General features: G+C 46.1%; 1 protein-coding gene and 1 long non-coding RNA gene across 4 annotated transcripts; one reads left to right on the forward strand and one right to left on the reverse strand.

The window, feature by feature from the left end:
* Positions 1 to 22,937: 22,937 nt before the first annotated feature.
* LOC142584785 (uncharacterized) lies at positions 22,938 to 28,763 on the reverse strand. 2 transcript variants are annotated; one of them, XR_012828935.1, is made up of 4 exons: positions 28,061 to 28,763; positions 27,377 to 27,439; positions 25,784 to 25,979; positions 22,938 to 23,157 (listed from the first exon to the last, which is right to left on the reverse strand). It is a non-coding gene; the product is annotated as an uncharacterized LOC142584785 (long non-coding RNA). The 2 variants fall into 2 exon arrangements; XR_012828934.1 differs by lacking the exon at positions 28,061 to 28,763 and having other exon boundaries at positions 27,377 to 27,979.
* A 2,072-nt stretch (positions 28,764 to 30,835) lies between these two features.
* On the forward strand, positions 30,836 to 90,781 carry LOC142584786 (serine/threonine-protein kinase STK11-like). 2 transcript variants are annotated; one of them, XM_075695049.1, is made up of 9 exons: positions 30,836 to 31,308; positions 46,209 to 46,354; positions 50,735 to 50,928; positions 56,837 to 57,010; positions 60,870 to 61,002; positions 69,526 to 69,662; positions 82,348 to 82,533; positions 87,030 to 87,238; positions 90,397 to 90,781. In XM_075695049.1, exons 2-9 carry the CDS (start codon positions 46,211 to 46,213, stop codon positions 90,492 to 90,494), a joined length of 1,275 nt encoding a protein of 424 aa, XP_075551164.1. In that variant the 5' UTR covers positions 30,836 to 31,308; positions 46,209 to 46,210; the 3' UTR covers positions 90,495 to 90,781. The 2 variants fall into 2 exon arrangements, with proteins under 2 accessions (XP_075551164.1, XP_075551162.1); XM_075695047.1 differs by having other exon boundaries at positions 30,837 to 31,176.
* Positions 90,782 to 144,179: the final 53,398 nt, after the last annotated feature.

Below are 144,179 nucleotides of genomic sequence, written 5' to 3' on the forward strand. Positions count from 1 at the left end.
GTGACGCTCCGTTAAATGCAATTTCAACTAGTGCTGCATTTTCGCGGAAGTACTTTTTATGACACTATATTTTTGCAGTCGAGCCAGGCAGAGATTGCGGTAATTTAGTTGGACGTCATTGCGTGCGTGAAGCTTCAGAAGCAGGACAGTGGCCGCAAAAATGATGCGAAATTTGCTATAACGTGATTATGGATATTTTTTTTTGGGGGGGGACAGGGTGGGAGAAGTTCAGTCCTAAAAGGCTTGGGGCCTCGGTGTAATGCATATGCCGCGCATTTAATACCTGGGCTATAGAAATTTCATTCCTGCTTGAAAGAGAACAATTTTTTTCTAGTTTTTCGTGCTCTCAAGAGATATATATTTTTATTGACTACTGTAGAAGTGAGCGTAGCCAAGGGTTGGCTTGAAATTTATGAATGATTGCTGACGGCAACGGACGACTAGATTAAGAGATGGGAAGGGGATGCTGTCTCTGTGACTTATTCAGTGTAGCCCATCGAATGCATTCAATTAGTGCCTCAGACGCCCGTGGTGATGCAATATTCAGCGCTGTAAAGGACGGTAAGAAAGGATTTAGCCCTTCTGTGACTGGGTCGGTTTCAAGGAAACAATTCGTACTATTTTAGAAACACAGAACTTAAGAATCTGACGTTATTTTGATAGCATAACTAAATATAAATTGTAAAGATTTCACCTATGGCGGATGAAAGTCAGCCTTAAAAGGCATCTCTGCTGACTCGCTCCTCACGTGCCGCTAGACCTCGGAATCGCGGTAGACTTTCACAGTCGCGGCGGTCACACAAAGGCCTTCATCGCTCTAAAGATCCATAGCAGGCAAGAAGATGCTCAAAGCTTATTTGCGCGAAGTTTTGGTCCTCCTTTGCACATTATTCTTCCCATCTGTGGCATTAATGACTCTCCCAGATGTCATTCCTTTTGCAATTTGCCAATAAAGCTGTTTCGTAAGAGCTGGAAAAGCTACCAGCCGCAGCCATTACCATAGATCTGAGAGGGCGGCATGCAGGGTTTTGCCAGTTTTTTCAGCTACTTACTGAAAACATCGTGCCACCCCAACACAAATTTCAGACGCAGAGTACAGGTCTGGAGCATAGAATACACAGCCACTGTGACACACCAGCACATATCTGGCCAGATGCAATTTTTATTGCAGCTGACTCCTGAAACGTTACACGGAAAACACACAAAACATCCAGGATGGCACACACTTCGGAAAATAAAAATATTTATATAAACCGCCGGTTAGAAGTAGCATAAGCTCGAACCCAGTAACATGAAACATTGCATGGTGTTATTCTCCAGACGATATGCGTCCGATTTTGTGAATCCACTTTATTCTGCGGCTGATGTCGTTCTTCCCTCGAGGAATCGTGAAAAGCATGAAGCTATTTTTTCACGCTGGCTTGTGCACTGAAATGCGCAGCAACCCGGCATAACGCGGTGCGAAATGCAGAGTTCGAATTAGCTGAATAAAGGAACACGGCCTGCCCATGGCGCCGAAGAAAAACAACAACACAAGCAAAGCGACGCTTTCGCGCGCGTTTCCAAGGCGACGGCTGGGGCCGGCCGGAGCGGCCAATCATCGGTCAGAAAAGCGCCGAGTGGAAAGGCGGGCGAGGAGGATGTGCGAAAGTTGGCGGCGCGGCGGCAAAGTTCACAGAATGGCGCTACTTTCAGTATCAAGGGGCTTTACTGGCGCGCGGGTGGGCGCAAGAAGCCCTTATAGGGCTTCTTTTCGCGTTCTTTTGCCGGCATTCATTTCTAGGTTTTCTGATTTTTCCTTTTTGAGTCTCGTATACGGGGCGCTTTTTCTTATGACTATTTTTTAAGGCTTTTTGTCGCAGATACAAGCGTGTTCCGCTTCTTAAACAGGGTTACCTTAAGTGGTGGAAATTACATTTTGAATAAGTCGCAAGTTCGGAAGCATCTAATTGAAAAAATCGCACTAACTATATTTTTAATTAATCGTTTTAGGACACCTGCTGTAATGGCGGAATCAGAGGCAGTGAACGTGCAGGCCTATTCAATCGGAACCAATTTTGTAACTAGCATCAGTTTCAAGATATACGTAGTTAGAGTCAGCAAAATGAGCTGGTGTCCTGCTTACTTCCCACGAGCATTGCATATATTCGCAGTGCAACAAGAAATTAGCCATGACACCAAGGCATTTTTAGCCGTACACTTTGACGTATATCTTGAAACTGGTTGGTTCCAACTGAATAGGTCCTGCACATTAACGGACTCATTTCCACCATTGCGCAACATGTGCCCTAAAGTTATTAATTAAAAAGATAGTTGGCACGACTTTGCCAATTAGCAGCTTATGTACTACTACTCATTCCCAAAGTCCACCTGTAAATCTAACCCAGATGAAGAAGCGGAATGCTGGTATCTGCAACAGGAATTTAAAAAATAGTGAGATAAGAAAAGAACCTGTATAATTCGCTGTTTAATTCATGCACACGTTTATGTCTTAAAGCGTGCTACAGAAAGCTTTGTAGACAAATCACCACTACAGTTCATTTACTGCCGAATTTTATTGAACTATTTAGTACAAACACAACAGAAATCGGAATACTTTGTTGTCAAATGCTGTAAAAGTTGTGGTTGTGCCATAAAATGTGAATTAATCGATGGCAGTCTTGTATGGGTACTTGAATATCTATTTCCTTGAATTGCATTACACCAGAGAACTGTGCAGGCCGGTCTCAGTTGACTGATTCTGCTATGGTCCCGCTCTGGTATCTGAAATAAAGACATGTAGTATGTAAGTTCGAGGAATTTGACATGTATAAGTATTGTTTGGGTGCTGAATATTGGACCAGACGCTTTGTGGCCTCTCAATAACGCTTAAGCATTGTGCTTATGAACAGGTTCTGACAAATCCACAATTTTTCATGACAAACACTAATACGCAGCGCATATGCAAACGCAGCCTCAAAATAAGCGTCGCAAAAATCTTGCGCCAGTAGGGTGAAATTTTTCAAATTATCTTACGCGTGTCACCACGACCGCAACGTACTTACATAGTGCACGCGGCGTATACAGGGTGTCCAGATAACTTTAGCCAGTCTAAAAATATGCAAATGCCACATAGCTGGACAGAACAAAGGTAATCTTGTTTACAATCGCTTGGACATACTGAAACTATTTCTTTCATTCCGCCTAACTAGATGATTAGTCTTAATTATTCAACTTCTCGAATATTAAAATTACATAAAAAGTGTCAATGAGGAAATTGTAGAGCGACATGAAAAACTTCCGATACAGTTTTCTGTTCCTCAATACGTGCTACTTAAAAATGTTTTTCTTTTTTGCCGAGCGTGAAAGAAGCCCGCAAATGCGCACAAAATTACCGAGCGACTGGCCACTAGCGGCACTTTGCGTGTATTCGCGGGCTTCTTTCACGCTCGGGAAAACACTATTACGTAGCACGTATTGACAAACAGAAAGCTATATCGGGAGTTTTTCATGTCTCTACAATTTTCTCATTGACACTTTTCACCTAATTATATTATTTGAGAAGTTGACAAATTAATTAACACTAATTATCCAATTAGGCGTAGTTAAAGATAGTTTGAGTATCTCCAACCGACGGCAAACAACATTACCTTTGTTCTGCCCAGCCGCGCGGCATTTTTATGTTTTTAATCTCTAGCTAAAATTAGCTGGGACACCGCGTATAGTACGCTACGGACACTGCACGCACACATCGGTGCTCCATGCATACCGCGAGGCGTCCGCAGTCTCTTAATTCGCATGCACAAGCTTTGGCATGCGAACTCTTGCTCATTAAAGGCAGCTACAAAGACCACACGGCATCGAATTTAGGCCGTGCTATTGACATACCGATTTCAACATATCGAAAAGCGCAGACGAGCTCTCGAAACAAATAAACGCGGCCTTACGTGCTCTCCTTCCACAACGCTATACAAAGGATAGGCTCTAATGGCGTAAATAATACGTGCGACTCACGTGTGAATGCGGAGGTCCGTAGGTGATGAAAATCCACAGGCTGGAAATATCCATTTCTCGCGAACCAGAAGCGCAGCACCATAGAAACCCTGCAAAGTTGGGCCGAATGAGCGCCCACTCAACGCTTCTTCCCGCAAAAAGCTCCCCCGAACAGCCACCATATATGCGCCCGCCTCTCACCGGTTCCTTCCCAGCGAATGCTGCCTGATCCGACTGTCGCAGACTGTTGAGGGGACAGTCTTCGCTCCCCGATTGGCTTCCCTTCCCCCTCCCCTCCCCCCCCCCCCCCCCCGCATGCTCCAAGGAGGCGCACAAGAAGTCGGCGCCGGCAGGCAGCATGATATATGATCGGACTGCACCGTCGCGCCAGCTTGAAGCCGATGCCTCAGGCCAGCCAAAACTTTTGCGCTCGGCATTATGCAGCCCTGCGCATCCGTGCCAGCATCCATGGCCGAGCCAGTGCCGATGGGCTCGGCAACAAAGGTCGGCATTTTTACGGTCCAAGCTCTTCATATCGACATGATCGGCTCCCAGCGATCGCCGAGCACCGCCCGACGGTCGGCCATCGGCCAATTTTGCTTGGGTTATGATTATAGGTCGTGTTGTGAACGCTCCTGGCGTACAACATGACCCAAAGAAAATTCGAGCCTTGAAATACTTTTCTGTGCCCCAGTCTGCCAATGATGTTCGCAGCTTTTGGGGGCTCTGCTCCTATTTTCGCTGGTTTGTGAATAATTTTGCAGTGACTGCGAAACCACTCACCGATGTTCTTAAGCAAGACACTCCTTTTACCAGGTGTCCTACACAAGCCACAGCTTTCTCCGAGTTTACCACACTCCTCACAACGCCTGTCATTTTGGCCCACTTCTAGTCAGGCTAGAACAAAGTCCGCAGTGACGCGAGTGAGTACGGAATACAGGCTCTGCCTTTGCCCAACGTAGAGGAAACCGCGTCATCGCTTATGCTAGCAAGCTGCTGTCCACATCGGAGCAAAATTAATAACAGAAAGTTGAAAATGTTCGTCCTTAGCTATATGGCCGACCCTTCACAGTAGTTTCCGACCACTGTGCCCCCTGTTGGCTCGCCTCTTTGTGAAATATCCCACAGGCACACTCGCTCGATAGGCGCTGCGCGGCAAGCGCACACGTGCACGGTCGTGTACAAGACAAGGAGTCTGCACAAAGTTGCGGATTGTTTTTCCCGCTATCCTATAGCCGACTGTGGCTCTCCGCGCACTGAAACCCGCGATTGCCCTCTTCCATGAGCCTGTTGCTTACATCGCCGACGAACAGCGTCGAGTTGCCCCTTAAGTCAAATACTCGAGAGCCGGCAACCCTCTTCTAGCGACGCCTCTGCGCGCATATTCACCCTGAAAGATGGTTCCTTGTATCGGCGTAACGTGTACTCTGACGGTCTTGATTTTCTGCCCGTTGTTCCATCACACCTGCGCTCCCAGTTTTTCGTGAGCTTCATGACGACCCAACCGCTGGCCATCTTGATGTTACTCTATACATGAGCGCGTGCGTCATCGCTTCCGTTAGCCTGGCCTAGCACGCTCATTTCGGCATTATGTGAGCCCCTGCGAGCTCTGTCAACGCCTAAAGAAACGCGCCGCCTGTGCCCTTCCGTTCCTGTTTGGACCTTCTCAGACCCTCTCCTACGTCTGCTTTAGTAAACAAAGGGGCTGCCGCCACTACCGATGGCGTGATGCGCTACGCAATGACACGAGCGCTGGCGGCCACCTGTGCTACAGACATGACGGACTTTCTCCTCTGTGAGGTAATTTACACGGTGCCCAACGTCTATCGATGAATGAACGAGGCTACACCTTCCTGTCCAAAGTCATCGACGATATTCTCCGCTGCTGCCCCACGCAGCCCACGATCAGCACGTCATACCATTTCCCGACGAACGGGCTCTCCGAACGCCTGAATCGGACCCTAACAGACATGCTTTCAAAGTACGTGTCGGTTGAACACTGTGGTTGGGACCTTGCACTGTCATACGTAACATTCGCATATAATTCCTCCCGCGAGGACCTTGCTGGATATTCTCCCTTTTACCTTTTGTTCGTACGTGAAACAATTTTACCGTTGGACATATTTCTTCTGTCCCCTGCCACTTCAGCTATTTAATATGCACGCGACGCCATTGCTAGGGCTGATTACGCAAGACAGATAGCCCGCAGTAGACTTACTGCGTACCATGACAATCAGAAGCGTCTTTACGGCCTGCGACTGCGCGACGAATGTTTTGCTTCGGGTGCCCTTGTGCTACTTTGGCCCCAATCTCAACGTGTGGGCCTTTATGAAAAACTCATCTCTCGCTGCACAGGTCCATATCGCGTTCTTCGACAAGTGACTGACGCCACGTAGAGTCGGCATCACCCTTGCGTAGGGCGTGGAAACGGCGGCTGCCGGGGCGCTGTGGAGCCAACCGGTGAGAAATAAGGGTAATTTCTGGACCCGAACGTGCCCAGAATCTATCGTTAGACGTGAGGCCCAGCGGCTAGCGTATGTTTACCGGTCGCTGCTGGGCACGTTTTAACGAGATAGCGTTAAGGAGCTCGTGTCGCAGAAAAGCCGGTGTCGTCGGTGTCGGTGTCGGCGTCCGCGGCGTTGGCCGTGAGCGATAAATCACGGCAGGCACTTCATAAATAAAAAGCAACTTCCAAGATGGGCTGGGTGGGAATCGAACCAGGGCCTCCGAAGTGTGAGACAGAGACGTTACCACTGAGCCACGAGTTTTTTTTTCTTTATTGCCTCGCTTTTCACAGAGTTTACGAGATCAGAAGAACAGATTAACAAGATAATAGTACCGAGAACCGTCAGCTGTTTGCTGACTACAAGCCATCAGTATTTCGGCATCTGCAACAACATTTCTAATCTTGGAACCCACTCTGGTACATACGACTGCACCTTCTGCACTTCGACAAAATGGGACACCGATTCGCAAAAATATTCGCGAACCGGTCTAGCGTCAATATCCGCATAGTGTACAGCAGTCCGAGTTCGCCATATACTGTGCAGGCCCAGGAGCATAACCAGATCGAAAGGCACACCATCGTCGTTTTCGACCGTGAGATAACGGATTCCGTGCGGACTTAATGGCAACTCTTTTTTCAAGGTTCTCTGTAAGATGTCCCAGAAGAACACTCCACCCCAGCAATCTAAAAACACGTGCTCAATTGTCTCTGGTTTTTTGCATAACAAACAATGAGTACCCCACGGAACAAATAAACCCTTTTCTTCTAACCATGTTTTAACAGGTAAGGTTCCTGTGTGCAGCCTAAAAAAAAAGGTTTTAACCCGTGGCGCAACTAGCATTTTTTTAACGCGTTTCAAAACATCTTTTCCTTTGCCTGCACAGTATAATTCACGGTACAATGGCACAGGAAATAACACATCCACAAGGTCCTTGTACAGTTTTTTGCGTGACACATCTGTCAAATATTGCAAAGAAAAACGCACCGATAAGAAGCGGAAAGATGACACCACTTCTTTTAGATATCCTCGTACTGGTCCTTGCTGACACACCGAAGACACAACAAACTCTGGTAGCACTTTACCCAGCCTCAGTTGAATCTTAGTTCTGAGAAAGGTATGATCTACATCTCTGAGAAAAACAAATCGACTAACGAGTTGTCTCACATACAGATGCACTAGACCGAGCCCACCATCACTCCCTCTTTTAAACAGATTTGTTCGGCTCGTTTTTTCCCATAGAGAGCTCCAGATACACTGAGCCACGAGTTGGATGCTTCAAAGCGGTACAAAAGCGCCTCTAGTGAACGCGGTGTTGCCTTAGAAACGAGCTGTTTCTAAGGCTCAGGTGTGCGTCGCTTGCTCAGGCGCACATTTCGTTGTCGCGCCGAACGCTGCGTTGCTCGACGCTCACCGCGTCCGATGCGGGGCGCGTAGTCGCTGCGCCGTAGCCCAATACCCCTTGGCGGGTCGACGGGAACGCTGTCGCGTTCCACTCTTGAAGGCGAAGCTTAAGCGTCCTCCAATTTTTTGGTACAGCAGGTACCGTTATACGTCGCTGGCTGCCTCACTAACGCCCCGGAGGACGCCGTTCCCGTGCCCTACTCAAGGGTGATGCCGACTGTACGAGATTTTGTCCGCCACTTCCACTACATCTTTCGTTCCGTTGCCCAGTGACGTCGTCCACGTTTCTAGACTCTAGCATTACCACCCTCCCTCTGCTGTGGGTCCTTAGTGGCGCCGGGCCGGTGCTTCTGCTTCCAGGGGTCATGCTACGTGCTGCTTGAACACGATGATGTAGACCTTTGGGTTTAGTAGAACGTACCCATAAGCGGCCACTTCTCCTGTAATGATGGCGACATGCCTTGCTTGATGTTGGCTGGCTTCCTTGTTGGTCAGTGCTTGCTACCCTTCAAAATACACCCTTTAAATGTTCCCCTACTGCTCTTTCACGTAAAAAGCCGGCAGATCCCACGCCCTGTGAGAATCGATGTTATGCGTAGGAGTGTGAGGGGAGTCTACCAAGTTAAGGAAACGACCATGAGAGTACCAAGTCGTAGGCAGCTGTTTCATGGCCTATATGACAGGCATTTCATGACATTCAAGCCATGACCTATTATTTATGTTCGTCGTACACTCTTATCATACTATGCCGATTTGGCAGATACCAAATTAACGAAGCGATCATGATAGCGCCAAGACGTAGCCTGTTGTTTCATGAGCTACATTACATGTATGTCGTGATATTGAAATCACGGCCCCCGCAGGGGCGTCTGCGCAAGCAGGCGTTTGGTGTGTTGCGACACCACGTACCCAAGCACACGAGGGTTGGACCCTCCCGCGTGTAGCCGTGCGCGGCTTAGCCGTGTCCGGGAAAAGGGGGATCCTGAGGGTTGAGCCAATGCCGGGTTCTTGGACCTTTAAGGCCCCCCGGCGGAGGCAACACACCTCTTTGGCCTCTGCTTCACGTAGACGGCACCCCCGGACTGACCCACCCGGGGGAAATTGGCAGTCACCTTTTCCTGTCTTCTCCCTCTAAACGCTTTTTGTTTACCCTCTTCTTTCACAACTGTCCTGTCTTCTTGTATCTTCTGTTCACTTCAATTTTTCGTAGGTGGCAAGGGTTAACCTTTGTGTGACTAACCTACCTTGGTTATGTCGTATTAGGTTATAGTTGAGGTGTAAAGCTGGCGTGGGCAGGACTTGCTTGCGAGTTCCTGACCCGTCCCCTCGTTGGGCTCCGTGGTGGGCGGCTGGCATCATGACCGAACATTAAACGCACTTTATGGCTCCACCTCTCTCAGAAAATGATCGCACTCCAAAAAGAGTGCGGACTGTGGACATAACTTCCCAATGCTTCCAAAAAACAAACGAACATTTCCCCAGGTATCATGTCATACATAGTGAAGATCCAGATCAACCAGCTCGAAAAATGTCCCCATTCATAGTATCAAAATCTCTGACTTACGCCCTGGGCCTTGGCTACAAGGTGACGAAGCTAGCCAGTGGTGACCTACTCCTCCAAATCCGAGACAAAGCACAATACTCGAAACTCCCAACCTTAGTGTCCTTTGGAGACGTCCCCGGTAGCGTGTTTCTATTTACGCCCGAGCCCAGCGCTCGATCGCTGCGCCGCCATGCGCTGCTCGCGTGTACCACGTTTCTAGGTACTTCTTCCCCAAAGCTTCACGGCGAGCGCCCTAGATCCTTGTAGGTACTTGGTGGGCCTAGGGAGATGTTGTGCCTGGGCGCACAATCTGCTCACCCAGCTGTAAGAGAAAATAGGTGTTTCAAAACAAGTCGCCTATAGGCTGCTTCGAAATAAGAGTTGCGTGCGGACGCTGACGCAACACTGGACGAAATTTTTCAGTTTGGATAAGGGGATAAAGGGATGTGATAAGAAGTTGGTCGTGGTGTGCGAGGCGCTTCGATCTACAAAAGCTGGGATAATCGTGGGGCATGGAGGGTTTCTCGCACCACGAGTCACATCATCGCTGCGCTCAAGCTTCCTTATTGACATCACTATCTCTCTTCCAGCAGTAACAACAGCAGTGCGCTGACGCCATACACGACGCATATTAAACGACCAGGAACAACAACAACAACAAAAAATCTCGCAGAAACTCCTCTGGGAGTTAGACTATGCGTAAGCATTGTGCCACTAGCTCACCTCCGCGCAGCGCGGTGTCATTACCGATGTTATGTAACTTGATTAGGCCATTACTATACGACAGCTCAGTGGCGACACGAACTAGTGCCGACGGCGGCGCAAGGAGCATTAATGACGCAAGCAAATAAAGTACTGCAGGTGGAGGCCCGAGGTGCGCTGATGACCGTTCCGATCATTTTATAAGCCGTTATCGCTCTTCAGCGGATTATTCATCCGCGTGACACCATTGGATTGGTGACACCAGGGTGGTTTGGGCGGATTGCCGGATGGGCGGGAGCAACGTGAGCGGCCGGCGCGATGCAGCCGCCTTGGTGACGTAGAGCTCAACCAGACAAACACAGAGCTAAAATTGCAGTAAGCTACTATATTCTGCTTCGGTGCCGGTGCAAACTTTTGGCAGTGGCATAATTGTCCACACGATTACGCTGCTGTGCAAAATTTACACCAGCAGATAAGCAGAATATAGCAATTGGCTCCGTGTTTCTTTGGTTGAGCTTTGCGCCAACAGCTGGCGCCACCAATCTGGCCTGCTGACGTTTACGCCCCCGTTCACCTGGCAAACCGCCCGCGCTTGACGGAATACTGGACGCCCTAAAATTCTTTATTATTGAGCCATGAACGTACTCAGGCGGCGACTTATGTCAATGCCGCGTGGGACGCAGCTTGAAAGCGATCTGCGATACCCACAAAACAGTGCCAACAGCTCATAGCTTCGCGCGCTGTGTTCTTGCCGCTTACATAGTCTTGAAGAGACGCGGGTCCGCTTAACTTCAAAGCGATCTGCGAAAGTTGCAGAATGAGGCGTTAACTGAGAGCAACGCCAGCCCTGTGTTTTCGCCGCTTCATTTCCGTTGAAGCGGAAGGCAGCGCAAAGGCAAATTCGTTCGCTACTGCGGGCGCTATATCGAAAGCGGTCGTCTTATTACGGGACGGACGAAGGGACGGTTTTCTCTTTGGGTAAGCATACAATTGCTTAAGCATTCAGAATTAAAATTTACCTACGCCGCCTAAACTTTGCGAATGCGGGCTGGCCCGAACACACTGCGCGCCCTGGCACAGCCAGGGACGCAAAACCCAATACATCTAGGGCGCGTACCATGGCGCTGCGGCGAAAAAGTACCTAGAGATGTAGTACGTGCGGGCGGCGCATGGCGGCGCAGCGATCGAGCGCTGGGCTTGGGAGGAAATAGAAACACGCGTCCCCGGTAACCGTAACTACTCACCGCTCACTAAACACAGTCAAAGGAGTAATATCTGAGCACGATTTCCTGAACCTTTCTGAAGAAGAGATATTGGATGGTCTGAAAGACCAGAATGTCACCGAAGTCCATCGTACCAAAATCCGAAAAGACAACAAGGAAATACCTACAAAACACATAATCCTGACCTTTGCCTCCAGCCAACTCCCCGAATCCATAGAAGTAGGCTATCTTAGAATAACTGTAAGACCATACATTCTAAATCCGAGACGATGTTTCAAATGTCAAAGATTCGGCCATGGCTCTCAGAGCTGTCGTGGCCGCCAAACAAGTGCCAAATGTTCCTCAAATGCTCATGAATCTGTGGACTGTACCGCTGCACCACTGTGCGCGAACTGTGAAGGGGATCACCCCGCGTACTCGAGATCATGTCCGACCTGGAAGACAGAGAAAGAAATCATAACGATCAAGACCAAGGAAAACATAACTTATCAAGAGGCACGAAAACGACACTCCTCAACATTTCAATTCAAAGCAAAAACAAATTTCGCCTATGTGGTGCGCAGGGGCGGCACACCACACCAGGCCCCGGCCACCGCCCAAGCAATGCCTGAGGCCGGGCCACTCCCGCCCCCGGCAGACGCAGCGAAGGCTACTGCTCTGCCACCTCTGAACAAAGGCGCGCCGGCCTCTCAGTCAGCCGCCCGCAAGGCTTCCCCCAGTCGAGAGAAGCCCACAAATCGTACACCCGCGGGTTCACCACGGAAGTCCAGAGCCTCTAGTGAGTCAATGGACATAACACAAAACTCGCCTCTGCTGCAACAGAAGCACAGCTCCCTGGAGCGAAAAAGAAAAGAAAAAACCCCAGTATTGGCACCCCGAAAACCAGCATCCTAATATTTAACTATACTCATCAAACATGGCGTTCCTTATACAGTGGACCTGCCGAGGACTAATAAATAACTACAGTGACATAAAAGAACTGTTAAACACACTGTCCCCGGTGGCTTTATGCTTACAGGAGACCAACTTAGGTCCCAAACAAAAAAAAAAAACATTTTAAACAAGTACAATGTCTTTCGGTCCGACCGTGAACACGCAAGTAGACTGTCTGGAGGTGTTGCTATTGTAATTAAGACTGGTGTTGCAACCCAAGAAATCAAACTTAAAACCAAATACGAAGCTGTTGCTGTCACTGTCATTCATTTTAAGACGATCACAATATGCAATATATATCTTGAGCCACACCTAACAGTAACACTTAATGATTTAGAAACCCTTTTAGAACAGCTACCAGAGCCGTACCTGCTAGTTGGTGATTTTAACGCCCACTCCGGTTTTTGGGGAAGTGCACACAATGATGCGAGAGGCCGCATTTTAGATTTTATTTTAAGTAATAATGTTTGCCTCCTAAACACCGGCAAAAGTACATACTGCTCTCCGAGCACGGGAAAAATGAATTACATAGATTTGTCTTTTAGTTCACCCTCTGTTTTTAGCGATTTTAAATGGGATGTCATCGACAACCCATACGGCAGCGATAACCTGCCTGTATTAATCAGCCTAACCTCTCCACCACAAGTCATCCCAACAAAACCACGACGGTGGAAGTTACATTTAGCCGACTGGGCACTTTTTAAAGAAAGGGCCAGCTTAGATAAAATAGTTTCAGATGATTTAAGCATAGACGAACTGAATGAAGCTATCACCAATTGTATTTTAACCGCCGCACGCCTGGCAATTCCTCAGTCTTCAGGAGTAGTAAAAGAGAATCACAAAATTTGGTACACACAAGAATGCCGAGACGCAAAAAGGAGACAAAACAAAGCCTGGGGAATTTTTCGTAGGTACCCAACGCAGGAAAATTTCATCAAGTTCAAAAAGTTCAGAGCAAAACCCCGGTATATTCACCGTAATGCAGAAAAAACTTCAAGGCAAGGTTACGTGTCCTCAATAAATAGCACAATTACATCAAAACAAATGTGGGAGATGGTGAAAAAGATAAATGGCAGCTACTCCCCATTCACGATTCCATTTCTCTCTGACCCTGGTACACAGACAAATATAGAAGAACAGGCAGATACTCTGGGTGAATATTTTTCTGCGGTCTCCAGTTCATCTCACTATTCCGCATCATTCCTGAAATACAAAAACACAGCTGAAAGACGATGACTGCCGACAAGTGGCGGTACAAATGAACCCTATAATAACTTACTTACAGTTCAGGAAATTAATAGAGTACTGCCCGCTGGTAAGCAAACTGCACCTGGCTCAGACGAAATACATTATCATATGTTAGCTCATCTCTCTGAACCGGCTGTGGAAGCACTTTTAAATTTTTTTAACAAAGTTTGGGTATCGGGGAAACTTCCCGAAGCCTGGAAGATGGCCATTATTGTTCCTTTATTAAAACCCGGAAAATCACTCACCCTTCCTAGCAGCTATAGGCCCATAGCTCTGACTAGCTGTCTAGCAAAGTCCTTTGAAAGTCTATTGAATATCAGATTAACATTTGTGTTAGAAGACCGGGAGCTCCTAGATGTCCATCAATGCGGTTTTAAAAAGGCTTGCTCCACCACCGACCACCTTGTCCGTCTTGAAAACACTGTTCGTGAAGCTTTTATACATAGGCAACACTGTCTATCTGTCTTCTTTGATTTAGAGAGGGCATATGATACAACGTGGAGATTTGGGATCATTCAGGACCTGGCTGAACTGGGCATCCGCGGCAGGATGTTGAACTGCCTGAAGGACTTCTTGTCTAACCGTACATTTCATGTCCGCCTTGGCTCAACCCTTTCAAGGAATTTTATCCAGGCAAATGGAGTACCTCAGGGATGTATTTTGAGCACAACACTCTTCATTGTAAAAATGAATTCTATCAGGAAAATAATTCCAAGATCCGTTATGTATTCTCTCTATGTAGATGATCTCCAGATAGCTTGCACATCCTCGAACATATCAACATGCAAACGACAAATACAGCTAACAATAAACAAACTAGCAACATGGGCAGACAGAAATGGTTTCCGTTTTTCCCCACAGAAATCGGTGGCCATTCTTTTCTCACTCAGACGAGGCATACAAATGGATCCCACCCTTCACCTGAACGAAATAGATCTACCCGTAAAAAATGAACATAAATTTCTAGGTGCAACATTTGACAGGAAGCTCACCTTCCTGCCTCACATAAATGCTTTGGAAAAGAAAGCTTCTCAGTCCCTGAACATACTCAAAGTGCTATTGAGAAAACACTGGGGCAGCGATAGGACTTGTCTCTTACAAATTTACCGCTCTGTAGTACGCTCTACCCTGAATTATGGATGTATAGTGTATGGGTCAGCAAGACCATCGTACCTGAAACGGCTAGATCCAGTACATAATTTAGGTTTGCGTCTCTCCACTGGTGCATACAGGACATCACCCATAAACAGTCTCCATGTAGAAACCAATGAACCATCACTTACAGATAGAAGAGCCATGCTCACAAGCTCGTACATTCTAAAAATCCGTTCGCTTCCCAAACACCTATGTTACCCCATATCATAAAGTGCCCATCAAGAATACTGTTTAACAACGAACCACAAACTATAAGGCCACTCCTGCGTTTCGAAGAGATGTGCCAAAACCTCGGCATGCTAGACATATTGCCAAACATTGCTCAAAGGCGAGGTCCACTGCCGGCATGGCACAATTTTCCTGAAATCTGTGATTTCACTCTGACACACTTCCGTAAAAAAGAAATTCCGCAACAATATATAATACAAGAATTCCTCACACTTGAAGAAAAGTACAGCAATATTGCAGCTTTTTACACAGACGGTTCAAAAACAGATGCTTATGTAGGAAGCGCAGCTGTACAGGGGAATTGGAATAAAATAGTAAGACTTCCACAGTGCGCTTCCATCTTCACTGCGGAAAGTTATGCCATCTGTGTAGCCATAGAAAAAATAGTAAATGAGAGACTCGCCATCAGTGTTATTTACACAGACTCACTGAGTGTGCTCACGGCCTTTCATTCTGGAAATGCAATGGCTCCTCTGCTTGGAGACCTCATACGCAGCATTACAGCAGCCACAGCTCAAGGCCAAAACATCAGGCTCTGCTGGGTACCAAGTCATGTCGGCATAAAAGGCAATGAAAGAGCGGATTTGTGCGCTGCTCAAGCTTACGGTAAACAAATTAAGAATGTAAATATGCCCTATAGAGATTGTATGAACTTACTGCATAGTAATGCACGGAAAAAATGGCAGTCCACTTGGAACAGCGAAGTAAATAACAAGCTACAATTAATAAAACCAGTTCTACGTGAATGGAAGTCATGCGTGCACCAGAAGCGTTTCAAGGAAGTTATTATCTGCCGTCTCCGTATAGGTCACACACACATTACACACAACTTCCTGCTGAAGAAAGAAGACAACCAATTTGCACTTGCGGAGATGAACTTACCGTCAATCACATTTTAATTTCATGTTGTAAACTGGAAAAGCTACGGAAAAAGTGCTTTTCCCCGTTTTATAACCAATGCATGCCTTTTCACGCAGCACTGCTCTTGAGTGATAATGCAATTGTGGATATGTCTAGCGTTTTTAGATTTTTGACAGAAGCTGGTTTTCTTAAAAATATGTAAATCATCACGCAGTACTTCACCTCATACACCACAGCCATTTCTCATTCCTGAGAAAAAGGCTGAGGACTTTATTTGATTGGTTAGGAGCCTCGAGATCCTTGCTCTGGCAAGGATGGCCGCTGAGGTTACCCGACCCCCTTTAAAAGTTTTTATCAGTACCCATTGTTACCATCTTTTTCTTACTCCATCATGAGATAACTCTAACTATTTAAGCACTCAACACCACCGACGATTATTTACATTTTATAAAATTACACGGAAAATTCTCCTATACCTCGAGCTTGGCGCATGATGGCCTTAGTTGCCTATGTGCCATAAAACACAACACAACAACAACAAATCATGACCTATTACTTATGTTCTTCGTATACTCTTGTCATACTACGCCAATTTTGGCCCCTACCTAGTTAACTAAACGACCATGACAGCACCAAGACGTAAGCTGCTGTTTCATGACGTGCATGACACACATGTCATGATATTCATGTCACGACCAATCATTTATGTTAGTCATACGCTATTTTCATGCTACGCCAATTTCTGTACATACCAAAAGGCGGGCGGCTGCTTCATAAGCTACATGGCGCGCATGTCATGACATTCATGTCATGACCTATCATTTATCTTCGGCATAGACTGTTGTCATGCTATGCCAATTTTGGTGCACACCAAGTTAACGAAACGACCATGAGAGCACCAAGACGTAGGCGGCTGTTTCGCGACCTACATGACACACATGTCATCATATTCATGTCATGACTGATCATTTCCGCTCGTCATATACTCTTGTCATACTATGCCAATTTTGGTGCACATCAAGTTAACGAAACGACCATGAGAGCACCAAGACCTAGGCGGCTAGGCAGATAGATACTGTCAAAGGGGCAAATATTCGCCAAGAAATGCTTCGCATTTAATTAATACATTAGTTTAACAAAGGTGCATAACTATCGGGAAATATGAAAACAAAGAGAGTTCGCGTTAGAATAGCTGCTTTAGTTCTTAATACCGTGTAAAAACAGACATATGTTGTGCAACCAAAGCAGAAGTGCGCACACATCATGTGACATTTTTGTTGAGATGCATATAAATCTTTAATCAACACAACTCATTTTTCCTTCCATAACAATGCATGTGCGATTATGGCCTTTCTCTCGCACGCTCGCAAAAAACTGTTTCACAAGCAAAAAATAGTGCAATCTTGAAAGCTATAGATAGAAAGCCTACAATTACCTAACTTTGCGATGCCGCTTAAGAATTGCCGAACAGCATGAAAGAAAGTCCACTTTCCCTGCGTTTTGAGTTGTCGACGTTCGCGTTTTGCGGTGGAGAATTACCGCAAAGTCTCAATCACGCTGTAGAAGCAACATCAGTTACTACAATTTACAACCGGCGTATCAGACAGCGCAGCCACTGCGCTACTCTGCCTAAACGCAGTAAGTGCTTGATCACCATGCAAGTAGGAATTTTCCACGACGACAAACTGCCGGCGACGCTCTGTCCAGCCAAGTGAGTGCCGACTATAGGCACAGTCTAACATTGAGGCGCCCATGCATACATATGAGTGAGCCAATCAAATCACTGTGGCGAGCCAAAGGACTGTTCCAGAGGCAACACACCGCGCAATGTGCCGAATTTGCTTATTTCAGCGACAACGCCAGTGGGTTCAACCTGTTTTCGAACTGGTTTGGAATGATTTCTCCGCAACTTTCCGGTTTGTGTTCGGGTCCAAGATGACGGAAAGAATGTGGGTTTGGTTCGGTTGCGGTTCAGCTAAAGAAACTATTCATTTCGGGTTTTCGGGTTTTTTCCGGCTCCCCTCCTCCTTTATGTGCAAACCCTTCCTCGACCCTTGTCAACCTTTTAGCAGTCCGGCGTTCGTGTTGTCTTTCTCTTCTCGTCCGTGTTTAATTGTGCGCTGGAACGATGTTTCATAATGCTAATCATAACTAACTAGCCCAGCTGTCCATACTTACCGTAAAACGGCCGCGTAAAATGGTTCTTTCCCTTCACTGAAGCGATTGCGGCAACCGTAGGCGTAGCAACTTATGACAAACAGTAGAAACAGCACCAAGGAATGGCGCTGTTCTTAACGACGTGCCATATACTACCTACACTACTGCGCGTGTAGGTAGTATTTATCATTAATATTAGTATTAATCACTTGCAACGAAAATGGCACCGAAGAGACTTCCGATAGCGTGCGCTGTTTTCTTGGATGAACAACAAAATGAAAACGCGCACGCTGTCACGTGTCGGCGGTGGTCCAATCGGAAAGTGGAGACGAGTGGTGGAGCGCGCGGGGAGAAAAGCGGAGAGCCCGCAGGGTAGCGGAAAAGTTCAAAGTATGGCACTACTTTTAAACATTGAGGGATTTGAGTCTCCGCGGGCCCGCTGAGCCCACTGGCCCGTGGGGGTGTGTAGTAAAGCAGGGGTGTCCAGCTGTTTCAACCACCACGGAACCATTTCGGTCACGTGCGTTTAGGCTTGGTGGGGCCTCTTCCACCCTGCCAAGGTTTCAGGTACCTCCGCCCGTTTGTCGACCTGTACTCAAGGTTGCCTCAGGCAACCTTGAGTACAGGCCTCTACAAGACATCACCGCCGATACAGTGGTGGATGCATTTGTTGCTACGTGGTGTCGCGGTACAGTTGTCTTTTGTGAATAACTACTTAAAGAGGCCGACAATACCAAAGCTCGCCTTTTTCTGCCCTGGCGAGACTGCTCGGCACGCACCTTCATAACATCATGGCTTACCACCCACAGAGCGCTTCCACCGACAACTGAAGGCGTCGTTGACCGCCACCCTCGACCGACAGCACAGTGTGGAAAGGCTACCCCTAGTATACTGGTGCTGCGAACAATAATCAAGGATGACCTCGGAGTCAGCGCAGCCGAGATGCTCAATGAATAGGCCAGTTTTTCGGCACCCAGAAAGGCACACCGCCAGCGTCCGCTCAGCACTTACTTTCCTGGCTCTACCAGCTTCGACCTACACACCCACGTATCGCCCGCGGGCAGCCTGCGTTTAGTTGCCCAACAGGGGACACAACAACGCACATCTTCCTGCGGTGCAACTCTATTGGGCCACCATTGTTTCCTTCCTGTGAAAGACCCTTTCGTGTGGTTTTGCGTGAAGAGAAAACCTTGAAGATTGGCGTACGCAGCAAAGAATGGTCAGTGTCGTGCGACCGCGCGAAACCAGTCTATCTTTAATATTAGCGCTTCATTCCTCCCGGCATTTACACCTAAGCCTTGGCCACCTAATGTGGCCTTGTAGCAACCGTCCGTCACTATACGTTGTCCCCCGCTTCTGGGAAATTAAGTTACCTCGCCTGGTCTCCATGTGGAGGGTCATTGTCCCCTGATCTTTCTTGAAAGTGAGGAACATGACCGAAAGGGGCTCCACGACAGCCACTAGGCAAACCTGCTTTTACTGTGGAATAAAGCCAGTGGACTCTCAGTTCTGAACCTGTTAAAACGTGTATTACTAGTCTCCGCTAAACCGAACTCCCAACGTATCTTTCATAGAATATCCACCTTGAGGATTTTGCAATTCATGAGGCAGAGTTCTACCAAAGGCAGGGTATACGTCCAACCAGCTGGGCCAGTTGAAACTGTGCAATGGATGAAATGTTTCTACGAGGAATTCCCACAGCAGAAGAGGCTGAATAGTGAAGACGATGTTGTGCTACGGCAGCCGCTACTCCGCCCGAACAGAAGCAGCGCGGAAGTGCAGTTTAAATTAGAAGTGTTAGCAAATGTCAGTGTGTCGATGTTTAATGAGCTCGCTAAACTCTTTTCAAACTGGCCACATGCTGATGTTTTCTTTTACGCTTCTAACAAAAGTTCTGCGTCGCTATTTGCTGCGAGTGCAGGGCAATGGTTCGATAAATTTCATTGTATGGTAATCTAACCTGCCTATCAGCCCCCATAGGAACACGGTGTCAGGAATAAAACGGTTGATAATTTCAGCTTTCGCACCTTCGTTTGTGTTGTTTGCTCCTTATGTGTTTTCGTGTAAAACGCAGCGCTGGACAACTCTAACGCTAATTGAAGTTTCGAATTTGCCGCTATAAAGGCTACCGGTGACGAGTGAAAATCGGTCAAGTTTGTGATGTGGAATGAGTAGTCCTAGAATTGTTATGATAAAGACAATAGCTATAAACATTGCTTTTTAAATATAGCGAGGTCGTTCATGCAGAAAAGCTCGCGCATATTCGACTACGGCGTCCTAGGAGATTATGGTGCAAAGACCGTCGAAATGAACATTTTGTTAAGTTCACGTACAAGACGTTTATCTGAGGGATCGCCAGCCGTTTGTGCGCAGGCGCGAGTAAGAAGCGCGCGAGAGAGAAAATTTGGGGGCTTTTGCTCCTTGAATATATGACTGCCTAGGCACTACCGAGAAGGTTTCCTAGCGCGTGTTATAGGTGTTTGTCCCTAGGCGTGCCGGCATTGCGTAGTGGCGTCGAGTTTACGCTCGGTCGCTGGCTGCTGGCGCTGTAAAATAGGGGAAGCAGCGGGCACTGACGCCCGATTTGGCGACCGCTGTGTCGGATAGACTTGTCTCGCACCTGCGGCGCTCGTGCTAAGTCAGTCGTGGCGGATCATAGCTTTGTCGCGCCTTACGGCGATGTATGTTGTAAATAACATCACGGATGTTTCTGTGGGAGCATGTGGGACGATGCCCTCCGCGACGGACCTCCCGAGGTCCTCCGAGCAGTGATACAACGGGCTCGAAACATCGCCGGAATCATCTTAGGGACCCTGGACTGAGGGTTCCTCCCACCCTGCTCTCGCCATTCAAATATTATTAATAAAGATGTTTTACTCTCTCTGTGGGAGCAGTAGCGACCGTAGCAGAGCCCGGACCGCATATAAAAGTCGCGGGACGCGCTGGTGCTGCACTTAGCGTCACAAGTTGGCGGCTGGACGTAATTATATTTATTCAATCGTGTTTTTTACTAATTGTAAAAACATGTCATTATTGGTGGCGCCTCCAGCAAAGCGGCAACAGGGACACCAAAGCTAGAACCCGAACTGGTCTGTAGGTTGGAGCTCGCCTAAGGCCTGCGCGTTCCAGGGGTGTATTAGATCGGCTGTCCACTGCCAGCCAATTTTTTTATGCGAACAGTCCCTGGCACGCTTCGGCCTCCGCGGCTCCAACCCACGGGCTGCTCTGCTTGTAGCTTTGATCCCCCGCTATCCCTTCGGTGCCCTGGAAATCCTGCGCCGCCTGCTTATAACCGCAGGTGCTCTTTTGAGGCCTCCGTTTGCCGGTTACATGTGCCCTCCTGGAGCAGTGCTTGTAAAAAATCCAACCTATCGTCACGACGAAAAAAACGACCCGCGACTTATACAACACCAGTCAGGACATTGCCCCTCCAGACACAGCGCGATCACCAAGGGGGGGTCCACGCCCACTGGCTCACTGCGCGGGTAGCCAGCGGCTGAGCGTAAATATAGTGAACTAGAAGCGGGTAGTGGGGTCAGGGAGAGCCCGCGGGTGTGGCATCTCACGTCGACGCCGCCAGATGGCGCCACTAGAGCATGGGCTGTACGGAACGCGAAACTCTGAGCATTTTCCAAGTAGAGAAAGCCGTGTGCGCTTGGTATCACGCCGAAAAAAGAAAGCGCGCAGCTCCGTAGCATGTTTTCTGAAAACTTCCTATGAAATTAAGACAAGGCGTAGAGAAAGGTGGAAAGACGGACGTTTTTCAAGCTTGCGTGAAAATAAAGCCGACCCAACGAGTGCAGACTAACGGCCGCACAACGATGCGACTGATTTCTAAACTAATTAAAAGCTCGCGAACACCTTAGAAGAGGCAAATATGTGAATGGGTAAATTGCTTAATTCATTTGCCATTAACAATTTTTATACAGGTCAGGACCCAATCGCATTCACAAGTTCAAGTGAGCCAACCCACGAAACACGCAAGCAGCTATTTGATGTCTAAAAGATGTCTTGAACGGCTAATTCAAAAGCCTAGTAGTTGTCTTAATCAAGACATGTTGTAGCCATGGACGTCTAGAAGTACTTCAGTAAGCCCTGCTAACGTTACGCTAAAAGTTGGCTAATGGACGGCTTGACAAGAACTGAAGACTTATTAGACATTCCCTCAATTTTTTTGCGGCAGCTGTTACAGTAACCCGACGTTTGCCCACAGTTACAATTTATTTTAAACGAGGCATGGACATCAGAAAAACATGTATATTGTCGGATAGAGTGATGCACAGGTAGTTTTTCCAGATGTGAACCATGGGAATAGTGTAGTACAGCCTCATTGGTCAATTAGTGCTTTTTAATTAGACCAATCAATTGCATGCCGCCTGTCAGAATTATTTTGCAAATAAAAGAAGTTCTGTATTGTATGCTGATATCATTCCAATGTTCGCCCATTGACCTAAACAAGAACATCTCTGCATGAAACACGTCATTATTGACAAAACTTCGCCCTGCTGGGTCTCCACCAAATTGAAATAGTTTCTAGCAAAGAAAAATTTTGTGAGTGATGCTGCAGTTCAGGCAAAAATTACATCGTTTTCAGGTGGAGGAGGCGCAATAGCCTGATACCAGTATACGAAACAGAACGCTGTGCTGCAATGAGTTAAGAAATAAAGGATAGTACACATCTGGAAAAACACTCTGCGAACCACTCTAACTAGCAATATAAATATATTTTTTCTGATGTCCATGCTTCATTTAAAAGTAAATTGTAACTTACTTTGTGGATGCCTCTTGTAAGGTAATGCCACATGCTTGCACAGCATCACGCAGAAATAATGGCCAGTTCTTCGGCATATCGTCCATTAGTGAATTCCTTGTACGTTGCACATTACCAGAACTGAAAGATAAATCACAATATGCTGTTATTTTTTTCATAAACTGTACGATGAGCTTTTCACGCATAACAGATGATTGCAAGCGAAAATGCAGCAAGACATCAACTTCACACCACGTCACATACTCATACTTTATTACCTAATAAATGAGAAAAGATGCAGAAAGTGTAATTAACAAGAGTGACAAATAGCAGCAAAGGTGATCATGGATAAATCTTGAAGATGATTGCCGCCGCTGCCAGAGCAGGCCAGCCTTCGTAGGAGAGCACTTGCTGCCCACAAAAGCTTGCTGTCACAGGCCACGCGTGACGGTTCTTGTAGACATAGGCAAGCAATACCTGCACAGAAGAGGGGGAGAAAATGCGAGGGAGGAAATGGGAATATTGAAATTGGAACTTCAATTAGCAATATGTGCTAAGTAAGAAGTTTGCCTCACATTAAAAATAAATATTTTTAATGTGAGGCAAACTTCTGTCTAATGTGTAATTTAAGGGAAAGCACTCCTTTCCCTTAAATTACAGGTATCTTAAGGCATGAATGCATGTACGCTTAAAGGGATACGGACACAAAACTTGGTGGGTGGTTTTCTGCGTCAGAACAAAAGTTGAACTGTTAAAAATGACGAAGACAACAAGCTGCTTAGAAAAAAAGAACGAGAAACACCTTTCTTTTGCGATTTTCTGTTGCGCCTTGCCTCCAAGCGGCCGCCGGGAGAAGCTGAAACTTGACGTCATGACACCCCCGCGTGCCCGCGCGCGCGCGGCCAAGGTCAGCCACAGCCGGCGCAGTCTTTCCGGAGTGTCGGTCCCTTGCAGCGTTTGTTTATTGCCGTCGGCTATGTTCGCACGTGGTCTGTCTGAAACATTATCCCCGTCAGCGCTCCATGCAGGTGGTGCATCTTACACGCGTGTTCGCACGGTCGTCGATCGGTATTGAAGCATTCTTCGTAGCGGAAGAAAATGCCCAGACATTACTGCGTCCACGGCTGTTATAACAGCATTATCGGTCGTGACACGCCGTCGCGCACGTCTCCCAGAGACAAGGTGCGTGAACTTTGCATACGTGCCTGTCAGCCACCACACCCAGCATGGAGACTTCTAAAAAATGGCTTCACTTGCGCGGACCACTTCGTCAACGATGCTTATGCGACCGGGCTAGCCCGGCTGTGCTCAAAAGCCTTGGCATGCCGTTCAAAAGGCTCCTGTTGAGGCAATGCAATTCAAAGAGCGGGTGATTAGTGACGCATTCGTAACTGTTAGCTGTGTTCGCCAACTTTTGTTGTTCTTGCAACAGACCCTCTCTCTTTCTGTATGCATGTAGCCGCAGCGGTGACCGCAGGAGTGCCTGTTGAAAGAAGGGAAATTACCCTTTCATTGGCTGTGCAAGAACAGATATTCTCGGCTTGTGACAGAAATTGTTTACCCTGCGGATGCATGTGTTTATCACAAAACAAAATAGTCATGCTGTGTGCACTCTCGCTGCGTCTAATATTGAACGACAGCATACGAGCGCTCTTTCAATTGATCAAATATACAAAACACAGCCAGTGAATGAACGCCAGACAACAGCATACATGTGTAGTAATCTAAAATGCGCAGCACATTTATCTACATTGCCGTTTCACACGTTGCTTTTCAACCTCAATCAAAAATTTACGGATTTTCATAGGTCTCTGCATAATCATGCGTCGGGTTTCATGACTTGGTTGTTCGCGCAGCATTTCCCTATTAAATGTCACAGCTAAAGACTTTCCTTTGTCTATGGCCACAGAATCGATGTAGCTAAGTGATCTGGTCGACGGGTCCCTAGCGCAGCCGCCCATCTCAACGAGTTCAACCAGTAAATGGCTTCTAATGGCGTGAATGTGAAAGTAGCCGTAAACACGTAAACACAGGGCTATGAAACGGCTGGAAAATTCTACACATGCCGTGCGTCGTCGAGTAAAAACGAAGTGCGCAGCGATCGAAAGCCGACAGCGTAGGTAAGCACAAAGCGACGAGCTACGCTACCTACGATTCAGCCGTAATAGCTCCCTTTCTGCCTCAACGCGGGTCACGAAACTAGGCATTTTGCATCCTACGTAACATAATTTTAGGAACTGCTGCTGCTGCACTTCAAGTTTACTAGAAAAAGAAATTAACATTTTGCTGGCCCGGACTGCCTGACCGGCACGTTCAAGGCCGCCTGCTCTTCTTTGCCGCTTGACGCGGAAGGCTCGTAACCGTAAGCGATTATATTTCTTGCTAAGTTGGAACGGTCCTCATCTACAGACGTGTACTCATCGCTGGTAGAGGCACCAGAACCCGAATCCATGCTCGCGATTGCGGCGGCGGCGCACCTCGAATGACCGTGGCCGGCCGGCTGGCTATCCGACGGGGGTGTCGTGACGTCACGCCTTCCAACTCGCTTGGGCCGTGCGGCGTTGCGCGCGCTCACAAAAACTACAGAAATAAAGCCACCCGCTGAAAAATGAGCGAAGTGACTACTTGTTTTCGGTGTACTCGCACACTGAGGACTCATTTTCTGTATTATCGTAAAACGTTCAGATTTTGTGTCCGTATCCCTTTAAGGTATGTACGCTTAAGTATTTCCTGGCATATAGTCATTAAATTGCATAGCAGAGTCAAAGTCAGCCTTTAAATTAATATATGGTATTTTGTGGCTAAAAAGCCACTTATCAACCTGTCAAACAAGTCTGAGAAGAAAAGAACTATTTTAATGACTGGAAAATGTAGAGAGGTCAGCCGGATAATGGAGCATCTGGCCTGCTATTCTACGTAAGTGAAGGGGAAGAGGGGAAGAAAAAGGGTCACGATTAGGCGTCGCCTTCACGCGCAAATATTTGCACATTATTGGACGGACAGACTCCCTGGACTGTTCAGTGTGTGGCACTGTAGAGACTATAGAACATGTGCTCGTGGTGTGCCCTGAGTATGCGCGTGAAAGACTGACAATGGCAGATACCTTGAGACATTTAAACAATGGAGCACTGTCGAAGAACCTCTTGCTAGGCGCATGGCCACAGAGTTGGCAGACGACAGAGACAATGCGTGCTCTTTCACGTTTCCTAGGTGATACGGGCCTGGACTTACGCCTGCGATACCAGTTGTGTAATGTGTCCTTCACCTCGTTCCTCCCATTATCAAGTCTGAGAAGCTTCCTGCAAGATATAATCAGTTTAAAATAGTAATTCACTCTGCAGGTAAAGGATGTACTAGCTTAATTAAAAAAGTTAAACAGCGTTTTATATTGTTAACTAAAAGCAAGTTTGGCATTTCGCACTGCCTTTCTTTCAAACTTGACGCAGTACAGAGTAAGCAGGTAGCATGCAAAGGACTGGTGATAAAGTAGTGTTCCAAAGCAACACTCCTAGCTGGATCAATCACTTTTGTTGATATATTTTCATGTGACCCTAATTGGTTTAGGGCAACACCTCACACAAATGATGCGTCATACAATATTGAAAGTATCTCATGATGTGATCAAACGATAAAATTGTCCACTGTCTTGGAAGTGTTAACATGCTGTTTGCGCGAGAAAGTGCAAAGTGATTCGTATAGGTAGCAAATTCATCAGTGCATCTATAGCATGAGGTAATTATGAGCATCTACGTTGACCCGCAATTGAGAAGCCACTGCACACAAAAAGGTGTATTCAAGTAATGGTCCATGCTGAATAATTGCCCACCTAGTGAAAAGTCAAATGTGGCAGGCTAATGGGCCAGGGCAAATAAATTGCTAAATTCTGACACCTCCAATTATATTATTGAAACAGGTGACAAAAAACGGCACAGGTAAAAAAACAGTTATGAGAAAATTTTAAAAGCACCTCTGCAAACTGCTGGAACACTCAGCATCATGCCTGTTCTACACGCACGTCTGTTGCAGCATAATCTATATCTCAGACACAGGCGCCTCCACACATCACTTCGTGGTCTCCTCACAATAAGGTTAAAAAACAGTCTGACACAAGCTACCTGATGTGCTTCATTTTGCAAGCGCCAGCCAACTGCTGACGGTGGTAGAGCGAAATTAGTTTGTCCTTGTATGGAAGAATCGGCCCATGTTTTATCAATTCTAGCGGCAAACCACACCTTTTACAGCACACAAATCTTAAATTAGACTGCTTGCTGATGCAGTACAGTAAATTCCTGTAAAAAAACTAAATCACACAGAAAACATTTAGAATACCAAACTAATCAAATGCTGGCTTGAATACATCTGTGTATTAGGGAAACAAGGTGTAATGTACACTGTTGTAGCAAATTTTCACTCATGTATGGAATACTTGTATGACACAACAGAGTTAATTTGCGAGTTCTTACGTAGCACTACCTAGAGTTAAATTTTGTAAGGCTTTGGGGGAAACTAATAGTAGAACTGTGTATGTACACTGGCACTGAGAAATTGGTTATAATAGTGGCAGCTTATAAAGAACCAGCGCAAAAAATGCCCGTTTTGAGACACCAACTAGCTATTTTACCACGAAGCGCTCCCTGGCCTTAACCCATATAAAAAGCACTGGGAAGGCCAGAGAGGGTACAGTACATTGGCTTACACTGATCACGATGAGGTCCCGTCATCCAGCTAGCGCCAAGCTACAAGAAGGATGTCCAGCCGTCTATAGAGTGAAAGGAACAAAAGAGAGCATCAAGTCAGTTGAAAGGCAGATTTGCAATTACAAATAAGGTGACCCCCAGTCACAGTCATTCATTAATAAATGCCAAGCTGTCGTGATTTCACTCCCAGATGAAGCACCTACTAGGTTAAAGGTTTTGCTGCTTATTTAGAACAAAACAAGTGAAATTTGTACATCAGCAGACGATTTAATTTGGAAAGTAAACATTGCAGTTATAATTTTGTTTTGCTATAAAGTGGGAACGCTACAAACTGCATAGTCACTGACACACACGTGCGCACACGTAAGAACAAAAGGACACAAAATAGGGCGAGTTCAGTCCGGTTCAGCATTACAGCCAGTGCGTCGTCTTCGAATGCACTCCTTCGGTTGGTTCGTGCTATGTTAACCACAGACTAAAAAGCAGGGCAAAGTTCTGACTGGTGTTGCGGAAGTCATGGAGCGTGGTAGTGCTGGACGGCTGAACACAAGCAGAACCCTCATATAAAAGTAAAGACGAAAACTCACAGAGCAGGAGAGCCCATCTATCAAGAACTGTCGTGCGTAACACCTAAAAATATTCACATTGTTGACGAAAAACGAAGTGCAATGTATTTCACTTACCGGAAAAAGTGTTATCCGAACGTGCGACGTACAAAGACACACCGAGACACGAAGGCCGCGAACGCAGATCCCGCCATTGTGGTAGTAAGCCGTCGGCGAAAACAGGCAATACAGCCGATGTCACGAAGCACTAATGCAAAACACACGCAAAAAGCATCAGCACAGCTAAATGACTCCACTTAATATCCAGTGTAAATGTACAGAACGGCTTAGAATGACGCACAACTGGCATAACGAACCCACGTACGAGACATTACGGGCGGCAGCGACCGTTTTTTCAAACTTCCTGCCAGCCAGTGTTTCCAGCACGGAATGAGATGTCTGACAAATTTGGATTGTGCCGCCGAAGTGATCGCAGCGCGGTGGCTCTGTGACACCGCTTTGCAACACCGGCGTTTCGCTCCTGCTGCTGATGGTTTCCAGGCATCGTGTGCGCGCCCCATATGGAAAACAATAACACGCCCTTGATTGTTGAAGTTCTGGTGTGAAATTATTTAACATTAAAGCCAATTAACTTATGTTGCTTCCAACGAGTTCGATTTGTCTGCGGCGTTTTTTATTCGCTAACGCCAAAGGCCGACGGTAACCGCACTTTTAACACGTCGTTTGGCATTTTATGCACTTTTAGACAAAAAGATCTAGAAAAGTTCTTGAGTTAGACATTCTGAATGTGTTTACCAAAATAGACTCTAGTGACACCAGTAGTGGGTTTTGCCGCAGGTGGAATATATACTAGCATATTCCAAGTGCTATGTTTAGAAGAAATTCTATTTTCAGTCTTATCATAGACCAAGACGTCTATGGCCGTTTGTAGCCGTTTCAAGAAGTTTTTAAGAGGTTCTGTGTTTCGTGGGAAGCAATCGCGGCGCGTGTGCTAACACATTCGGAACAAGAGGTCAGATATGATGAGGTTTTATTCCTTTAACTGCGATTTTGTTTACGAAAGCATATATCCACTGAAAGCTAGGGAGTTAATCCTATGGTGATACCACTATTATGCGGACTCGTAGTGGTTACCAGGGATAGCGAAATTTCGTAACACAGCAAAATAAAGAGAACTCGTGGTGGCCACAAACAACTCTTTATTGGTACAAAAGATGGGCAGCTACTCCTTTCTCAAAGTGCATGGCTGCTTCGAGAGAGGCACTATGAGGAACGGCTTATCTTCGCGTGCAATTTAATTCTTTTTTACGCCGTTCCTGTCGCGATTGGTTGATCCCTTTTACATACAAGTGCAGCCTGGACAGCACATAGAACTTGGTCAACTCTGTTGTGAGCGCATCCTAGTGCTGGCTGCAGCCTAAGGCATAGCCGAAGTTCTCCTTCACTAGCAACATTACATCCACTAATGCTATCACTGCAGAGTTTCTCTCGGCTGAAGAACACAGTGAAGATGTCCTCCAACTTCTTCACTGCCCTGAAAAGCTCCAGCGAAGGATATAACAACCCTCCCTTGTCGCATGTCACAGCGAACTCAGAGTTTCTGCTTTCCGTATTGGGGGTTTCCAAAAGAAAGGCCTTGCAAGACATGCAGTAATAACACTCCAGAAACTTTCGAGCAACATACCCTGCCATGTAATGTATTAGACGGTCGTCGCTCTTCTGCTCCACCAACTCTCTGTGCTCAGCAGGAATACTACGAAGCATGCGCTCGGCTGAAGGTTTCCTTCCTCAATGAGATGGTCGATTGCAGCAGCCCTGGCTTATTGAGCTGGAGCATCTTGCGTGCTCAGGAGAGAACTCATTTCTCCACTAGCTCCATTAAGGTCAGCATTGCCTGGGCGTACTATTTTCGCAAAGTTATAAAAGGATAGGCAATTAACGACAATTAGAAACAGCGTTGGTGTTGGGTGGACATTAGACCCACATGATTGCCTGACTATACCGAAAAAGTTTTCCAGCGAATCCTGGCTTAACCTGGATGTCATAACATACCTAAATCCCTGGCTGACACGATAATCAAGCAGTGATAATGTGCTGGATATCGTCACCCTTAGGCCATCTGCAGTTGGATCGCTTAAAAATCCACCTATTCTTTTAGCGTGTTTCGCACACAAACCGCACATGTTTCGTCGAGTTTTTTGTCTTGGCGGTGCAAGTTGCGTTCCCAAATTCGCCGTACGTGTTTATTCATCTTTCGATGCGGTGAACAACGGCTGTTTTCCTTTTTTCCACTTATATCCTGTTTCACAGCCGGGAGCGAAGCAGTGTCGTTGCCGTTGACGCTTCGAACTTCCTACTTCACACGTGTTCGACCGACTGCGCGCGAAACGGACTCGAACGGTAGGTTGAAACACCAAAAAACAGTCAACGTCGCGAATCAAACCCGCACGAAGAAGCGCGCGAAGCACATTATTCTATGGCGAAGCAGCGGAGGGAGCCAGCCCACGCGACTACAGCGCCGCCACCGAAATCCGCGTCCCGTCCACACTCGCCGCCTCGCTGCAATGCATAGGGCGCTCCAGCTCCTGAGCCCACTACCCCTTTCTAGAACACCATAGCGTAAACAAACTCGACCGCACTCCGCAATGTTGGCATGTCTGGGGACAAACGAATACAACGCGCGCTAAGAAACCTATAGTGCCTAGGCAGAGTCATATATTCAAGATACGTATATTCATATTATAGTGCCTAGAATATACTGGCCAGTATATTCTAGGCATTATATTCATATATTCAAGCAACGCCTCCTATAAGGCGTTTCTATAAGGCGTTGATTCAAGAAGCAAAAGCCCCCAGATTTTCTCTCTCGCGCCCACTTTTGCTCGCGCCTGCGCACAAACGGCTGGCGATCCCGCAAATGAACGTCTCGTAGTTCACGGCACCCTGTAAAATTGTAGGAACTAGCGTAGCTGTGCGGGTTTGTTCGTCGTGTGTGGCAGAGTGCATTGCGGTTGCCACCGCTTCGCTCAACTTTTCCCAAAGTTCATGCCTACTGGACCAGCCACTGGACTTTCGCAGCAACTGTCGGTCACCGAGGGCCATGTTCCGGTGCTCTGGCACTCGTGTGCGCCCCTTCTGGCTGCTGGCGTGAAGCCTTCACGTCGCGGAAAACTGCGAGGAATGCCAGGCGCGCTGGTTTCGCTCTAGCGACTCGGGCGTCCAAGTACTCCGAGGTAGGAAGTGCTGAGTGTCGGGATGCTGTGCCTAGCATATGTCGCCGGCAGTTGGAACGTGCGCAGTTTCATAGAGAAGCGGATGACACCGTTGTGGTTCCTCTAAAATAGAAGAGCACCGCGTAACCAAGGGTGCGTATGGAGCTCACTTCTCGAAGTTGCTGTTGCGCAGCGTAGTACGAGCTGCTCGTTCTGGTGTCATTGCGAGATGCCCACCAGTGTTGCGAGCGGATGGGGCGTCCGGTCGCTGTAAAATGCTAACTAGGCGACGCATCGCTCTAAGAAAGACTACCCGTTACTTGACTAACATGACAATCTGGATTAGATCCATCGTCTTAATTTATTCCTTTCGTCTTTATCATTCTAGTTGTGCCAAGGCATGCCACAAGCAAGTAAACCCGAGGAAACGCACCTTTGTGCACGTCCGTCCGTTTTGGATCGTCTAGAAAGCGTCATCTCGCGCTCTGGCCCACTTAGCATTAGAAAATGTGGAACAAAAAATAAATAACTGGAACTTAGTGATAAACCTGGAAAATAATAGAAGAACCTTTCGACTCGACCTTGCTCCTTTCTACACAGCACAGAAATACATTAGTATTTGTACATCATGACAAAGGAGTCCTCAACAACTGTCACCTCATAGCACAAAGGGAGCTCCATATGCTAACTTAATCAATTCGCAACTTCCGTGGACTGTCACGTCACGCCGCAGCCATGGGCGAATTGTTTTCAAGGAGTATCGGAGTAACCACAGGCGGCGTGGCGGTAGCACATTTGCTTGCTTTCTTCATGGTGGCCGGTAGGCTTGATTATATGTTTTTATGCATTGTTTGTGCAAGATCAGATTCAAAAGCAATCGCATGTACTGCGTGCTGCAATGCACCAAGAGAGCTGTGGCAAGTGAAGTGAGCCTCAACTCGTTCACCCAAACATGTGGCAAAGAAGAAAGAATGGGTTCTCAAGTTGCGAATTGGCAAGGCAGGCACAACACCCATGGAAGTGTGCAGTGTGCATTTCATTGGCAGTGACTTTTTCTGGAGCCACGTAGTTAAGAAAATTAAAGTTCTTTGCTTATGTGCATTCTTGTATTTTTTTTCTATGGAGAATCAATACATTAGATAGAAAAATAGAGCTTGTGAAAGTGTATTGCAGCAGCGCAAACTTTGATCGCGAGTATATGTAGTATGCGGGCGAGCATTGTAAGTACTTGCTCAGGTTTCACCTGCATTAACTCATAGTGTATGGTTCCCGGGGTGTCTCGTTTCACCAGAAATGCACGTTTTCGTTCTGACTGCACCCCGTGGCCCTCCGCACAGCCAAGCTTGAGTGTGCACTTGTGGCCAGCGCAACAAGAACACACGAGCATTTAACATAAAAATCGACATGTTTGTAGCACTTTGTCACAACTCTAGAGAAATGCTACAGTAGATGTACATGGGCGGGTGTGGTAAATATTTGGCAGTGTTTCACCGGCAGCAGCCCACAGTGTCGTCAGCATTGTATCGTCCCGCCAGAAATGCTTTTGTTTACGTTCTGGGCTGTACCCTGTCCACCAAAGCGGGGCCAAGCTTTGCGGCTACAGTGGCTCTGAAAACAAGATTGGTAGAGCATAAAACACAAGCATTGAATTTACGACATGAACACAACAAACTTGTCATGACTTCTCAGCACTCAAACGATAATACAACTGTACAAGCGAAAATTAAAACAACCGGCATGGCTTTCTTTACATCTGCATGCGCTAGCTTAACGACGTATAAAAAAGTCTGGAAAGTCGCAGTTGTGATAACCTTAGGGATATTCTTCCTTTAATTACCAAATATAAATATCTCCTCATAAGTCATTCCGTGAAAGAAGCTCGAGAACATCGCAGAGCAGTAAAATTACTCTTTGTTGCGAAATGGCAATGCACGGAAGGCAGGCTTTGCTTGCCATTGGAATTAGCCTGAAGAAAAAGATAAAAGACAAGCTAACATTCCTTGATAGAACCTTCCCAGTTGTAAATTCCAGCTCATACGACTTCTGTTGGGCATGTGGCTTCTGCAGGCAAAGCCCTTTCACAGCGACAGATGATATGCTGCAGGCCTTCATGACCTCTTCCCCTTCAATGAGGCATGGTATCTGTGTTTCTTATAGGCGTCTATGTGGCGCATGATGCCACTCAGCAACAGTGATTGCGAAAAAGGTAGAGCCATCAAGTGCTAAGCCAAATATGAGCTGACGGGAAGGACGCACATGTGCCCAGGGGTTCCTATACTGTTCGTGAGTGCCATATTGAGTCACGTTGCACACCGCCTATAGGCGACGAAACTTGCAAAATTGCTTACCTGCAGACTGGTGACTTTCTAGTTTTGTGTTCACAAAGCGTGAGTTATGGACGACACAGGGAATTTAACTTACAAAATGTGCATTGGCAAAGAGTAAAAACAGACCTGGTTTGCCAGTCTTTCGGGAGATCATGAAGGAGTCTGACCATCTAAGTGCTGAAAGAGATATCCTGCCTAATTGCAGTAATATGGTCCCATTATTTAAGGGCGCAAATCGTGAATAGGGGGCGTTTACAATAGAATTCTAGGCATGCCTGTGTGTATGTAGCCTTATTGACACTGGTGCAACATTATCATTGTGTGTCGTTTTGTACTACAAAGCATGCAAGTTATTTTTTCTAGATTCTTTCTTTTGTGTCATAGCATTGGTGCATGCCTGCCAGCTTAGAAGTAAACTTTTTTTTCTTCACTGTAGTACAGGTGCAGTATGTTTCTTTTTCCTTTTTTTAATGACACGTAAAATACAACTTTGTCAGGAAGGAATCACCAGCTACGAGGAGTAAATTCAACTGGAGGACTGTCGTGTGGACTGAAGCGCTGTGGTAGCTTAGTGGCTGTGACATTGAGTGGCTAAGTAAGAGGTTGTGGGTTCGATCCCAACAATGGTGGCCGCCTATCAATGGGGGAATAATGCAAAAGTGCTTATGTACTTCGATTTAGTTTCATGTTAAAGGGTCCCTGAAATGGTAGATGCATTAGGTATAGCTAAAGCTGATCATTCGTATCACAATTTGTGTGAAGCGTCTCATATTAAGAGAGCTACGGATGATTACAAGTTGCTCTCCTCCATAGTCATGCACTTTGTCCTCAAATCGTTTGCCGAGTGATTGGGGCTAAGCTCCGTCTTCACTGACTCTGCGTCATGATGGCACATCGTGTCGTCTACTTCCGGTTGTCCAGGAGCGAGTGCGCGAAGCCCTTCTGCCAGCTGCTTAGCAGTCGACCCCAAGCTAGAGCTATCGAAGCAGCGTGCGTTGCAAGCATTCTGTCGCAGCGCCGAATGTGTCTGGTATTCCGGTAACCACAGACGAGCTGGGTGTTTCGATAGATGGGTGGAGGCATAAGCTCAAGCTGATGAAACTTTAGCGCAGACGTACGTGAGCAGCCTGATCGGTCTCCATGGTCCAGCCACCTGGTGGCGCAGAGTTTAAGCAGCCAAGCAAAAGACTGACATTGCTCTAACCAAGTGTAAAACATTTTACACATTTACGAAAACAGTGTGTTAACAATTGCGCTCCTGCAAGAAATTTACGACAGCAGCAAAAAAGAATGCACTGCATTACTGCTACTGTGTTTGGTTGAGCCCTGTGCCACCAGGTGGCTGCACTGTGCAGACTATTCACGTTTGTGCTTCTGCTCATCCCGGGAAACGGCACGGTCAAACAGCCTGGCCTATTACCCTTGCACTTGCATTTATCCCAATACCAGACTCGCAAAACACTATTGCGTTAGTAATCCTCCGGTGTAAAGTGATGGCTGCAAACATGCAAATCATTGCGCCGATCGGATACGGCTAGTCTTATGCATTGCAGCCACTCCACTCATGTGCTGTCTTGCAGAGGGACAAGATGTTGCAGCTTGACATATTGCCAGTTGCTACATTTGCAGCCCACAACGCAACAAATGCGATTCATGGTGCTAACGAAAAGACTGACTGACACTGACCATGGAGCTCTCGTCAAGACGGAACACATTGTAACACAAGCAGATGACACTTGCTGTGGGCGAGAAGTGCTTAAGTGGACTGAGAAATTGTTCTTGTGCATTCTCTTTCTGTTACTTTCTTCTTATAGAAACAAATTAACATTCCAACTATTATTAACATTTGTTCACCATAAAGTTGGAAAAATTATCGATGACGCACCCTGGGCAGCCAACTGGATAGCTCGCCCTACTGACGTCATTAGGGCAATTTAGGTCAAATAGGTAGGGGCAGCTGAAAAATCAGTCGAGCGGTATGCTGCGATTGGCAGCGATGTACATTTTTTAAACCTTATAATAAATTACATGCTTTACGTGGAGCACTTCAATGCATCAATTAATTATCAGAAGGACCTACTCTAACGACTCAGTACATTTGTACAAAATCGTCAAAATCATTTTAGGGTCCCGTTAAAGAACCACTGGCAGTCAAAATTAATGTGGAGACCCCCCCCACTTCATGCTGCCTCATAATCACATCATGGTTCTGGCACATAAAGCTCCAGAATTATTTTTTTTATGTGGCATGCCATTTTCATTTGGCATACGCCCAAGGCATCATGGCTACTGCAAAAAACTATAGGCAAGTTCTCTCTTGAATTAAGTATGTGCCCCCCTTTCCTTTACCACATGAACAGCGCCATCCTTTCTTAATTAATACTTTGTCATCATCGTGCACTGAATTAAACACTCCTTGTATGTTGCATGTATGTGCATAATTTTTTTTTGCTTATTTTAGTCCAAAATAAATTATAAACCTTAGATGATTTCCCGCCCAGCTTATTCCAATTTTGACAATTTTTGCAAGACTGTTCATGCCACATTATCTTTCTGGTCTGATAACAATAGCAAACAATTTTAGAGTTCAAAATTGCAAGCTAGTTTTGATAGTGCAGCAACACAAGGACAAGTAGAAAACTGACAGGACATGTGCTGCATCATGGTTTAAGCATGTTTACTGTGGCAGGTCTTTACCCTTTATTGAGGAGCGTTGCATACAGGCAACATTCTAGAAGAATAACTTTTTCTAGCTTGTTTTGGCGTTAATTATGAAATTTCTTGCTAAATGTCTCTGGCCAACACTAACTGACAAGCAGGAAGCATCATTTGTTGGTTTAGAGCAGGAACACAGGACAAAGAAGCTTAGCACATGACTCAGTCTTTTGAAAGCATGATCAGAAGAGACATACCGATGCAAGATCTGCAGTGGTATCATACACGATGTAAAGCAAATGAAATTTACGCCTATGATTCACATAAGACGAGGGCTGTCTGTAGGAATTCCAAACGAAGCCATAGGCAGCTTGGGGGGAAGCCCACTTCCAGTTTTCTGCCTGTTGTTTCCTTCCCATTGCTAAAAGAAAGTTTCTTCAAAATTTGTTTTTTATTTTGTTGAATGGGCTTATTCTCAATGTTCTTTGCAAACTTAGAAAGAAAATAAACATTTCTCTTGGGTGTTTATATGTGCCATCATTAATGGTTAAGAGCAATTCAATGTGAACAGGCATAGAAAGTAAAGGTGAAGCATGCATACTCTATCGTGCACGCACCTGCGCACACTCGTTTTATCAATTCTGGAATACACACCTCGTACACAAAACTACAACCAAGAAACACTTCCAAACATAAAGTCAAGAAGTCAATCCGAGAACTACGCTAAAGAAAATACCTGGCTTCGCGCATCACCAAGGTGCTGTGTAAATTGTGATGAGGTTCCAGGAACAGTGACGAAAGACATTAACTGCCCACTGTGGATGAAGGCGTTCAACTGTAGAAGTGTAGAAGAATAACGTGTTCTGAGGAGGTGCTTGGGATTTACCCACGAGCGTATGACGTGAACACAGAGGTGGTATTCGGTGCCTGACTGGAGATGCCCAGACATGCACCAGCTTAGGATGCAGAGCCTCACGAGCCCCAGGCATGAGAAGGAGAAGCCGAGGCCCTTAGTCCATCAGGCTGCCTCTTGCGCCGTTGGGATCCTCCTTCATGGGCGTCTTAAACACACTACCAAGATCCGCTGTGGTCGCTTAGTGGCTAGGGCACCGTGCCACTAATCACATGGTTGTGGGATCAAATCCCCGCCATGGTGCCCGCATTTTGATGGGGGCGCAATGAAAGAGTGCCTGTGTACCATGCATTGAGCGCACGTTAAGGAACCCCTAGGCGGTCGAAATTAATCCGGAGTCCCCCACTATTGCCTGCCTTATAAGCAGGTGAGGATTGTGGCACAAAATAACCCCAGAATTTTGAACACAATGCTTCCACAATGTTCCAGGCTTAGGCCACGATACACATTGCAGTTTTTCTTTATCATGTCTTGTTTGTTTGCTGCTGCACAAGCATGGTCGTATCTTGGTTCTTATCTTGCTTGCGATGGCAGCAGGAGCAACTTGTGCTTTCTGTGTTCAACACTTCTTTGCACTTGTCTTGTCGCGCTACTGAAACCAACTGTGAATCCACTTCATCTCACCCCTGTGTCCACCCTTTTGCAAGATTGCAAGCCTTATGGTGCCTCTGCTTGTGAATATCAAGGAGGTCCATACAGACTGCAGGCTAGATGGTGCATGAACTCTGGATAGGGCTGCAGATTGAAGGTTAAAGTGTGCAGATTGTTCCGGCAATGATGGTCTTCAGTTATTAAAAGTAGAGATATTACTTTTACCCCTTATCTTCACTTTCATTCTTTTGGGTCAAGTAAACAGTTGCAGTTATGAGTTAATGTATGTATAAGTGCAATGAGTTTTGTTTTTTCTCTTTTGCTATGTTGCATGTTATTCGCACTGGAACATTCAATCTGTTTTTCCTATCTTTTTGTCGCTGTGCGCACTATTGCTTATTTTTGGTTGCATAGTTGTTTTCATTAATAGAGGAACACGTATATGTGCAGCCCAGTTGTTTTGTGCTAACTGCTGCTCTAGACTCACTAGTGTAAAGGTACAATCACGTCTAGACAAAAATGGCTTTCTGACTATGTTCCCAGCATCAGTGCTGTTAAACTAAAGAGAAAGTGGTTTACACAGTTCCTTTTTAAGTGGCAGTTATTGTTCTGCAATACTAGTGAACATGTAAAATAGTGCAATAATGGGCAAATATCTTGGTTGTCATGGCCACAACTTGGTTGTGGCCAACATAAGCAACAACAACAAAAAATAGTGAGGCCAAACTGTGCCTTCCACAGCGCACTCCGCTAAATTATGTTTGTTACGTCACTGGTCCATGCAGTGGCATTGAATTGTTCCTTCTGTTTGCAATACTTCTCGTGCAGTTTTGGCCTGTGATACCCTCTCCACCTTAACAAATGCAGCCACAGTAGCAAGCTGTTTGAACATCTTTATACTGAACCCTGCAATGACCCTCCCTCCCCCCCCCCTCTCCATGAATGTGGGTGCACTGACATTGCTGTGGGCTACATCACTGCTGCCTAAATTCCTTAAGTTCAACTACCAGTGTTGCCTTGTCGAATTTGTTATTATCTTTGAAGGAAAGGGATCTCGGCAGATTTGCAGCTTATGACTTATTCGGAAGATATTTTGAAGCCATCATCCAATTGGTGGACTCAAATAAATAGGAAAGGCCAGTGAATACTTTTGGTAGTGTTTCACCTTGTGCATCTACTACAGTGGTTGTGCAAGTTGTGAAAATTTTAAAATATTTTCTGCTATGCTTCAAGCTAAAAAATTATTTTACCGTCAGAGCTGCTTGACGCTGTTCCACAGTTTCAATTAGCCAGCATTACTTTCTTTACTGTTCTTATTTTGCACATATTTGAGTTCGTTGAGCGTTTACCAAGCTGATAGAAAACACAGTTCTGCTAAAAAACAGATTACTGCTCCAAAATGTAGTATTCTTGTGCCCATGGTAAAATAAAATGTCAAACAAATCTGAAATGTTAAATCATCCTTCCAAAAAACTTTTAATGTTTTCGTTGTTCCAAGAAATGACTCATTTGCATGGAAAGTTGTGAATGAAGAGGCCATATAAGTATTCCAAGATTCCACTGGCATGCGACAAACTTGCCCCATGCCTTGAGCACATCTGCACACCAATTTTTCTATAATTCCTGCCAAAATGAATATGTGAACCTGCAGCAGTTTTATCCAAAGCTGTGCTTGTGTTTGAGTGCATGCATTTTATGTGAACATTAGATATCAAGCAAAAAGTGAGAGTATGTCAGAGAATAAGTTATTGTTGGCTTATGCAATCTTTCAGGCCAGGCAGCCTCACCTTGTCTTGTCTGCCAGGATTTGAGGGCTTTCAGCTTGAGAAGCTGCTTCTTTATTTGTGGAAGTGGAAATGACTCATGTCCATTGAGTACCTTTAGCTATTTGTTTCCAGTCTAGTTTTAATACTTCATCATTACTGCACCACTACCATTTCCTCACTTAAGAGGAAGCTTTAGCTCGGGACCAACCCCGATGCGGCCTATTCAAATACATGTAAAATGCAAAAAAAACGTTTTTCTGAGATAACTCCTGGACCGGTTTCAATGAAATTTGTTGCATTTTAGAGAGAAAGTTAAATTCTAGTAACTGTTGGAAGCAGAATTTCGATTTAGGGCCTGAATATTGTTTACAAATTTTCAAAAATTCACTAGTTTGAAAAAAATATAAGCCTGAAGTCCACAAATTAATAGCTCCACATCAAAAACAGATATCGTGGTTCTGTAAACGGCATCTATTATATCATTGAAAGTGGACAAATTAAATATGTCATTCTATATCTTACATGAATTTCTTACGTTGTTTACAAGGGTTCTTCTGCAAAATCTGTATTTCCATGATACTAATTTCTTTAGATTCATGTGTAATGTATCAATTTTGTCCGCTTTAGATGTACTATTAGATGCAATCAACAGAATTGTGTCATCATTTTTCATTGCTGAGTTATAGAGTTTTAAACTTGATAGTTTCTTTTTCTGAAAATGTTCGATTTTTTCCAATTTTTAATAAAGAATTGACAGCCTAAATCAAAATTTCGAAACCAACACTCACTAGATTTTAAGTTTCTCTTTTAAATACAACAAACCTCGCCAAATTCGGTGCAGTGGTTGCCGAGAAAAACGAGTTTTCCTTTTACATGTATTTAGGTAGAAACACCTGAGCTAAAGCTTCCTCTTAAGGATGATCTTGGTTCACTTAAATTATCATATGAACACAAATGCTCTCCCTGGTAATATAGAAGGGTTATATAAATTGTTATTGTCCTTGTTTAGATCTGTTCCAGACATAGATGCCGAGTTTTCAACCTGGCGGGGGGCTGGCACCAATTTGCGCCCTCTTTTCTTTTTTTCACTTGTCCTCCTCTCTCTCCCCCCGTGCATGTTCCTTGGCAAGAGGTGCACAGGCCGAGAGGCAATATATGTAAACATCAGTTTCCTTTAGTTCTAAAGTCAGGCAAATATGCAAAAGAGAATGACCGCATGGTTCTTAAGATACTAAATAGATAAATGAAAAAATAAACTGAAAAACATGTAAACTCTTGGTAGACATTCATAACGCCCTTAATAAAAGTGGGAGAAAAGACTGGGCAACATGAACATTTCCTACAGAAGCTGGCAATTAACATTACAAAATAATTACAATACCACCAATAACCACTGGACAATACAAACATTTCGATAAGCTAACAATGCAAAAATTAAAAACAAATCTTAAAATCTTTGAATACTTTGCAGTACAGACATTTCCACAGTAAGCTAACAGTATGAAATCTAATGACAGATCTTCAACTGTAAAAATTCAACTTCAAAATGTAAACGAACTACTAAATTCAACACAAAGCAAAAAGACAACAATACTCAAAAGGCAGAGCTTGTAATAACGAAGTGGCAAAATGCAGATTTTATGGAAGGGGATAAATTAAGGTCAGGGGCTGTGACACAGCAGCACAGCATGAATAACATGCACAGCATGAACATGCACAGCATGAATAAAGCTGGGTCATTACACTGTGATGAAGTTCACTATCATTTTATACAGTGGCTACTGTACAATCTAGAATGTGTGTCTACGCATATTTGATCTCTGAATAAACTCATGTGCGATGTCACTGAGATTTATTTTTCGGGCTAGCTCTTTGTGCCCATGGAGAACTTCTATGTGATTTAACAGCGCTTGTCCCATTTGTTGACCTCACGTACGTTTTTACACGACACAGGCCTGAGAACTATCTCAGATGTGCATGACATGAGTGGGATAATTCAAACAGTTTTGACAAGCTTAGCCACCTCGGGCAAAAGATCTCACAGCTAGCTGATCGCAGTTATGGCCTGGAAGCATCTCTACAACATCCTGAAGCATTTTCAAGGGTGTATTGTACTGCCTTGCTATATCTATGAGCATACTACGGTGAACATTGCTGTTCAGACTCAAAAGCTTGTCCATAGAACTTGAACTGGTACATGCTGTCACCATTCCCAGTAAAAAACTGCTCAATGTGTGTCATGTGCTGCCACGTTTCTGGTGGATACCTGTCATCAGGCGAGGAATCTACTGTGCCCAATACCTCGTAGAGTTGCTGGCAGTACATGTCCTTGGCCGAAGGAAATACGCAAAGTGCAGATCCGTCATCATACCGTCGTTTGAATCTTCCTTTGCCTTGGTGCAGGAGCTTCTTTAACATTGAGTACCAATTCACGCACCTCTGCATGTGGTTCGTTCCAAAGTTGGCAAAATCCTTCTTTCCTAAGTGCACTAAGACTCTCCCATGAAGGTGACCATTTTTTCTGCTTGATCAAATGTCAGTGCTGCTTTCCGCAATGCAGTACTTACTGTTTCTGATAGCAAAAACACGAATATCAGGAGCCCGAGGATGAAGCAGGTGCCGAACTTTGACAGCGCATCCAAATATCCACTGGCTTTGGCTCTGGTGCCGTTCTGTTCTTGGGATGCTAAGGCATGAAGAAATGAGATCAGGTGGCTATAGCTCTGGTCTGTTTACTTCAGAGAAGTAGCCCTTAGCATCCCCCTCGTGTGACAAAACTTCTGCAAGTTACGCTCTCATCTTCTTTCTGAAATGCCTGGAACCTATTACACTCTTTGGGGAGCACATAGCAAAGTTTATAACTTCTGATATCATGCCCAAGAAATTGACACATTTCCACTTTCTGACTCATGTCCTGCAACATCATGTTAAGTATGTGCGCAAGACAGTGTATATACAGTACTCGTGGCTCCTCCTGTTCTATGAGAGCTTGCAGCCCACCGTGCTGCCCTCTCATATCTGTAGCACCATGATAGCATTAATCACGGCAATTGTCAATGCTAAGATTAAAACGGAAAAGGATGCCCTTTAGAAGGGCAAGAAGACTGGCCACTCTGGTGTCTGCAGCATTATAAAATCCACAGAACAGCTTATGTGTTTCGAAGTTCTTATAGACAATACGAAAGCAGATAGACGCTTGCTCCTTGGAATATATGTCTGCCATTTTATCCATGATCACAGCAAGGTGCCCCGCTTCATGAAACTCATTTGTGAGTGACTAGAAAACAGCATAAGCCAATATTTCCGACATTTCGTTTAAAATGTCATGGTAGAGCCACCTGTACTTGGTTCGAGAAAGCCACGATTGCAGTTCTGAAGGTCATTGACATGCAGTTCCTGGAGCTGTCTTAGATTACTTTCTGCATCATCATGACCACTTACTGTCAATCCCTGGCATGCTATGTACTGCAATGAGGATAATGTCGCTATCAGTTCTTTCCTTGCATTTTCCATTTCTTTTCGTTTCCCAATTACACAAGCAGTTGCCATATTAACCCCCTTTTCACAGCTGTGGTTCTGCTCGTGGCCACATGGTGCAGATTCGAGGCCTCATGACTTTTAAATCTTATTTTCTTCCAGTTAGAAAACCCATTTTTGCAGGAGTGTCAAGCAAGAGTCCTTATCCCTGGAACTTGAAGCATTTGGAAGAAAAATGTTCATCTCACGAGCAGCGCCACAGGTCTCACAAAATACCTTGACCACTGACACGTCATACAGAAGCCATTTGTAGGCATGTTTCCAAGCTGGTTCGTAATGTCATCTTTGTTGTGCTTTAATGTTATGAACTTGATCCTCACCAACAATTCGCAAGTGTGCAGAGGCAGTGGTTATACAGTGGCAAATTTCGAGCTTGTGCCGCTAACGTTAACCTCAGTAGGTTCAGAAGCGGACGTTGAAGGTCCCATGTCAGGTGGTTTGCATCATCCTCTTGGTCTGTTCTTCGTGATGCGACGTCTGTCCTTTGTTTTTCACAGTTTCCTGAAATAGTATACCAGGATGGTAAGACCAAGGAATGGAGTGCCAAAAGCATGTTCCAAGTTTAAGATAAAAAATTGGGAGCCAGTTCATTCTGTGAAGGTGGAATGCCAGCGAAGCTGTCATGCTCCCAAATTCACTCCCAAACCATGGTGTTAACGTCATTGGGTAGCAAAGCCAAACGAGTCCATGAAACAAAACACATTTGTTTGTAATTAACAATTGAGCATACTTCTTGGTAATTAGCTTAATGAAAGTTGGACGGACTACAGTTTTATCCTAGCAAAAAAACATGGGGCTGTCTGTTTTCCTCCCGCAGAAGCCTATCTATTGACAGCAGACGGGAATTATACAACTTCACTGTGGACTACCCAGCTTTGAAAAGTAAATGAAACTTGGTGTAATGATAGTCGCCTTAGCGGCCAATTGTCATATAGTTTTTTTTGCATAGTTTTGATAAAACAAGACTTGCAGCCATTTTCTGCAGTGCATTCACAATAAAGTTGGCTTTTCTGCAACACGTTTTTGTCCACGTACATTTGCCAACTGAGATGCCCTTTCTGCGAGAGCATACATGTAGCTCATTCATGCGGGGGTTAGAGGTAAACAGCTTTGCTGTAAAATGCAAAAAAAGCACGCCAGTCATTTGTACGTGCTAACAGTGTTGCAGTCTGTACATATAAAGGACAGATAGGTAAAGTTGAAGGTTCTTCTTTCTTCACTTTGGTACCTACCATGAAGCACGCACTGATTTGGTGGTGGATGTGTCGCAGGCGGACTTGCAGACGATGGTTGGACAACACACAGAGAAACAAAATAACTTGGTTTATAAAACACTTCAAGAACACTACTGTAGCACACACACAGAAGTAACAAAAGCTTTGCACTTAGCTGCCAAAGCTGACTAAGCACCCAGGGGAAGAATGACTGCTTCCTGTAGAGACCGTGGGAAGAACTGTACTGGAATGTATCGATGATAAGCAGTCCGAGCACACTTCGCAGACCGGTGGGTCCCCCTTTCTTAAGGGATGGCTGCGGGTTAAGTGTGTGTGGCTAGTTCCCAGACCCGTATATACAATTGCTAGTAGGTACAGTGGGGCGTGGCACTTGTGGAGACAACGAACGGCGGCCTGTGGGCTGGGGCTCGCCAAGGCCTGCGCGTGCCAGGGGAATATAAGATCGGCTGTGACACCTCCTGGCATGCTTCGGCCTCCGTGGCCCCAACCCACAGGCCATTTGCTTCCAGCTTTCATCCCCCGCTACCGCTTGGGTGCCCTGGAGATCCTGCGCTGCCTGCTTTAATATAACCTCAGGTGCTCTCCTGAGGCCTCCGTTTGCCGGTTACATGTGCCCTCCTGGAGCAGTGCTTGTAAAAAAATGGAATGTATCATCGCGACTAAAAAGCGACCTGCGACTTGTACAACACCAGTCAGAACCTTGCCCCTCCAGACACAGCAATCACCAAATGGGGCGTCTGTGCCTACTGCCTCACCACGCGGGCAGCCAGCGGTGGAGCGTAAACAAACTGGACCACACTCCGCTATGTCGGCATGCCTAGGGGACAAACGCATGCAACACGCATTAGGAAACCTCCTCTGTAGTGTCTAGGCAGAATCAAGGAGCAAACGCACCCAGATTTTCTCTCTTGCACCTACTCTTACTCGCACCTGCACAGAAACGTCGAGCACCGTGAGGAACGCCACGCCCCACTGTACCTACTAGCAATTGTAAAAACGCTTCCCAGATGGCACAAGACCACTTTGTAGAACCATTCCCAGTGTGTGGCACTCTGCCATTCTCTCATGACGGGTTTAATGCTGTGGAGTTTATTATTGAGTTCACAGTCCCATTCATTTTGCTATAAACATTTTATTTATATTTGCAAGAATGATATGTCATCCCTACTGGGCTTACTTTTAAAGGTAAGTTCATAGTTGATGTTTCGAGTGAAGAGTTGATTTGGTGTTCAGGAAGGGTTTGAAGTCTTAGAAGAGAATGTGCATGAAAGAAACACCTGCACTTATCAAGTGGCTGTTCATTTGATTCAGCACAGAGACTTTGGACAGTAGACATTTAGAGAGCTGCTGTTGCCAGTCCGAATCCCTGATGGATCTGAAAGTGTTGGTGTTGTCATCCTCCTCCATTGTTGGTGTGAGGCAAACCTATGTAGCAGTGGCGATTTAAGGCTGTGGTGTTCTTCTGAACTTTTAGGCAACTGTAGTTCATCATTTGATTTGTCCAAGGCCTAAAAAAAAGACATGATGCCCCCTGACCCCATTGCTAATCTCCGAAGGGGGGAGGGGGCGAGGGCTTGAGTCCTTCAGCCCCCTTTTAGTTGGCGCCTATGCTTCCAGAAGGTCTGTCATGCCAACCTGTAATTTTTAAAGATGGGCCTTTCCTTGTTGGAACTTATGCTTGAGTCCTACACCTATTGTCTGGCATTTTCTTTCATTTCCTTACAGTGTGAATTTACTTCTAAACTAAATGAAATGTCATCCAATTATTTTTTTCATTCTGTAATAATTCTTTCAAGCTTTGTATTGATGCATGTAATACCACTGCCTGCTTTATTTTGTTTATCCCCCTAACTGGTGGTGGATAGAACCATCTTCCCACCTGCGATACTGCTATCACCGACACTTTGCCCTTCAGGAATTCTCCTCTTGACAGTGTTACTAGTGCCTATCCACATTGTAATGCCAGTGGGCCTTGGTAGCCCGAAAAAAAAATAAAGAACACAAATAAATGAGTGTCGCTGTTGTGCAGGCATGGAGGAGTTGGAGGAACACATTCCCGAGGAGGACCTGGCTCCAGACGCCTTCTATGGGGAACTGGGTGATGAGGGGCAGCCGCTGGAGCGATGGCTTAACGACGACGAAGGTCCGCTGGTCTTCTACCGTGTCAACTCGCAGGTGGGCACGTTACACCTTTTGAAATTGCTGGAGACATACCGTAAAAACCGGAATATATATGTGTTTATCACAGCACAGAGCAGCAAAATAGCGAAAGTAAGCGCATGTGTACACATGCGCGTATCTTGTTTGTTTCGCCGCTCAGCGCCGTTAATAAGGTGCTGACAAGCACGCGGTCGATGGTCCCGTGATACTGTTAAAAATTGGCCGGGTGCACATGCGAGCAGCATTTAAATAAATACTGTCACTATTGTGCATGAGTTGCATATGTTTCAAGGTAAGGGTGTCTTTCAGTACTTTTGCCATTGAAAAAGATTTTTTTCATTTTTAGAATTTGTTAGTTGGGGAATCGACCTAGGTACATTCCGGTCCGACCTATAGTCCAGTTTTTACGGTACTCATTCTCATCACCAGCCTGCTTTTCCTGTCATGTATCACATGGCCTTGTCACATGCCTGCCTATTTTTCTATTCTCGGAGCTCCATATACATAATCCTCTGCATCCCCAGACAACATGTCCCTTTCCTTGGTGCCCACCCTGTTAATCTAACAGACGACCAGTTATCTGCTGGAAGCATTACAGGGCTGGTGCAACTCACTGCTTCCTTTAATCTCAACTTGCATATAATTTACATACATTGCTTTCATTTCCCTAACTTGGTGTGAACAGACAACGATACAGAGAAGGCAAACGAATAAGAATACGAGCCTTTCTAATGTTTATTGTGTGTCTTCTCTGTGTCCTTGTTTGTCCACGTTAGAGAAATGAATGCATACCAACTAGCTCAGTTCAACATATTACATTTGCTCTCTTATGAATGCTATGGGATGGAAAACTTTATTGAGGTTCATCGGAACATGCAGTAGCACATAGTGGGCCGCTCCCAGAACAGGACAGAAAGGCCTAGCCTGTCTGCCACATCACGGGCCCGTTGGACTGCCCATAGTGGGGCTTGAAAACTGGGACTGAGTAGGGCAGCCTCCCACTTGGCCAATGTATCGTCTTCATCACCCTGTAACATGGGGTACCGCCAGAGCATATGTTCCAAGTTGGGAAAGTCTGAGCAAAGCGTGCAAGTGTTTGACGTTTGAATTTCTGGATAGATCCGGTGTATGAGTGCGGGGCTACGGTATGCCCGGACTTGAAAGAGTCTGAGTGTTAATGCCTGAGGCCTGTTGAGTTTACTGTGCGGCGGCGGATACTTCCGCCTCCCCAGGTAAAAGTTCTTTGTAGGTTCGTTTTATGAGGCAAGGGGATCCCTGTTGTCTGGAAACTCACCATCGCGCCTCCCGATAGCTATAACAATTATATGGACATTCTACTGTGGCTGCGTATAGTGAAGCTGAGTGTGGTTGCGTGGCCTCTATTTTGAAAGTGGCCTGTGGTTGGTACAGAGTTTAGGTGCGGCAAGGCCTGATAACTTTGTGTGCACTGTGTTCTTGCCACTTCATGTTGAAACAAGAGGCAGCATGAAGAGCAATTCGCTCGCTGCTATTGCCACTCTTCCTCACGCCAGCATTTTGACAGAGAGTGTCCACAGTCATCATGTGAGATATGTTAATGTTTGCCTGTGCACACGTGACACCATGCTCTTTAATTTAGTTAGTAAGCAAATGTTTACAAGTTTGTGTGGCCGATAAGACTATTATCCTTACTTCATATAGCTGTCTAAGAATGTATTGCAATTGATCGTTCGCCCTTCAGGCGAAGCTGAGTATTTTTCATTCAATTGCTAGTCAAGTGGCACTTCGCTTCCTTTTCTAGTTTCTCTGTTGTTTTTACTACCAATATAAAATAGATGATTACCATACTTGATTTATTAGATGTAGCTAAAGTTTCCACACCCAAATCCTATATTACCTTAAGACCCCTAACCTGGCTGGATAGGGAATTTCGGCTTTAGATTAGAATTTGTATATTGCCGTTAGGGGAGCACTCTACCACAAAAATGCATGTGCAACTCTGGCAATTTTTGATGTCCACTGATCTTAATAAAATTTTCAATATACATTCTGTTTTGCACTCTGATTGTCTGTGCCAAATAATATGGCTGCAAGTAATTTAGTTTTCCTGAAAATAAATTTTATAGATTGGTTGCATGTTCCCGACCTGTGACTTTTTACTGGCCACCCTGTGTTTGTGATGTCAGAGACTACAATGCTGCTTTTGCTGAAATCGTCGCTGAAATCGCCGCGGTCTAGTAGTTCGGCAGATCTGTAAGAGCTCCCTGCGTTGTCAGGAGGCGTCACGAGCTTCACTTCTTTTGTGTTAGTGCCATGTGTACTGTGTATTTACATTATCGTAGTGTAGGACCTGACATCATTGACTCATTGTGACGCCACACAAAGCAGCTACCCGTTTCAGTTTCGGTCTCTTGTTTATGTATTGGTTATTTAAAATTTTGGGTGAATTTTAAAGCAAATTTAACCTACCTACAGGTGACAGAACTGTCAATGCCATTTGAAAATGACAATATCCTAACAGGGTTAAAAAATGCCGGAGTTGCCCTCTAAAGGTGTTTAGTGTTAACGGAGATAAAAGCAAGTGAAACGTGAGGCAATGTAATAAGGATGTAAGCTGCCCACTTTGCAGCATACCTGCGGCCTCGAGATGCAGTCTTGGGGCCTTGACCATTGCTTATGTGTGGCATTCCTCCGCTGCGTTCTCCTAAACAGAAGTCACGCAATGATTGATTACATCATCATCGTCAATTTGTCGTTCTTGTGTCATTGTCAGGCCACCTCGTCAATGTTACTCTCACCGTATGACAAAATATAATTCAAGATCACAACCACTGGGAGTAAAATTCATGCCTCTGTGGCAATGCGCAGTTTACAGCCTGGTGTTTTGAAATTTGTGTGGTGCTGTTTGTGTGCCATGCAGCCTCTGAGAATAGTCATATCTGTGTGAACCTCAAAGGCCCCGATGAACAATACAGCAGCAAATGAAGACTATATCGGCGTGATACTACTTTGCAGGCACAGTCGCTAGCACATGACCTGCATGCCATGCTCACCCATTTGTATTACCCAAACCTGGTGAGAGGACCATTTAGAAGGTGTAAGAACTGTAAAGATTGTTTTATCTAAGGGCTCTGTGAGAGACTGAATCAATGCTTTAATTTATTCTTCTGCAATCTTTTATATATTGCTTGTGAGCAGCATCTGCTTCGCATAGTTCCTCACTGAGTATCACTGAGCTGGACTGTTGTTTGGTTTGTTGGTAACGAGGCTAAGCAAAAAAATAAAGAAAGAAAGGTCAGCACTCATAAATCGAAGCTATGAATTGAATGCTAGGCCTATCTGTTTCCGGACTAGCTGTGCACTGTCGAGGCCACAAGTTCGTGAGGGCGTGGCATTGGAAAGAGGCATGAGGTTGCATGTTTGATTTCTATGTATGGCAGCCTAACTTTTGGTTGGGTAGGGACACATGTACATAAATTTGCTTACTGATATTTCAGACTGTACTCTGCGCTAAAGAAGCTGCAGTGATCAGAAATATCACATTTATTTAATTGTAAGGCGGTCACGATTATAACAGGAGCGTGCAGTTAGGATACCTGAGAAGAAGCAGTTAAGTAGGCACACTAATTGTAAGGCGATATGGAATAGTAGATGAACTGTTCAGACTCTGCGGGGATTCGGTGCGGGTTATGTGTGAATTTCGCCTTATGGCGTGGTGTTACGGCATTGTGGTTTGTGCTGCCATGAAGCCACACCTGAAGGTGAAATTCACATATATCCCACACCCTGCTTTAGCTGTTAAATTAAAAAAAAATTTTTGATGCGGGTTATCTGATAAAAAATACGGTACTGCCTCGCCTGCCAAGTTTTGTTAGTTTGCCACAACTTGCGCTGCCATCTAAAATCTGGATTGCTGTAAATGTGGCGCTGCCGCCATCATATTGAACTTAGTCCACCAGCCTCTATAAGGCGGGGATTGACGTCGAGGCCAAAGCTATTTAGAAAATATTTAGCCCAATATTCGAATAAATGCAGTAATTCAGTGCCCTCCATTACAGAATCTGTCATGCCACGTGTAGATAAATAAATCGAGTCAGGCCAGCAGCTTTTGATGACTTTTCTATTACAGGAGAGGGCCCAGAAAATACCATGAAACGCACAACGACAGTTAGGGCATGAAACACAAGAAAAGTATTTCGGCAGTAATTTTCTCACCTAATAACTTTTTGCTGCCAAAGAAATAATAATGGAATTCTTAAGTTACCCACCAGCCTAAATTGATGTTATGTTTCTGCAATGAACTTGTTCCCTGTCCTCCACAATCTGTGTTCGTTTAGTGGGGAACAGTGTGCTCTATACAGCATGTGGTACCTGACCAGGTTTTAAGGACCTGGGTGCACTTCCTGTGTATTGTAGGACATCATATACAAGGCGAAGAAGAAGCGCCCCAAGATGGTGGGCCGCTACCTGATGGGGGATGTGCTGGGGGAGGGCTCGTACGGCAAGGTCAAGGAGGTGCTCGACTCGGAGACACTCTGCCGGCGAGCTGTCAAGATCCTCAAGCGGCGCAAACTGCGCAAGATCCCCAACGGCGAGCAGAACGTGCAAAGGTGGGTGGCTCCAGGTTTTGCGTACGCATCTATTTATTTATACTTCATTTATTTACGTAATACTGCAGACCAAAACAAGGTTCCAAGCAGGAAGGGATAATGGTAGAATCATGAACATGGAAACAAATAATAAAAATTTCATAAACATGCAGCGTCCAAAATTTTTAGTCTGAACCATTGTACAATAAAATAAATAACAGGAATAATAAATAGACAACCAATTTTTCGAACATACATGATATTTCGTACGCCTTTATGGCATCGCCACGTATCCCAAAAAGCCATTGTATAAAGACAGCTGAAATTTCGAAGATAAGAACCTTTCGCTGTCAGATTTCTCGACTTTCTGCCATGACCACAGGTCTGAAGCGGCATTAATCAAAGCCAAGACTGCTGCCATTTTGATTATTTCACAGCATCAAACCGACGCTATTGCACACTGATCGGCTGGCAGCTATAGTAGTCCTTTTGTGTTGTCGTTAGGCCTAGCTTGTTCAACGTATGCTACCAACCTTCCTGTTGCTCTGTGCCGTGTTTCTCATTGGAAAAACTGATTGCCGTTATCAACGGCACCAACTCCAACTTTACCATCGTCGCTGATAGCTTCTAAGTGTGAAAAGCACGACGAAGGTCTACAACGGGATAATGCCCAGTTCCAAAAGTCAGCTTTGCATCAATACGGTGGTGTTACGCGGTCCGGTCAAGCATATGCAGTGTATGGCGGTGAAGCACACCAAGCATGGAAAGGGGCCACTGTCAGTATCTGACAGGCCACTGACAGAGTATCTGCTCTTTATATATATATACCGATGCACTGGCATCTCCTGTCACAGTATGAGCACCGAGACGTCTAAAATGTCTACTGCCAGGCCTTCAGTGCTATCTCGGGTGTGGCTGTGGTGATTTTGGCCCTGGAAAGTAGTAAAACGTACGCATTAACTTTTTCAGACCACCCAATTTTTCATGCGTTCTTGTGTTCCCTAGGGTGTCTGAAAAATCGGATGGTGACTCTGTGTGGAAAAATTTAGTGCACACAGTGTTTGGAAATCTTTATGTACAAAGCATTGTCACATGCTCACAACAAAAGGACATGTTTGTTACAGATATAATTGAAATGGCAGTTGGTATGTTGAATTGAAAGATATCATCTGGCATTTTGGTATGTCGAAGCGAAAGATATCAGCTAGCATGATGTTTTATTTGTTGATTGTTCTGGTGTGATGTCTGCAGGTGATGATGCTTTGAAAGCCTGATTGATAATGGCTGAAGATAGGTCAAGGGATCAATTTGCAAGTCTTGTTTCCAGATTTTACAAGGGCGTGGCTTTGCTTTAGGGGGGGCCATGCAACACGTTTCATGGGAAGTATGGACTGTGTCAGGTGCTAAAAGGCATCTGCTCACGATTCTTCTTCAACGAAACATTTTTGGAAATGCTTTGACTGGAAGAAGTTATCCTGATTGAATGTGTCTTGCATGGTTGAAATTGTGTGGTGATTGCCCTACCCTTGCGACTGGCCCCTTCCTCTTTGTAATTCGACAGTGCTGTGTGTCACCTTGCCCACATGAACAATACCTTCCAGGCTCCACTCATGCCATGCTTTTGTATAGGAATGGCTTCGAAATCTCGTGGCATAACATTCTGTTATGCTGCCTATCTTGGAGGTCATCCTGTATTTGCATGTGTAAGGCCAGCACTTTTTTTTTAGGTAGTACAGCCAGGGTTGCCAACTCTCATGGTGAAGAAGTCGAGAAGGGGGAGGGGGGCAGATGAGTGCAAAAGGTCTGCTGAAGAAGGCCGACCCTGTCAGTGCCAAACGCTGCCAGCCTATACCTGCAGCAAATTTGACCAAATTTTTTATTCCTTTTTCCTTGTATTTAAATGCATGGTATTTAGGAGGCATTCATACCCTTAGGTTACACTGGCTACTCTTTCTTTCAGAGAAGAAGTATATAAAGCAGAACCTCGTTGATATGTTCCTGTAATGTAAATTTCCTGGTACCAACATTTGCAATCGAGAACACAAAAAATGACCTAACTTTTGATGACTAATTTTTTATTGACTCATGCGTTTCCGAAAATGGCACCAACGTTCAGTAAGTCGCCAAACTGTGATGGTGCGATACTGTGATAAACTATGACAGTACGATTTTCCAGCCATTAGATTCCATGTAAACAAGAAGATATGCGAGGCATACACAATTGAGAACAGTATATAGCTGCTCACTGCAGCAGCTTCACCATAATACTAACCCGCCTGTCTTACGGGAAAACGTCGGCGCGCTCAGTTTCTCATTTTGGTACCAGCAAATCTACTCTGGGGTCGTCACACGTGGCATTCACAGCTATCATCACCAATCCCATTGCGATAAGCATCTTTGCTTATCTGGTTCACCCCACGTGGTGCCGTCAGAAGCGTAGCACACAGTTTTAATAGGTGATAACCGAAACGTGCTGCTGTTCTCTGCTGCAGACTGTGATAGCATATGTTTTCCAGCTGCTAGATCCTGCACGAACACGAAAAGGCGCGAGGCGCTCGCGATTGAGAATTGCATATACAGTCGAACCCGACTATATCGAACCCGTTTACATTGAATTATTCTGTATATCGAACAATTTCTGGTCACGGTATAGTTACAATGAGTATATATAGCAAAAATTACGCTTACATCGAACAAATATTGCAGTGACTCCCGATATATCGAACCGTCAAGCGGCGGAAAAGTGCCCCCAGAAGTTGGCTTTCCCTCGCGGTAGCGGGGAAACCCGGCGGCGCGGCTCCATCCAACCGCTCTCCCTACCGTGACCGCGCTGCCTCGGGCTGTTCGGGCGAGCCATCGACACTCCCCCTGTCGCGCATAGTGGAGTCTATTAGGCCATATCCTCCCTCTTTCTCTCTCTCATCTTTCACTTCCCACTCTCTCTCCCCTGACGACGCTTCGCCGTGTTCCCTCACGGGTTGTAGAATCAAGCGTCCTTCCTTTCTTTAGATCACTATCTATCGACACTCCCAGCAAAAAAATGATCCTGGCCCGCCTACAGCGCTTGCTCAGACAGCCAATCAGAGGCTCTTGTGCTCTCTTCGTGCAAGATGGCGAAAGTGCGAGTTGTCAGGCTGGTTTCCTGGTTTATCGTGTTTGCGCCTTGTGGGACTTCTCCCGCAGTGTTTCCGTGATGAAGCAGCAGAATTCGCCTTTCGTCGTGAAGCTCAAAATCATAAATCGCGTCGAACGCGATGAGAAGTTGGATGGCCCCGCAGCGTGCAAGATTCCGAGGAGCACTCTCGGCACGGTTAGGGCTAAAGTGACCCGACTCGCAACCCGGTGCCCGTGGCGCCCGACGCGTACGCACGGCCGTGTACGAGGGGTTCTTCATACGTGCCGGTTTCCGCGTGCTCGGTGATTGTAAATTCTGATGAATGCGACAAAGCCGTTGCCGTTGTTGCCGAAGTTTGGAGCGAGCTGTCAAAATTTCCGGAACATTCGAATCAACGGCGGACGAGTTTGTCAGTGCAGATGATGGTGTCGCGACCACGGGAGAGCCCGGAAACGAAGACTACATCGCCGACATCGTACCGAGCACAAATGAAAGTAGGCACGTTGAGGAAAGCAACTACGGTCCTTTGCCCACATCCTCCGAAGTGATTGGTGCACTCGCATTAGTCCGGTGCTTCTCCGCGAATGCGGAAGGTTGTGGCCTCAGCTGCTCAGACTCCTTAGACAACGTGGGGAAGTGCGTGCGTTGCAGGCAGCGAAATTGCCCGAGCAGAAGAAAATGCAGGACTAATTTATGCGAAACTAAGCTAGTTTCTTCAATAAAGTGATTTTATAAATGGTATGTGCTTTTATGACATCCAATTATTTAGCAGGCTTATATCGAATTATGCTCTATATCGAACTGATGGGCGTTTTTTTGCGAGTTCGATATAGCCGGGTTTGACTGTAGCCACCCGTCTCATGCGAAAATGACGGCACGCACAGTTTCTTATTCCGGTCTCCGCCCGGGTCGCCGCCCGAGTCGTCGCCCACCGCATTCACAGCTATTGCCGTCAGACCTATTGCAATAAGCATCTCCACCCATCTGTTTTACAGCGTGTGGTGCATAGTGCTGTTGTAGCGTACTGCACGCTTTTAGTAAGCGATAATCCAAACGTGCCGCCGTTCCCTGCTGCAGGCGCGCAATGTGGGCATCACATTTCGCTTCGGCGGCATCCGGCATCGCTCACCAGCTTGATTTTGTTTTGGTTTTTCGTCACCCTCCTAAAACATCACGTGATTGAAAACAACAAAACGCGTCTCGGCCCGCTGGAGCACCACCAGCTCGATGCGCTGCAACGATCTGTGCGACACTTCGCATAACATAGATGTCGGCATTAGTGTAAAAAGAAAGCTCAGCGGGGAAGTACAATACTGAGCTGCTGCTTGGCACAGGTGCGCGCACAGCTACATGCAGCAGTGAGAAAGATCAGTGTTGCTTGACAATGTATTCGACATGGGGACATGCCAGTTATGAACTGCTGTGGGGCTGAATCCCGCAGAAAGCGATGTACTTAGTGCGCTATAGGTTGGTTATTTTTTGGTTTTGTAGTCTAATCTAAATCGTTATATCCATTGGCCGGACCTTTGCACTTTTTTAAAATGAGGCTTTGAATACATGGACTTCTCTGGGGCTATCAAGGGGAATTTAATTTACTTCGTTATATCCATTAGTTCATTATATCCTGTTTCATTATAATGAAGTTTTAGTGTATTTGACCTCATACCAGTTAAACTGCACAACGCTCAATGCGTGGCGAGCACGGAGTGCTGCACATTTGCGACGTAAAAGAGCAGAAACGGCCTTACATGAGGCAGGTTTATGACTACTAACCGAAGCCTCAAATCACATGCATAGTACTTCTGAGTAAAATAATGCAACCACCAGTGGCCAGTTATGAACATTTTATTCAGTTGTGTTCGTCATTCAATGAATTCAGTTCATCAGCAATCTGCAAAGCTGGTCGTCCTCCAAGCCATCCATTAAGAATGCCCATCACCATGAATCGCTTGGTAAGTCTCAAACGAGCTGAACAAAGCGCATTCAAAATGCACGGCCACAATTGTTCAACGATGCACTGTTAATGAGCCAAAACCATGATGCAGCTAACTGTGCTGCAACAGCTGATATTGTTGAAGCACACTGGGTCTTCTGTGCCTTGTTATCCAATTATTGTGATCCGGTGGGATATGGTGATGATGATGCCATTGTTAGCAAGACGGTAACTTGTTCCATCTAGTGGCAGACGTTCTCGGCGTAACTCGAGGCAAATCTCAAAGAAGGGACTTCTTCTAGGAATGCAGATGCCCGAGGAACTCATTTGCATGTTTGCGATCAGGGAAGGTCTTCTGGGGCACCTTGTATATTGAGTTAACGAAATGACCACAATTGCATGATGCCATTCATACCAATTATGCTATGAAATATGTGCAATGACAAGCATAGGACGTCATTGATGTGATGACATGACATGGACATGTATCTCTTGTCATTCATGTCATGACGCACATGACATATCGTGCAATCTGCTGTTCATATCATGAGATACATGCCATTCATGTCATCACATGTATGTCATCCATGTCAGGTCATGCTTGCATGTCATTCTTATCCTGATATTTATAAAGCTCAAGAAATGGCCCAGATGGCATCATGTCGTTCATAGCATTTCTGTCGTGGCATTGATGTCGTTATATATTATTATGTATGCACACATGTCATGCCCCCACATTGTGCCTGTTTTATACATATCCAGTTGAAGAAACGACCTCGAAGGTATCATGGCCATACTTTTCATAGAGTTGACTTCAAGACACAACGTGAATGCGTGTTAGTGACATCGGTGGGGTGTGTTGTGTGCTACCTGCAATGCAGGGAGATCCAGCTCCTCCGTCAGCTGAGCCACCGCAATGTCATCCGCCTGGTGGAGGTGCTGCACAGCGAGCAGAAGCAGAAGATGTACATGGTTATGGAGTACTGTGTGGCTGTCCTCCAGGAACTGCTCGACAGCGCCAAGGAACACCGGCTGCCCCTGTGGCAGGCGCACGGGTAGGTACCACTCTTCTTCTGCCTCACTTCTGCATTTGGACGTTGTGATCCAGGTTGGCATCTGGTCGGAGTATCGAATACGATCCCTACTCCACAATTGCTTGTTCTCGGCTTGGCAAGTGCCTAAAAGTGGCTTCTAGTTAAGGAACGTAGGACTTGCACCACGCGCATGCTGTTAGTTGCTACTTGTTTTCAATTTGCACAGCGACACCAATCTACAAAAGATCTATGGGTTTCTCAAGTAGAAAATTGCGGCAGAACCCATCTCACAATGACTGTCGACAGTAATGCGTTAGCATTGAATCAATATAGCGTCACAGTGTACTGCCACGATCAAAGCGTGCTATGGACGAGGCAGATACTGCAGTAAGATTCCTCTTTCGAACTTTCCTTAAGAACACTCGGCGGCATCCAGTGCCACTGCTGCGAAGCCTGCATGTGGCCTGCAAAATGCATGGCACGCCAGTACTTGTGAATGCTGCGAAATGCATCGTGCAGCTGTCTCTCGTGTTTCTTTGTGGACACACTGCGCCATCTAGTGGCACTGCTGCGAAGTGCATGCTTGGCCTCCAAGACGAGAAGTGTGGCGTGCCGGTGCATGCAAACACTGAGAATTGTTCCCTTGCTTGGTAAACACTCATTGGCACACACTCGGTGACCCAAATTGGCAAGAGGTTCATTGAAGAGTGGTGCAGCTTGCTAAAACATTGGCATGAAAGGCGTTCATTGAAAAGCGGCACGTACCTAGTGCATTTGTGGAGCAGCCTGCTAATGCATCTGGTTGCTTTCATTTCAGTGACATGATTTGAATTTTGCTCATCATCGAATGAAATTAAGGGATATTTTTCAAACAGTTAAACCCGGCTGTAACAAAGTTGACAAATGCTTGAAAATTTTCATTACAAAGAGGTTTTTGTTAAATGCAGTTTCAGCATGAAAATCCAAAAATAGAAATGCACGAATTAAACAAAGAGGGAATTGGAGGTACTCACCGAAAGCGCATTTATTTGGCGGCAAAAAATGGTGTTATTTTGCCCTGTTGCTTGTCCGTGAGAGATGGCAACACTGAACGCTCGTAAGGCATCAAGGAACACAATGCTGCTCCATCATCGTCTAGCGAGCCTGCGACATGGCGCAAAACGTTAATGGCATCCAGCACTTCCTTCGCGGAAGGCAAAGCTAGTGATGAATTGATTTACAAAGATCCGTCATCGTCACTGTGATATCGGACACTTTCCACCAGTGCCTTGTCCGAGATCTCTTCGGTAGTGACGGCACAGTCGTCCGCATACAAAAAATTGCAAAGCTGCTTGTTGTCCGGGGTTGCTCTATTCGCGCGCAGTGAAACCCAAGCTTTGGCGAGATTGGGCTGGTGTGAAAGCTCCTCCTCACCACTGTCAGTTTCCACAGCCTGAACCTCTTTTGTGATCCAGGCCTTGCTGAAGCAGTTCATAATAATGTCTGCACTTGTTTCCCACTAGGATGCTTCTAGCATCTCAACTGCTTGAAAAATGTCCACCTTTGTTTCCCACTGAAGACAAATGTTCATAAGCAGCTTTTGGATTAGTCTATGCTGGTAGGAACACTTCACACTGGTAATAATTCTTTTATCAAGGGGTGAATGAGGGATGTACAGTTGACGGGTCAAAACTGGAGTTCAATGTTAGACAGCTCGAGGCGTTCAACATGGTGTCATGGTTTCAGTACAGCTGTCTACAAATAGACAGATTCTGCGGCCTTGTTTCTTGTTATCTTTATCGAACTCTCTCAATCAGTCACTAAATATGTCCCATGTCATCCATGCTTTCGTATTTGCCGTGTATATTACAAGCATTCTGTCTGTCTCTTTAAGTAATCAACTTCTCAAATATTATAAAAGCATGAAAAGTCTCAATGAGAGAAGTATAGAGGGACATGAAAAACTCTCGATACAGCTTTCTGTTGCTTAATGCGTGCTACATAAAAGTGTTTTTCGGAGCATCAGAGAAGCCCATGAATACACTCAAAGTGCCTCAAGTGGCCAGTTGCGCAGCATTTTTACGAGCATTTGCAGACTTCTTTCACGCTCACAAAAACACTTTTATGTAGCATGTATTGAGCAATAGAAAGCTGTATTGGGAGTTTTTCATGTTGCTCTACAATTTTCTCATGGACACTTTTAATCTAATTATAATATTTAAGAAGCTTATTAACCCTTTCAGGGTCAATGACGTAAATATATGGCACCGCGAACAAGTCCAAAATGGTCGATGTCGTATATTTATAGCGCCATCTGTAGGTTTAAAAATGCGCCAATTTCCTAGTTTTTTTTCTTTCCTGGCATGTGCTGCCACGGTGTGGGAATACAGGGAATTTTTTTCGCGTGCCTTCCTCTCTCAGTTTTCGTTGCATGGTTTGTTTTAGAGCTATTTTGCTCTGGCGCGTCTATATACTACTGCTCCCACATTGGCGCACGAGTGGCCGGCGGTTGGGGTTTTGTTCCGCGGGCCGTTGTGGTTTCTTGCGCTCGTAAAACTGACGGCTATCCCATTACTGATAACTCAAAGGGCGGCTGCCTATTTCTTGCTCGTTTAGTGCTCACAGGAGTGAGCATAGGAAGGATGCTGCCATGCATGCATTTCCTTTTCTTCATTTGGGGGGGGGGGGAGACTCACGATATCTAATTGCCTCTGGTAGGCGATAAGATAAAGATGAACAGAAATTTGTCACACGTTTTGCTTTTTTAACAGGCACACAACCACACAGTTTTCTTGGGTGTGCTCACCTACACAGTTCGTTTAGGCTATGGATGTAAATATTAGTGTAAGAGCAGGAGCATTTGAGTCTTGTGAAATATTCTTGTGTGCGCATACTCTAAACCTTGAACTGTAACAATGGATCAAGTTTTTAATTCTTATAAGTTTATTTCCTTTTCTTTATTGTCATTCATGAATAAAGACTACATATATATACCAATGCAACGTATTCTTTTTTCTCACTTTATGGTCACCCTAGAACAATTACGGTAAGTTTTTTCGAAATTGGTCCCTTAGTAGAATTGGAATCTGCAATAAAAAAAATCGACCCTGGGCGGTCGCATATGGCGAAAACGATCAACCCTGAAAGGGTTAGTTAAGACTAATTATCTAATCAGGCAGAATTAAAAAAATAATTTGAGTATCTCCAAGTGACAGCAAACATTACCTTGGTTCAGTCCAGCTACATGGCTTTCACATATTTTTAAACTGTGGCTAGGCTTAGCTGGGACACCCTGAATAGATATTTCAGAAATTTCAACATAGCGAAATTTCACTCCCACTGCGAAGGAATAACGATACAATAAATGGAACTTACGCAGACACAGATGTTCAAATGGTTTAATTGCATGAGGCTGCTTGTGCTCGCACCTCTTAAATCGCGCACTGTGCGACCAGAAGCAACTGCCAAAGTGGAGCAGTTATGTTCTGTATAAAGTCCAAGTGCGATACGATCCTATCGCGGCCTGTGCGCTGTGTGCTTCGGGTGTAAGTGAAAGCGTGCAAGCATCAGTGGAAGAGCAGGATGGTGGCTTGATGAGCACGATGCTCTCGCGCGAGCAAATAGAAAGGGAGGAGGGGGAGGCAGGGGGTAAGTTGGCGCACGTATCCTCGTCGCTTCCACTGCCTTCATCATTTAGCAAGTTTGTCTCATTGGTTCTCTCCCAAAGCTGGTCATCCTCTGTGCTCTTCGTTACTGTTTGAAATTCCCGTCACCTCGAAGCTCTCGTCTAAATTAATGCAGTGGGCCCCGCTTTGGTGTTCCTCATCTCTTAGCCTTTGCATTGCATTAAGTCTTTAACAAACACCATGGTTTTTAAGTTTCGACCTGTGTGTGGCCGCAGCTACTTCTGCCAGCTGCTGGACGGCCTGGAGTACCTGCACAGTCAGGGCATTGTCCACAAGGACATCAAGCCAGGCAACCTACTGCTCACAAACTGCGAGACGCTCAAGATCTCCGACCTGGGCGTCGCTGAGGTGAGCCAATCTCTCTGCTGCACAGCATGGCGCAGCAGTTCCTCTAGAGGTCAACTATGGTTTCTTAGCGTACGTTGTTTTCTGGCGATAAGCATAAGTTACTACTGGGTTTTATTGCTGGCTGCAATTCACAGTTGCCAACCAGTAATTCGGACTCGACGAAGACCGCCTAAATGTCAAATAGCCGGGAGTTCGAAATATTGGATTGGCCAGTACATTAGTGACTTTATTCCGCAAGTAACCAAAAAGTCTCGTTGATCACTTTCGGCGATAACTTTCTCAAGATTTCACGTGACCGGCACCAAACGCATTTGCACCTACCAGCGACGGTATTTTTGCACTGTGTCTGTCTTACTGCAGTGTGCACGCATACTGCAAACATGCTGATGTGTTGGCAAGCCATTGGTGGCCCTCTCTGACAGCGATTGCTGCAGGCAATTGGGATTGCACAGGGTGTTCTTTAAATGTTTTAATATCATTGTGTACACATGTATCAATATGCAGTTGACTTCCGTTAGTTCGAGCCTAATGGGACCTTCGAAATTTATCAGATTATCTGGCGGGCCGAATTAAACAAGATGCGGAAAATATGCCAAAACACACTGCTGATTCATTTGGCAGTATTCGCCGTATTAACATGTTCCCGAGTCAAATGCATGCCCATTTTCAATGTGTACAAAGCAGAAAAATAACCTAGAAAGGGCGCTGAAGCTCCTAAACAAAGTAGAAATCAAATGTGCATCTGGTTTTCTAGCAAGAAAAATAGGCAAGGTTCTAATACATGTTGCACATTGGCAACTGGTCTTTTAGTCAGCTTTGCCGCATCACACCATTATTGTGCAGGAAACCATACAGATGCCATGAAATTTGGGTTTTGTGTCCAATTGCACCATGCAGGCAATTTTCAGCCCAATTTCCTAGGGAAGATGACGGCACATGTTAGAATTAGGCAAATACCGTAATCAGACATTGTGAGCTACCGTTATTGCTTGAAAAATATTTCTAGGGCAGGCCGAAAATAGGTGTTTTTGACAGGAGACAATGTGTGTTCAATGCATTCACTGTGTCCTAAGCTCTGCTGAGACAGACACTGCCATTAAAGAGGCTGCTGTTAATATTGGGGCCACCTAGAGGTCAGGCGGGTGCATGCTGACGGGTCAAGTTCGAATTATTCAACAGATGTCAATTTTAAGATTGAAATAACGGAAGTTGGGATCTATAACTTTAACTATAACTCTATAACTCTATAACTCTATATATCTATAACTATAACTCAACACAGTTGCTTGAGCTGACGAATGATTTAGCAGGAGCTTTGGACAAGGGTTTTTCTGTTGACAGTTTGTTTCTAGATTTTAAGAAGGCATTCGATGTTGTCCCTCACTCTTTACTTATAGAAAAATTAGAAATATATAACATAAACAGTACGGTTGTTAACTGGATAAAAGAATACTTAAATTTAAGAAAACAAAAAGTGGTGCTTAATGGCATAACATCCCGTGAAGTTGATGTGTCCTCTGGAGTGCCCCAAGGATCAGTCATAGGACCACTTTTATTTCTTATTTATATAAATGATATTTGCTCTGGTATTTCATCGCAAATCAGGTTATTTGCCGATGATTGTGTTTTGTACAGGACTGTTCATACTACCCATGACTGCAATGTTTTACAAAATGACCTGTACAAGATAAATGAGTGGTGCAATAAGTGGCATATGCACATTAACATGAAAAAAACCGTTCATATGCGTTTCTCGAGGAAAAGAATCCCTCATGTCTTCTGTTACTCTTTAAATTCAACCATGATAATATCGGTTCAGGAGCACAAACATCTCGGCGTTTATTTCACACCTGTTCTTTCTTGGAGCCGTCACATTGATCATATCACAAGTAAAGCATGCCGCATTCTAGGTTTCTTGCGCAGAAATTCAAAAAAGTTGCCACTGGAGACAAAGGTGTCATTGTACAAATCTAATGTCCGATCTGTTCTGGATTATGCGTGTGCTGTGTGGGATCCGTGGGCGGCACGTGACGTCAACAGTTTAGAAAGAATTCAAAATATAGCCGTTCGTTTTGTATATTCAAACTACACTAGGAATTTCAGTGTTCCAAGAGCAAAAGAAAACCTCAGTTGGGAGCCACTTCAGCAACGCAGGAAATATCTCAGACTGAAACTCTTTCATAACATATTCCACTCTCGAACAGGTATAAATCCCAGGAAATATTGTTCCAAGCCTGATTACGTTTCTCAACGGCTGGACCATGAAAATAAGGTTAAAGAAATAGCCTGCAAAACTGAAGCGTTTAAAATGTAATTTTTCCCCAGAACCATAAGCCAATGGAACAAGCTACCATCCGATGTCGCAATGATTCTATCAAATGATGTATTTTCAAACTGTATACGCCCACTGAAGTAAGATAGTGTTTTTGTGTGTATGTGCAAGTATGACAGCATTCCGGGTATATGTTATGTTTTGCCTGCTTTATTTATTGGTTCTTTGTTTCCTTTTCCCCCCCGCTGTAATGCCTACGGGCGCTGTGGGTATTGTGATAAATAAATAAATAGAAATGCACGCACGCCAGCCGGAACCTTTGGTTGTGGTCGAATTAACCGGAGTTGGATTAACAGAAGTCTACTGTGTTGCGCACCTACTAAATAAGTAGTCCATTGGAAGTTAGTCCTTGTCTTTGTCCTATTTTTGTCCTTATGTCACCTTTTCACTATTCATGTACAACTATGGCTTACCAACTAGCCCAGTCATCTACCTTGCGAAGTTACATCTCTGTTCACATGACGACAGAAAAGCAGTGTCCTGGAGAAAGTGTGTTAACATGCGACTGCACTTCACAGTGGCTGCAGGAGTATATTTTTCGCAGCCTCACCCCGACACAAACATTGAAAAGCCATGTGGTATATCACTGCACACTCAAGATGTTTGAACACATGCATGATACATTGCTGCCGCATGTGTGGCTTTCTAGTTCTTAACAGAAGGGGTTCAGGCAAAGAGGCACAGTCTCTATTATTCTGTCCTCCTGAGGCTGAGCAATGGAGCATTTCTCCATTTGTAGAAACAAGGGCACATGGATCAACACCCATATGGCAGTTCAGGCTCCATTTATTTTACCTGCTTGTTCCAGAACAAGCAGGTGGGCACGGTAGTAGAACAGCAACTCCCAGGTTTGTTTTATATGGATGACATTGTGTTGCTTGCTAACAGGCAAAGTGATATGCAGCTTGAGAATTTAGGATGGAAATTTATCGTTAAAAAAATTAGGTATTATGGTATTGAATGAAAACAGGGAACAGATAGTGTCAACACAGGTTCAGGAAATATCTCTGCTAAAAGAACACAAATACCCTGGTGTATGGATAAACAAAAGGAATAGATGTATGGAAACACAGTAAAAAAGAATACCATATTTATTCGAATCTAGGCCAATAGTTTATTTCAAATAATTATATTTGAAACTTTAGGGTTGGCTTAGATTCGAGGATTTAAAAATAAAAGATGCTCTAGCTTCTTATTGAAATTGATAAATATGGTGCATAGCTAGCACCTTCTAGAAAACTCAGTGCTGCAGCCGCTATTAGCCACGCCAGTAGCCAACCGAAACACATGAGCGTCGTCGCCATTTTCACCTGTGTTGTATCGGCATGCGGCATAGCGTTATTGTAATAGCACCAAACAGGCGATGCTATTATAGTGCCGCTTTCACACAAAAAGTTCTGCTAGCCTTAGAGGATTGTCAAATGTCGAAGCAGGGCAGGACTTTGGCATTGATGAGAAAAACATCCATTGTTGGAGGGGGCAATGGGAGACGCTTATTGCGTGCACCGCATTGAGGAGATGGCAGTACAGTAGAATCTCGATGATATGAATCTCATGGGGTCACGAAAAATATTCGTATTAGCCGAAATTCATATCATCGAAACAATTAAAACTAGCTAAATTAAAGAGTCAGAGGTGAACTCACTCAGGCACACATACATAAAAAGCATTTATTTCTTGAAGAAAAAGTCTCTAATGTCCTTCTGCTTCTTTTTCTTTGTCAGGTCACTTAACAGACTTTGTTCAAATCCATAAAAACGCATGCACGTGTCGTCGCTGATTTCATCCGCGGCCATAGCACGCCTCAGAACTTCGAGCGCGTGCAGCGTTTCAGCTGCCGGTGGTGGTCCTTCGCCGTCGCCCAGGTCTAACACAAAGAACGCGACCCGAAGCACAGCAGCTACTTCGTCCGATGGCACGTGGAAAAGCACAAAAGCAACAAAAGTGCCACCGCTTCGAACTCTTCGCGCCCAGTCGTGGCCTCCGCGCTGTCCGGCGCCGCGTCCGCGCCTCTGCACCAAAAGAGAAAGGCAGAAATTGTGTGACTGTGTGCTGTTCTCTTTTGCGGCTGTCGGTGGGGTGGCGTTTATTAAGGCGAAAGCCTTTGCTCGCGGTCGCGCCCGTCCATGCGCTGTAATCGTGCCAACTGTGGCCTCTCCTCCGCGCAGCAGCGCAACCTCCTCCCCTCCTTAGCCACCGTCGCGCCGGGAGGGAGGGGGGGCGCAGCTGCACAAAGCAACCGTGACGTCACACAGTAGCGGTAAAACAAGCGCGCGCGTTGACGTTGGCAGCTGCACCGCCAGAGCCATGCAGGGCTGCATTTTCAGCAGCACGCACTAGAGCGTCTTCATGGCGAATTCTTTTTGCGTCTTTTTCTTGGGAATGAACTAAACTGTCCGCCCGGCATTGACGACGACCTGCCGCTTGTGCTGCTCTCTGCACAGTGGTCTGCTGAGCTTGATGTTGCCTTTTGCAGCCGCGCGCATAACTCTACGAGTCAGAACGATAGAAAGCATAGCTAGTTGGTAAGGATTCATTATGCAAAAATGGGAGTAAGGCATGCAGACATGGACACAAGAAAAGTAGATAACACGAACGCCGCTTTGCCATGCGTTCGTGTTGTCTGCTTCTCTTGTGTCCTTGTCTGCACGCCTTACCCCTTTTCTACGAGTCACTACTTCAGCAGCGGTTTGTGCCTTACGAATAGGTGCCATAACATGTTGCGAAGAGGTAACACAGGTAGCCAGATTATACGGTGCACATGTCTCATCCTTTGATATGTCACGATATGATGTAAGTGTAAACTTGAGGGTCCAAAGCACTCGCTCCACAGGAACCATTACAAGAACGGCCGGTTAGTACCACGTGCTGGTTACTTCTTATTCTATGTTTCTTCTAAACGGCGATATGTCTTTTCATCATTGTCCTTCCTGCATTACATATGCAGCATTTTCCTTCCTTTCAATGGATCCATCGTCCCAATGTGAAAGCTAAGCATGTGCATGCACGAAGCATTAATGCAAACCACTTAGATAAGTATGGCTTTATATGCACCACAATATGTAACTGCAATGTAAAGTGAGCATGTATCGACGCTATGTGGCATGCCTGTGACATCGCGTGACTTCTTGTGCACTAGGTGATAGCTGCAACGGACACCGGCAGTAGCGGACACGATCGCCAATCGAAACTGCTATTGGAATGAGCCCATAACAGCTGACGCTATAAAAATGGCTCTTGGTGTCCAGCAACCAGAGAAATATGGCTGATCCAATGAAAAGCCATTTTTGGTTTGCTCTGGGACCTGTGCTGCCATCTGGGGGTACGATTAATGTGCGTTGGTACCCCATCAAAGCAAGAGCTTTCAAAGTGACGAAATAGGAGCTCTGCTAAAGTGTGAAATTCTGTTGTAGTCCTCACCACAGAATTAACTGAAACTAGCGGTGCTTATCTAAGTAACAATGTGTCTTTGAACATTTTTTGATGCTTGGGATGATTTAAGGAATAAGTAAAACCTAATATTATCTGGGTGCTTAGTGCAGTAGTCTTAAGGTGACTTCAATGTTCAATATATCAGACATTGCCATGCTGACTTGCAAATATGCAAAACACTAGAAAATGTTGTTTTCTGGAAGGCATAATACCCTAACAATAAATAGGCAACAAATTTATCACACAAAATCTGTTGAGGGACTCGAGAGGCTATTCACTACATGCTTAGAAGGAACATTCAAGCTATTAGACTGGGAAGGCTTAGGACTGAGGATCAACGCCAAATATTTCAACATTCGGTTTGCAGATTACATTGGCCTGTTCAGCAATACTAGTGATGACTTTAAACAAATGACTGAGGACCATTACCAAGAAAGTGTAAGTGTAGGGTTGAAGCTTACCATATATACTCGTGTAAGGGCCGTACTTCTTTTCTAGAATCTTGGCTGCAGCCCTTACACAAATAAAGCTGATGATGGCCCGCTAAATGTTGATACTGTTTCTGCAACTAGCAGTGGGTAAGAGAGGCACAAGGGACACATTGTAAATGTTTTATTGTTTTATTTTACTAATCCAAACAGGGCTTCCTTCTCCTAAGGTGAAATGCCACTGATCTGACTGGAAACACTTCCAACACAGCCAAGACGACATGCGACACAAAGAAATGATGGAGCGGCGGCGCTGGCCTGTGCAGCATCGATGAAAAAAAAAAAACTAGCGTCATCTAGTGGCAACTGCAGTAACTTCTCTTTGTGGCAGCATGGTTAGGGGCCACACCCCCCCAAAGTGGAGGTGTGGCCCTTACATGAGGGCAGCACTTAGTCGAGTATATACGGTAACCTGCAGAACACGAAGGTATTGTTCAGTAACCTGACCAGAGAAGAATTCATAATTGTCAGTCAGTCTCTAGAATCTGTGCAAGGGTGTGTTTATCTAGGCCAGTTACTCACAGGGGACCTTCTTCAGGAGAAGGAAATTTACATAAGAAAGAAATGAATTGGAACATATAAGGCAGGCTTTACCAAGTCATGATGGCCAGCTTACCACTTTCCTTGAAAGGAAACGTGTACAATCGTTGCGTTCTACCATTGCTAACATATACGGCCGAAACTTGGCGGTAAACAAAGAAGCTTGAGAAGGAGTTTAGGGTCGCAAAATGACCAGTGGAACAGAAAATGTTTGGCCTTACATTAAGAGACAGGAAGACAGTGGTGTGGATTAAAGAGCAAATGGGGATAGCCGATATTCTAGTTCACATTAAGAGGAAATAATGGAGCTGGTCAGGCCACGTCACTCGTCGGGTGTATAACCAGTGGTTCCTTAGAGTTAGCGCATGGGTGCCAAGAGAAGGGAAGTGCAGTCGATGACAAGAGAATTAGGTGGTGTTGTGAAATTAGAAAATTTGCAGGCAAAGGAGGATGGGGTCATCTGGCACAAGACAAGGATAATGAAAGATTCTTGGGAGAGGCCTTCGTCCTGCAGTGAACCCAAATGGGCTGATAATGATGATGATCCTTAGGCAACTGTGTATGTGTCAGCAGCTGCTCCGGCTTGTATAGCGTAGAATTTCGACCGACGAAGGCACCACACAAGGAGATGTGGCTATGAGAAGTGCAATTCTGCATGTTGCTCATGTCTCCTTGTATGGTTTGTGTTTGCTCATGCAGTCGATCATGTTTACAGAAATGACACAATTGTATACAAGGTATACACAATTTGAAGTTGATAATTTACCTGTCAGGCCAGCTATCCACCTGCCACATTGTCTGGCTGGCTGTGGCATTCTGCTGCTAAGCACAAAGTTGAGTTCTCGATTCAGAGCCATGGGAGCCATAATCTGATGGGGGCAGAATCCAAAAATGCTTGTATAGTATGACTCAGAGGTACATCAATGAGCTCCGGGTGGCTGACATTAACTTGAAGACCTTCAAAACAGCATTTCTTGTGGTTGGTGTGTTGCTTTAAGTCATTAACTCTTTCCATGCTAAGGACGAGTCTCACTCATTCAGGGATTTCTTTTTGTATACTGAGTGCCACGAACTAGTGGCAGTCGTTCTATAATTTTGGCGTGAACATGGTGCAACTAGATGGCTCTAGCTTCCCAGAAAATGGATATTTTTATGGTGATGTTGGCAGAAACTCAGTGGATGTCTGACTCCCCTGGACTTTAAAAGTGGTGTCAATGTGTTAGGCAGTTGCAGCGATGACCGCCTTTTTCTGTGTCAGAATTGATGGGTTCTTCGATGCTTGTTTATCTGAACTAAACAATTGAACCTGGAAAGCTGCAGTGAGTAGTGTTTAGATCTTCAGCTATGTAGTGATGGCGGTGAGAAAGAGTTCAAGCCTTTCGTGGCTTCTCTCGCGTGGATGTGGCTCAACGAAAATGCTGCACTGCCTGCGCCTCTGCGATTTCCTTTTCTTGCAGGGCCAGGAATTGTGCTTTGCATGGAGGATGACGAAAGCACACTTGAATTTTGGTCTAAGAAATTTCCAGCTTCATATCTACAGAAAACAACTAATTAACTGCTCACATTACATTAACGAAAGATGCTCGCAGTTAATCAGTATAAAAAGTGTGTTTGAACTTTTGATGGTTTTCTCGAAAAAGAAAACAGTTTGCACGGTAAGGGTTAACACCACTTATTCACCAAACTATCCATTATTCCAATTTTCTGTCATCCTTGTGTTATGATGTGCAGGCACTGGATCGCTTTGCTGTGGACGACACTTGTCATACAAGCCAGGGTTCACCGGCCTTCCAGCCGCCTGAGATTGCCAATGGCCTGGACTCATTCTCTGGCTTCAAAGTGGATGTCTGGTCGTCGGGTGTCACTTTGTGAGTGGCCAAGAAGCATGGTTTGTCATGTGGTGTGGAATTGTAAACGCAAGAGATGTCATGGCAAGCTACTGAACTAATAGTGTGTTTGAGTGCCAGAGCATGAATGGGTGGCTACGTTACTGATAAGAGAAGCATGCCTACCAAGCCAAATAGTTGGGTGCCATTGGTCTGACACTTAGCTGATCAAGTCACAAACTCTTGGGGGCTAACATCATGTGTTTGAAGACAGTGGCATGTTGCATGAAGTGCACGCGCATGCGTTTCGGAATCTTCTTGGTGTTAATGAGAGCAGCATTCCGGGCAAGTTGGTAATCCATTACTTAAATGATATTGCGCGACACTAAAAAACAACACGGACGTGAGAGAAGACGACACACTGTGTCGTCTTCTCTCACGTTTGTGTTGTTTTTTAGTGTCGCGCAATATCATTTAAGTAATTCTTGGCGTTGATGTTATCTCCTAACAGAATAAGCGGCATGCTGGTTGTTGTGGCAATCATTCTGATAGATTTGATAAGACAAGTTAACTTTGAAGTGCTCTTCATTCATTGCATGATTCACAGGGAAACCTTAGCCTCGAAAAGAGCAAAGTGTTCAGCTGATATTGTTGGTGGGTCGTGTTGTGAAAATTATCAGTAATCAAGCATTAGCCAAAACCTGCTGAGATGTTCAAAAAATTGTGCAAAGAAGGTGGCAGTGTTGCCACCTCTCTGCCAAATTGCACCAGGTGAGATTTCCTGCGCCATCCTAGTAAAAAAAGCATGATATTGCAGCGAATTGTTAAAAAATTAGTAACTGCACATCATATGCATATGGCCACTGCAGACGTTTATTATACTTGCGATTTTGTGCCATTGAAATAACTTACATTTTGACGGTTACATGAGTCTCATTCGTTTTAAGTGAAAGTTTAGCATACATGGCTTAATAAATTGAACTTCGTTATCTATACATTGCTGACCGAGAATTTGGACTCGACGGTGTGACCCCTTAAATGTCTGATTGAACGGGAATCCAAAATATCACAATTTGCCAGAAAACAAGTGACATTATTCTGTGAGTGGCAAAGAAAGTGTACCGTATTCTTGGATGACCATTTTTGGGGATACAGTCGAGCCCACACATAACAGCCCCACTTAACACAAACTTTCGCTTAAAATGAATGAGACCCATGTAACCATCAAAATACTGTGGCCCAAGCAACTACTGCATTTTCCCCTTAATCTCTCCTATGCGGACGAGAACCTTCTACTACGCTCGATACCATTCTTTCATATACACCTGACGCGTCCAAAATTACTCCGCTATCTGAGGCTGCTCGTCATGCCGAGGAATGCCGCCAGCTTGCCCGCTCTTTTTCCATTGGGGACCAGTGGCAGCAGCAATCCCGCCAACCTGCTGACCGTTCTGCACCAACTTTTTCTCCTGGTTCTCTCGTATGGCTTCGGGTACCTGCTACCACACCCGGCCTTTCCGCAAAACTTTTCGCAAAATACCTAGGGCCTTACCGCATCCTGGAGCACACGTCCTCCGTCAATTACGTCGTAGAGCCCCTCACGCCATCGACGGACCTACGCCATAGCGGCCGCAAACTTGTCCACATCTCTCGCATCAAGTCTTACTACGACCCAATAGTAGTCTCTTTGCCTTAAGCCGCCAGGATGGCGCCTTTTTCTGTGGAGGGCGATTGTAGCGAAGAGTAGCCTGCCTGCGCAACAGCACCATCGCTACCCGTCTGAGCTCGTGGTTGCTGTCCTTGCCGAACGCTTCTAACTACTGCCCATTCGCCTGCCCCTGTTGCTAATAAATCTCTTAGCAGTTATTTCAATGGCACAAAATCGCACGTATAATCAATGTCTTTGAGCCCTACCGATCAGTTACAGCGAAAGGGGACACGAACCCGGCACCACGATGCACAAAAACAATGGCCTCTGACCCCTTAAAGGCACCGACTGTTTTCCTCAGCCTCCTTGCAGGCGAACTAGCCGTGTCATGCCCCCTCTCAAGTGACCTACACTGCCTCACGCCTCCCCCCCCCCCCCTGCAACACGCGCTTGTGGCTTCCAAAATCACCCTCTCGTTGCGCACGTCTGTTCCATCAATTGCGGTGCTTTGTTCTCCCTTTCAGTTTGTGTGGTGCGAGCGCTTTGTTCTAGTTGGGCTTCAATTGTATTAAGAATGGCAGACAGGAATGCCGCGCCTGCAGTGTTCACGAAACGAAAAGCACTGGACATTGCAACGAAGCAAGCAATTCTGACGGAACTGTCTGAAGGTGCTAAAAGCTGCACATCGTTGAAGTACAACGTGTCGAAATCAACCATCTTGACGATTCTGAAGAACAAGGAAAAAAGTTACAACTCGGACGCCGACTCAAAAGACAGAAAGTGCCCGCGGAAGGCCACCTATGCGGACGTAGAGGATGCGCTGCTTAAGTGGTTCATCGACACCCAGGCTTGCAACATTCTGATAAGTGGACCTGTAATGCTGGAAAAAGCCAAAAACTTCACATTCCTGCTAGATTTTCCTGACTTCTGCCTAGGCAGTGGCTGGCTAGATTGAAGTGCAGCATGGGATTGTTTTTAAATCGATTGTTGACGAGGGGGTTTTGGCAAGTGAACAAGACGTTGCCACTTGGCTTGTAACAAACTGAGCTATTATTTGCAAGCTACACGGAGCAACACATGTACAATGCAGACGAAACTGCTTTATTTTATCGGATGATGCCAAACAAAAGGCACGCCATGAAAGGCGACTTGTGCGCTGGTAGCAGACACAGTAAAGTGCATGTTACAGTACTTCTGTGCGCTAATATGGATGGTAGCGACTGGCCCATGCCCTTTGTAATCGGAAAATCAAAGAAGTCGTGCTACTTTCGGGGCTGTGTACCCGTGCCCTACAGGCGCACTACTAAGGCCTGGATGAAGCGCAATTTATTCGCAGAGTGGCTGGGCGAGTTTGACACGCAGAGGCTAGGCAAGCGCATGCTGCGTGTGCTGGGCAACTGCTTGGCAGACCACATGCGAACTTTATGTTGGCAGTGACTACTTTTCCTGCCGCCCAGTACCACTTCGAAAGTGCAGCCGCTTCATTTGGGCACATGTGCCTTTAAGGCATTGTATAGGCGTCGCATTGTGGAGCGCTTGCTCGTCGATGTTGACCGCCCGGCCGCCAGATTGCTGCTTCGAGTTTCATTGTATTCAGCCATTGAGGTGGTGAAGGCGGCCTGGGCAGAGGTGACAGCCGCTTGCGTGTGGGACTGTTTCTGCAAGGCCGGATTCCCCAAAAGTTCTCAAAACTCTGTATATGGGGGCTCTTAACTGCTCCAAAATTGGCGTGCTGCTGCTCCAAAAATTGTTCCAAATCTCAGTTCGTCAGTGGCATCACTGAGGTGGTGCTTAGTGGAAAATCTGCCTTTTGAAAACAGAAGCGGGCTGGCTGTCACGTGTGAATGTGGTACGCAGAGTTCCTCACATGCATAGTGAATTAACTCGTTGCGTCCATCATGAATGACACAGCTCTGGTGGAGCCACAGTAGTGCTGCACTATTCTTTTACAAATAGTGTAGTAAAGGAAGGGCGAGGTGCCTGTCTCATCTTTTACTACTATGTGTCATCCTCTATAGTGCCATTTCTGCGAAGATGAACCTGTACCAACTAGGCCAGTAACAAGTCCTACTCTGGGAGAGTCATTTGTTCAAAGCACATTCCTGATAGCATAGGCTTACAAGGCTGACATGTTTGAGCAGTTCAAAGAGGTCTGAATAGGAGTTTGCAGGGCTGACAAGTACCATATTTACTTGATTGTACATGAATCTTTATCATAATTATTGTTCCTTTAACTTCATCCTCACGGTACATTCGAAAAACGACAAAATTGGCCATTTTAAGATAATTATTCCAAACCCCGCTGTTTTTAACGCTAAGTTGGCAACCTGTACCTTTACGTTTTGATCCAATTCATAGACAAGCCTGCCGAAGTCAAAGCTTGTTTTTTGTTTGAATTGACAACATTTTCGCTGTTCTTGTGAGTGGTGTTACGGTGATGGTGCTGCAGTACCCTGCGGCACGTGCCTCGACTCCGTTCATCGTGACGTTATGTGACAAGTCAATGAGTAGACGATTCACGGATGGTGGGACTAGCGGGAGGCCCTCTTTATTTGCGAGGTTGTTTGGAAGGGCTCAATCTGTGGACCTCGTAGGCACCTGGTACTGCCCCAAATGAAATAGTCGTGCGATCTTTTAAGAAGTTCTTAATCTGAAACGATCTCCGCAGCATGGAAAATGGACTGCACTGAACGGCCCCGACAAGTGTTTCTGGCACTACGCCAAGCTCGCTATCTTCACACAGGGCCGAGAGTGTTGTCGGCCGAACGCTTACAGGGGTTCTGTGCCAGGACGAGCGGAGTCTTGCGAAAGCGAGGCTGTTTCTGAAAGGGATTGCCCAAGAATGCCACCCAGCGAAATCTCTGCCTCCTTCTCAGACGACAATGAGCAAAAAGAACTCGTTTGTGAATTGCAATTCCTTGAACAAAGGCACCATTTCTTTTTCCGTTCATCTCTCGTTACATTCATGGTTTTATTTGTTTTTTGTTTTTTCGCGTGACTAGAAAGTCCACCCTCGTGTTACAATCGTAATTGTGTTACATTTGAGTAAATATGGTAACTATAGCACAGAGCAGTCCACTCATAGCGATAGCACATATATCGATATATCGGTTATAACGATGGGTCAAGGTAACAGTGTCATTTTAAGCATTAGGTCTAACGGGGAAAAAACCATATACCTTGAGCCAAGAATTTGAAAATGAAAGGTACATCGAAAGCGAATTGAACTGAACGCATACTATTTACAATAGCCTATAGTAACTCGGACAATGTTTTGTGTTCCTGCTAACTCACTAATTAATTAAGTTTAATTACCCAACTTCTTAATTATTGGCTGAGGACCCCAAGTATGATATGCAGGTTTGTAGAGCACCTTCAAAAACCACCGATCGAGTTGTTTCCTTTACGATACGTCTCACGTAGTCCTTTCTTCCGGGTTGCAAAGAAAGCCCGCGAAATATGAAAAAAGCCACGTGACGGAGTGCTCGCGCAGTGGTATCGTGCTGCTCTCAAGCATGCGTTCGGTGAACAAGTTTGGCACCCATTGGATGATGGTGAAAATGCGTGCTGCTGGCCGAGCGCTGCCGATGAGATAAAGAACGCCTTGCCGCTTCCTCGTTGCCAGTCACAATGCAGCTGACCTTGTTCACGCACGCTTGGCATAATGTGCGAATCAGTGGGCCAGTACTTGCTACCAAAGCGAAAAACTTCTTTTTTCTTCTGGGATGGCCAAATTTTGAGCCTGGAGGAGGCTGGATTCAGCGTATTAAAGAGCGGCATGGCATCGTTCATAAAAACATGGTAGGGGAAGCGGCGACCTTGGACACACAGGTGAAGCAGCAGTGGCTACTGACAAAGCTGCCTGGCTCGCTGGAGCGTTACGCAGACAAGGACATTTACAACTGCTATGAAACTGCTCTTTTTTTTTTTTTTTCAAATGTTGCCGTCGAAGACGTATGCTTTTAAAGGAGATACATGCCCCGGCAGGAAGCACTCTAAACATAGGGTGACTGTGTTGCTATGCATTGTCATGGACGGGAGCCATCGCCTCAAGCCTTTCGTTATCAGGCGATCCAAGAAGCCAGCATGCTTCAAGAATCAGCATATCCCTGCCTGCTATCGCAGCAATAAGAAGGTGTGGACAACTTGCGACTTGTTTGAGAAGTGGCTGCTCGAGTTGGACAGCACAATTGAAAGTCAAGGCAGAAGAGTATTGTTGCTACTGGACAACTGTAGCGCACACAGTGTTAACCGAAAGCTGACATCGGTCGAATTGATGTTCCTACCTCCCAACATGACAGCAGGCCTGCAGCCGTTGCACGCCGGCGTGATAGCCAACTTTAAGGCTTTATATCGGCGGCACATGCTGAAGTGGCTAATCTTAGTCATTGACCGCACATCTGGCATGTCAGGCCGCGCAGATGGGCCCCTGACCTGAAAATCAGCGTTTTGAAGGCCATTTGCTTCCTCTATGGTGCGTGGTATGAGGTGAAGCAGTCCACTATAGAAAACTACTTCAAAAAGGAGGGCTTTATGTGCCAGGATGAACCTACCCCCCTACCGATAGTGAGACCGACACGGTGTCGCTACTGGTGGCACAGGTGGTGCGTCGATGGAGGAGTTCTTGGCTGCAGACAGCGCTGCCTCATTTTGCGATGAGATCACTGACGAAGCGATGACCGAACGTGTGCCGTCACGACAGATGGCAATGTTGTGCAACGGTGACGATGGCAGCAGCGACAGTGACAACGAGATTGACAGTGGCTCCTCGACCCCGACCTCGATGTCCACGCAAAGTGCATTGTCTTTGATTGACTCCTTAATTGATTTTATGCATTCCAAAGAATTGTCGCCAGTGTTCGCGCAGCAGCTGGAAGCTATGCATACCGCCGTTGTGAAGCTGGAACTGCTGCGAAAGCAAGTGCAGATTTCAGATTATTTCAGTGCACCTAATGCTTGACAGGATCTTTGATGCTAGAAATAAGGTTTTGTTTTTCACTGCCTACTTTCTACAACATCTATTCTGTAGTACAAGGGGCGAATTCGGCTTCGGAGCGACAAAGGTACGTTCTGCGGATTTTTTTTTTAGGCAGTCCAGGTATAGCGATCATCGGTTATAATGATCATATTTTTGGTATTCTTGATATCATTATAAGGGGACTGCACTGTAGTACTGCTGAACAGATAAAGGCTTTCTACTCTATACTGCAGAGTTGGATTAGCCGCACCCTCCATGGTAGCTTAGTGGTCATGGCATTGCGTGGCTTAAGCTCGAGGTCATAGGTTGAATCCTGGCCATAGCAGAACATTAAAGAACTGCAGGTGCTTAAGGTTGATCCCGAGTCGCTCACTATGGTTCGCTTCATAATAAAATTGTGGTTCTGGCACACAAAACCCCAGAATGTTTTTTTATTAGCTGCGTACAAAAGGGGACAAAATCTTCTAAAAAGAAGGCTGGTTTCTTGCACTGGTGGGAGCTGCCTTTCTGCCTCAGACTATTGTGTCATGGTAACATACCTTGTCACTCTCAGGCACATGTCTGATTATTTCCCAGAAATGGGCAATGCTGAGTAGACTTCGTAGTAATCTTATGTTGGTGTGTCGGTTTTCAACAACGGTTCTGAAATTGAAAATGAATTTATATCGCTTAGGGCTTAGAGTGCCTGTAAAGAGAATTATGCAGCTGCAGATGTGATGATTTCGGTGAAAATGTGGAAACCATCATAAATTATTGTCAATGTAAGCGAATAGCCAAACGCTTCTAGAAAGCTATTCACTTTCATCATCAGCATCAGCAGCCTGGCTATGCCCACTGCAGGGCAGAGACCTCTCCTATACTTCTCCCTACCCCGGTCATGTATTAATTGTGGCCATGTTGTCCCTGCAAACTTCTTAATCTCATCCACCCACCTAACTTTCTGCCGCCCTCTGCTACGCTTCCCTTTCCCTGGAATCCAGTCCGTAACCCTTAATGACCATCGGTTATCTTCCCTCCTCATTACATGTCCTGCCCATGCCCATTTCTTTTTCTTGATTTCAACTAAGATATTAACTCGCATTTGTTCCCTCACCCAATCTGCTCTTTTCTTACCCCTTAACGTTACGCCTATCATTCTTCTTTCCATAGCTCGTTGCGTTGTCCTTAGTTTAAGTAGAACCCTTTTCGTAAGCCTCCAGGTTTCTGCCCCGTACGTCAGTACTGGTAGAACACAGCTGTTATGTACTTTTCTCTTGAGGGATAATGGCAACCTGCTGTTCATGATCTGAGAGTGCCTGCCAAATGCACCCCAACCCATTCTTATTCTTCTGATTATTTCAGTCTCATGATCCGGATCCGCAGTCACTACCTGTCCTAAGTAGATGTATTCCCTTACCACTTCCAGTGCCTCACTACCTATCGTAAACTGCTGTTCTCTTCCGAGACTGTTAAACATTACTTTAGTTTTCTGCAGATTAATTTTTAGACCCACCCTTCGGCTTTGCCTCTCCAGGTCAGTGAGCATGCATTGCAGTTGGTCCCCTGAGTTACTAAGCAAGGCAATATCATCAGCGGATCGCAAGTTACTAAGGTATTCTCCATTAACTCTTATCCCCAATTCTTCCCAATCCAGGTCTCTGAATACCTCCTGTAAACATGCTGTGAATAGCATTGGAGAGATCGTATCTCCCTGCCTGACTCCTTTCTTAATTGGGATTTTGTTGCTTTCTTTATGGAGGGCTACGGTGGCTGTGGAGCCGCTATAGATATCTTTCAGTATTTTTACATACGGCTCGTCTACACCCTGATTCCGCAATGCCTCCATGACTGCTGAGGTTTCGACTGAATCAAACGCTTTCTCGTAATCAATGAAAGCTATATATAAGGGTTGGTTATATTCCGCACATTTCTCGATCACCTGATTGATAGCGTGAATATGGTCAATTGTTGAGTAGCCTTTACAGAATCCTGCCTGGTCCTTTGGTTGACGGAAGTCTAAGGTGTTCTTGATTCTATTTGCAATTACCTTAGTAAATACTTTGTAGGCAACGGACAGTAAGCTGATCGGTCTATAATTTTTCAAGTCTTTGGCGTCCCCTTTCTTATGGATTAGGATTATGTTAGCGTTTTTCCAAGATTCCGGTATGCTCGAAGTCATGAGGCATTGCGTATACAGGGTGGCCAGTTTCTCTAGAACAATCTGCCCACCATCCTTCAACAAATCTGCTGTTAACTGATCCTCCCCAGCTGCCTTCCCCCTTTGCATAGCTCCCAAGGCTTTCTTTACTTCTTCCAGCGTCACTTGTGGGATTTCAAATTCCTCTATGCTCTCTTCCATTATCGTCATGGGTGCCACTGGTACTGTATAAATCTCTATAGAACTCCTCAGCCACTTGAACGATCTCATCCATATTAGTAATGATATTGCCGGCTTTGTCTCTTAACGCATACATCTGATTCTTGCCTATTCCCAGTTTCTTCTTCACTGCTTCTAGGCTTCCTCCGTTCCTGAGAGCATGTTCAATTCTATTCATATTATACTTCCTTATGTCAGCTGTCTTACGCTTGTTGATTAACTTGAACGTTCTGCCAGGTCTATTCTAGCTGTAGGGTTAGAGGCTTTCATACATTGGCGTTTCTTGATCAGATCTTTCGTCTCCTGCGATAGCTTACTGGTATCCTGTCTAACGGAGTTACCACCGACTTCTATTGAACACTCCTTAATGATGCCCACAAGATTGTCGTTCATTGCTTCAACAATAAGGTCCTCTTCCTGAGTTAGAGCCGAATACCTGTTCTGTAGCTTGATCTGGAATTCCTCTATTTTCCCTTTTACCACTAACTCATTGATCGGCTTCATATGTACCAGTTTCTTCCGTTCCCTCCTCCGGTCTAGGCTAATTCGAGTTCTTACCATCCTATGGTCACTGCATCGCACCGTGCTGAGCACGTCCACATCTTTTATGATGCCAGGGTTAGCACAGAGTATGAAGTCTATTTCATTTCTAGTCTCGCCATTCGGGCTCCTCTACGGCCACTTTCGGCTATACCGCTTGCGGAAGAAGGTATTCATTATCCGCATATTATTCTGTTCCGCAAACTCTACTAATAACTCTCCCCTGCTTTTCCTAGTGCTTATGCCATATTCCCCCCACTGCCTTGTCTCCAGCCTGCTTCTTCACTTTATTCACTTTATTAGCCCTTTAATCCCGAATCCCGAGCTGTGCTCGTCGTGGGAGATTGTGCCAGTGCCACCAGTGATGAGTCCTTGCACCTCGACGATGCACGAGATCATCCGTTCCAATCCGCTCCGACCACTGCACGCACACAGTTACACTGCAGTAATGCACAGTCAGCACAGTGCTCGAGCCAGCGACAGGAGGCCGAATGCTGTGCTGGCTCCACTGCAAATCCGATTGAGCAGAGCATGATGGTGCGCCCAGTTGGCTTTGACATTTTTGCAGCCAACTACATTGCGTGCCTTTCTTCCCTCCATCTCCTCCGTGTTTCACTTCTGTCTCTCGTGTTTTGCAACAATGTCAATGGCTGTTCCAAACCTTTGTCATCAAGTTTTACGCTCTCCACTTTCTCCTTGCACTCCTTCGTTTATCAGTGCAAGATGGTGAAATTTTTTGTGTGGGATGTAGTCATAGAAATGTTGTCACGTTAAACTGCCGGCTTGTTCCCACACAGAAAAACTTGGCCCAGTCGGTGTTTACTGCATATCATATTGACAGCTAGTAAAGATGAGGACAGGGAAAAGAACACAAACAACGACCCCTTTGACCATACCTCGATGGGGTGGTGGATGGGCTACTTTATAACACAACTTATGCCTGCGAACAGGCATTTTCAGCTCTGGCATACACCGAAAACAAGTATGCGAGGAATTGCGTAGAAGCAGCACCCGATTTGAAGCGGAGCATGAGCATAACCAATCCACAATTTGAATTTTCAATCAAATAGGAACAAGTTTATCTGGCGCACTAAAATATCCCCGTTCTTTTTGGTGAGCAGGTAGAGCGGTAGATGGGCCGCTTGTCTTTATCACAGCGTTTGCCTGCAAGCAGGGATTTTCAACTCTGGCATGCGCCGAACTACTATAAAAGAAAAACGAGAAGCTGCAATGATTTGGGCACAATCAATAGTGTTAAACATACAATGGCTGCCTGTACCTGGATGCTTCTTTGGGTGGATCTTTGATACGTTGCGTCGGTTTAAGGGTTGAGATTTCCCAAGGCCATAAAATTTGGAAATCCCTGATATATGTAATTGTAGCTGTTTCCCCTTAATCTTCTACATGGTGATGACAACGCTATACTTGGCCCACTGTTCTCAGTTTCCTGAGAACAAATTCTCAAATTTGCGAAATGGGACAATGTATTTTGAATACCTGTGGCGCTACCGAGCAACTTCATTGCATTCCAAATGCCACATACTGTAGTCAACAGCAGATCCCTGTCGCGTGCCAGCGCCGACTTCGTGTCATGTTCGATAGCACGGACAATGTCTAATTTTTCTTCTATGCTGAGCACCCGGCGTCTTTTTTATCCGAGCTTCGGCATGACACGAGCCCTCACTAGCACGACGCCACAACGCTCTCTGGCACGGCATCTAAATGATGTTGATGTGGCTTAACGCGCAAATGCACAGGGCGCTTGGAGGCCGTTGTACCGATCTCTGAGGCTTTTTGTTGTGCCGGGCCACCCAATGGAGACGACGCACCGCCATGTTTGCACGACGAAAAGTGGAAACGCTACGTTTTAACCCATGCGTATGCAATGAGCTGGTACGGTTTATGCGGATATAAAACGCAATATGTTCAATGGGCACTGAGTTTGGGATTTGACTTTACTACTTTTAAAACGAAACTACTGTTTAAGCGGGTACGGTTTAACGAGGTTTTACTGTATAACCCAAACGCGCCACTGTTCCATGCTGCTGGCGGTGCAGAGTGAGTGTCATGTTTTGCTCCAGTGGCATCATAGGCATCGTATTCCAGTGCCGCCTACCAGGTCAATTTTGTTTTTTTCGCCTTGCTGTCTAAAGCACTACGCAATTGGAAAACAATGTGCGTCTCGGGCTTCTCAGTTTTCAGCAGCAGGACATTCATCGGCGTCTCGTCTCGTGCCTCAACAGCTTACTCTAACTGGACACATCAAAACTAGCTGCCGAAATGCCCCGCTTGAAGGAGCTTCTTACTCGGGCCAAACTTGAAGAGTGCAGACATAAGCTTGAAAACTGCAAAATCTACAATGCGCGTCATGGGCTACTTGGGCCTCACCTGCTAGGCAAGTGCTCATGTCTCATGCAACAACGATTTGCGTAACACTTCGCTTTACGTAGAAGCCAACTACTGTTGAGTCAGCGAAATTTTGTAGTAATAATGGATAGTGCACTTTCTCAGCTAGTAAGTTTTCTTTCGCACTTTTTTTGCACAAAGTGTGAATGAGGTGCTATGTACTACTTGCTTGTTTAAACTGAAATGTAGAAACAATGAAGTAAAGGGAAATGAAAGTGGACAATAAGCAACTTTCTGAAGTTGGGAATGTATGGGCTACTTGGGCCTCACCTGCTAGGCAAGTGCTCATGTCTCATGCAACAACGATTTGCGTAACACTTCGCTTTACGTAGAAGCCAACTACTGTTGAGTCAGCGAAATTTTGTAGTAATAATGGATAGTGCACTTTCTCAGCTAGTAAGTTTTCTTTCGCACTTTTTTTGCACAAAGTGTGAACGAGGTGCTATGTACTACTTGCTTGTTTAAACTGAAATGTAGAAACAATGAAGTAAAGGGAAATGAAAGTGGACAATAAGCAACTTTCTGAAGTTGGGAATGGAACGTTATCTCCACTTTATGCGTGCGATCCTCTTACCAGTTGCAGCACTGTGGCACTGTTTTTTCATCTGCTTTCTTTTGTGCTTTATGTGTACTAGATCTAGCCATGGCACTGTTAACCAATGCCACAAGTCACGACCATAATGACAGATGTGGAACATCCTTTTACTGCAGGGGTCACTTAGTGCAAAATCTTTGTGCTGTCATATGTCACATATATTATGTGCATAAAAGACAGCCACATACCGGTGCACCCGTGCAGATTCAACATAACAACGGGCAAGTACCCGTTCGAGGGGGACAACATCTACCGCTTGTTCGAGTGCATTGGCCGGGGAAACTTCGAGCTGCCCTCTGACGTGGAGCCTACACTGGGCGACCTGCTTTGCGGGATGCTGCGCAAGGACCCACAGGCACGCCTTAGCCTGCAACTGGTGCGGCGGCATGAGTGAGTGACGAAGGGCTTGTTCATATGTTAGCAGCGAGCGCAAAAGACACAGGTACGAGGGAGATGTAAAGCACAGCATGAACCTCATCTGTCAGCTGAAATGTGGAAAGAAGGGAAACCGACAGCTCTATCTGTAGATGCTCTAGTAAAGGCGATGCCAACTTGCCAATCATGTATGCACATGTTCATTCTCAAAAAGATGGTGGTTCAGCATTGCTATACACAGGAGAGTGGATAACCAGCCCAGTTGGTATAGATTCATGGTTGATCGGAAGTGCAAACACATGCAACGAGGAAAGAATGAGGCACGAGTGCCGACTGCAACTATATTTTATTCACACGCAGAATAAATACATGAGAAATGCACAAAGAGAGGAGTAAAAAAAAAAAAAAGGAACTGTATCGCAATGACGACTTGTGAACTATGGAGACAGTTGAAGCTTCTTTTACAAGAAGAAACAGTGACACTGGTGTGGGTTCACCTTCAATATCACCGTTAGCGTGTGAAGCTCCATTTCTGGATGGCAAGTGTCTTTAGTGTAATTTTTCCCTTCGCTTTTGTTTGCTCCTCCTCACGTTTTTCTCACCTATTTGCCATTCCGTTAAGTATTTCTTCTATGGAATAGGTGGTGATGCTCAAGTCCTAGTGAGACCTCACAGGGTGTCCGAAAGGCATCCGAAATTTTAGTCAGCGTTATGTATTCATTCCAAAGAACAGCAGCAAGTTGGTCCTCTAGGGTAGGCAGCAGTGCTGCAGTTAAATAAGCAAGCAGCTCTGAAAAATTGGTTGCCTTTTTATATCCAAACTTGGTGCTCGTGCAGCGAATTCACCTGAAACACTTTCATTTGCAGCAAAAGTAGTCTGTTGATTTCAATATTCCAATTGCTTTCACCAGGAATCTGTCCCTTCATGGAGTCAAGGGTAGCTTCTTTTGACATATATCGTGGAGAGCGAGCCTTGTAGTATCTCAAAACGAGCAGCAACATTCTTCTTCTCGCAGATTTGATTGCTTGTAAAGTACCAGCCTCCTCAAGCGAGAGGGCCTTCAGTTTAGTACACGCTCCTCATTCTATCAAAGGTTAGCCTCAAAAGGCTGGGACATAGCCGGTAGGCATATCTAAAAATTCCAAAAGCAAAGGCCACATCAGGTGCTGATGCAAGGCACGCGCGGAATATGAAAGTATATGCATGGAATGTGCAGATACGATGTGCCAATACACATACCCCCTAAGGCCTCCTCTGATTGACACCACACTTGTCAGGTCATAGCCTTCAAGATCTGGCAGGTCTTGATCGTGGTGCCACTGGAAACGAACTGTTTTTTCTGATGGGTAGATATGTACCACAACCTGGTGCTCGCTTGTTTATATCGGTTCTTATCTCGAAAGGGGGCACTATAAAGATTTGTGAGAGTCGCACCACTACAGCTTCAGTGAAATAGCTGAGCATCTGCGGCTGCTGAGGGAAGCAGACCAGTGCTGCCACCAGGTACCATTCGCTAAAATCAGTACAGTACCAGTGTGCTCCCAGCCAGGTGCTCAGCAACTAGTGGAGTTCGGGACACCATGAATGACACCCATCTATTGAGACGTTGGTGGCATGGGAGTGCCAGACTCCTTTTATTTTAATATGTTAGCATTCTTAGAGAATACTTCATGCACTTTCTGGAGGCTATGTATGTTCAGTAATACCTCGTGGATATGTTTTGTTTTGTATGTTTTCCCGGCACCAACATTCACAATCGAGAACACAAAAAATTACCCAGTTGAGTTATGCTAATTTTTTACTGGTTCATACGTTCCCCGGAAACATGATTTTTCGGCATCAACGTTCAATACGTTGCCAAACTGCGACTGTACAATAAGTTTTCCGGCTGCTAAAACCCACATAAACAAGAAAATGCTGCCTCTGCAACAGTGCGGGACACCAAAACAAAAATGGCAGCTGGCAGAGCAAGCCGAACACAATTCCTTTTCTTCTCGTGAGTACATTATGTGCATTGAAACAGTTTATTCCATATCGGTAATGAAGAATATTGTTAATATTGGTAAGTTTGTGGCAATAAGATAGCCATGTCCACTTTGAGGGGACAGAAACAAAGGTGGGCACTTAGCTGCCAGTGACATGGAAACACATGGTGGGCATGCTGTGAAAACTGCGGCATTTGTCTGCACTACTATCCTAATACGGCACGTTTCCACTAAGGGTGGGCCAGTAGCTTAGCTGTGTTACAAACGTCGGCGTATGAATAGGGTACACTTCTAGCATATCAGTGTAAGCATGGCTACTATCGTTCCCACTCGCGATTTTTTTCATGCCCACGAGTGCAGACGAGACTAATCAAAAGGCGCTTTTTTTGTTGTTGTTTTGATCACAACCACCATAAAGCCTACAAATAACAAAGCCAAGGCAAGTTTCGTTGTAGCTTTTTCTTTTTCATGTAAGTGCGAAAAGTGATGAAAGGGATGAAGTGGGGCATCTGCTTAAGGATCTGTTTGGTGCATGTAGACCGCTTGGTATGTCTTGAAGAGTCATTGGCGTGGCATTCGACAGCATTCCACAGATGGTAAGTGCGATCATAATTAGCTAGACTTGGCACACGACATCTCGCTGCAGCAAGCTCACGGTGTGATCATTACGCGGGAAAGAAAAAAAGATTGAATTTTGAGGACAGAATTCAGGGGTGCGATCATTGTGTGAATGCGATCATTATGCAAGTAAATGCAGTATTTATTTATCCTTTTGTTCGGAGACTGCATTTCATGTGCTAACAGGCTAAGGTTATCAGTACTTGTTGCTGGGCTAGTTGGTTCATCCTATTCTGCGAAGTGAGGATGCAACCAAAGCTCTTGGTTGTGCCTTGACTTTGCAGATTAAGGTTATCGCTCAGCGCAGGAGGCGCTTGCATGGTTTAGAATTTACTCAACTGTTATTGTTGATTCTACCTGTTGCGTATGCTCTCACCGAACTTTGTGTAATCAGATTGTGTGCGCAACACGAGTTGTGTAGTACTTTCTGGAAGACACATGGGCACCAGCGATTACGCAGGAACGTTCGACGAGTCATGTACCAAAGCCAGTGCACTTGATCCGCAGATCATATTTCTATGATTGCCGGCTCTGCTGGCCACTATTGCCGTGCTGTGAGTGTCACTTACTTTTGTGGGCACCGGTTTGCTCAATAAAAAGTTAGTAGTTTCCTGATTCTTAGTTTTGCTACTGTGTTCTTTACCATTGCTGCAATGTGACAATATGCAGGAAGGTTTCAAACGCGCCATTTATATTGGGGCAACATATTAATGTGTGTGATTTAATTAGTCTCTACTGAAATTTTTATTGCAACTGCTCAAAAGAAACAGCATCGTTAGAAATTGGTCTGTGATTCTGCAAGGTCACGCAAGTCTGCAGTGTCATTCTTTCTTACATTTTGCGCCACAACTGGCAGTCGAACCCATAGCATAGTCATCAGAAGCAGAACACTATACCCCCTGTAGGCTACCACGGTGGGTCAGTTTCTGTAGGTTCATAAAAAATTATTGTTCTTTTAGAACTATAGACAAATAACTACTGCACAAGAATATACATATGACACATGGATCGATACTAGAAAGTATAAGACACGCATGTGATAGAAGCACTTTTATAAATGGTTTATTATTTGTTATTTTATAGCAGACTGAGCTCCTCATCTGTGCTCCAATCATGTAGCTAGCTTCATGCTGCAAAAAGAATTATTCTATCTGTGGTAAGTATAGATGTATCAAAGTAAAAGGTTTGTTTAGTGTGTATGTTTAGCATTTAGACAAAATGATGACAGTAAACAAATCACCAACACTATATTATCAAAATTAATATATCGTGCCTTAAATATCGAAATGTAGAATGAGAAACTTGGTGGAAAAAGGAAATAGATGATTGAAATTTCAAAAATGCCATTTTACAAAGCTAAACTTTTTTGTAAATTTTAGGCCTTAAGACCCCTGTCCCAACTTAAAATGTTCTGCTTTCGTGGCTCTCAGTAAAGGCTGAAATTGCTTTAGCAATGCAAACTGCAGCGCATTTATCCCACTAGCTCTTGTGCAGCACGTGGCTTTCAAAAATGGGCTGTTCAAACTAATGCACAGTGTTGACATACGCCTGGAGTAGTTCGTCACTTTCTTATTCAATATTCACGTCAGGGAGTACAGCAATTTAAAGAACTTCTGTACCACTACAAGAAAACAAATATCCACATATCTGAATATCCAGATATTATTCAACGAAAAACCAGACAACCTAACTGATAGCTTTAGTTATCTGGCTTTCAAATTTGAATAACTTGGTGAAATTAATGATAAAATAGCCGGTCTTTGCCCCATTTTGATGGTGCTTCACTACTTATAACTATCAAATCCATTTTGACCAGCTATCCAAACTACACAGGCATGGGATAACTGTGAAGTGATTTTCTGTGTCTTGGGCGTCGAGCCTCAGTGTTGCTGTCATTATGTGTGCAGCTGGGTCCGCCGCAAGCCACCACGGCTTCTCGAGTACGTCAGCATTCCCGACCGAACCAATGGGAGTAACCCACTCCGGTCAATGACGGTGATCCCATACTTGCCTCTGCTTCACGGACGGACGCCAGGAGCTGAGGGCGGAGGGGGTAGCCAGGGTGAAGAGGACGACGACGACTCACAGGAGTACTTCACCGAGCACGACCTCCAGGGTACGATTGCACGACAACAAAATGTAGTTGAGCAGCTTAAGGAATGCGTGGCATGGATCCAGTAAAACACGATTAAAACAAACTCTGATAAAAGAAAATTATCTCTACTTAGAACATGCGGCACTTACCAGTACCCATGTAAAATAACTCCCTCAAAATAAACTGGGCATTGGATACATTGAACAAGGAGCTTCCTTTGCCAGTGCTATCAAGCTGCTTCTGTGCCACAAACACAGGATTCGGAGCAGTTATTTCTTTTCATGTTCAGGCAGAGGAAGAAATCACTGACTGTTGTGTGTAGTTTGTTTCCTCAAAAGGATTTTTTCCCTGCTTCTTTTCTCTTATGGAGATGACAGATCCGTATATATAACAAACCCATCACAGAAGTTTAAGTTAGTTATACACGAGTTCAGGTATATTGAATTAATTGATACATCAAGCTGCATTTTGTTCATGAACCTGTTTGCTATGGTTGGGCTCAATAGTACAGGTGGTAGAATATCTGGTAAGGGAATTCAAATTCACTTGCTGGTAGCTAAGAATTCCACCCCTGCCACATGCATCTTAGAAATGACAATAAATGCTTAATGGTGCATGTTGTCGAACTACTAGGTGCATGTTCATACTAGAAAAATGTGGTGCTAGGAAAAGGCTATTAGAACAATAATGTTCTACCACTACATTACCCCCTTCACAATGAAATGTGTCGTTCTGCTTATTTCAGGGGTCAATTTGTGCCTTGGTGCACAAAGTGACCTCCTGTGATCTTGGTGACCTTGATGCACCTGGGGTGAATTTATCTGCGATAATACAGTTAGAAAACTTGATGCACCCACATTACTGGATGCACCTACATTATCATGTGATAAAGCCATGTACAACCATGCAGTGACAACCATTAGACCACTGTCAACAGGCTCAATGCTATATTCTTTGTCTAGCTTTGTTAGGCTTCTGCCTTCTTAGCTTGTTGCCTCATCAGGCCTTAACTGTCTCCCAGCTCCTGTCATGCTAACATTGGTGAATTCAGCAACAGTGTCTCCTTTTATCATTTAATGACTAAGTCTAAGCTCCTTCCCGTAACCTGCCATCCTTTTTATTTGAATTTTAGTTTCCATTTGAATCATTGCAGGTTATTTTGCGTTCTCATGTGCCAGACATCTGCCTTTGGAAACAAGTTGCGCCCTAATCATGTGCTTAATAAGTAAATCTTGTCACGATTAAGGGGGGAAGTGCCCACAGTGCTATGCCTTGGCGCACCAAGTCCCACGGTTGGTACATGCCTGCCCGTAAACCACGGTCCAGTACAAGCTCGAGGAAACAATAGACGACAACCACGTGTACACTCTGGAAGCATTTATTACGATTGCAACCTACACTTTAAGCAACCCACCTAGCTGTAACGTACAACATTGAGGGTTCCCTCAAAGAGAATGATACGCTAGGTAAAAAAGGGCTTCCGACTTACCAAGTTGAGATACGGGCGGCCGCAGCAACTGCTACGGCAAAAACGCGGTTGACTATCCACGTGTGGAAAAATGGGAGTGGCGGCGAAGACTTCCGCACTCACTGCTTGCTGGTGACCAAAGAAACTCTGGCGATGTCGAAGGGATCCCACATGACACACCCAGTGGCACTGATAGCGCTTGCAATTCCCGTGCATCCCCCCGTGAAAGGAAGTGTTCCCCTCTCACCAACCAGCTTGGCGCATGTGCCCCCGACAGGACGTACGGCGACGACGGTCATGAGACCCGAGAATTCCTACAATCTTCACCTATTTATATACCAAGGAAATCAACCCTTATACAGTCAAAACCCACGATAACGAAATCCGGTGACTACAAAATTCTTGCGACATTGAAATATTTTCATATCCCTGGTAAACGCCCATAGGATTAAGTGCATTTTGTACCTCTCGACAACGAAATGTGAGCGTACTAAAATCCCGCATCAATGAAATTTGACAGTACGTAACCCCACATATTACCTGCTCATGCAACGTTAGTGGGCTCCAAACTGTGCTCAAATGCAATTGTGTTGCACTAAAATTGCGTTTTTGTTTAGAAAAACGACCAAGCACCGGAAGTGATCGTGGCAGAAACCCGTCAGGGCTGGAATCTTGTTTGTTGATTGCCTGTTTGTCTGTAGCATGTCTGTCTGTTGTTTTGATTGCCTGTTTGCTGATTGCATGTCAGTAGCAACGCATGTTGCTACCGACATGTGATGACGGTTTTTGTACCCCTAGTGCAGTGTGTAATGTGTGCCTCAGTGAGAAAAATGCTCCAAAAACAAGGAAATCCACGTCCATGTTTATGTGAGATGGTAGTCGTAGCATTCGGCAGTGATTCAGCAATCGTCCGGGACTACGCATTCCTTGCTTCAAGCCTACTGGTTTTGGTGCCAACTGACAGGCATTGTATGCAGATTTGGCACTGGATGTAGATTTTCACGAAGGGGTTGTAACCTCGATAGACTTCTTTCAGGTATATGAGATACGATCACTTTTGCCCTCGGCACTGGACGCGTTGGCGCCTACTGGTTACAGCGTGCGCTGGACAAATGCTGCTGCCACTGCTGATCAATGCATGCGGCATACTTTGTGCTGTCAGCAGTGTGGTTCTATATCCTCGCGCAAGCTTGCCAAAGTAGCAAGGTTTGGGTACGGGCTATTTGGTATTCCATAGTATTAATCGTCACTTACAGCGCATACATTGACGAGGGGCAAAAAGGACGACTGTAAGTGACGATTATTGCCTAAGTAGGCTCACGAAATTTTTACTGTAAAGTTTCGATCTGTGGCGCATTACTTATGTGTGCTGTCTCGCTTTGCAACAACGAAATTATCCCAAAAGCAAATTTTTTCCTGTTCCCCGCCAATTTCGTTATTGTGAGGTTCAACTGTATCTTCAAAGCCTTGAGGGTTTAAAGCACTGTTCCATCTATCATCAGAATTCCTCTGGCTGCTACCAATTACACTTGAGCATCAAAAGAAAGTGCTATGGCAATTTATCTTTCATCAGGCTCCAGCAATTATAAATCCAGCCTTAATCATGCAAGATGCAAACAAACTAGTGGCATTTTATGTTGCTGGGTGTTTATCCTGGTTCTTCTTGGCAAGCCTCTCCCCGAGCCTTTTGGTCTGTCTGTTTTTAATGCAGAGCTGCGGCAGCGCACGGACGAGAGCTGTGGAGCCGGTGTGCCTCGGCGAGGTTTCCTGAGTCGATCGCGGGTCTTCAGCGGCTGCCAACCGTCCTGAATGCTCACTTCCCCCACGCACAAGTCCTGCTGATGTTCTTTTCTTCCCACTGCCTTCGTTGTTTACACTATGTTGCAGACAGCAACTATGACACCTGCGTCGCATGGGCCCAGCTCTGGCCCTTCCCCCCTTCCCCTCGTCCACTCCCGGAAGATATCCCATGGGGTAAATGTGCATCCCATCGTGTATCGACTAGACACTCTAGCAGCCGGACTGCGAAGGGATCTAACGATAGTAGCAGAGCAGTGAGATATTTGCCCAATAAACCGGTTTCTTTTTCGTTGTCAGTTTTGGTGTTTTACTTAGCCTTTATTTTCAATTTTGTTTTAACTGTGGACATCAGTTATTAACTACAAAACGGACATATCCCATTCTTCTCTTCCTTACATTCTTCCATCAGTCAACAATAATACAGTCGAACCCGGATATATCGAACCCGCATATTTCAAATTATTGGCTATATCGGACACACAGATTACCCCCCTTGAAAATACTATGTAAAAGTATAGGACAATTGCGTAGTATATCGAATTCCATTTTCATCGGACATTCGATATATTGAACGCTGCGCCGTGCCCCTGGAAGGTGCGCTTTTCCCAAAGACATTCGTGTCCGGTCCTCAGGGGAAAACATTTCCGCAGAGTCAGTCAGCAGGCTCCTCCTCTGCGCATGCGCGGCCGTCGCCTAGCGGCGGAGACACAGAGCCTTTCCTCCGTTCTTGCGCCCCACCGGCGCGAGCTCTCTCGCTCCACCTCTACCGCTGGTGGGTGCATTGGGCAAGGGCGTTGGAGCTCAGTGAAGAGAGTGTGCGGCATGGAGACGCGGTGACGTTTCCAAGCCACGCTTCCTGGGAAAAGGGAGAGAGAGTGAGGGGTTGGCACGGTCGCTCGTGGGCCAGGGGAGACAAGAGAGCCAGAGAGGGCCCAAAAAATGAACACGGTGCCTTCGACGGCATATTCCGCCGATCTTTTTCCCTGCTCTCTTCTTTCTTTTCCCTTTGTCGTTCCTTCACAGCCCCGTTGACTGCCGCTCGAACAGGCTTCGCTCGGACTGCTCCATCTGCGCATCCTGCGTTCTGTACCTCTGTTTCATAGTGCCGTGTGTAGCGTGTGTGATTGCGGTCATCTGGTGAGCTATGACATCCGCGGACATAAAAAAAGAGGAAGAATCTGGACTTTGCAAGAAAGCTTGAAATAATCCGGCGTGTCGAGAATGGAGAAAAGAATTCCTCCGTGGCAGACACATTCGGCATTCCGCGGAGTACTTTAAGTACGTTGTTAAAAAACAAGCAGGACATCAAGCTTAAAGCAGGTGAGGAAAGTCACTCGGGAGTGTGTCGTGTGCGCCCTGCTGCTTTTGACAAAGTGGCGAAGGCACTCTATACGTGGTTTCTTGAAATCCGAGCGAAAAATAATCCCGTGGATGACCCGATGTTAATCGAAAAGGCCAAATGGTTTGCTACGGCTCTTGGCGAAGAGAACTTTTGCGGTGGCACTGGATGGCTGCAACAGTTTAAAAACCGCCACGGCATTGTAGGAAAGGCCATTTCAGGCGAAAGTGGGGCTGTCAGCAGCCAGGAGATGCAGCAGTGGCTTTCTGAGGAGTGGCCGAAGATCACTGAGAAGTTTTTGCCTGCAGAAATCTTCAATGCAGACGAAACAGGTCTCTTTTGGCAAATGTTGCCGAATAAGACACTCGCTCTTCGTGGAACCTCATGCCACGGCGGTAAAATGAGCAAAGTACGTGTGTCGGTGCTGCTTGCAGCCAACATGGACGGCTCGTGCAAGCTACGGCCATTCGTGATCGGGAAGAGCAAGTCATTGCGCTGTTTCAAGAACTGTAAACAGCTTCCCGTCCGCTACGGCTGTAATAGGAAGGCCTGGATGACACGTCAACTTTTTGTTGAATGGCTGCAGGCTTGGGACGCTGAGTTGGGCAAGTCGAGCCGCCGAGTTTGCCTTCTGGCAGACAACTGTTCGGCCCATCAAACGACTTGCAAGCTGCAGTGCATCAAATTGAAGTTTCTCCCGCCGAGCACCACAGCGAGACTGCAGCCCCTCGACCAGGGTATCATAAAGGCATTCAAGGTAGGCTATCGGAAGTGACTTATTCAACGGCTCCTCCTAAACCTCCGCAGGGGAACTGATCTCAAGACTGACCTGCTCGGTGCGATCTAGATGATTACCGGCGCTTGGGGTGACGTGAAGCAGGCCACGGTAGCCAACTGTTTCGGCAAGGCAGGCCTTGAAGTGGCCAGAGATGAATGTCCGGAAGCTTTAGATGACGATGAGTGCTTGGAGGACGCATTCGGCGACTTGTCCAATTTTTCTGGCGCCATCCTGTCCGAAGTTACTGTTGATGACTTCATTAACACTGACAGCGAAGTTCAAGCGGTAGCCGACCTCACTGATGAGGACATTGTGGCCGGAATAGCTGGCGTTCAAGACGGCGATTCCAGCGACGACGAGGGCAACTGTGTTTTCGAAGAAACGCGTTCGTGCACAGCCACTGAACAGGCGTCAGCGTTCAGCCTGATTCGGCGCCGTTGCGGCGAAATGGAAGGCACTGGGCTCTCACACCTGGACAGTCTCGAGAAGATTGAGACTAGTGTTTTAACCTTCATTTCCCAGAGAAAAAAGCAGCCCGAAATTAGTGATTTTTTTTCTGTGAAATAAAGCGCTTTCATATTGTGTGCACATGCTATGTGATTCACGGCTGTTCCAATCGGTAAGCCACAATTTTTTATGATCGCGAGTGCTTTTTTGGCCTATATCTGTATATCGAATTTTCGCTATATCGAACTATTTTCCGATCCCCGTCGAATTCGATATATCCGCGTTCGACTGTAGACCCTTACACAATCAGACCTGAACTGACTTAGGAGGTGTTGGCTGACATTGATGCCAGTGCGTATGTGCTGTCTTTTGTCGTGTGGAAAACTCGTTTGAGTCATTCCATGCAAAACACAAACCAATACCTCGACCCTCTCAGATTACAGTCTTTAAATATGTTGGGCCCTTATAAGGTCTAAAGAAGTGCATTTACAAAATATGTCTTGTTAAAAAATTTCACTGATTATGATACTTCCTTATGTGAAATTTGAGCACAGCGGTATACGTGTTTTACTTCAGTGTATAGTCGCTGGCACAGAGAAATTGACTTGTGGAGCATGTTGCAAATGGAGCGAAGTGTGGTACGACTGTCCCCTAATCTAGAGACAGGTGGGTGCTATTCACAGCAGCCACTGCCGACAGACCTCCATTCATGCAGCACTTTGTTTCCATATATGATATCATTGAATGCGTTTGCTGCATGCCATCAGTGAATAGACGACGAAGTGCTCCTCTAGTGCCATCTCCTAGCATTCATTGCAACTCTTACGCAGCACTATGCTTTTCTTCTCACGCTGCACTCCACGTTTGCTACAAGACAATAGATGGATGGATGGATGTTATGAGCATCCCCTTTGGAACGGGCCAGTGGGTTGTGTCACCAAGCTCTTGCTATTATACTGCCTAATGTCCTACCTAGGTAAAAAAAAAATGCATGATAAATTCCCATAACCAAATTTCCTGATCCCCTACTGTGAACTTTGTTTTTGTATGCCTCCGTTCTTTGTCGTTTCCCTACTTTTCTACCACCAATCTTCCAATCTCCTTTTACTAATCTCTGTTGCGGACATGTTTACTTTCACCCTGCCTCCCTGAACCCAAGGGCTTCAAGGAGTCCATTACAACTCTTAAGCAGCACTACGCTTTTCTTCTCACGCTGCACTCCACGTTTGCTACAAGACAATAGATGGATGGATGGATGTTATGAGCATCCCCTTTGGAACGGGCCAGTGGGTTGCGTCACCAAGCTCTTGCTGTTATACTGCCTAATGTCCTACCTAGGTAAAAAAAAAATGCATGATAAATTCCCATAACCAAATTTCCTGATCCCCTATTGTGAACTTTGTTTTTGTATGCCTCCGTTCTTTGTCGTTTCCCTACTTTTCTACCACCAATCTTCCAATCGCCTTTTACTAATCTCTGTTGCGGACATGTTTACTTTCACCCTGCCTCGCTGAACCCAAGGGCTTCAAGGAGTCCATTGGTGCCTAAATCGACCATTGGGCAGATATCTTCACATTCTAATAAAACATGCTCCGTCGTTTCCCTAGCTTTACCGCAGCAAGCACATGCTTCTTCTTCCTCCTTATATCTCACTTTATAGGTGCATGTTCTAAGGCATCCTCATCTTGCTTCGAAAAATAATGAGCTTCTCTTTGAGTTATCATAAATTGTTTCTTTCCTGATTTTGTTTTTTCCTCTTAAGTAGTTACTCATGTCAAGTTTCTTTTCCATTGCCGCCACCCACAAGATTATTTCAGCCTCTCTGACTTTCCGCTTGATGTTCTTTGTTGCTGTGTTGTTCACCGTAAGGCCACACACTTGCTGGTAAGCTTTCTAGTTCTTTTCCTCCACTGTGAATCAACGTCTTTTTTTTCTGTACAAATACCTAAACACTCTACTAGCCCATTTACTTTCTTCCGTATTCTTCAGTCGTTCTTCATAATCCATTTTACTGTGAGCTTCCCTCACTTCAAAACAATGCGCGCTACTTGGGTGCCATCTTGTAGCCGTTGTCGTCGCACTACATTTTCCACGTCATGGTTCTGTTGCACGCTCCCCTCCACTTTTCTCCTCATGTCTTTCATCACCTGCTGTGCTCCGCATTCGCTTTCATCTTTTGCTGTGCTTGCTCACTCGGTTGAGCCGGCGTCGACGCAGGAACAAGCTATACTGTAAGCATTTATGCGGACTTCATCTGTACAAAGTCATCATCAATCATCGGCTCGTGTTCGTTTTTGCATCGACGCCATTTTTCCTTTTTGGAATAAAGCGTCGTCTCGACCGTGATATTTCAAGTGGTGGAGGTGCGGGGTATCGATCCCCGTACCTCTGCATTCTGCATTAATCATCGCGTTAAACGCGACCACTGAGACAATCCTCCTACCTCAAGGCTCCGCAGTGACCTGTTATGTGGATACCCAAGCAGTCTCCCTGCTTCCTCTTGCTGCCTCGCAAGCCCTTCCTCGACAGGGCAAATCTGCTTTATTTGCCCTTGCTTCTGTGATAAGTCCTGACCTTACTGCTGCTCAGAGCGATGTGTTGCTAAAATTGCTCACGAAGCATCAGGCCTCCTTTGATATGGATACTTTGTCACTCGGACAGACTTCCGTTGCCTTCCATCATATCGACACCGATGGCCAGACTATTGTACACCGTCGTCCCTACCGAGTCTCTTTGGCCAAACCCAAAATCATCAAGGAGAACGTCGCCGATATGCGGTAAAGAAACATCATGCATCCCTCCGCCAGTTCTTGGTCATCACCCGTCATTTTGGTGCAGAAGGATGGATCGGTACGATATTGTGTTGACTACCGTGCGCTAAACAAGATCACCCGTAAGGATGTATATCCGATGCCCCATATCGATGGCGCCCTCGATTCTTTGCAAGGTGCGCAATACTTTTCCAGCCTTGATCTTCGCTCCGGATATTGACAAATTCCAATGCACGAAGCGGACAAAGAAAAAACAGCCTTTTCTACTCCGGATGGTCTTTACGAGTTTAACGTAATGCCTTTCGGTCTATGCAATGCTCCCGCCACATTTGAAAGAATGATCGACACTGTTCTTCGTGGCCTCAAGTGGAAAACTTGTATATGTTACCTCGACGACATCGTCATGTTTTCCTTGACTTTCATTGATCATCTTCAACACTTACATGAAGTGCTCACATGCCTTTCTAATGCCGGACTTCAACTAAACACGAGGAAGTGCCGTTTCGCTAGCACAATGATTGAAGTCTTGGGTCATCTCGTTAGGAAAAACGGCATCCAGCCCGATCCGAACAAAATTTCCGCAGTGCTCAACTTTCCATGCCCACTTCGTGCAAAATAACTGCGCAGCTTCAGTGGACTTGCCTCACACTTTCGACGTTTTATCCAGAACTTCGCCAGCATTGCCTCCCCCCTCCACAACCTTCTTGCTTGTTCAAGTTCCTTCGATTGGAATGATCAGTGTGAAGCCGCGTTCCAAGAAGTCAAGCGCGCACTAACATCCCCACCTGTTCTTTGTCATTTTGAAGACAAGGCGCCCACATTACTGCATACTGATGCTAGTGGCCAAGGAATTAGTGCCGTACTGCTGCAGCGCGACCACGAATTTTGCGAAAAGGTTGTTGCATATGCAAGCCGTGTTCTCACTTTCGCCGAAAAGAAGTACTCTATAACCGAACAAGAATGTTTGGCTGTTGTCTGGTTCATTCAGAAATTTTGTCCATATCTCCACGGTCGGCATTTCACGGTTGTGACCGACCACCATGCCCTATGTTGGTTGTCGACCATCAAAAACCTGTCTGGACGCCTTGGCCGCTGGATACTCTGATTACAAGCATATAATTTTCATGTCATATACAAGTCCGGAAGGAAGCACCAACATGCCGGTGCTCTTTCACAATGACCATTGCCACCATCATCAGAGCACGTCACATCCCCTAGTCAAATTGGCTGCACGGAGGACGCATCGTGGATTACACCGATTTCTTCCTTGGCTCCATCAAACCACCCTTTAGTGCTTTCCACTCACTAGCGCGCCGATTGTTATTGCAGTAATATCACCAAGCGCCTTAGCGGTGTTTCATCTCCACCCAATGCCAGGCTACGGAAACAGCTCAAACTGTTCAAGTTCGAAGACGACGTGCTCTACCGGTACATTTTCCACCTGGAAGGCCGTCGATAGGTTCCCGTTGTACCGCGCTCTCTTCGCGCTGCAGTTCTTCAGGCCTCACACGATGACCCTACGTCAGGCCACTTGGGCTGCCACAAAACACACGAGCGCATACGTGGCCGATTCTTTTGGCCAGGTCTTTCCACGAGCATAGCTAGATATGTTGCCTCGTGCATGCTTTGCCAACACCGTAAGCAACGTACTACTGCTCCGGTCGGGACGCTACAACCAATTCCTTGTCCAGCACAACCCTTCTCTGTCGTCGGCATTGACTTTTTCGGGCCACTCCCACCTACTCCAGACGGCAACAGATGGATCGTCACTGCTGTTGACCATTTGACCCGGTACGCTGAAACGGCCGCAATAAGTTCAGGAGCTGCATTAGAAGTAGCGGCCTTCTTCTTGCAGGCTATCTACTTACGTCACAGGGCGCCTCACATTCTTTTGAGCGACCGAGGCAAGGCATTTCTTTCAAGCACCCTTAATCAAGTTCTGCAAGCATCCAACACCCTGCACAAGACAACGTCTAGCTACCACCCTCAAACCAACTGGCTAACAGAGCGATTTCATCGCACACTGTGCAACATGCTACTCATGTATATTCAACTTGACCATCATAACTGAGATGCGATTCTCCCATTTCTAACATTTGCGTACAACACATCTGTTCAATGCACCACCGGATACTCTCCGTTTTTCTTAGTATACGGCAGCCACCCAACCTCATCACTCGACGTTTCTTTCTTCTCTGGCCCCGTCAATGCTTCACCATTCATTTGCGACCAGTTTGTGTCTCGTGTTGCCCAATGTCGTCGTCGTACCCGTATGAACGCTGAAGCCAGCCAAGATGATCGCAAACATCAGTATGATGCCTATCACCGCGTCATTTCAAACCACCCTGGTGATGATGTGCGCCTATGGACACCTGCACGAACACCCGGTTTATGTGAGAAGCTTGAGTCTCGATATATTGGCCCCTACAAAGTCATACAGCAGACCTCGCCAGTGAACTACCGCGTTACACCTGTTGATGCCCCAACTGACCGACACTGCCGCGGGACAGAGATTGTGCACGTTTCCCACCTGAAGCCCTTTCATCTCCGTTCCACTGTCTAATGTGCGGCCAGGCTGGCCGCTTCCGTCCACGGGGGAAATTAGTGTAAGCATTTATGCAGACTTCATCTTCATCTGTACAAAGTCATCATCAATCATCGGCTCATGTTTGTTTTTGCATCAACACCATTTTTCCTTTTTGGAATAAAGCATCGTCTCGACCGTGATATTTCAATACTCTAAAAAAATTTGTTTGCCTGAGTGACTCGCCACCAGGGATCCATGGAGAGCAGATGTATCTCACATAGGCTCCTGCTTTTTGTACTTCTCGCCCTGGATTAAGCCCAGTTACGAACTTAAGTTTTGCACTGGTGCAACTGGCAAGACAAGCCAAATCGGCGGACATGAGCCACTTTTATGTCAGTGCACTCTCTCTCAAGGTATCGAACGTTATACCCGATGACCGCACACACGCCTGGTTGAGCATAACGCCAAGCCAGCTCCCGCAATCCCATCGGGATAAACATCGTCGCGGTGCGTGAGCATGAGTGCTCACCCATGCCATGGCAAAGAACCCCTAGGACGAGCTGAGAGGCTGCTGTAGCAAGCAAAATGTTAAAGAACCGGAAAGAAGACGAAGCAAATACAGTGCAAACAGACCCGACAGAAGAAAACAACTGGGAAGATACCTGGAGCTATGACGCAAGCAGTGACAGAAGAATCGAAATGGAAAGTGCATGGATCACAAGAAACAAGAAGGGCAAGCAGGACACCCCGAATATAAAGACACCGGCAAACAGTCCACCCCAGCTATCACCGTCAAAACAGCATTGCAGACCCAAGGTACTGCCCTTTCCACTTGACAGCGTAATGATTGTCAACCACCTGCAAGCACGTCTCGGAACTCGCCAAATGGAATACCGGTTCAGTCACACATGCCAATGGCAGAGCAAGTGGACTATTGCAGCAAGACTTCAACGACAAAGTATGCGTAGTGGTACAGAGAAACAATTATTTAATCATTGCAAGCAGGTCTAACAAGAAAGGTACCACGATGCTGGTCAGCAACAACGAAATTCAGCTCAGGGACGCTTAACACAACGCCAAAGGCAACATATGAACCCCAAACGGTGTCTCCAGAGACGTCATCAATGGCCTCATACCCGGAACTCATGGCACACCGTAAAACTTGTGGCAGGAGCCTGAACACTGGCAAAATATACCATTCTTCGCGCCAGACTGAAGGGTCAGTTGACCGCAGCAGTCATATTCACCGAAGGATCGCATGTTCCTTACTACATCATCTTCCAGGGAGTAGGCTTGCACTGCATACCAAATCGCTAGTCAGGGCAGTACTGCCGAACCAGTGGCAACATGGGACACTACCAAGACGTCAGTCCGAGACCAATTTCAGATTTCTGCTGCAATAGTGGCAAGACCAGACATCCGTAAGGCCACAATTACAAACCTATCTGCAAGCTCTGTGGCGAAGGGCATGAGACTGCATGTACAGAATGCAAGAAAAGACTGAAGCCAATCCACCACCCTACAATATGCGGCAACAGTGCCTCGACATGCTCCAAGAAAGAGACAACTGCTGGAGCTCCAACAGTGAAAAGTTGCTGCAGCTGGGCACCTCCGCTACCAGCTTGAGCAATAGCAGTGCAGGCAGCTATGAATAATAATAATAATAATAATAATAATAATTTCTTTATTTCCATCAGTGATGGAGGAGACTGCGGGTAAAAGTCACTTTAGAGCAATCGACTTGACTAGAGCCTGCAGCCTCCTTTACAAGGCAAACAGCGATTGAACAGGAGATATATATACATAGCAATTGACCACATGGGAAATGTGCACAAAAAATAAACGCAAAAACACAAATTACCTGAAAAGCGCTCTTCAATTAGTTAAGAAAAATTGAGTGACAAAATGGTCACGTAAAGCTCGTACATCAGTTGTATAAATATCGAGACTTGATTTCAGAAACAAATTTAAAGTGTTGGTAGTGTGTATGATATCTTTTGCATAGAATAATTATCATGTGGGGTGACTACCTTCCACTGTTCCGTACACCTTGTGATGTAAGAACGTGTGTTCCTGGTGAGATTAGATAACTCGTGAAGAAACTGTAAATTCTCTTTTATCTCCCGTTTTGTATGCATTGCGGCAGCTATAGGCAGCTATAGTGAATCCAAGTCAATACTGCGAACTGCTTCACGCTCCTGCTTGGTCAAGCGCCCGAGCTACGGCAATGTGGCAAGTGGCTAGAGTCGTTTGAGTTGTACGAGCTGCTTGGATTGGACTTCTAGGCCGAAGCCACAGCCGTACGAGCCCTCGAAAACAAACTGTAGAACCAGCCGAGCAAACTGCAGGATCAGCACAGCCAATTTCAAAGGCAGCAAAACTTCACAGACAAGCTACTCCACAATCAACAGAAACAAGAATTGACCCACAAACTGCTTAAAAAATGCAAGGAACAAGAACTCGGTCAAGCTGCCTCAGAAATGCCAGGAGCTCAAAAGCATAAGTAGACATCCTGGAACAACACTGACCAAAGTGGCGGACGTCAAAGCCATGATAGATGCAGGATGCTTGATATTTACAGAAGCCTTTATGAAGAACATTCATGCTACGATGGAAAAAACAATCTAATCAACAGTTGAAAAAACGGCCGCGAACTTACGTATGTCGCGTATAATAACTTTTTGGTTGCCAGAGGATAGGGATGAAAATTTCGAGCCAAGAACATTAGTGTGGGATTCCCTTTCACGGCAATCTCTGCAATGTGATCCTGCCAAGTAATTTCGCTTGAGAAGTGAATGCCGAGGTACTTGGCCCCTGTTACCCTCGAAATGGTCGAATTATTTAGCCTGTAAGAATGGGAAACGTCAGTTTTTTTCCTAGAAAAGCACACGTAGTTGCATTTTGATTCATTTAGTGCCATGCACAAAGTGGTACACCAGTTCAAAATTTTATTAAGGTCCTCTTGAAGGATTTTATTATCATTCGGATTATTTATCGAGCGGTAAACAACGCAGTCATTTGCATACAATCGTAGGTTCGACTGGATGTTCTTAGCTATATCGTTAATAAAAATAAGAAATAATAACGGGCCCAGAACAGACCCCTGTGGTACTCCGGACGTAACTGGAACAGCTGATGAGCAACATCCATTTACCACTGTTATCTGTCTGCGATTTATGAAATAGTTAATTAACCAGTTCATTAGGTCAGCGGGAATTTTTAAATGCTCAAGCTTGTGTATTATACAATCATGCCGTACCCGATCGAATGACGTGATATACATTGTATGAAGAAGATTGCTAAGAGAACTAGCACATTTTTTCCTCACGCGATTGGGTATGCCGTCAGGACCTTTCGCTTTGTTTGTGTCTAGGCTGGTAAGGATTCTAAATATACCATGAATTGATAAAGTGATATCGGGCATTTCCTGAAGAACTCTGTCAGGCGCAAGACAGTAAAGGGATATTGTTCATCGCTGAATTGGCGGAAAAGGCGGACCTGAAATAATCGTTGAAAGCAGTGGCTTTCAATTCATCATTTGTTATCATGCCATTGTCTGACGTGATACATTGTATACCAATTTTCTCTTTCCTGTTTTTTTTGGCAAGCTTCCATGTAATGTTGTCATTGTTTTGAATCTTTGCGTCTAAAGTACTGAAGAAATTATGCTTCGTTTCACTAATTTCCGATTTACAAATTTGCTGGACAGAAAATAATTTTTCAGAAGTAACTGGCATTTTGCTTTTTCTGAGGTTCTGAAAAAGACGGCATGTTCTTTTAAGGAGTTTACGGATTTCGGGGGTGATCCATGGTTTATCTTTCCGACATTTGGCAGTTAGAAATTTTGATGGTATGTGCTCCGAAATTAGTGCAACTATTTTATCTTTCAGTACGCTCCAAGCAATGTTAACATCTTTTTCTGAGCAAACCTGTGAAAAAGCTGGAAGAAAATCAGTTGATTCCCTGTTCATTGCTTTGTAGTTTCCCTGATCGTAAATGTGTCTAAGTTTTGGAGTAAGCTGAGCTCTATTTTGGTGTGGATAAGAAACGCTGGTTAAAATCACAGCGTGGTCGCTGATACCGGGAACACAGATAGGTGGAGACACCAGATCAGCTTCATTTGTGAAGAGGAGATCGAGAGTGTTGGATGACAGAGCAGTAACTCTGGTTGGGGACTCGACGCGCTGAGTCAGGTTGAAGCTACTTGTGAGGTCAAACAATGCAGAATGCAACGATGAGTTTGATAAATTGGTCGGCAGACCGCCGCCCCAGGACACGTCTGGTAGGTTGAAGTCACCCCCCAGTAGAACGTCACAAGAAACTGACGCCAGTGCTTCAGACAGGCTAGATATAGCTGTACTGTCATTTCCAGGTGGCCTGTAGAACGAAGCTATTGTAATTGTCCTACCAGTTTGTGAAGCAACTTTACACAGGACAAGCTCACAGTCTATGTTGCAAAGATTAATCGGCCAGCTTTGCAAGTTATCTGAAACAAGTTTAAATACGCCCCCTCCGTGTCTGTTCCTGTCCGAGCGATAAACCGTGTAGCCTGTTAGGAACACTTCAGCATTTAAAACTGTGTCATCCAGCCAAGATTCAGTGCCAATGATAATGTCCGGACAATGCAGTGAAATTACGAGCGCGAACTCGTCAGCTTTATTTTTTATGCTGCGACAGTTAATAATTATAAGCTGCAAAATTTGTTTGTCATGCGCAGAACGGTCAACTTCGTGGGTTTGCTATGTATTGCACTGTACTACCTCTTCTGCCTCGTTATCAAAGATTTAGGTGCTGTTTCCAATATTCAAACGGTTAAACCGAAGCTTAAAGGGGTGAGTTTGCTTTTTGGCGAGTGAAATTAGATGCCTTCTTTCTAAGCGAACCTGCGCGGAGTAGTCCTCACTCATAGCGTAGCTTGTTTCTTTACGCTTCCGACCTTGAAGCAAGACCTTCTGTTTAGTTTTGTAGGACGAAAAAGCAACTAAAGTTGGTCGTGGTTTTTGCTTACTGTATTGCCCTATCCTGTGAGCGTGTTCAATATCACTGTGACTGATGCTCACACCAAGCAGATCCTTATACAAACAGATAACATTTTTTCTGCCTCATCTCAGGTTTCCCTTTCAGTATCCGTAATGCCATAGAAAACAAGGTTGCATCGCCTAGATCGGTTTTCTAAGTCGTAGTTTTTTCCTGACAAAGTTTGAACTTATTTTGTCATTCTGCAGTCGACTGAAGGTTCGTGACAGCTGTCTGTGTGCCTCTGAAGGACTCAATCTCTTCTTCCACTTTGGATAGCTTTGTTGCCAAACAATCTAGTTTCTCCATGAATTCGCATTGATTTGACCTTGATTTTTGGAAGATGTTGTCTGCAACCGTTTGAGAGAACAATGATCCATTTAGATGATGAACCTCGAGCCCATAAGATAGCAAGATCATTTTCAAATAGCTCGTACAAGACATACGCACTCTTTCTCAGTAGCACTGTATGCCTGTTCTCGACCATTGAGTTTCCGACTTGCATAAAGGATGGGGTGTTTCTTGTCGCTCTCCACCTTTTGGCATTGTACGACACCCGTGCCTCACTCGCTTGCATCGCATGGAACCACAAATCCCCTCGTGTAGTCGGGTGGTGGTGATAACTTTATTGTACATAGGGGAGTTGCAGACATGCAGGTGCTTTGGCCCCCGCACGGCCCCACTCCACTCAAACGTTCATGTCCCAGAGGCTCATGACGCTGGCAGCCCGGCCTGTGGCGATGACTTGCTTGGCCGGGTCCTCGGAGCGCAGTAGGGTCTCCCAAGCCTCCCAAGTATTAAGGTGCTCCAGGCACCGCGGGGGAGGATCCGCCGGGCAGAGGAAAAGGATGTGATCAAGAGTGGCTTTGGACTGGTGGCAGAGAGTACAGGAGGGGTCGGTGTGGACGTGGTGAAAGCGCGAGCGTATGTATATAAGGGGAGGGTAAGGTGCGTATTTGGAGCCGCCTCCAAAGTGTCTGGTGATAATTGTCGAGGGAGGGATGGGGTGGGGGGTAGAGCCGACGCTCGGCTTTGCAGGCTTGCGTCAGTTCACTGAATGAATGCATGCGCTCCCGTGAGAACCCTGGATCGGAGGCCACTGGTGCCCGGTTGAGATAACTTCGGGCTAAAGCGTTGGCAGCCTCGTTTCCAGGATTCCCAGAGTGGGCAGGCACCCGTATGAGCTCCATGTGGCGGGGTGGGTGTGCAGCGAGGGAGTTCACTATGCGAAATGCACGGACGTGAACTCTCCCGCGAGCAAAATTTAGTATCGCAGTTTTAGAGTCCGATAATACATACCGGGTTTCCCTGCACGTAATAGCTAGGGCAATGGCGGCCTCTTCAGCCTCCTCCGAAGTGGCAGTTGAGGATATGTGAAGGGTGGTAAGCGGTTGTAGGGAGGGGTTCGTGATGGCAACAACCGCATCCTCACCTGTGCATGCAGCATCCACCCACACAGCATCCGGTTCCGTGCCATAGTGTTTGTGGAACGCCTGTGCGCGAGCTCTGCGGCGGGGTTCGTGGTAGGTGGGGTGCATGTTTTTAGGGATAGCTTTAATAAGTTCGCGGTGAATGTGGTGGGGGACCTGGAGCTGTGTGGAATCCGTGGCTGGTATACTGATACCGAGGGTGTTTAGGATGTGTCTGCCGGTGGTGGCTCTTGCGAGACGTAACTCACTTATTGTGTTATGTAGGCCTAGCTGGAGGAGTTTTTCGGTGAAGGTATTTAGAGGTAGGTGTACTGCTGTCTTAAATGCTGTTCGGATCATGGCATCCAGGGTGGAGATTTCTCTGCCCTGGAGTTTAAGGTAGGGGAACGTGAAGAGAAAGCGGCTGACGACGAAGACATGAATGAGACGACATAGGTCATGCCCCTTCATACCTCGGTGGTGTGCAGAAACTCGGCGAATTAGGTGGGATACCGACACCGTCGTCCGCTTGAGTTTGTGGATGGTTAGAGTGTTTTTCCCGTTATTTTGGATGTGGAGGCCCAGTACCCAGAGAGTGTGTACCTCAGGGATGTACCGGTTTTCCAGTGTCACGGTTATAGGGGTGGTGGGGCAGTTTCGGGTTGTGGGGCGGAGTATGAGGAGCTCCGACTTCTCCGGAGAGCATGAGAGTCCGATACTCCGCGCATGTGTTTGGGTGAGGGTAGCTGCCGACTGCAGAGTATTCTCTATGCCTCCATCACTGCCATGGGCGGTCCATAGAGTGCTATCATCAGCATAGAGTGTGTGCCGAAGGTGAGGGATGGTTTGTAGTCAGGCGATCTTAGCACGGGCTGACTCGTCAGCGCGCACTTCAGGACGTAGAAAAAAGATTCCTTTTTTTTTTCATCCCAAAGGACACTGTGTGGCTCAGTTTTTCGAAGAGCATCAGTTTGAACGCTAGTTAGTTCAGAATACATGGGACGTACTGCCGATAGTACCCAGCGACCCCTAAGAAAAACCGGACATGTGCTTCTTTTTGTTCGATCTGCGGGAACTCTTGTGTTGCAGTCACCTTCAGCTCAGAGGGAGGATGATGTCCCTACCTGTTACGTGACTGAGATAGATCACTTCCGCTTGCGCCGTTAGGCATTTTGGTGCCTTGGCAGTTAAGCCTGCTTCACGCAAGCGGGCCAACACTGCCCTCAGATGTTGCATATACTCTGACCAGGATGCAGAAGATATCGCGACGTCATCTAAATAGGACACGGTAAATTCTTCCTGTCCTCACAACACTTTGTTCATAAGGCTTCAAAAACAGTACGGTACATTTTTCAAACCGAACCTTATCTTATTGTGGAACGTTCAGAACGTAGATATGAAGGCGACATATCTGCTAGCTAGCCCGCTCTGTGAGCAGAATGTGGCAGTAGCCTCAAACTAGATCCAGTGTAGAAATTAATCGGGAACTACTATATCTTGATGCACTCTTGGATGTTTGGTATAGGATAAATCTGATCTTTAGTGATCGCGTTTAGCCGGCGGTAATCTACGCAAGTACGCGGATCCTTGCTTGGCACCTCAACTAAGATCAAAGGCGAGGTGTTCGCTCTTGCAACGTGCAATCACACCTAAAGTCAAAGTTTTTTTCACCTCCGCATCCATAATCTGACCTTGGCGCGGGATACTCTACAAGCCTTAGAGCAGAAGTATGACTTCATTGCTGACTTCAAATCGATCGATCGATCGGGTCCTGGCTGTCCAGTTGTAAGATGCCTTGGACCTGTCCTGGCCTTTAGCCATAGCCTCTTCTGACAACCTCTGCTCTTTCTTTAAGCGTTTTAGTAGCTTAAGTACGTACTCGACCACAACTGGGTCGTCCCCGCACCCTACCCATGGTTCGCGGAGCATGCAGAGCGGCGATCGCAGCTAGTGCACCCATATACGAGCTCTGCTGGCAATAAACCAGCTGCTCCATACGGCACAGTCCTCAATGCAAACATGGCAGTCGGCAAGCGCAGGTCCCAGTCTGTTTTCCTTTCAAGCCATAATGCCCATAATGCGCGCTTCATAATAGAGTGTAGCTTCGCTACGGAATTGGACTGCGGATGGTACACTGAGCTGTGAATGAGCCTTAGCCGACATCGTTTTAGAAAGATCGGGGCTAGGGCACTAGCAAACGCGGTACCTTCATGGGACTTTACTTCTGCGAGCAAACCAGCTTGCGCGAATATTGAGAGGAGCGCATTAACTGTTTCCACCAAACTATAAGTTCTTTTGGTGGGACTGCATTGGGGAACCTAATAGCGGGGCAAACCACTGTCAGAATATGATGGTATTCCGAGGTTGCTAGAAGTGGGCCTACTGTGTCGACTGCGAGCCGGCGAAAGGGCTAAATTATGATCGGCACTAGCTTCATCCGCGCTTTTACCTTTTCACCCGGCTTCCCATAGCGTTGACTTGTGTCGCCATGGAGTTCTTACAAATTTCTCTGCGTCGCAGAAACAACCTGGCCAAAAATACTTCTGTAGTAGTTGATCCTTAGTTTTCTTCTCGCTTAAGTGACCAGCCCAAGAGCTACCATGTGACAAGCGTTAAAGATCGTGTTGATAAACCTGAGACGCGACGAACTGGTAAGATGTGACACCCCTACAATCTACATAATTCCGGTACAGTAGGCCGCCTATCTTATAAACATTAATGTTTTTCCATGCAGCACCTTCGTTTAGGTCGGATGAAGAAGAAGTATTTTAATGATTGGAAAATGTAGAGAGGTCGGCCGGATAATGGAGCATCTGGCCTGCTACTCTACGTAAGGGAAGGGGAAGAGGGGAAGAAAAAGGGTCACAATGGGGGATGATAATGGGAGGAACGAGGTGAATGACACATTACACAACTGGTATCACAGGCGTGAGTCCAGGCCCGTGTCACCTAGGAAACGTGAAAGTGCACGCATTGTCTCTGTCGTCTGCCAACTCTGTGGCCACGCGCCTAGCAAGAGGTCCTCCGACAGTGGTCCATTATGTGTAAATGTCTCAATGTATCTGCCAATGTCAGTCTTTCTCGCGTATACTCAGGGCACACCACGAGCACATGTTCAATTCAGCGCCACACACTGAACAGTCCGGGGAGTCTGTCCGTCCAATAATGTGCAAATATTTGCGCGTGAAGGCGACGCCTAATCGCAGTCTGTGTATCAGGCATGTATGAGGGCGTGGGATTCTACGCAGAATGGGAAATTTCATATCGGGATCCAGGCTTTTAAGGCGGACATGACGAGCGTCTGGCTGGGCCCAGTATCTTCTCGTCGCACTCCTCATTAATTCCGACAGGAGGCACGTGATGTCCGGTCTGGAGAATGGCACTACAGTTCGCAGGCCATTGCTGAGGGCACGCCTTGCTGTAGCATCGGCCATCTCATTACCGTTGAGCCCACAGTGTCCCAGGATCCATTGGAACACTATGCGGTGGTGTTTTTCTTGAGCGTATGAAAGTAGCTCGGTGATCTGCAGGGCCAGAACCTGATATGCGGTGTGACGCAGGAAGCATCCCAAAATTTGCAGCGCGGGTTTTGAGTCCGTGAAAATGCACCACTCTTGAGGTCTTTCCCCGCAAATGTGGCGAATCGCTTCCCGAATAGCCACAAGCTCTGCAGCGGTTGATGTTGAATTATGGTCTAGTATGAAAGCTCGAGTCATCTGTTGGGCTGGTATCACCACAGCTGCTGTCGATGCCGTTCTGGAGGCTGGGACCCTTGTTTTGCTCGGACTTCAAGACTGAACTATTCTTGAACAACCTCTGTAGGCCTTCCGACGTACAGGCGCTACAAACAAATCTGACGATGCTCTTCCAATAACTCGGCTGCTGTCACTACTGAGACCACTGCTTGCGTGGATCAAAACTCCTGCGGCTCCAACGCGGGGCATTCTTGATCTCCGCTTTCTGTGGTTCCGAAATGTCATCCGCCTCAGTTAGTGCCATTTCCGCAACTGCTTTTGCAGCTAACTCACGAGCTTTTGATCTCGTTAGTGCCATCAAGCTAGCCGCCCCGGATATTAGCCCTTCCTCGCACAGAATCTGATCTGGCTTTTTTGAGAACAGGTAAAAGTACTGCGGAGGAAGTGAAGGAGATATGGCATCACTCGTCTCAAATGTGTGGAAAGGACCCTTAATAGACACATTTGCGACTGGAAAACATGCACTGTGAGTTTCTACAGCTTGCTTAATCCAGCCGCATCCAGCTGTGAACATCTCAGGTAAAACATAAGAGCTGTGAACCACGTCCATAGCGTTTTTGTTTCCCCCGGTAAAAAAACAAACTAAAAATAAATGTGGTGTTGAGCCCACACTACCATAAGGTATAGCGGGCAAAAAAAAAACCAATATAGAAAAATAAATGGAAATGTGGTATGGTCAATTATACCGCCAACCATACCCTCCATAAAAAAAATTTGTAAATCAAGCCAATTTAAAAAATAATATAGTAGGGGCCGAAACGTTCGATGAGACATGTGGTTAAAAAGTCCATATGGATAGAGATAGGAAAAGTGTAGGCGAAGTGAATGTTTACAGGCCCCAAGGTTGCTTAAACTATGGTGTAGCCCCAAGCCGCGCGCGCCCTTCCGAGCCCCGAAAATAATGTTTAGAAGGAGAGTAGCCAATCCAAAAAGGGAAAGTTTTGGCAGTGATGCGCTGTTGTCATGATGCTGCACATTTATTAATGCATGGAAAAGGGCAGGTGTCAGGCGTGTAGCAGCCCCTTCCAAGGTCCGTTAGGGAGGTTTTGGTGCGATGCTTGGGTTTCCAGAAGGCAGGCGCAGCACAAGACTTCCAAGTGTATGCCGTCCTAGGAGGGTACCCTGCAGAAAAGAATTTGGCCCACATGATCTTCAATAAAGAGGTGCACATAGAAGGAGATAGGAAAGGTAGTGAAAAAGAAAGACAGATGGTAGGAAAAGAAGAGGAGAAGGAGAATGAGAACGATGTATGCAGCTAGTGCCATCTTGCACAGGTAAGCCCCACCATGGTTAGCTTAAACAGTGGATGTGAAACAAACATGCAAAAGTAATATGAAGTAGTGAAATGAGAGCGAGAAAGAAGTTAATGTGCGTGCGGGAAAACAGAACCAGGAGAAGGAGAGGGAGGGACAGAAAGAACAATAATGTGCGCAATCTGCAGGAGCAGGGCGTGCAGTTCCTGAGTATAGGGAGCCAGGTCGGCTAAGTACTAGGCAAGAGGGACTCTCCATGTGTGGCGATGCTCAATTGATGCACGATATGCGCAGTGCGTGGGCATGACGTGAAATAATATGACTCGTCCATGCAAGGTGCGCTGCATGCGCAGAAGTTGGAGGCACGGAGATTAAATCGATTTAAGTAATAAGGAAACTGCTCATGCCCAGTGAAAAGATAGACTAGAAGACGATTAGATGGGAACCAAAGTGGAATATCACATATATTCTGTGTATCCAATTTTATAGGGTGGTGATTTTCCCTTCATGCTACCAATAGCTGTGCCACTGGCTTCGTGCGATGTGATATTGTGCACGCACTGACTTCACTGAGGCGTGACTTTCACGAAGCAAGCCCATGCTCGATGCGGATGATGCAGTCAAGTCAGCAAGCTCATTATCAAATACGCTGCTGTGGCCTGGGACGTAGTACAGGTACTGTATTTCGATGTCCCCCAAATGCATGGTTGAGAAGCGACTTCTTACATTGCCAGATGCACATGTCAGTGATGTGGAGGGTCGAAAGGGCAGTCAGTAACGACAGGCCGTCAGTATGAAGTGGTATATCTGTTGTTGCGCTCAGGGATGGTACAAACGCAAGCGCCTCGGCAAATGCAATGACCTCAGCACTGCAGGCGTTAGTCGCTTTGGTCAACCGGAACTTGCAGACAGCTGTCAATCTACCATGTGGGTCGAACATGACAAAAGCCGCGCCTGCCACAGTGCTCGTAGAGGCTCCGTCGGTGTACATGTGGAAGCCGGGAGCGCGAGAAATGCGGTTGGCTTGAGGAGGGCTGAATCGCTCGAACTAAATTCGGCAGGTTTCTCTTGAGTAATGTGACCACTGGTCAAAAGGGTGTTCAATAGCATCCGGATGAAATGTGCTTTGGCCATAATGGATTAAATGGTGGAGCGAGAACAGAGAGAACTCTGCACCTAATCTGTCAAGTTCCAATGAAAGTGGTAGGCACTTGGCAAGAACGTGTAGCACCGATGTCGTAGTAGCACAATATGCTCCTGTCAAAGCAATAAGAATGGAGCACTGAACAGACAGCAGGTGGATGGTAAGGTGAGTCGTTGGGAAAGCGGGCCTCAAGACAGGGGACGTGTCTGCCATTGCAGGAAGCAAAACCTGTCTGTATAAGCTGCGTAACATCACTGGATGCATCGTGAAATGCATGCGGATAAAATTTGGCGATCGTATAACCAGTACCTCGGCTTTAGTCTTGAGGTAATAAATATGGCCGTGAAAATTCAGTTTGTCAGCGCCGAAAAGTTTAACGTGGTCTCTGTGTTTTAGGAAAGTGCCGTCTAGTCAAATGGGTGGACGTCGTTTGGATGTGCAATGTGCCCATTGTTGAAGAAAACAAAAAATTATTTCTCTTGACTAATTTTGACCTTGTTTTGATGGGCCCAATTGTAAACCAAGTTGAGAACAGATTCGGCAAGAGCCTGCAATTGCAGTCGCGATGAAGCGGAAAGAAGCATGTAAGTGTCATCTGCGTATGCTTGGATATACACGCCCTCTGGAAGATGTAAATCCAGAAGGGAGTGAATAAGTGGGTTGAATAGTAAAGGGCTGATCGGTGAGCCTTGCAGGCTTATATATCATAAAACCCCTCCATCCACGCGCCACCGCCGCTTTCTTAAGTAGCGACAACCTTTGTTGTGCGCCGCCTTTACCTCTCACACCAAATTCGGTTCCGGCATTTCCGGTTTAAAAATTTCCGGTTCCGGCGTTTCCACTTTCTGGAGTTGAGCTGCGGGAATTTCCGCTTTGACTGCTGTTAGACGATGGTGAGACGCCCGCGCGTGCTTAGCAGAGCTCTGGCAGTCACCATAAGAAGAATGCAAAGGGGACAAGCTGTTGTATTCCGCTGAAGTAGTAGTTCGCGGTCGCTGTTTTCCAAATGCACGCGGCAGTGGTCTCCAAGCGCCCAGGCACTACATTCCACTGTACGTTGTCGCTCGTGGCACAACCCGTCACAGGTTGACGCGAAGCAGCGAACACGAGCATATCGCTGGTTACAATAGGCGGTGGTTCTTGATTGAAATCGCATTCACAGTTTAAACCGTAGGTGGTGCAATTAAAGCCTCTCCATCGACGCGAAAGTAAACAACGCTAAAAAACATAGCGTCACTTCCACTCGGAACAGGAAGCTGCAGATACGTAAGTTCCGCTTGACGCCGAAAGCTAAGGGGGTGAGGGGAGAGTGGCGTGGAGGAGGAGGGCAGGTTGGCGGTACTTAACCTGGTCGGGGCAAACGTCTATGGAGGGGCTTTAATATATCAAAGGGCAAGACGATACCTCACCAGCGTGCGCTCTAAACACCATCCTGCGGCCCTTCAGAAACGTATTAAGAAGGTGGTACATGTTCGAGGGGCATCAATACTTCCTTAAAAGGAATAGAACATCGTCATGCCATACACTGTTGAAAGCACATGTGAAATCCATTGAAATCAAGATCGCCGGTGTCTTCGCTGCTTTAAGTGTACATAGCCTCTGCGTTAAGATATGCAGGGCCGTAGGGGCACTCCGCGCATGTGCAAAACCAAATTGGTTAGTGTGTATAAGGTTGCGCAAATTGAAGTAGTAGAGACGGGAATTTGTTAATTATTCTAATACTTTTCTGAATAATGAGTTCATAACACTATAGGTCGATAAGCGGAAGGGAGGTGAGGGGAACGGCCTGGTTTCAGGACAAATATAGTACTACCTTCCTTCCAAACAGAGAGAAAATGTTGTAATCTGAGGGCGGCATTAAAGATTACTAGAAAAAACTGAGGATGTAAGCGAAACAAATTTTGCATGAACATGCCTGTAAGCCCGTTCAGCCCTGGCGTCGCGCGCGGATTCCCCAGATGCAGTGCTTGCTGTATTTCTGGAAGCGTGAAATGGTGGTCGTTTGGTGTTGCAGGACATGGACATCCCACAACTGCCCGAATGCGGTGATGGTAGTCGCTATCAGCAATGGGGTCATACACGGCAACATGCGATTGCAATAGCAGCTCATCCGAGGCCAGAACAGAGGCAGTGAGAGCGCTTTTGGGGCTGCAAGAGAGGGGAAATGTGTCGCAGGCGAGAGCTTTGCAAAAGCAAGTTTAAACGGCTCGCCAAAGGTGTTTTATGCCGTGATATTGTGGCAAAAAGCTCTATCGGCTGCTTCCTTCACCTGACGGAAGTGACGTTTATAGACGCCAAAGGCTGCTGCGTGTTCACTCTGAAAAATATCACGCACGTTCATAACGTCGTCGCATAGCGCGTACTTGGAGATACTCCTCACCTAATTGAAGTGTCCACCATGATTTCGCACTCTCCCCATAACTCTGCGAATGTTTTTCTTATAGAGGGCGTTACACTTATCATAAGATCGCTCTACCGCGACGTCCAGCATCAGTGCTGAAGAAAAAGCGCAACCACAGATGCTGTGAAACCACCGGTCGTTCCGAAGAGTCTCAAGAATCTGCGCCCACGCGAAGTTCGTGTGCGTATGCGACGGCGCGCTTGTGGCATCAAATAGCGAAAACTCAATATATCGATGGTCAGAGAGAGTTTCCTCTTCGGAGACGGACCAGCTGCAGCTGTCTTTAACAAGTGGCATGTAAGCAAACGTCACGTTGTTCCACAATATGGCGTACGGTGTTTCAAATGTTGGGATAGAATCATGATGACTGAGGACATGCAAGCCATATTAGCTGAATGCCACGCACGTCGCTAACCCCCGGCCTCCAACGCTCATGCTTGGCATTAAAATCGCCCCCTAGGTATGATGTTGCACGATGCGCAGCACGAAAACACCTGAGACAGCTCGTCCAGGAATGAATCGATCGATGGAGTGGTGTATAAATCGCAATCACAACGAATGCCTATCCTGCTCGTTCGCAACTGCATGAACGCTATCACCAGCTGAGACACATATAACGTGAGCATGTTGAAGCCCGGGGCCCATGCAAGCAGCACGACACACGGGTGCTCCTAAGCGTGAAAAGATGTAATCCAGCGGGGCACGTGGAATATTTTGTGATCACGCGTGTAAGGGTCCACTATCAATGCGAATAAAAAATTTCCCGCTGTCATATGTTCTATGAGTAGCTTGGTCGCATCGCGGGTGTAGGCGAAATTGGCCTGTAAGAATTTGATCGGAGCTGTGCTACCCATAGCGGTTAGCAATACGTTCAGCTGGCGACATCAGGCAAGACGATCGTGTCCATACCTGCAGAAGCGCCCCAATGCAAGCTACGCAGCACGCGCAAAAACGACAGCTGTATCGAGCAAAATGCGCATACAAGCACCAGTGTATGATGAGCCTAACACCTACCGGCGTGCAACCACCATGAAAACATCAGGAGCGCCCCTGCTCCTGCAGTTGGCAACCGCTCCAGCCCCCCCCCCCCCGCCCCCGAAATTTTTTCGTGCTGTTGATGCACCGCCGACAAAAGAACCCCCGGCGCCGGAAATCATTCTGGATTTTGTCTAGAGCATCTTTTTCACGCTCGAAAAACCATTTAACCGAGAAAATTGCGAACTCAGACTGAATTTCGCGGCAACGCCCATGTACCAGGAGTCACATAATGCAAGCAGCCCCATCCGAGCACAAGGTTTCAAGGATGTTTTCATGGCGAATGGGCTCGCCGCGGCATTTCTCGGAGGCCGCGGAATCTACACTCTATCATGGAATTTACGGAGCGCGTGGATATCAATTCCGAAACTTTATGGGTACAAAGTTCTCATAAACTTCTGATGTGAAAGGTGCATTGATATTTCCAAACGTGTGCTTTAGATATTCAATTGCGGAACTGCAATTGAAGATTACGTTCTCATAAATATTTGACGACAAAGGTTCATTAAGTCTTCCAAAGTCGTACATCGGGCCATGCAACGAGACAAGCCAAATGAACACGCTATCAGACAAGTTGACAAAGCCCGCAGCGAGGCCCGATGAGACGAAGCGTTGTGGTGGTTCATTCGTGCCGTCATGTCACATAAAAAAATATTCAGCAATACCACCACGGTCATCGTGCTGTTTTCCGGACTGAAAGTTCCCTCCTTCGTCCGCTATGGAGGCGCTCTCATCAGGTGCGCGTTGTACAGAAAACAACTTGAGCTGTGCTTCCAATGCGGCAGACTGGGCCACCGCATGGACGTGTGCCCCAGTCCACAGGACCGCATCTGTAGAGGCTGCGGCACGGCCAACCCAGGTTTCGACCACCAGTGCAACCCCCATTGCCAACTTTGCGTGGGTGAGCACTTAACGGCCGATAAGAATTGCAAGGCTCGCTTCAAGACGCCATATATAGTCAAGAGACGACGTTGGGAAAGACAACGACAACAGGAAGAATTCCTAGCATCGGAGGCTACGAGGGAATCAGTTGGACGCCCTTCCCGAGAGACCAGGCCCCGTTCACGCTCGAGGGCCCGCTCGAGAACCAGAAAGTCCAGATCACGGAGCCGCACACCCGGACCGGCCCGAACCAGATCCACGAGCCGTACGCGTTCGCGTTCCCGCCGCAGCGGAGGCGGCCCGGCGGTCGAAGAGGCCACCAACAAGGTGAGCTGGGCAGACGCGGTCAAAGGCTCGTCGCGCCGCGGCGGAACTGAGGAGACTGCAGCTTCTAAAGAAATAGCAGAAATGAGACGGGAAAATGCGCAGTTGAGAGAATTAATCTCACACCTCACGAGAGAAATCCAGGAACTTAAGAATAGTCGAAGGGTGGAGATATCTCCCCGTCTGAGTACTTGTAGCTCAGGTGCAGCTGCGATAACTCCTAATAATAGCATGGAGGAGGACGACAACCCTCCGCCACCTAAGAGAAAGGCTCCAGCCGTTAGCAACCAAACCGGATCACAACTGGCAGACCTAGGGCAGAAATTAACAGAAATGCAAAATGTACTGAAAGAACAAGCGGAAGCCGTCGGCAACCTCACGCTGGTGGAGACGACCATAATGTCGAGACTTGACAAATTCGAAAGCAACGTTGCCAACCTAAGTCTTAGAGTAGCGAAGCTGCAGCCAGTTACCACCGCAGGGGCCCCCATAACTGGGGTCGCATCTAATCAATTCCACGACACCCCTGTAAACACCGCAGGAGCATCTGGGGTCGTTCAGACCTCCACCCCACGACCAGACCAAAATAGGCAAGCACGGTAAAAGAGGCGCGCTGACGATATGGCAGTGGAATTGCAGGAGTAACGCCGCAAATAGCGGTCCTGCAACAACACCTTAAAAGCAAATCGAAACCCGATGTAATAATGCTACAAGAGACACACGAATTAGCAAAACTACCCGGTTACCAAGCCATCGGTCCCCCATCCGGGGAGGACCAAGCGGTAACTACTTTGGTCAGGAAAGGCTTAGTGGTCGTTCGTCACGACATTAAGGTAGCGCAGATTGAACAAGTATTCGTAGAAATTATACCTAAAGGTAAGAGCCAATGCAGCACGTTTATCCTCAATCTATACAGCAAGCCAGCGCACATACGACAGCGCTTTCTAACCCTTTTTAGGAGGGCCACCAACATTGCGGGCTCCCATCCCCTACTAATCGGGGGACATTTTAACGCCCCGCACGGAGCGTGGGGCTATGCCTATACGAGAGCCAAAGGCAAGGCTTTATGGCAGGATATACAGGAAACAGGCCTGACCCTCATCACCGACCCCAGCTCCCCCACCAGAATGGGAATAGGGCTGACAAGAGACACGACGCCCGATCTAACATTAGTGAAGAACGCAAGAGGAGGGAGTTGGAATAACACATTCGAAGACCTCGGTAGTGATCACAGAATTCTCGAAACGAAATTATTAGAGAATTTAAAGGTCGAACCCAACAAAACCTTCAAATGGACGGACTGGGACCAGTTCCGCAAGAATCGAGCCGGAATGACGCACGCACCCATCACAGACATTCAACAATGGGCCGAAAAAGTGATGGCTGACGTCAATGAAGTAACAAAGACCGTGACGCCAGAACTTCCCGTCGAGAAGATCGACAGCCGCCTGGTGCACATGTGGGAGGCCAAACGATCGCTTCAAGCCAGGTGGCAGAAACAAAGACACAATAGGAAGTTGAGGAAACGCATAGCGTTACTCAACAAACAAATAGAAGAACACTGCAAAACCCTTAGTAAACAACAATGGGATGAGATCTGCAACGAGATGGACGGACGGATTGGCACCGGTCACACATGGCGCCTGCTCCGACACCTGCTAGACCCGACGAAGACCAAGGCAACACATAGGGAAACCATGCGCAAGCTAATAAACACACACACCAAGGGCGAGGAAGAAATCCTTTCCGAACTCTGCGACAGATACGCCCCGCACAGCCCGACTATTCAACACGGAGAATACACGGGAAATCCCAATTTCCCTCTGGACAGAGACTTTGGCGAGGCGGAAATCCGGGCCGCCTTGCAAAAGCTCAACACAAAGTCGGCCCCGGGACCTGACGGCGTAACTAATAAGACCCTTCGTAACTTGGACAACGAGACCATCTCCGAACTGACCAAGTACATTATAACGATTGCTGGACCCTAGGATGCATCCCCGACCAGTGGAAAAGAGCAAAAATGGTGCTCATCCCCAAACCAGGGAAACCCCCAGATGTGGCCAACCTTCGACCAATATCCCTTACGTCGTGCGTCGGCAAGTTGATGGAGCACGCCTTCCTCACCCGGATCAACGCACACTTGGACGACGTGGAAGCGTATCCAGACATCATGCTCGGGTTTCAAGCTCATCTCTCCACGCAGGATGCAATGTTGCAAATCAAGCACCAGATACTCGACAACAAGACAAGAGGTACCAGGGCCATTCTAGGATTAGACCTCAAGAAAGCCTTCGACAATGCAGCTCACGCAGCCATACTACGCAGCATTGCCGCACTCAATCTAGGAAACCGAGCGTACAGCTATGTTCAGAATTTCCTCACAAACAGGAAAGTCTCCTTAACGCGGGACAAACTCGCATCCGAAGACAGGAATATAGGCAGATTCGGCACCCCGCAAGGCTCGGTCATCTCACCGATGCTCTTTAATCTCATTATGATCGGCCTACCCGAGCGCCTCAACGCCATCGAGGGAGTGCATCACACAATATACGCGGATGACGTTACGATCTGGGTGTCCGAGGGAAGCGACGGAGAAATCGAACAGCGATTACAGACCGCGGTCGAGGTGGTGGAAGAGTACCTAGTCGGAACCGGTCTCGTCTGCTCGCCAGAAAAATCGGAACTCCTCCTCTACCGCCCGACGCTTAGCGGAAGACCCCCCAAGGCTTACATCCAGCATGCTGCATACGAAGAATTTTGCATACGCACCAAAGACGGACAAGAAATACCCAGGGTGAAGCAGATTAAGGTGCTCGGACTCATCATAGAATCGAACGGCAACAACGGAGAAACGGTCAGGCATTTGGAGACTAAGGTCACGAACACGATGAGGCTCATCAGAAGAATCACCAACAGACATCAGGGTATGAGGGAGGCCAACGTCGTCAGACTCATACACTCCTTCGTTATTAGCCACATTACCTATGTGGCCGCCTACCACAACTGGTACGCGGCCGAATATGCCAAACTGAGCACCCTCATTAGAAGAGCACCCAAGATGGCACTGAGCCTTCCAGACAGCACCAGCACGGAACTTCTGCTACAGTTGGGTATCCACAACATGCTTGAAGAGTTAATTGAGGCACACCAAATCTCGCAACTCGAAAGACTAGCGAAGACACGAACGGGCAGGAGCATCCTGGACAAACTCAGTATAAGTTATCACAAGCAGCACGGCGACAAGACATCCCTTCCAAGCGCGATCAGGGAAAAGCTGCAGGTGGCTAATATACCCAAGAACATGAGCCCCGAATTCAATCAGGGTTGAAGAGAGAGTAGAGCCAAGGCTTTACTCAAAGCCTTCGGTAGGGACAAGGAAGCGCTGTACGTAGACGCGGCAGAATACGAGGATCGACGTGCTTTTGCAGTGGCCGTCCTCAATACCGAAAAACAATTGGTCAGTTCTTGTAGCATACGTGTAAAAAACCCCGAGGTAGCGGAAGAGGTGGCGATAGCCCTAGCCATCGTTAACCCCAGTTGTAGATACGTACTCAGTGACTCGCAGACGGCGGTCAGAAACTATGCACAAGGCAGAACTTCGCCGAAGGCGGAGGCTATACTCAAAGCCAACGCGAACTATGTCACCTCCGAGGAGACGGAGGAACGACACATTATATGGTTCCCGGCTCACACGTCCCCCGACACCCCCGTACCCAACCTCAACGAGGAGGTCCACCGCGTAGCGCGAGGTCTCACGTTCCGCGCCCGCGAAGAAAGATCCTCTCTTGGGGTTGGAAATCCAACGGAGGCATGGACAGAGAGGGACAGAATGACCAGATACTGTGATATTACACAATTTTATCAAAACTCAAGGCGGGTTTATCCGCCCCCTAACCCCAAACTCGACAGGGCCCAAGCGGTAGACTGGAGGCAGCTACAAAGACCTTCCCCAACCCCGTCCATCTCAGAAGGATATATCCGGACATCTACTCAGATGATAATTGCAAATTATGCAGCAGGGCTCACGCATCTCTTAGACACATTCTCTGGGAATGTGAAATTATATGCAAAGAAAATGCAGTTTCCCCAGATGAAGCTGCGGCGCGATAAACGGCCGCTTTGCGCAGCTCAAACGTCGAAAATCAACTATCGGCCATCCAGCAAGCTCGTGAGGCGGCGAGGAGACAGGATCTCCGGACCTCCTCGGGGGCGGCCTAGGCCCAGGCCACAAATTTGCCGGATTGTTAATAAAGTTGTTACCACCACCAACACCACCACCTGTACCAAAGCATCCAGTTAAGACACTAAAGCTAGCCAAGGCAACTACGTTCTTATTTATTTTTTGTGCTTTGACTTTTAATCGCGAGGACCACATTGAGCCTCTTCAATTGTTTTGTTCTCGCTCCCCTACCCGCGCGCTGCCAGAGCCAGCCAGAGCGCATGCGTTTTTCTCGTGTTGCCCCGACCACCGCGGGGCGCACCTCGGTGCGCGTTCGGTTTTCTCTGGCCGAGTGCATTTTCTCCTGGCAGAGCTTTGGACGCTTTTTAGCTAGCAGACGAGAAAAAGAAACGATGGTCGCTAGCCGCCATCACTATGGGGAGTCGACGGATTGCAGCGCGTTCGCTTGAGGACAACCTCTCCAGAAAGTCTTGTCTCGCCGGTGTAAGATACCGAGCCGTATGCGCATGGTTCTTGGTGGACCAAGCGTCTCGTGTTTTCTTCGATATTCCTTTATTAGCCATATTAGTTGCTCAAAGTAGGCATTCTATTGCGACCAACATACTTTGCGTTTTTTTTTCATTACGGTGCCCCCGCCTCACAAAAGGAGAAAAGGAGCGTTGTTGTGGTGCAGCGAATTGTCGCATGGTGAGAGTGCTGTTTTGTTACTTCTTTTGCGGAAAGTAATGGGCCATGGGACGCTTCAGCTGCCGGATACTCTTATATTATTGCGATAGCAATTATATGGACACTCTAGGCGCATTCCTGCCGTCGCCGTCGCCCTCATGTTCTGCACAAAGTCCAAGTACGATAACATTGTGACCCCGTGCCGCATGCTGTATGTGCGAGTGAAAGCGTGTGGGAGGGGGGGGAATGGGTGAGCCGACGACAGTGGCTCAGTTTTGTGTGCGCAAGGGAGAAAAGTGAGGAGCAAGCGCGCCGCCTTCCGTCGCGCGCGATACATCGGGGGAAGTGGATGGAATGGGGGCAGGATCTAGGATTCTGTGAATCTGTGATTGTGCAACATGTTTATTTGCCTTGTTTGACCCATTATATACCGTGACTTTTTCTTAGATACGTAGATTTATTGGTGACTTATACGTATGTTTAGATATCTTGTTGCGAGGTTTTGTGTATACGTGCAGTCAACTTCGTTTCCAGTGGCACTTTTTTGCCCCTTATCAAGCTGTATCTTCGCAGTTGTATATTTCATTGCGTCTTCGCATTTCTGATGTACGAGGGCGAGTCAAATGAAAGTGAGCCTACCCACCCCGCGCAATTATGGTTCTGTTCATTATCTGCAAGGCCTGCGCGTAGCACACAGGCATCTCTCATTTACAAAAGTGACACGCAGGTGTGAGGATAAATGTTCTTTAATGCTCTCATGTACTGGGTTGAACATGGTTGCATGCCGTAATGGACTCTCCAGAAGTTGACCAGCGTGGTGCCGTCAGGTTTTTGACAGCTGAAGGTGGTTTCCCAAAAAGAAATTAGTCGCCGTATGGCTGCCGTGTACATGAAACATTTCATTTCCTTGGCCACTGTGAAGCGTTGGAACAAACGGTTCAAAGAAAGACGTGAAATTTGCAAAGACGATCCCAGACCGGGCCAAAGCCATCGTGCAATCACCCTTAACAAAATTGCAAAGGTTAATGAGCTGATGAGACAAGAACGGAGCATAAGCATGGATGAACTGGCAGAGCGTGTGAACATGAGTCACGGTTTGGTTCACGCCATAATTCTTGAACATCTCGGTTATCGGCTCTTGCGTGCGCAATGGATGCGCAAGATTTTGAACTACGCCCAGAATAAGGAGAAGGTCAGCGCTGACTTTACTCATCTGTTCCGGTATCACAATAAAGGTGACGATTTCTTGTCTGGAATTGTGTTCGGAGACGAACCATCATGCCACTGCTAAGAGCCTGAAACACGACGGCAAAGCTTACAATGGAAACATTCAAATTCACCTTCCCCAAAGAAAGCAAAGGCCGTCATTTCCGCCAGAAAGGTGTTGTTGACTTTTATTTTTCGATCGTCAGGGGCCATACTGATAGAATTTGCTAAATCTTCAGAGGCTATCCATTCTTTCCGATATTGTGAAATGCCGGATCGGCTGCGTGTCCAAATCAAGAACAAGCTACGTGGAAAATTGACGAATGGGGTCATCTTGTTCCACGACAATGCCCGTTCCCACGTCGCTGATGTGGTTAATACAAAACTGGCAAAGTTCAAGCGGGAAACGCTGCAACATCCGCCATACAGCTCAGACCTGTCGCCTGGCGACTTCCACATTTTGGCGCAACCGAAAAAACAGCTTAAGTGAACCAGCTTCGTCTTGGACGATGTCGTGAAAGTCAGTTGAAGACGTTTTGAAGCAGCAACCCAAGTTGCTTTATGAGACGGGAATTGCGCGACTCTTTAGTCAACGGGACAAATGTCTAAATGCTCATGGGGGCTACTTTTAATTAAAGTACCCCGTTTATTATATATTCGCTTTGGCTCACTTTCATTTGACTCGCCCTCGTAGATTCTGCAGAAATGCTTGGTCTCTGTTGCGACTATAATTTCGGTGCAATTACTCACGATAAATAACCGGTGACAGCTGCTGCTGCGTAATACATTGGAACAAATGGCAGCGTCATTGAGATTTTTCACTGGCCGTTGTATGTGTACAAGAATGTAAACAAGGAGCTTGAATGACTAAGTGTTATTAACATATTTGTCCTCAACTTGTTCATTTCATGGCCTTTACATTTTTCATATCAGCGCCATGCACTGCTTTGCTGGCTTCGAACTGATGTAGTTCTAAAGTTCGTGTGATATTTTCTTTACTTATGAAATAGACAAAGTGCATGGAAGTATTGACGTCAGTTATGTTGGGCACAATTCTTGGCACATACGAGCATATTCTTTCATGAAAAAAAAATACATATTTTACTTGTATTGACAGTGCCTAGCGATCAACAATTCGTTTGCAGCATCTTTGGCAATGGAAATACAGTTATTATTCGTGTATTTGATCCCTAGGCAAATTGTTTAAGAGGAAGCTTTAGCTCGGGCCCAACTCCGACGTGGCCTATTCAGATAAATGTAAAAGGCAGAAATGGTTTTCTGAGATAACTCCTGAATCGCTTTTAATGAAATTTGTTGCCTTTGAGAGAGTATTTTAAATTCTAGTGTCTGTTGGAAGTAGAATTTTGATTTAGGGCCTGAACTTTGTTTAAAATATTTTGAAAAATTCGAAAGTTCGAAAAAAACTAGAAGCACGAAGTTTAAATATTAATAGCTCTGCATCAAGAACAGATATCGCGGTTCTGTAAACGGCATCCATTACACCATTCAAAGCGGACAAATTCGATATGTCAATTTGTATCATAAGGTTACGTTGTGTACAAGGGTTCTGCAAAAACCGTATTTTCATAATGCTAAATTTTTTTGAGATTCATGTGTAACATATCAATTTTGTCCGCTGTATATGTACTATTATGTGCAATTCACAGAATTGTGATATCAATTTTCATTGCTGATTTACAGAGTTGTAAACTTAATTGTTTCGTTTTCTGAAAATTTTCGATTTTTGCCACTTTTCAATAAAATATCGACGAGCTAAATCGAATATTCGAAACAAAGAGTCACTAGAATTTAGGTCTTTCTTTTACATGCAACAAACCTCGTCAAATTTGGTTCAGTGGTTGCCGAGAAAAACGAATTCTCCTTCTACATGTATTTAGATAGGAGCATCCGACCTAATGTTTCCTCTTAAGGAGGAAGTCCACCTGCAACGTGCGCCCCCTCCCCCGCCCCCCCCCCCCGAGCGAAATTTTCGGCTGCGCCACTGCCAGTAGCTTAGTGCTAGTGTACTAGGCGCTGCTTTGCATAACAGGCACACGTTCGAGATAATTTTACTGAACTGCCAACTATTTCGTGTCGGAAATAAACTGCAGCAGGCAAGGAAAAAAAGAACTGCGAGATACCGGCCAGCCAGCGCCGCCTCCGTGGAGGGAACGTCAGAGAACGTCACATGCCAGCCGCGCTGTCATTGGCTGGGCCAGACGACGGTGCGGTTGTCGGACGCGTCGGACGATGAAAATATAAGCGATCAGGGCAGAAAGCTGGACTATAGCTGGGCTAGTTGGTGTGTCATCATTAATCAAAAGACTAGCGCATATAACAGGGACACAGACAGATAATACGACAGGACGAGCGATGTCCTGTCGTATTCTCTGTCTGTGTCCCTGTTATATGCGCTAGTATATTGATTAATGATGAAAATCTGCCCGGTTTGTCGCACGCCGGACGTCCGATCCGGCGCTTTGGCACGGCAAAACACCTCAATTCCGGCTTCCGTTCCGGCGCGTCGGACGCCGGATCGGACACCGAATTGGACCGTGTGTCTCCCATCGGCCCTGCCACGCCGCGACCACCCGCATATCCGCATACTCCTGCATCTCCATCCTCACAGTTATCTTAATTACAGTTGTCCAACGTGATGTCTGTAATTCGTTTATGATACTCGACGGACGGGGAAATGAAGCCGACAGGGCGCATCGATTCCTTCGCGCTCTGAACACGTTTCCGCAATCCGCTACCCACCCAGCCGGCGCTCAGCCATTATGGCTCTCGGCCCAGCAGCTAGCCTCAGGGAAAGGCCGCAAAATAGCAGAAATAACCCCTTTTCGCCCAAGCTGAGGCAAGGAACGATGCCTCTATACGTTCAAAAGCAATCCCTAAAATTGCGCAGAAATGTGCCCTGGTTTGTGACAGTTGTAGCAAAGAAAGGGTTTCCTCGCTTTCAATTTCCTTTGCGGCTCTGCATTAACTTCAGGGGTCCCTTCCGACCAGGAAGTATTACATTTAGAGGTACCCTCTAACATAGACTCGTCCTTTCTTTTTTCGGGCCTTAGCTTCGGTGCACGGGCCGAGCCTGACATTGGGATCGACTTTTCGATCGTCGCTGACTTCGCGACCCCGAAGCGTCACAAATTCCTGGGCTGGCACCGCGGCTCTGGCTATCATGCTAACTTCTGGCCTATCTTGAATCCAGTACCTCACGTTCTCAGGTGACCAATTGCAAAATTGTTCAAGTGCAAAGCACTGAACAACCTTCGCGTGATCACATTAGGCTTTTTGTTCCTTGGCTATTCCTCCACGCTTGAAATAAACTTGTATGCAAATTATGTATAGTACTCATTCCTAGCCTTTTGTACTTCACGGTACTTCCGCTGGAACGCTTCCGCTGACAGCCTAAACTTCCTCGGCAAACTGGATTTTAACTTATAATTCTCATCTTCCAGTCTTGTTAAGCGAGCGTTACGTCCATTGCCTAGCCCGGTAAGAGTGTGAGCAGACGCTGTGGCCACGATTCGTGGGAGAACCCTTACTTCACGCACGTCCGCTCGAAGGTGACCAAGAACAAACCAGTGTCTTAGAGCCGCTTCAGTTCAAGTGCGCGTTATCTTTCGTCACGTTGTTTCTGTTCTTTACGCTCCCTTTTTTCACCTTAATTCTTTCCGTTGTTTACGTTCCCGCTCTTGACGGTCCTTGTGCTTTTTACGTTACCGTTCTTGGCAGCCTTTCTGTTCTTTACGTACCCGTTCTTGACGTTCTTTCTGATCTTTACGTTCCCGTTCTTCACACTCTCCGTGTTCTTTGCGTTCCCGTTATTGACGTTCTTTCTGTTTTTACGTTTCCGTTATTGACGTTCTTTCTGTTCTTTACGCTCCCTTTCGTCACCTTCTTTCTGTTGTTTACCTTCACGTTCTTGACGTTCTTTCTGTTCCTTGCGTTCCCGTTCTTGGTGTTCTTTCTGTTCTTTACGTGCTCGTTCTTGACGTTCTTTCTGTTCTTTACGCTCCCTTTCATCACCTTCTTTCTCTTCTTTACGTTCCCGTTCTTGACATTCTTTCTGTTCTTTACATACCCGTTCTTGCCGTTCTCTGTGTTCTTTGCGTTCCCGTTCTTGACGTTCTTTCTGTTCATTATACGTGCCCGTTATTGACGTTCTTTCCGTTATTTACGTTCCCGTTCTTGACATTCTTTCTGTTCTTTACGTTCCCGTTCTTGACGTTCTTTCTGTTCTTTAAGTTCCCGTTATTGACATTATTTCTGATCTTTACGTTACCATTCTTCACACTCTCCGTGCTCTTTGTGTTCCCGTTATTGACGTTCTTTCTGTTTTTACGTTTCCGTTATCGACGTTCTTTCTGTTATTTACGCTCCCTTTCATCACCTTCTTTCTATTCTTCACATTCCCGTTCTTGACGTTCTTCCTGTTCTTTACGTTGCCGTTCTTGACGTGATTTATGTTCTTTACGTTTCGGTTCTTGGCGTTCTTAGTGTTTTTGCGCTCCCTTTCATAACCTTCTTTCTGTTCATTACGTTCCCCTTCTTGGCGTTCTTTCTGTTCTTTACGCTCCCTTTCATCACCTTCTTTCTGTTCTTTACGTTCCCGTTCTCGACGTTCGATTTGTTCATTTCATTCCCGTTCTTGACGTTCTTTCTGTTCTTCACGCTCCCTTTCATCACCTTCTTTCTGTTCTTTACGTTCCCGTTCTCGACGTTCGATTTGTTCATTTCATTCCCGTTCTTGACGTTCTTTCTGTTCTTCACGCTCCCTTTCATCACCTTCTTTCTGTTCTTTACGCTCACTTCACCACCTTCTTTCTGTTCTTTACGTTCCCGTTCATGACATTCTTTCTGTTCTTTACATGCCCGTTCTTGACGTTCTCTGTGTTCATTGCGTTCCCGTTCTTGACGTTTTTTTTTGTTCTTTACGTGCCCGTTATTGATGTTCTTCCCGTTATTTACGTTCCCGTTCCTTCTGTTCTTTACGTTCGCGTTATTGACATTTTTTCAATTATTTACATTCCCGTTCTTGAGGTTCTTTTTGTTCTTTGTGTTTTGTACGCTCCCTTTCATCACCTTCTTTCTGTTCTTTAGGTTCGCTTTCTTGACTTTGTTCTTTACGCTCCCTTTCATCACCTTCTTTATGTTATTTACGTTCCCGTTCTTGACATTCTTTCTGTTCTTTACGTTCCCGTTTTTGACGTTCTTTCCATTATTTACGTTCCCGTCCTTGACGTTCTTTTTGTTCTTTACGTTCCCGTTATTGACATATTTTTCTTTTATTTACGTTGACGTTCTTTCTCTTATTTACGTTCCCGGTCTTCAAGTTCCTTCTGTTTCTTACGTTCCTTTTGTTCACGCTCTTCTGCCTGACGTTTTGCAGGCTCCCTCTCTAATGATCTCCAGGCATTCCGTAACCTAATCATCGTCAGCCTCTAGAGCAAGGACAGCCTCTATCAACTCTGGTTTTCAGAGTGTATCAGGGACATCCCGGTGGAACTCCTTCGCCAGCGCCAACGACTCCGGTTTACGCAATCATGGCTGTTTTCAGTGCTGCTCCCTCTACTGCACACACCTATCTTGCGACGACCTAAGTGACAGCAATAGCTCGAATTACCCGTTCTGTTCTAACCATTCAATAAAACCCGGCAAAACTCAGCAGAGAAAGTCCCACACTCACCACCTTGCAGCCAAGGATCCGCCGTAGATACTCGCAAACACTCCATTTGGTTGCGACTTGGTAGACGAGGCTCGTAGGTCTGTGTCCCACCGCTGCTTACCAGTTGTTAAGGGGACGGGGTTTTGTGAACCTCCAGCCGCACGTCGCTTGGTGCTTGAACCAGGTTGACCATCGGAGCTGGTTAGGCAGGGAAGGCGAGGTGACGTAAAAATAAATAACATAAGTTTAATTAATACATCGTTACGTGTTAGCAGTGCGCTCCTAGCAAAAAAAAAAAGATAAACGTTCAGCGTTCGTGCACCCGCATGCAAAGGCAGAGGAGATGCGACCATACGCGGCAGCGGCTCGCTGGCTTTCTTAAACCCTCCACCTTCCGGACATCCTCATTATGTGCTACCCTCTATTAGAGGGCCTTATCAGGACACGTCGGGGCAACCCATACGGAGGGACGCGGAAGGGAATCCATTCCTTGGCATAGAGGGGTTGAGCATCGTATAAAGGGGAGTAGGATTGCACATTCCACGCATAATCCCGTCGCACACACCCGACGGACAAGTCGGTTCATGCTGACGAGCGTGGCGGTTAGGCACGCCGTGTCTCATGCGTTTGGTATTCGTTCCATTCATTGCCACACAAAGTGAACCATAACACTGATTTTAAGCTAAGTCTTTCCAAGATTCCTTTAATTTTCAGCTGCAATTCACAAATTCGCAAATGCCTCCGCAACTGAGGCTTGCTCACGCGGTGCCTCCTGAAAACTCGCGTATGTTTATGAGTTTACTGCCGCTTGTACAGAGCGTAAACGTAACTATACCTTTCTGCAGTAAAATGACAGCACTCGATGCAAACGAATATAGCTGTGGGCCCAGACTCTCGTAGGAACTTGTGATGCAATAAGTGTGATGTACACAACATATACGCGTTTTTAGGGACAAATGGAGATAGACATATGACGCAAAACACAACGTGGACATTCACGAGAAACCTCAAATCATATCATAGAGTGATGAATAATATTTTACTAAATTAGCGTATAACGAATTATTTACGGCACACAGTTGTGATTTATAAATTGTAGCTGTAAATTCTCAAGGCGTAGCCAATGGCAGCGAGTTCACTGTATGACGCGCGTTCAATCCTGTAATGTCCAACGCATGATATAAGGTACGTTGTTTTGATACCTCAAAATTCTCAGTTCGGCACGGAAAATGTACCACGCAGCATATGGTGGCGTTTTTGAGAGGCTGGAGAAAGTTTCTTGTTGTGACTTGTTCTGTAAACCAATTAGTAATTAGTCATTGCGGGAGTAATTAGGTTATATTTAAGACATTATTTCAGTCCTTTCTTTAGCAATGTACTTCGCGTGGCCTGAAATAAATCTCCGCGACTTGTTTTATTTTTCGAGATGTGGAATGACGTTTGGACATTGCAGTGGCAAGGTGTGGCGAAATGCATTGACATTCCAGTGGCTATTATTATAAAATCCTTAAAACCCCCTTTTTTGAAATACCAGTAGAACAAAAATTTATTTTTACCGCAAGTTTGACTGTGCGTACGTCGAAACGGGTGTCTTCCTCAGAATTTGTTCCATGTGGATATTCCAATATTCCCTTCTATATCGCTGATTACAACTCGTTGATCTCAACATGTGCCTAATTTGAAACCTGATTATTCGAACATCTTATTACTCAATTATGCATTTTATTTATTGTGAAAGTAGTTGCAGCCTCTTCTACCAATCCAATTTAACTATTACGCTTGTACTGTATTTGTACAGACAATTAAAAAAATCTGTAAAGTCTAAATGAATGCCTGGTATATAGCCGATTGCTAGGACTTAAGCCGCTCACGCCAGTTTTCCCGATTACCTATTTTCATTCAATGACGTGGATGCATATAGGCGCACAATATTCAGCGAATGCACACGCAGTTTCTACGCGTGATGTCACTTGGAGTTGAAGTTGCCAGGAAAAGACGCAAGGGTCAAACGAATAATCCTTCCTATGATTACTCAAAGCAGAACATTATTACACAGAGAAGAAACAGAGAATTCGGCAGAACCCATCTGACGAGGACTGTCCGCGGTAATGCGTTATCATTGAATCAATGTAGCCGCACCACATATTGCCACCGTCGCAATGGGCTATGTACGAGGGATGTGCTGCGGCGCGGACTTGCGCCGCTTTCCGGACACGCTGCGCCGTCTAGTGGCGCTGCCGAGAAGGCCGTGTGTGGCCTCCGAGACGAGAAGCTTGCCGCACGGGTGGCTGCGAACGCTGAGAAGTGTTCCCTAACTTGTCGCAAACTCTATGGCACATACTCAGTCAAGTTGACGAGAGAGAGAGAGAGAGAAAATGATAAACGATAGACAGGGAGGTTAACAAGCACTGAGCGCGTTTGGCTACCCTACGCTGGCGAAAGGGCAAAGGGGAGAGACAGATGGACAAAGAACTTTACTGATGGTCCTGAGGAACCGCGTTAGGGTACCTCCCTTTTCAGGGAGTGCCCGTAGTCATCGCGGGCCGCGCCCACGTCAGGGTCGGAAGGTCGTGATCCTCCACCCTGTGGCAGGCCCTCTGGACAGCCCGTAGTTGCTCTGAGAGGTTGCTGCTCTTAAGAGCTGCCTCCCAGTCAGTCAGAGTGGTAAGCGATGAGCTGTGTAACGCAGGGCATATGATATAAGGAGCAGTACGCCTCCTCACAGTCTGGACAGTGGCGTTCTACATTAGGCGCGAAGTGAGTGAATCGGCCCCTGGAGGGGAATGACCCTGTTTGGAGCATGCGAAAGGCCGACGATTGTGGTCTAATAAGTTTAGGATGTGGTAGCGGAAAGGCCCGCCGTGCAAGTTGATAACGTGCCAAGATTTCATGGAAGTTGTGAAGCGAATCCCTGTACAGTCCTAAGTCGCCACCCGTGAGTCCACCGGAACCGCTGCGGTGTGTAAGACCTCGTGCGCAGTCATGGGCCAACTCATTGGCGTTAACAACCTCAGAGTACTCATTGATTCCCATATAAACCGGGAACCATTTGATGATATGAAAACCAGCAGCGCCCTCGCTGCCGAGGATGGCCGCCGCCTCCTTTGAGATCGAGCCGGAGGCGAACGCTCGGGCTGCTGACCTGGAGTCTGTAAAGATATTGGGACGTAGAGGGTCCTTCAGTGCTATAGCAATAGCAACCTGCTCGGCTACTGTTACAGAAATCTTCCGCACAGATGCTGAGTTAATGAGTGTGCCATTGGAGTCAACCGAAACTACGGCATAGTGATTAGAGCGCCCGTACTGGGCGGCGTCAACGAAACATGCCAGATTCGGAGGGGCCGCAGCCACATTTAACAGGGAACGAGCCCGTCCCAGGTGGCACGTTAGGTCGGGCCAACGTTGGAAACGTATTGGCAGTTCCTGGCCCAATGCCGTACGGCCTAAGATTAACAGCGTGGTTCCAATATTGGCAGTGCCATTCTGATTCCTGGCCCAATGATGGCCTAAGATTAACAGCGGCGCGAATATAGGCTGTACCATTCTGATAGAGATCTAACGTTGGTCCACATTACACAGTCAGTAAACAATATTTGCTGTGCCATTCTGATATAGATCTAACGTTGGCCCACAATACACAGTCAGTAAACAATATTGGCACTTCCGTTCAACAAGGCGGGAATTATCGGACCGACTTTAGTACGGATTTGCCAACATGGGTTACTAGTTGGCTTTCTTTGGAGGATATTGGCCCGTAATAAGCCCATTTTTGCCTTGTCAGTTTTTAGTGCTCTACGACTGGCTGAGATTGAACAACATGTTTTGAAAACTAACGCACTGATCACAGGCACACTGCGCAGGAACCAGAAATGTGTTTGCAAACTGGGACCACCTGTGGTTCTCCCATGTCAACTCCATGCATGGTACACGGCCATTTTTGCACTTCGCTTTCAGCGAAATGCGCCCCCTAAAGAGAAAAGCCAGTGCACAACATAGCAGGCAGGGGAAGTCGCATAACGGGCAAACTAGCCGCTGCTTTATTGATCGGGCATGAGAACATCAGTTTTCCATAAGAAGCAACGGTATTGCGCATTTGCCTGCGCATTGTATATTTTGCATGTGCGCTCCGCGGCTTCGGAGGATCAGGATTCTGAGGAGAATCGAGAATTACAGTGGCACAGAGCTGATGGAACCGCTTTATATTGCATCGAGATGGAGCGCATATCCTTTAGTGAACCTTTGTTTGTTTGTTTAGCATGCATGATATGTTGCTGTGACATAATCATCATGCTCGTATTCCAATATATTTGTTTGTTCGTGCATGGGTAGTAAGCTCCTTGTATGAATGCTCCTAACAGAAAGAAAAATTAATTGCACGTTTGGGCTTTTCCGCGTCAACAATCTCTCGTCCTTGGCTGTATTTGGCACGGCGAATTCCGAAATTTCTTTCGGCGAACTTTCCGTCCTTCAGCCCCCAGTTGCCTCTCCCTCACGCACCCACGTGAGCCTGGTCAATGCTATCAGTCAAACGCTCAGACAGCTACAAGCTGCTGTGTCGAATTGGCTGCTCTCGCAGGCAGGGGGGGGGGACGCGGTGGGGTCACTATTGTCCTCCTTGCCTCCGTCGGTCGCTGCCGCCCAAAGAACGCGGTCGGGCTAGGTTTAACACCCTCTAGAGGAGGTGTTGGCTAGGCCCAGCGGGGGAAAGCGTGGCGTTTACGCCGTTTTCTTCATTCACTCTTTCCCTTTACACTTTCCTTCTATGCATCGCTAGCACACCGACTGGGTGCAACACTGCCCGAGTGCTTGCAGTCTTGTCCGTTCTTGTCAGCGCACTCCTATCGTGAAAAATTCTAGCTTGCGGTCGTCATTCCTACTGAGAAACCTGCATCTTGAAATACGCAGCAATGTGGCCACGAATTTTTGTGAGTGTTAGAATTAATATAGGCGAAACAACAACTAGAAAAAGTCGGCGCTGGTGGCCACCGTCTTTGATGTGGGATGAACTCGGATACACAGAAACATGGATCTTGCAATGGTGAATGCATTTGTTTTGCGCATGTTATAAGTTTTATAAGGAGCAATATCACCCAAGCAATATCATGCGGTATATGTATTACTGAAATAGCCGTGGCTAATGTAGAGTGTCTGTAATTACATAGCTCTTTTTATTCGCAGCCTTTGAATAGCGCCCGGAGTAGAACACGTGTAAATCTTTGAATTTCACTCAAATTCCAGGACTCTGATTTTATCAAGCCATGCGCGCTGCCTGGTCCTGCTAGTCATACCGAGGAACCACGCTTCTTCTCACTGTTCTAGGTCAAGGATCATTTCCAGCCGGCAGTATTTCTTTGTTTTCGTATAATAAATGCCTATTTTGCTAGTGTTTCCTGACGGAAATTCTCGGATTCCACATTAAAAATTTCGCATGAAGGCCGCATTGTGTCTAGACAGTCTGAAACTGGGCTCGTGCTGTAGCAGGTTTTGCTGCAATTTTTTTAATTATAAAGTGCTACGCTGACTAGGTGTGGGGTGTAAACAAGGCGGACGGATCCTGCGCATTTTATGTTTGTTCTAAACATTATCTGTTACACCTTCTACGTAATACGCCATATATGTGAAAATATTAAAAAAAGTGTTACCTGACAAATCTATTGCAAGAAAGTTTCTTGATTCACCCCTTCGAGCTCTCTGGTCAAACTTATATTATTATTGCGGTATGGCAAACGTTCAAATGAAAACATTGCCACAGACTTTTGTCATACCAACATCTCTGATAATATTTCTTTTTATTTTACAGTGAAAGCATCTCCTCCAAGTAATGAGAAAGTCTCTATGGGAAGTGGTAGCAAATTCAACGAAACCACCGCGTTATCATGGTCCTAGGGGGCCGGACCAGCCCGCTGTCATCGAAGCACCGACCAACCTGCCTACCAACGTCAGCTCCCTGCCCTGAAACCACTGGCCAGCCCACCGTCCTCGGCACCTTGCCCAATTCCTATTCTGAGGGCAGTGCTTGTAAATAAACTGTTTGAAGATAACCGAGCGTCACCCATATATGTCCACGAACAATGCCTGTTTTCGAAAATTTATTTGTAAATAAACTGTCATTAAAGTCCATTTCAGTATTCTTTTATTATTAGCAAGTATAGAGGACTTCTGTTTCTTGACGTAGTGTCTTTTTGTCTAGCCTTCCTAGCTACTATTGTGGAAGACGGTATGGGGACAATTTCTATAAAAAATGCCGCTTGCAAAAGGTTTGCGGTAAGAATGAATGCGTGCTCTAGAGCCAGCGCATATAAAACATGAACATAAACATAACATTCGTTATGCAAAAGGCATTGGCTCAAAGCCGGAATTAATAATAGCAACGATATAGCTCAACACTGGTCCTACGCTGGCAGCGCAATGGCTGCTGCATTGGCTCAAAGCTAGCATTAATAATGGCAATGATATGGCTCAACGCTGGCACAATGGCTGCTGCATTGGCATAACATTGGTCCAATCTTGGCTTTAATGCTGGGCCAGCATTGGAGTAGGTTGCACTTTGCCAATATGCCAACATTGGCCTAATGTTGGTACTAATTTCGGTTGGACCATTGCTGGTGGGCTACCTGGAGGGCTACCCGGGTGGACGTTACGTGGCATGGGATCTACCTTGAACATATCTCGGACCATGGGTGATAGGGTCACGTTGCGCTCCGTGATTTCCTGGTGACCACATCTGCGTCTCGCCGCACGCGCTTGATACTTTTGCGCATGAGGGCGTCGATTTTGGCCTCATCCCGTTTAGACCAGCGCAACGCGGATGCTACATAGTTAACGTGGCTCATTAGAAACGCGTGGTAGAGTCTGAGGAGATTGCTCTCGCTTAACGTTGCGGAGATACCATCCGGGCCCAGTGCAGAGCGACCGTTGAGAGTTTGGAGCACCTCCCAGATTTCAGATTCCGTGAAGGGCGCATCGAGTTCCCCCACCGCTCCCCCCCGGTAGCGAGGATAATCCCCGTCACCGGAGGGGCCCAGCGTGAGATACTTTTCGGCCAACTCGTGTAGGAGGACGTGTTCAAGTACGCCAGCCGCCTTTTGATTATGAGCTATGCGATCAATGGCTAATCTCTGATTGCTTTTGCTTTGCGAATCGTCGAATAAGTGTTTGAGTAGGTTCCATTTGCCCCCCGTTCTCATCTGCCCATCAACCCAGGAACACACTTCGTTCCATTGTTGTTTGGACAGTTCGATGGAATGAGTTTCTTTTGTACGCTTGAGCTCTGCAATTTTCTTGCGAAGTCGGCGATGAAGTTTATGCGTTCTCCAGCGGCTCAGGATGGAGTGCTTGGCTTCTAGGAGGTGCGCAAGGCGCGCGTCCATCCGATCTACTTTTAGGACGGTCTTAACCACCTTGGTGGCAGCCTGTACGTCCTTCTGTAATCTTGTGAACAGACTATCGAGATTTTCGTAGTCAGTCTGGTCCGCCTTCCGCATTTTCGGGAAGGCATCCCAGTCTGTCACTTTAAATTCCCTGGTAGGGGCTGTGCTAATTGTTAAGGTAATCTCCACAATGAAGTGGTTGCCACCCAGGTTCTCTTGCAAATTTTGCCATCCTGCTCTGCGGGCGTTCTTGACGAACGCCAGGTCCGGAGTGGTGTCTCGGACTACCGACGTGCCGGTTTGCGTCGGGTAATGAGGATACGTAATCAATTCCATTGAGCAGTCAGAAACTGTCTGGACAAGGAGATTGCCCTTGGTGGATTCGCGGGTGTATCCCCAGGCATAGTGCGGTGCATTAAAGTCACCCGCTATCAATATGGGGCCCCCCCTTGCTCAGGGCCACCGCCTTTGTCATGATCATGGCGAACGCCTGCCATTGATCCGACGGCGAGCTGTGTATGTTCAAAAGGAAGACCCTGCTCTGAAGCCAATTGTTAGGGATAATTTCGACCATAATTTCCGCCCTAGTTTTGCCAAGGGGTAATTTGTTTACTTGAAAGGAGCACTTCCGTGCGACCAAAGTTGCTGAACCCCGCTTTCCTTCCTCCCCTATCGATACAACCCGGTATCCCGGGATGGTGGGCGCGTCATCGAGAGTTTCTTGTAACATAATTACGCGCGGCTTGACCGCGTGTGCCGAAACGAATTGCTGCAGCGGAGCTTTGCGCTGTTGGAAACTGGCACAGTTCCACTGCCACACAACCAACTTATTGGGATTGACCGCCATGGTGATTGCCTTGGATTTACCATTCCACCGTCTTGTTGACGGAGACGGCGCTTGCCGTAGTTAACGCGGCCTGTGCACTTTCCAGGGACGCCATCCTTTTAAGGAGGGCAGTCGCGCTTTCAGCGAGCTGCTTAGTTGCCCGCTGCATGCTTTCTAAGTCTTTGTTAGTGGACTCGGTCTCCATAGAGTCAGCGTCCCTCTCTGGGGGTGCGGCCCTACGTTTACCCTAGCGTGCCTGTGGCTCCACTGATGGGGGCAACTGTTGCTTCTCGACTTGCGAGGGGTAAGACTTTCGGAGCGACTCAAAGTATTCCCTCTTCAGCTGCATTTCTGCTTTGAGTCGAGCGTTCTCTTGCATGAGTTATAGACTCTGGGATCAACTTTATGCTCCGGCAATGCTACCTGCGTTACCTTTGGAGCCGGTGTCGTCTGCTTCTGGAAATATTAGGAGAAAAAGAGAAAGTTCACTGTTGATATTGCCTACGTGGTAAAGTTTTTTTGTTCTTTATTTGAGTTCATTGAAGAAAGGCACATACCCAGTGAAGTTATGGCGCAGCTCGCTAAAGCGTTGGCGTGAAAGGCACGGCTTGAAAAGCAGTACGTGCCCTGTGCAGTGGTGACGCAGAATGCTAATGCATCGGATTGCGGTCCTTGAGTGACCCTTTTGACGTGCGCTTAATTCCCATCAGCATCGTAAGACTTAAGGGATCCTTTTTGTCATTGTAAGCCAGCACATTTCCAATGGCACATACCTTGGTCCCCTCGTTGGCATCAAAGATGTTCATTGAAGACCAGCACAGGCCGAGTAGCATATACCCAGTACTCCAGGTTGGCGTCGCATAGTTTCTTCAAACAGCTGTGACTACCCAAACGATGGGTAGGCATCGACGCGATGGGTATGCACTGAGCCCGATGCGCTAATCATTCGACCACGGACTACCCAGTAACCCAGACAGGTGGGAAAACGTTAAATGTAAACATAGATAGACAAGTATAGAAATGAGACATACAGACAGACAGCCCCAGGAAGGTGCGTGGTGTACCCTAAGACTTCTAGCGCATTAAAATGCAACAGCGAAAACCTACGCGTTGTGAATCTGCAGAGACATCACAAAAGAAGTTACTCTAGTTGGGAGCTCTCACTATGTATTCCCTGCTTCTGCTGGTCCTGTGTTCGGCCTAAAGTCAAATCACGAAACTAAAGCATCTCCGCCAACTTTATTCTCTTGGATGGGCCCCCCCCCCCAATTTATCGGAACAATCCTGCTTAGATCTTCTTTACGAATATTTTTAATGAAAAGTCGGCTGGCAGTGGAGTTTGAATAGCACAACACGGGCACAACGCATGGAGATGGGACAGCGTATTTTTCGCAATGAGCGGCTGCAGGCAGCAGCACGACTTTCCTCCCGGCAGTACGTGTGCCGCATGTTGACCGCACTTTTATCGACAGACGCTGCTGATCAGTGATCCCTGGCACGTCGCCCTCCGCAGGATGCTGGCGACGTGTGCGCGCTGGTGTGGATACATACATGCTTGTTAATGTGGCCTCGATGTAAGCAGCGTCAGTTGACTTAATCTCGGCGATGGGCTTTATCGGCTGTTTGTTGGAAGTAGCCTCGACAAATTATTGGCCACAAACGAGTGAATGCCATACCCGCTCCTTACTCAAGTGACGTTTCAGAGTAGTAAACAATTCGGTTTAAAAATTTAGGCGCGTAGTGTTCGTTGACGCCCACCCCCCGTCCCCCTCTAAAAAAAGAAAAAAAAGGAGACAAGGCCTTTTCTATGCATTTCTGGGCCAATGTTCAATCAGGCTTGAATACTGAAAGATACTGGAAGATACTTAAAGAGATAGTTTCGAGTGAAGGAGGAAGGCGAACTCCTAGTGACTTTGTCATCGGGAATGACTTTGGGCATGTCTTGGACGCATGCGCCTGTGCATGATACTGGAGAAAGAACGACTGCAAAAGGGCTAGCACGGTCACAAGTGAGAGCCACCGCATTGAGATCAAAGATTATTCATTGCGAGACTGAAGTACCGGGAACTGAGAATGCATGTGGAACAGGCTTCTATAAATGGAAGCTTTGGTTGCTTAGCCCACCTGTGTTTTGCGTCCATCAGTATCTTGGAGGATATGCTTGTGCGTATCTATATAACATCGGCGTTTACAACTACTGCATATTGACTGACAAATTCATGGGAGTGAGCGTGCCTGTGTTCTGCGTAATCAAACAATATATCATGACATAAGTAATACCTTGCATATAATTTTGCCTCATAGGTGTATATAATGCAAACATACCTCTTATTGGTACAGCGCACGATTTCCTATGGTATCTTTATTTTCTTATATTAATGCGATTAGCAGTCATAGCCTACTTCAGCTTCTATCTATCTATCTATCTATCTATCTATCTATCTATCTATCTATCTATCTATCTATCTATCTATCTATCTATCTATCTATCTATCTATCTATCTATCTATCTATCTATCTATCTATCTATCTATCTATCTATCTATCTATCTATCTATCTATTTATCTGTCTGTCTGTCTGTCTGTCTGTCTGTCTGTCTGTCTGTCTGTCTGTCTGTCTGTCCATCCGTCCGTCCGTCCGTCCGTCCGTCCGTCCTTCAGTCTGTCCTTTTTATGATGCTCTTGCATAAAAATTGTCGTTAAATCTTCCTGGCCTCATGAAGTCGTCGTAATCATGTTGTCGTTATTAAGTTGTGATCATGCCGCCATTGTCATGCCTTGGTCGTCATTGCGCCGCCGTCATAGTCATCGTCATGCGCTCGTTGTCACACGGCCATCGTGATGCCGTCATGTTGCATAGTGGTCATTCCACATCATCATCAAGCTCTCATCATGCTGTCGTCATTACGCCATCGTCTTCACAAAGTCCTCGTCTACCCATCCTCGTGATTCCTTAACCTTCGCGGATTCGTCGTACCATCAAACTGATGCTGCAAAATGCGTCGGAGAACAGTTTCATAGCATTTGATTAACCGCGTCACAGGCATTCCAAAAGGAGCGTTAGATGTGCGGAACACCGTTGTACGTTATTTATTAGAGATACCGCACTTAAGTCGAACATTTTAAGCTTTACTCACCCATTTCCGATACCGTGCCCCTTATTACAGCTAAAAATAAACAAGTTCCTTCATTTAGCTCACTGAGGACGACTGAAAAACACAATCGCTAGCTCATATAACGCAAGAAAAGAAGGAAAAAGTCAGGGCTCAGTGATTGTTTGCAGGACTCCGAATTGTGGCCGGAGCAATAAAATTTTGCCACATCGCAATTAACCCGCTCTGTAGTTTCACCAAAGAAAAGCGTGGTGTGATGTAGAGTTATTTTGGAACACTAGATAACATAGCCCATAATGGTCGTATAACTCGCTCGAACCCTTGCTCAAAAACTTTTTCAGAATGGCTGCCATTTGCTCAGCATATCTACACTTCGCATGCTGATGGGCCCAAACGTTCTCCATGTTGTCATTAAATTTGATGTCAGTGGCATTTAGCATTCTTAAAAGGCAAGGGGCTCAATTCTGCGTCGTTACTAAAAGCGTAGGGCAATCATTGTTAAGTTCTATGGAAGTTTAACCTGGTAACCGAGGGTCCCGGTTACAGTCTTCGACTTTGGGACCCTCGTCTGTAAAACGAAAATGTAACCGTTTCTTTGTTTGTAATGAATAAGCTTGATTTGATTTGAAAAAGAAAAGTTTTCAAATTGCCTTTAGCAGATAGCATAATTCTTGCCCTTGAGATGGTTTCTTCGAAGAGGCGGTCATTTCAATTGAAACACATGTTCAACTAATTAAGAAAAAATTAATAATTCTTATTTAATAACTTTACGCCACTTACTGAAATTTACGAATTGCAGCCGGTGAGCTTGTACGGCGTATCCACTTGAAATTAATTTCTAGGATGACCACCGTTTCGAGTTATGTCACAAAATGTAGAAAGAAATACAAAGGCGTTCCCGTTACTTCTATGCTCGAAGGCATAAAAGAGCGTTTTGTGAAAAAGAGTTAGGTAGAACAACAGTGCATTTTTTTCGCAAATTTGATGGCGCATATCTAAACTGGCGTCATTCTAGCAATTCATTCCAAGTGCAACAAACTCATCGGCTGCAATTCATTTCCATAATCGAAGCGATACAAAACAGTGCTGCTCGTTTCATCTCAGCACAACTGAAATAAAAACTGATAATACTCTCGAATCCTTAAACACCCGTCGTTCGGTCGCTATCGTTTGTTTGCTGCACAAGTATGTAAACTGCGCTTGTCTTTCACCTCTACCCCTCGAATCCCCCATGCTCATGTCTAATCGATTAAACAATCATCGCTCTTTCAAACGCATCTACGGCCACACGCAAGCATTCAACTCATCGACACTGCCCAGATCAATAACATTATGGAATGATCCTCCCAACGAAATCGTTTCAGTTAACAATCACGCATCGTTCCGCAACCAAGTGTATCAGCTTTATGCATCTTAAATACTGTACCAATGTTTCGTTGGGAATATGTGGGGTGTATTGTTACCATTTTGTTCTTTTTTTGCCGTACCAATAGTTGCCGTGCGCCTATTGCCTGCGCATTGAACATACTGTCTCCACCCCTTGTGTATTTTACTTTCTTGCGTTATAGCGCCTTTCCAAACCAAAACCTATTTGTAGCTATAGTGTACGTGTTTCATGTTAACCTTTTGTTTATTTGCACTGTGTAGCCTCATTTTATTGTTCGATACTGCGTTGCTTCTATTAAACTTGTGTTTATTGCAATCGCCCCTTTAATGAATATTCCTGACAGAACCTGTAAAGAAACCTAAATAAATAAATAAATGAATGAATGAATGAATGAATGAATGAATGAATGAATAAATAAATAAATAAATAAATAAATAAATAGCAATATGTTTCGTAAAGTAATAATTTTAAAAGAAAATAAGAATGTTTTTGTTAATTAGGTGAATATGTGTTTCGATTTTTCGTGCATGTGATGTAGGCCTCTTTGAACGATCCAGCTCAAGGACTAGAATTACGTTCTCTGCAACCAGTCTGTTTTTAAAAGTTCCATAAAACTTAAAAATGATCTCACTGTGTATAAATTTGGAGCCCTCTCATGCGTAATTTGTTGCACGCAATATGATAAAGAGCTTATTTGAGAGGAGAGCAGCTGGTGGATAACCGGGATGTATAAGGACTCGACAAGGCATGGTGATGGCATAGAAGAGGGATGCGCAACGAATGAAGGGAAGTTTAGCATTTTGATGGTTATTAACAAAGACCAAAAAAGTTATTCAGAAATGTCATCCGCCTTCCGGAGGTTGTCTGGGGTCACTAGTCCAATAAATATTGCACGCTTTGCACTTTGCCATCACGTCACCTAAAGCATGCGCCTTACTTTTACCAAATGTAAACAAGGTGCCTTGTCTAATTTTTCGATGACACCTGCAAAGCGTAACGCGAATCTTGTATAACGCTTAAATATGAAGAAAAACAAACTCACTATCCATTTGCAAAGCATTTAATTATTCTGGAAGCAGCAAAGTTTTAGCAAAGTTGTTTGAAACATTTAACATGCCTCCATGTCTGCCCAGTGTAAACTGCACGCAATGTAGACCAATCCTGGAGAATCGGGAAATATAGCGGATAAAGGCCCGCAAATGTTTTCGTGTGCTTTTTGGACTAGTATAACACCCAAGTCCACAAAACCGCAATCTAACATAACTGAGCAGTCTGACTTGGCATAACAGTTTGCAAACTTGTACTATATTATTCCTGGTGTCATGCACAGTTCTGTCAACATAGTGGGATCAATTTCGCGCCGATTCTCAAACATCTAAAACGCTGCGAGTGCTTGCATACGTAATTAGATACATAAGGCCGAAATAAGGCCACACGCGTTGCCCAGCTTCTCTACACGTACACCATAACCTACTCTATAATTATGCCTACAATAAACAAGGTGCGTTATTTAGTCCGCCGAGGACGAGGTAAATAAAAACAGTCCTCGTATAAAGCAATAAATAGGAAATAAATAAATTGGGAATATCGAGGTTTTGATAATTATTTGAAAAGCTAGAAATTAAGCCACAAACATGAAAGCTTCGCCACGCGTTACATTTAACATGCCTCACAATTTCACGGAATGTAAAGTTGGTGTCAAGTGCAGAGCCCTTAGAAATTTTTGACACATTGTTGGATAACGCGCTTAGGCCCTTTGGAGCGCTTGATTCACACATTCTTTTTTCAAATATGTTTATTTGACATTCTTGAAAGTTTTCTCAACGACTGTCAATAATTAAATGCGCCTACTTGTTACAATTTTGCCTGTTTGACAGGTAAAGTTCTTTGAAGACATTGTGTAAACCTTCTCTGCGGTTCATAAAATACGCTTGTAAGACTCTGGAAAACTTGCGTAAGTAATTTTATACAAAAATTCTTATTACCTTCCAGAGCAGAATATATTGTAGTATATCAGGCAAAACATTGTTCCCATTTCAGTGAAATGTAAACAACGTGCATGCGTTTAATTCCCCAAGGAGACTTATCAGACCGTAATATTACAGGGAAGAATATTTACAGGGGATAAAAATATAGGGAGAATGCGTAGCTCGAAACCACAGGGCAGAGCGATACCATTTATCGCTTTCAGCCTTAAATCATCTTCATCTTTACCTCACGAGGTCTTTCTATAGCGGTACAAATTAAGCTAATACGTAGCGTTAACTCCCCACGGTGGAAGCACCGACCCGGTGCATTTTAGTGTTTTGAATGAGTGTTCGAATTAAAGGCTTCAGTCGAGAAACGTGTACGATATCAGTCACTGGTGGATCAGGGGAAGTCTTCCTCTTCGGAGTAAATAGTCAGATCTAGTATGTTGGTTCGTTCACTTGGCGCAGGACCCGGTAAGGTCCGACGTAGTGCGGTAGCAGTTTTTAGGACAGGCCGATGCGACGCGAAGACAGAGCTGGACAAGGTAGCATCCAGATGGCGATCGTCATAAATGAGATTTTGGGTCGTCTGAGACGCCTCAAGTCAATCACGGGTGATGTGATGCGCCATGGCCGCGTGAACAATGGCATCGTGAGCGCAGAAAGTAGTGAAGTTGGCATCGGGAGGCAGTAAAGTCAAGAGTCAGGAGCGAGTCGCGGCCATAGAGCAGGTAAAAGGGAGAGAGCGGAGGCAAGTAAAATACGCGTTGAAAGGTGGAGAACGGAGGGTCTACTGGCTTTATTCCACAGTAAAAGCAGGTTTGCCGAGTGACTGTGGTGGCGCTCCAGTCGGGCAGCCACCTCACTTTTAAAAAAGAGCAGGGGGCAATGACCCCCACGTGGAGGCCAGGCGAGGTAACTGGATTTCCTAGAAGCAGGGACAACTCATAGGGACGGACGGTAGCTGCAAGGGTTGCCCCCTAGAATGCCGGAGGCTTAGGTGTGAATAGCGGAAGAAGTGAAGCATTAATATTAAAGATAGGCTGGTTTCACATGTGGTAGAACACCCCCTCCCCCTGATAATGTCTCTTCTTTCCCGCGTACGTTAATCTTCATGGTTTCCGTGAACGCGAAGTCACACGAAAGGAGTGAAAGTAGTCGTTTGATAGAGTCGTGCCACAGAAAGACGTGCGTGGTTGTATCCATTGTCGGGAAGCTAAACACAGGCTGCCCGCGGGTGATACGTGGGGGTGTAGGTCCAAGCTGCTGGAACCAGGAGTGCTGCGCGGCCTCTAGCGAAGTGCATTGCTGGATGCCGAAAAACCGGCATGGATCGCGGATTGCTGATCCATAGAACATCTTGGCTGCGCTGACTACGAGGTCGTCCTTTATTGTTGCTAGTAGCCGCAGTAGTACTATAGGGTAGCGTTTCCACCCAGTGCTGCGTGTTGAGGGTGGTTTAGTGTTCCCGTATACCAGGATAACCGAGCACTCACATTTGGCTAAATGCTGTTAATAGACACTACATTACCCTCCTTGGGGAAAATGAAATGAATGCGGACACAATGTGATTAGGGAAACCATAAAAACAGTTCTCTATTCAAAAGTCGTGAATGTGTCATACGAACAAACAGTCACAATGTCAGGTTGCGAGATCAGAAAGATGGCGTGGAGGCTTTCTGTTACTTTTTGGGTAGCGCTCTGTTGGAGAACTTTGGTGCAATACAGGTGGTGCAGGATCTAGCATTGAGGTGGGTAGAGGATATATGATGTCATCACAGTCAAATGATGTTTTGGCTGGTGTTTGTTTAAGGCCAGAGGCATCTTTGAAAAAAAAGAAACTTTAGTTGCGCGTTATTACTCTACTTCTTCTCGATGCCTTGATTTCTGATCCATGAACACTGACAATGGCATAAGGGTCTGGATCGTAGTACGGAGTGAACTTGCCATGTCTGTCTTGCTTGGACCGACACAGAAGCGATGTGGTTGAGTATGCCTTCGTGCATCAGCATGTTGTTTGTTGTATGCCTTTTTCTCGAGCACAGTTGTTTTCAACTTTGTTACATCTTCCGTTTCCGGAGCAGCTTCAACCTAGCAAGGCAGGAGATTTCTCATCGGTCTGCCAAACAGCAGTTCATCCGGTGATCTTCCTGTAGTCAAGTGTTTTGAAGACCTGTATGACATCAGTAAAGTGTCGAGCTCTACTTTCCAATCTGTGTTCTAA

Source organism: Dermacentor variabilis, chromosome 6, assembly GCF_050947875.1.
Source record: "Dermacentor variabilis isolate Ectoservices chromosome 6, ASM5094787v1, whole genome shotgun sequence".
In the NCBI taxonomy this organism is placed as follows: domain Eukaryota; kingdom Metazoa; phylum Arthropoda; class Arachnida; order Ixodida; family Ixodidae; genus Dermacentor; species Dermacentor variabilis.

Bases quoted from the DNA above. Each gene is read 5' to 3' on its own strand.
- LOC142584786 (XM_075695049.1), top strand. From the start codon at position 46,211: ATGGAGGAGTTGGAGGAACACATTCCCGAGGAGGACCTGGCTCCAGAC. The intron at 46,355-50,734 runs GTGGGCACGTTA...TGTGTATTGTAG, and splicing joins TCTACCGTGTCAACTCGCAG to GACATCATATACAAGGCGAA. The intron at 69,663-82,347 runs GTGAGTGGCCAA...GCACCCGTGCAG, and splicing joins TGGTCGTCGGGTGTCACTTT to ATTCAACATAACAACGGGCA.